General features: G+C 34.0%; 3 protein-coding genes across 4 annotated transcripts; all 3 read right to left on the bottom strand.

Annotated features, from left to right (window-relative positions):
* Positions 1 to 37,588: 37,588 nt before the first annotated feature.
* On the bottom strand, positions 37,589 to 52,022 carry LOC148272017 (monocarboxylate transporter 9-like). Of its 2 annotated transcripts, none has more exons than XM_088240616.1 (9): positions 51,865 to 52,022; positions 50,185 to 50,311; positions 48,529 to 48,671; positions 46,702 to 46,981; positions 46,465 to 46,630; positions 45,167 to 45,314; positions 43,177 to 43,321; positions 38,705 to 38,893; positions 37,589 to 37,861 (listed from the first exon to the last, which is right to left on the bottom strand). In XM_088240616.1, exons 1-9 carry the CDS (start codon positions 51,955 to 51,957, stop codon positions 37,728 to 37,730), a joined length of 1,425 nt encoding a protein of 474 aa, XP_088096742.1. In that variant the 5' UTR covers positions 51,958 to 52,022; the 3' UTR covers positions 37,589 to 37,727. The 2 variants fall into 2 exon arrangements, with proteins under 2 accessions (XP_088096742.1, XP_088096743.1); XM_088240617.1 differs by having other exon boundaries at positions 46,465 to 46,609; positions 51,865 to 52,002.
* A 6,785-nt stretch (positions 52,023 to 58,807) lies between these two features.
* On the bottom strand, positions 58,808 to 66,927 carry LOC148272016 (monocarboxylate transporter 9-like). Its single transcript, XM_088240615.1, has 8 exons — positions 66,817 to 66,927; positions 66,218 to 66,344; positions 65,684 to 66,091; positions 64,454 to 64,739; positions 63,534 to 63,681; positions 63,281 to 63,425; positions 60,261 to 60,449; positions 58,808 to 59,466 (listed from the first exon to the last, which is right to left on the bottom strand). Exons 1-8 carry the CDS (start codon positions 66,916 to 66,918, stop codon positions 59,348 to 59,350), a joined length of 1,524 nt encoding a protein of 507 aa, XP_088096741.1. The 5' UTR covers positions 66,919 to 66,927; the 3' UTR covers positions 58,808 to 59,347.
* Positions 66,928 to 75,308: 8,381 nt separating this feature from the next.
* On the bottom strand, positions 75,309 to 138,759 carry LOC148272015 (monocarboxylate transporter 14-like). Its single transcript, XM_088240618.1, has 3 exons — positions 138,586 to 138,759; positions 78,214 to 78,340; positions 75,309 to 75,667 (listed from the first exon to the last, which is right to left on the bottom strand). Exons 1-3 carry the CDS (start codon positions 138,724 to 138,726, stop codon positions 75,309 to 75,311), a joined length of 627 nt encoding a protein of 208 aa, XP_088096744.1. The 5' UTR covers positions 138,727 to 138,759.
* Positions 138,760 to 144,179: the final 5,420 nt, after the last annotated feature.

Genomic DNA, 144,179 nt, shown 5'->3' with positions numbered 1-144,179 from the left:
CTTTGTGTAAAACGTAAGTACCCTGTTTTACTTGCTCTCATTCTGTGCACCCACATAACTTTGTACATCACAAAATTAGGCCACCAACTAGGTGCCACCATAAAAGTGGTATACCCCGACGTTTGAACACGAAAACACAACATTAAACAATCAATCACGGTGACCCCATTCAAATTCCATAAAAATTGCGCAAAATTTCAGACAGAAATATCTTCGCTTGACAAAATTGTACAACAATTACTTTTTTTCGGTCGGTACATGAAAAATTTAAAATTTCATTTTTAATTTGATTGCACTTTTAATTTATTTGTAATTAATCAAGGTTAATCTATTTCAAGGTTAACTTATTGTAAGGTTAATTAATTTAGTATAATAGAATTATATTATAATAATTATAATATATAATAGAATTAGATTTTTCAAAGACCGAGCGAATCGAGTGAATTTTTCTGTCGGTAACAATCTTCAATGTAAATGTAACTAATGTAAATGTAATTAATGTAACTAGTGAATTGATTAAACTGTGATTAATTTCTTAACAATATTACTCGGCCGGGATTAATTCAAACAGGTGATTCATAATTTAACTAAAATTATTATAAACAAACATAATATAATACGTTCGAGCGACTCGCTCACCAAAAATCGCACGCCGAGTAATACATTCCTACAACACATATAAATTTTATTTTTTTATATTTTTCTTGAGTCGAACACACAAACAATTCACACGAACATTTACATAGGGTGCCAGATTGAGTAGAGGTACTTACAGGGTACCGGAACATAATTATTTTTGACAAATATTATATGGCGAGACAAGCGTGACGTAGGCATCCGAAAGTTTTCTCCTTGTGAACGCACTGCGGGAGTAAGTTTTTTTTTTTACCAGCGAAATCTATCGGAAATATTTTTCAGCTGGCGCAGTCGTTCACAATACTTGCAATTTGTAAAATTTTATTTTTGTAAACAACTTGAAACTATCAAACAAACAGATATTCGGGCGGCTAAGCCGACGAATGTTTAACTTAGTACGTGGACATTAGTATCCATACTTTTTTTCTATATACATTATATCGTGTGACTGTACTATATATGTTTATATTTTTAACCTAGGCTATGCATGTTATTATGTGTTACAGATTTGAAGTTTTACCATAAACATTTTTAAACTTGATATATTGTACAACGGACAATCAAAAGGAATATTAATATTGAGGGGACCACTCAGGCTTGGAGAATACAAATACCTAATAGTTGGAAAATGTGTTCCGCCGTATGGTAAAATAATTATTTAAATTTTCTGTTTTTAATTTTCTTTTCTATAACTTGCACAGTACATACATAACAAATAGTGACTCTGACATTTAAAAAATAAATATTTTTGTTTGAAATTTAAATTTAAATTTAAATTTAAATCTAATAATTTAAACTTAACTTTTTAATACAACTACACTCATTATTGAATACTTTTATTTCAATATTTTAACTTATACTGTAATCATTATTACATACATTTTTCTGAATTTTTTTTTTTTTAAAAACGAATATTTTTAAACTGTAAACAATGGCTAACAAGGACAACACTGACTTGACAAATATCAACACAGCAAACAACATGTTCCACACGGATAGGATTAGCGTTAAACTACCACAGCTATGGGTGAACAACATCGAACTTTGGTTTAAACAGATAGAAGCACAATTCGAGTTGGCAAACATAGTTTCAGAAGACGCACGTTATAGTCACTTAGTGTCAAAACTTGAACAAGCGCACATAGAACAAGTTTCAGATATTTTACTCATGGAACCGAACCGAGCAAAATATACGAGGCTGAAGGAAGCTATAATCCAACGCATGGGCTGTCCACAGGACAGAAGGAGAGAAAAACTGTTTTCTTCCTTACAGCTTGGGGATCGAAACCCATCCAGCCTACTTAGAGAGATGCGGACGCTAGCAATAGGTTTACAAATAGACGAAACGACGTTGCAATACTTGTGGATACAACAACTGCCCAAGACGATCCAAGCGCATTTAGCCATAAGCGAAGATGACTGGGATAGGCAAGCGACGATAGCAGATCGCCTAATACAGGTGTACACACAGGATAATGTAGCGGTAGTAGGTACCAACAATAAAAATAACATTGGTAGTTTAGAACAGTCCGTACAAGCTCTAACCCATAAGGTAGAGAGTTTATTTCACACAATCAACAAACAGCATAGTCACAACAACAATAACAATAGATTCAAACACACAACAAGTAACAGCAGTAACAATTTCAATAACAACAAATACAACAACAATTTCAACAAAACAAGCTATAGGGCCAACGGAAATAACAAGAAAACTATTCTTTGTTACTTCCACACAAAATTTGGCGATCAAGCTAAGAAATGCGTCACACCATGTGAATTTAAACCGCATCTAGCTTCAAAAAACTAGATGGTCGAATCATAGCGGAGGCGGCTGATTCAACCAACACAACACGTCTCTTTGTTAAAGATCGTGATACCGGTGTGTCATACCTCGTTGACTCCGGATCGGAAATATCATTAATTCCTAGATCTTTACACAAACGCCATGGAGAAAAGTCTAAGCTAATTCTCTATGCAGCGAACGGGACTACGATCCAGAATTTCGGAGTTACCACGGTAACACTGAATCTGGGATGTAAACAAATGTTTACATGGAAGTTTATAATAGCGGATACGACACGCCCTATTATAGGAGCAGATTTTCTCCACAACTTCCACCTGTTAGTAGATGTTAGGAACAAACGGTTAGTAGACAATACAAACGGCAAGATAGTCAGAGCATTTGACATCTCCACAAACAACAACATAACATGTTCCATATCATTAACAGACAAAACCAACATTTACCACTCACTCATATTGAAGTATCCACAACTAGTAGATATCAATAAACCATACGCAGGGCTGGATAAACACAACACAATCCACCATATAGATACCCGTGGCAAACCCGTTATGTGTAAGACTCGTCGGCTGTCCCCAGAACTACTGAGGCAGGCGAAGCAAGAGTTCGATCACATGGTGGCTCAAGGTATTTGTAGACCCTCCAAGAGTGAGTGGGCCTCTCCATTGCATATGGTGAAGAAGAGCGATGGTACTTATCGCCCTTGTGGCGATTACCGTAGCTTAAACGCACAGACGGTACCTGATCGTTATTCCTTGCCACATATCCACGATATATGCAATGACTTATTTAACTGTAAAATTTTTTCCAAAATTGACTTACAACGAGCATATCACCAAATTCCAATTAATGAAACTGACATTAAAAAGACAGCTATAACCACACCATTCGGGTTATTTGAATTTGTAAGAATGCCATTCGGACTATCATGCGCTGCACAAACATTCCAACGGCACATCAACGAAGTCACAAGAGGTCTAGAAGGAGTACACGCATATATCGACGATATATTGATCGCTTCACCAGACGAAGAAACACATGTGGAACACTTAAAAGCTTTGTTCCAGCGACTTCAAGATCATGGAATGGTGGTAAACCCATCTAAATGCGAGTTTGCCAAGAAAACACTGTTATTTCTTGGTTATGAAATTTCGGCTGAAGGCATCGGACCCTCGCCAACAAAAGTGGAAGCCATCACGAACCTCAACAAGCCAGAAACCATTAAGCAGTTGAGAAGATTCTTGGCCATGGGAAACTTCTACCGAAGATTCATACCACGAGCAGCACACAAATTGATACGACTACACGATTACCTCAAGGGAGCAAAAAAGAATGACAACAGAAAAGTAGAGTGGAACGAAGTCACTACACACGATTTCGAAGAGGTCAAGAACTCGCTGATCAACGCCACTAAGCTTAGCTACCCAGAGGAAAGCAGCAAGATGTCAGTGTGGACAGACGCCTCAGATTACGCAATCGGAGGCGTGCTACAACAAACCACAGACGGCATCAACTACAAACCGATAAGTTTCTTCTCAAAAAAGTTGAACAAGGCTCAGTGTTCATATAGTACGTACGACAGGGAACTACTAGCCATTTTTGAGACTGTAAGGTACTTTCAACATTATCTGGAGGGCAGAGAATTCTGTATATACACGGACCATAAACCACTACAATTCGTGTTTAGAAGGAAAAGTCACGACAAAGAAAGCCCCAGACAACTCAGATATCTAGACTACATCTCACAGTTCAGCACGGACATCAAATACATAAAAGGAGAAGACAACGTCGTCGCCGATACCTTATCAAGAATCGACATGATCGAACAAGAGGCAAACATATCGTTCGAAAAGATCCATAAAGAACAAAGGCAGGACAACGAACTACTCGCACTCTTGGACGACAAGAACACTGCTCTGAACCTGATCAAAACCAACATGCAGGGACAAGAAATCGTCTTCGATCTCAACAAAGGCAACATGCGACCGTACATCCCAAAAACGCTACAGAGATCTTTCTTCAACCAAGTGCATAACCTCAACCATGCAGGAGCCGACGCCACGACCAAGACCATCAGTCAAAGAGGCGTCTGGAAAAATATGAAAGCAGACTGCGCAGCTTGGACGAAGGCCTGCATACCCTGTCAGAAGAGCAAAGTCAACAAACACACGAGGACACCGATCATCAAGATCGACATGCCGAGACAGAAATTCTGCGTGGTCCATGTCGACCTCATCGGACCTTTTCCACCATCAGAGGGACTGAGGTACTGCCTCACATGTATCGACCGATACACTCGATGGGCGGAAGTAATCCCTATCGCAGATATCCAGACCCACACAATCATCAGAGCCATCTGGGACAACTGGATTGCGAGATACGGCGTACCGGAGAAAATTATAACTGATCAGGGTAGGCAATTCATGTCTACGGACTTTAACTTGTTTTGTTCCAGATCAGGCATAGCACACTCCAACACGACGCCTTACCATCCACAAAGTAATGGCATGATCGAGCGATTTCATAGAACGCTGAAGACGGCCATTAAAGCTCACCACCCTGTTCCGTGGACAAAATCGATCAGCACCATACTACTCGGACTGAGGGCCACACTGCGCACGAATGCAGAGCACTCAGTAGCAGAGATGCTGTATGGGTGCAAACTAAAGTTACCAGCAGACATCCTGGAGCAGACGAACGACTACATTGACCCGGACTCCTACACTAGGCAACTGGTAAATTTCATGCAAAACGTCAAACCAAGGCCAGTCGAGCACCACAATAAAGGTAACGTTTTCATCCACCCGGAACTAAAGAGAGCCACACACTTGTTTCTGAGGGACGACAGAGTGTACAAACCCCTGATGCCGAACTACAAGGGGCCCTACAAGGTCATCACCAGGGCGGAAAAGACGGTAACACTGGACGTGGATGGCGAACATAAAAAGGTTTCGCTGGACAGGTGCAAGCCGGCGTTCCAGACAGCGGAAGAACGAGCCAGTCCAGCAGAAACGGAAACACCAACAGAACAACCGGCATACACAACGCGTAGCGGCAGGAGGGTGATACAGCGTCAGTTTTGAAAAACAGATTTCAAAACTTGGAAGGGGGCTGTGTGGCGGGTCGACAACGACGGCACGAGCCGAACATTGCCGAACGCCGACGTAGAGCGTACGAACAGGCCAAACCGGCTTCGAGAATACTACCGGATTCCGACCTCACCGCACGCGTCTTCGAGGCACAAAATTACCGCCAATTTAGATTTACCAACTTCATTTTATTTTGCCTAATATAGTTATTAGAATCCTTCTTTCAATGTGTTAGCTTCAGTAGTTTAGTTTCGTGAATAAATCTTTGTGTAAAACGTAAGTACCCTGTTTTACTTGCTCTCATTCTGTGCACCCACATAACTTTGTACATCACAAAATTAGGCCACCAACTAGGTGCCACCATAAAGGTATATATATTTAACTATTTTATGTACACAAACATACATTGTGCATATTTAGTAATGTTAAAAATAAATATTCGTTGTCACACACGTCAAACAGTTTATTATAACGCCACAAATCGGCTGAAATACTATTATTTTGTAATATTATCGCAATTTAAGACATCGAAGTCACAGATTTTAGGTCCCTATATGTAATCTTACATTACTCATATTATATTTCTTTTAAATATCATTAATACAATAAATTTATTTGTCAATTTTTTAAATGTGTAAATGGGGGCTAAATTTCTAACTGTCTATGCGCTCTGTAGCTGTAAGACGTCCTGTAATCTAGCTCCTATCTGTTTTAATTTTTGATTGATCTTAATTGAAAACCAGAAACTAGAATCCCAACCGTCCATGCGCTCTGTAGCTGCAAGACGTACTGGGATATTTATTAATTGTACAGCGCCTCTGAGGTGATTTTCACAAAAATGGCGCTATATAAATTATCCATCTATATATATATATATATGGTCCCCCCTGGTCCCATCCCTGATGTATGGGAGCGAAGTATGGACTTGGAAAAACAGGGATGAAAGTAAGCTAAATGCTGTCGAAATGCGATCTCTCAGGCGAATGTGTGGTAAAACTATGTACGATAGATGCACAAATGTTGAGATCCGTACATTATGTAAGTCTGAGACAAGTATTATCGACAAAATCAAGAAAGGAGCTCTGCGCTGGTTTGGACATGTAGAACGAATGGACAGCGAGAGAACGGCTAAGAATATTTACAATGCGAATGTTGATGGATGCAGAAATAGAGGAAGACCGAGAAAGACATGGCATGACCAAATCCAACAAATACTTAAAGATGGACATGTCAAAAGTCGGAATAATCGGCGCGCGTGCATGAGAAGATGTATGAATGTAGAGGAAGCGAGATCTGTATGCAAAGATAGAGTGTTGTGGCGTTCTATCCTCTCTGCCTACCCTTACGGGGAAACGGCGTGATGGTTTGTTTGTTTGTTTGTTTGTTTATATATATATATATATATATATATATATACTAAAATTCGATTTATGATCGATTCCTGGCAGGATGAACGTTAAATGCTGGTTTTAAAGGTACCCAGTTCTACACTGCAATATTTTTACTGGCACGTGAAACGTAAGACTGATAATTTAACCTCCATGTAGCAAAAATGAATAATAATAATAATTGATGACCCATTAAAAAGACAAAATAGAGCAGAACCAATTTTACCATATTATCGGATGGGTGCGCGTGAGTTGATTTGAGGTTAAATGAGAAAGATGGATTAGAATTGAAGTTATTTATTAAGTAGTTACACACGAATTACATCCGTAATTTCGTAAAGAGGAAATTTACAATAGCGAGCACTGGTGGAGAGTTGGTGGCCAGGCAACACGAACTGTCAAGATGAAATGTGTCGAGTACTTTTGTGTTAAAGATAAACAATTTATTTCCGTTATATCATGGATGAAGTAAAGCTTGAGTTATTATTTAATCTACATATAATATCATTATGTAGTAACTCCTTTAAAATGCTTGGATTTGTTCTTAGAAATGCCAAGATTCTTTCAAATATTCAGGTTCTGAAAACATTGTACAATTCCTTAGTGAGAAGTCACTTGGAATTTAGTTCCATCATGTGGTTACCGAATGGAACCACGTATTCCTTAATGATAGAGAGGGTGCAGAAAAAAATGGTGCGTTATCTGTATCTCAGGGAGTATGGATTTTACCAGTGGCTTTTTCCGACTGACTTACTAGGAATGCTAGGCTACCGGTTTTTGTTGGGGAGAAGGGATATTCATTCGGGTGTTTACTTTATTCAACTCATTGCATCGGTGGCCGCATACATAATTTCGATATTCTGAATGAATTCGGTTTATTTGTCCCTGATAATTCTTCTTCGACAATCTTCGACAAATGCAACACAGGTTGTTCTACCTACCGAGATACAGAAACAACCTGCCAATGGTTATGCCGGTAGGTAGAACAATCGTGTTATTCAATCGTATCGCCTTGGATGTCGATATATTTTATGAGAGTGGGATTTCTCTTAGGAGGGAAATTTATTTGTTTATTTTATTTTATTTGGGATTTTTACAGCTATTACACAAACAAAATAATTAGAAAAATCTTAACAATACTAAAGCCAATTAAAAAAATCCACTGTAAATATAATGACACATAATATATAAGAAAAGAAGTTTAGTAATTGTATTTGTAGGACGTTTGTATTCATGTGTATGTGAATGTGTGTATGCGTGAATGAACGAGGAAGAGGGTGCGTGTGTGTGAGTGCGTAAGTATGAAAAAAAATAATGGTTTAAAACTTGTAAATTGTATTAAAAATGGTACAATAAAGAGCTTAGTAAAAAGTAAAAAACCTTTTTGTTAAAATTCAAATGACGAAATAATGTAAATTGTATTTTTTTTTTTTTAAGTATGTTAAATTTTAAAACCGTATTCTGAAAAATAAAACATTTTATTTTAAAATTTAACTGATACACATCGAATGAATAATGTGCGACGAGTCCTATAAAATACAGTAGGTAACCACAAAATGCAGTAAATACGATATAATGACAACAATAAAATAAGGTTTGACAATACGCGAACGTTGATTCAAAACGAACACTCAAATGCATATTATATGCACCTACATAATATATGTAGGTGGCTTTGGCATGGCTTTTTCTCCGGACGCTCGACCGTTACAAACCTTACTTTATTTACAAATGATATTTTAAACACAATGGAAAGTGGTTTCCAAACTGATGCTATATATACTGACTACAGCAAAGCCTTTGACAAAGTTGACCATTCAGTCTTAACACGCAAACTTTTGGCTATAGGTATACATGGTGATCTTCTGCGCTGGCTGATATCATATATTAGTAATCGATGTCAATCGGTAGTAATTGGTGGGTATAAATCTGACTGGGCAGAAATCTCCTCTGGTGTTCCCCAGGGAAGTCTACTCGGTCCCCTATTATTTCTTATATATATAAATGACATTGATGTTTGCTTTCGTTATTCAAAATTTCTTCTTTATGCCGATGATATGAAAATATACGCTAAAGTTAAATCTCAAGAAGATTGCCTAATGATTCAAGACGATCTTAATCGTCTAACTGACTATTGTATTGAAAATAAACTGTTTTTGAATATAAATAAATGTGTCTGTATTACATTCACAAGGAAAAGAAAAATTCTTAATTTTGATTACAAACTAAACAATAATGTACTAATGAGAAAGCACGAAATTAAAGATCTTGGGATTGTTTTAGACTCAAAACTACTTTTTGAATCGCATATCAATAAAATTACCTCCAAAGCATTGAGCATGTTAGGCTTCATAATTCGAATGAGTAAACACTTTGATAATCCAAAGGCCCTTATTTCATTATATTATACATTTGTCAGAAGCCATTTGGAATACGCCTCTCAGATATGGAATCCCCAGTATGCCATATATATAAGTAGAATAGAAAATATTCAAAACAAATTTATAAAGTACCTTAAATACAAAACCGGTATTTCTTATGTATCTACTCTCACTGCCTCCACCTTCCATGGAATCATTTCTCTACAATACCGCAGAGTGTGTGCGGACCAACTACTGCTTTACAAAATTGTGACAGGAATGGTTGACTGTACAGAGCTGCTTGTTTTAATAACAATACATGTGCCAGCCAGGATTTGTAGACGGTACCACCTGTTTCATGTACCAACAAGTAAGACATCGTATGTTAAAAATGCTTTTTTTCGTAGGACTTTTTCAATGTACAATACAAAATTTAAAAATATAGATTATACAAACATCACTCTGTCAGATTTAAAATTTAAACTAAAAATGTATTATGTAACTTAGTAGACATTACAATAATAAATATGTACATCTCCCCCCCCCCCTCCTTATCCTCTCTTCAAGCATTTTTGTCCTTTTTTGTCCTTATCCCGCCCAATTTACAGTAACTTAATGTTCTTAAAATTAATATTTTAAAAATCTTTGATTATTGAGTACTTGAAAATAACATTTTTATATGTATAAATTGTTTGTATTTATTTGATATGTAATATATATATTCTTTACTAACTTTGTATACTATGTGGAAATCTGTTATTGGTTCTGAGTTTATACACTAAATCTGTTTGTTTACTAAAAATATGTATGTAGAACTGTTGATTTCCCTAATAAAATAAAAATAAAAATAAAATAATATATAAATAAGAATAACATATAAGTTTGATAGAAATGATTCGGGTTATAAAAATCAGGTGTCACAAACAGTTGGCCGGCAGTCAGTACGGGGATACATAATTATATTAAAAGATATTCTCACTATAAAACTTATATTTGTTCAGGGATAGAGAGCAACGGAGAGGAGAATGCAGACAAAGACAATTTATTACCCATGGCAGTTTTGATAAATTTAATATTTTTGGTAAATATATCTATTTCGTTAAATTTCCTGTTATACGTATCCATAATGCGGTTAATCGTAGCGTTTTTTGACGAATTTGTTCTGCATTTAGGTATGTGGAAAAGTTGTGTATAACGCGTTTGTCTCTGTGGTACCTTAAGATGAATGCGGGTAACCAATTCGGGGGAATCTATTTTATCAGATATTATGTTGGTGAGTAACACTATATCAGCCGAGGTTCGTCTATCAGCGAGAGTTTGAATATTATGAAAAACGCACGCTTGGCGATAATCTGGAAAATTGAGATGTAGTCTACGGTTTAAGTTTAATATTTACTTTCCTATTTAATAAATCTGATATGTTTATTTTGTAATGTGTTGAGAATTAATTGGATACTCTGTAATTTTCTCAATGTTACGAAAATTAATAAATTAAAATAAGAATGAAAAAAAAAAAACATTAACGGTGTTTAGTAGCCTCGTCCAGACTAACGTTGAAGCGGACTACGCGTTGCGGGCCAAAGCTGATTTTGGACCTGCCAACCTCACGGCTGTTTGTGTTTACCCACCACAATATAAAAAAAAAAAACACTTTTCAGATTTATAAAACAATGTAGAAATATCTCACTTATCTTACGTACCTACGTATAAATAAAATAAAATTGTTCCCAAAAAATACCAATAAAAATTATTAAAAATAAATAAATGGTAAGGAAAGGAAAATAAATAGCAACGCCGATCCCAAAAAAGGTTTATTATTTTTCAGTTTGTATATTCCATTCGCAGATTATTATTTTTACGTAACCTGTTTTAATCAATTTTGTTTTGTATGTTATGATAAAACATAATACAACCAAAAAGATTATGATGAACGAATTATGGAAGTTTAGGCATTTACAAAGCTGATGATCAGTTAGCTTGTTTAATAGGCCACGTTACTCACTGTGTTACATTCATAATTCTGCTGATGTTTGAATATCCACATTTCTTCAAGTCTTCCATCTGTTGACTTAAGTGAAAGTAAAAAAATTGAAATCCATTATTCGTGGGTTTAAACATAGGCAGAATAGTGAATGTTATACAGTGTGTAAAGTGGCCACTTAAACAAGGAAATACCAACATTTTACAACAGAGATGAAGAACATTTAAGAGATCAACAGATGAAAGAATTGAAGGAATATAGATGATCCAATATAGGCAGAATGGTGAATGTTACACAGTGTGTAAAGTGGCCACTTAAACCAGCCATTGACAGGTCATAAGCCCTGTAGATGCCTAGACTTCTAAATAACCTTCTCTTAAATGTTCTTCATCTCTGTTGTAAAATGTTAATATAAACAGCTCCCCAGGGAGTTGAATCCAGTCCTTGTCTACAAAATTTGGACAAACTCAAAATATTGTTAAGGAAATATCAGTTTACAAGCCCTGTGAATGCCAAGACTTCCTTATTTCCTTTTCAAAAAAGTTTTTCCTCGCTGTCGCAACAAATTTCAACTTTAATAACTCCGTAGTGAGTGAAATCAGTCTTGTCTACAAACATTTGGGCATGTTCTGAACACTGTTTAACAAAATACACGTCTAAAGTACAATTAGGTATACTTAATTAATATTAAGTCTAAAGTAGAAATTGACTAGAAACTTTTGAATATCGTACCTACAAGGTTTTTATTATTTTTTTTATTGTTCAGTCACTACTACTACTACCATCACGCCATTGCCTCGTAGAGGTAGGCGGAGACAATAGACCCCTAAACACGTCTATCCTGGCATATACATTTATACATCTAGTCATACTTGCCCTTAGGTTCTGTCTGCTTTTGCCATGACCGGACTTAAGATTTTGGTTTATTTGATCATGCCACGTCTTTCTTGGTCGTTCTCGTCTCACGTTACCATTATTTCGTCGTCCATTCGTTCTACATGACCAAACCATCTCAGAGACTCTTTTATAATCTTATCAATTATACTCGACTTAAATTTACACTCTCGCCTTATTTTATCATTCGTAACCCTAACATGCTTTGATTTCTTACACATTCGTCGTAAGAGATCTCATTTCAATTGCGTTTACTCGGCTTTTATCCCTCCTCTGCCAGTTCAGCTATTTTCTTGTCCTCAGTTTAAAATTGTTGTAAAGTAATTTGTAAATAATATTATCCCCTATTACAGATGGTATTGTTCCTCACGTCAAAAAGTTGATAAAATATTTATTTAATTCCTGTATACGTCCCATAACGTCGTTACCGAATGTCGATTGTACGAAGATCGGTCAAGCAGAAACACGAACAAATTGTTTTAGAACTCGACGTATTGTTCTTCTACGCGAGATTATATGTCCTGTTATTTCGGTTTGGTGACAAAATACTAACTCGATTACGGATCATATTATTTTTGGTACAAGGCAAACAAAATTTAATAAAGAAGATAACATTTTACAGGGGAAAAAACATGTGTTTACACAGTTCTTTTATATATAAACTAGATGCAGCATTAAGCACCCGTCTTTAGTTCCATCCAACCTATGTTCGGGAACCTAACCTTTAGTCAGTAAACGCGAAACAGCGTGAAAAGGTGCGACATACAACTTTAAATTCACAATACACTGGCATAGACAATCAGTCTTTTTTACTCTACTACGACTCATTATACCTCAGTGGGTTGATATATTTTTTTCTCCTTACCCGCCTTGTCTTACCACCTGCATTAGTAAAATATCACATACTACGAATACCGATAAAAACATAAAAAATAGATTTAGATGAATAAATTGTGTTATTGAAATAAATATTGTTATTGTGGAGAAATGTTTTCATGAATAACTTTAAAAAAGAAATTTATTAAAAAAATGTCCCTAGAAAAACGCGAAACGTTTGACATTGATAATTGTAATGCCAAGATTCGTGACGATGTTCTATAAAATACATACTATACAGTTACAAACCAAATTCAAAATTTACATGAACCGTGACGTATTTGGGGCGTGGCCAATGCAATGACCGTTTTCGCGGGAATTCAAAATAATAATTTTTTAAATCTTCTTTATGCTAGTGAGACGATTCGCTCGCTAATTAATTACGTAATCATATTATACTAATGCAACATGCAAAATGGACGTTCTCAACTTGGAATTTTCGGTCTGTTTCGGAATGCATTAGGTATCTGACGCTGTCACTGCCCAAATTTTCACGGGTAACTCCATGTAGTTAGACACTGGCAATGATTTATTGCAAATTGTGGCTTAGTTTGACGTTTGGTGTAAAGTATAGAACTTCAATCTCCCTATAGTTGAATGTTTACAAACTCACAGCGGTAAAGGGGTAACAAAGTAGGGAATTTCTACATTCATCGAAATCGGTAGACAGGAAGGATAGAACGCCCTATCACTCTATCTTTGCATACGGACCTCGCTTCCTCTACATCAATATATCTTCTAATCCACGCGCACCGATTATTCAGACTTTTAACATGTCTATCTTCAAGTATTTGTTAGATTTGGTCATGTCGTGTCTTTCTCGGTCTTCCTTTATTTTTGCGTCCTTCAACATTAGCATTGTAAAAAATATTCTTAGCCGTTTTTTGGCTGTCCATTTGCTCTAGATGTCCAAACCAGCGCAGAGCTCCTTTCTTGATTTTGTCGATACTGCTTATCTCAGCTTTACATAATGTACGGATCTCGACATTTGTGCATCTATCCTACATAATTTTACCACACATTCGCATGAGAGATCGCATTTCGACAGCATTCAGTCTACTTTCATTCATGTTTTTCCTAGTCCATCCTTCGCTCCCATTCATCAGGGTCGGGACTAGGACTCTATTATGAACTGCTAATTTGGCCTCTTGCGACAAACGTTTCGTTTAAGGTTGATTTAAGTGCATTCATCGAAATGATGAAATCAAAGTCCCAGAAATCAATTGAACCCAGGACCTCAAGCACGGTAGGCAAACGCGCAACCTTCGCATTCCGAGGCGGAATTTTCTTCATTGGATTTCCTTTTCCAAGATTTTTACAAAGAGTAGCCATCGAGTTAAAAACATGGGAGTCTGGGATTCTGGTCTATCACACAAAATTGTATTCCTCATCCGCCCGGACTAAGACAAAATAATCATTAAGTCTTAACATGAAGAAACAGATAATATAATGTCAGGCGTCGGAGCCCAGTTGGTTAGACGGCCAACTCTGAAATTAGCGTCGCGGGTTCGATTCTCGCCAGTTAAAAGAAAAAAAAATAAGAAAAATTATTTTTAACAATGTTTTGAGTATGTCCAAATGTTTGCAGAATGGCTGGATTTCCTCCCTAGGGAGTTATTCAGATCTAATTTTTTGTGTTCAGTGAATGTTACACAGTGTGTAAAGCGGCCACTTAACCCAGCCAATGACAGGTCATAATGCCTTGACTTCCATATTTCCTCCTCAAAAATGTTTTCTATCTGTTGCAACAAAAGATATAAAGATTATTTTCTCAATTTGTACGGGTGAAGTGGTGTATTTTTGTAAACTCCGTTCTGAATTCACTCTTTTCTAACTGTTGACAAGCCTCTAAAACAGTTAGTTGGTTATTCTTTTAAAGAAATATGTACATTTCAGTTCAAATTTTTTTAAATTTTTGAGTAAGTTTATTTCAAATATATTTTTTCACGAACTTAAATTGTTTTTTCATTGTTTGTTTTTTTATATGGTGAAATGCTAAGTTGATGTATGTTGTTGAAGTGTTATGCATATATTCGTCCAAATACAGGACTTTGGTTCCACGGAGTTGGGATTTGTGTCTCATTAAATTTTACATAAATATATATGCTGAATAAAATAAATAAATTTCCTACCCTATGGAACAACATTAATCTTTAATTTATTTATAATTCTAAAAACTACTAGCCCGTCAGGGTTATATAAACACAGTATAATGTCAAATCATGTTATCTTTCGTCTGGGGTGCTATTGTAAATCTTTTCTGCCCCCTAGAGAGTAATTAATATAAGGGTTTTCATTTTTCGCATGTCTGGGGTACTATTGTAAATCTTCTCTACCCCCCTAGAGACTGATTAATATGAGGATTTTAATTTTTCGCATGTCTTTACACTTAGCTTCATTTATGGCCTCACTGATGATTAAACGTCATGTAAATATGAAGATGTGAAATCAAACATGATGATTTTCATGTAAAAAAATGTGGTCGCATTACCCAACCACTTCATCATCATAGTCATTCCCTTTCCGCACCTAATAGTGAATAGAGCACTATATTGGTCACCAATCGCAGCGTATCTTGATCATTTTTGTTACATGAACGTAAGATGATCAGTCTTACGCTTCTGGTACCGGTCTAGGAACTTTAAAATTGGTATAAAAACACCCTTTTGAATAATATTTAGTATTAACCATGACGGGAATCGAACCCGAGACCTCTTGCATGGTAGAAAAATGCGCTGACCATTACACCACGAAACCGAAGTATTTTCGCAAGCATAAATAAAAATTCCCAAAATTTATTTCTTCTCTAACTCCAAGACATTAAAAAAATTTTTTTTAAGAAAAATAAACTTTACCCAAATATTTCATTTTGAGGGCCATTTCCAACAAATTATAAATAACTCACTGTTAGAAAATGGGAATCAAGTTGGAGAAGAGTGGGATTCGAACCACGGACTATTGAGCTGTGAGTCCGAGACACTAGCCACGGGACCACAATCCGATTCTCGATATATAATTGCATCCCTGGTTAACATGGATATCATGTGATTTTTAATGTTGATTTTGAATTATGTACTGATAAGGGAATGCTGAATAAGTGTCATCAATTCTCCAGTTCACGATCGTAAAATTTATTCTCAATTTGTTCCTCAAACTTTTACGCGGTTTATCGGAAATTTCCACTTACATTGTATTAAGTTTAACTCATATATATGTATGAACTATGAACGTAGTTATGCAGAAAGCGGCCAGCCATAGAAAAAGGAAATTAAGATAATTCCAATCAACGAATCAAATCTATTGATTTGATTCGTTGAATACAACATTTGCAATTTGTTTACTTTGTGACGAAATACATACAACTTTTTTTTTATTATACATAAAATTATTCATTTATGTTTTTGACCAGTTTTAATGGTTTTTTAAGTCTTGCTGACCACACAAACTAAAATGTGTATTTTGCAGAAAGCAGCCAGCACTAGTAAAACTCTATTAACATATTACAACAGAGATGAAGAACATTAAGAGAAGGTAATACAGAAGTCAATGCATCTACAGGGCTGATTATCTGTCATTGGCTTTTTTAAGTGGCCATTTTACACACTGTGTAACATTCACCATTCTGTCCATATTTGAACATCTATATTCCTTCAATTCTTTCGTTTGTTGATGTTTGTGAAGTTAAGATTCATCTATCTTTAACTCTTTAGCTCTTGATCTCTTTAACTTCAAAAATATCTACAGATGAAATAATTGAAGGAATATAGATGTTTAAATTTGGGTAAAATGATGAATGTTACACAGTGTGTAAAGTGGCTACTTAAACCAGCCAATGACAGGTCATAAGACCTGTAGATGACTAGACTTTTATATTACCTTTTTTTAAATGTTCTTCATCTCTGTTGTAATATGTTCAATATTCCGACTCGTAGGTTGAGAAACAACGAAGTACTGTTCATCGATCAGCATATAACAAACTATGGCCTTAATTCTCCAATGACCCGTCTTTGTCGTATTGTTAACTCAAGACAAGATCTGGACTTTTTTGGTTTAAGTTTACAACGATTTAAACAAGCATTAAATAAATAGTCTAGATCTTGTCTCGATGTCCCTTATGTTTGTCAATGCTTCTTTTCTTCTTTTTAAAATGTTTTAAGCTATTCTTTTATTGTTAAATTTAAACCCTATGAATTGTATGTTTTATTAGGTCTTGCTAACCCCACTTAAAATATGTTTTTTTACAGAAAACAGCTAGATCTAATATTGAGTGATACCTCATTTAAACTTTGAATGTATGAGGATATTCTTGTACAAATTATTGCATTTGTAAAATTAAAGTGCTTATGTATTTTTATTTGTAAAATTAATATACTCACGTATTTATCCACTTTATTTTATTTAAGAGAACTAGATTTCTAAAGGCATTCATCCCGTCAGCAAATACTATGCACTATGCATCTGTCCTGACACGGAAAAGGGGCATAAGTCTGTGTGGTGTAATTTTACAATATGGCACTTTTACTTTTTGGCAACTAATGCCTCGCTGGATTTTTATTAATTACAAAAGATATAACCGAAAATTTTCAACTTTAATGCTTGAATATATTTAAATAGAGTATTTTCGATAGGATGTCATTTTTATTTATTTTTTAAATTGCGTATTTATATTTATTTACGACTTGTGCCCTTTTTCTTTGTTATTTTTTTCTCCATACTACAATCAATTTGGTACTAAGTGGACTTAGGTCTTAATTCATAAATACATTTTAGCTTTGCTATTGCTTAAATTAGAGTAATATTTCAACTGCACTCACTTATTACACTACAAACACTATTTTTTACATTTCCACTTATCTCATATACATTACTACTTTACTTTACATTCCTACTCATCTTATATACTTTACTTCTTTACTCTAAATTTCTACTTTATACTCTCAAGCTCACCTTCACCTATGTAAGAGGCTCGAAGGATATTGGTACTTTCTCCCGAGTCTTCTGCCCTTATCTGTCTTACTGATATTACTACTACTACTACTATCACGCCATTTCCCGTAGAGGTATGCAGAGAGAATAGACCGCCACACACGTCTATTCTGGTATACTTTGATTTTGCCTCTTTTGACATGACCAGACATAAAATTTTGGTTTATCTAATCATGCCACGTCTTTCTCGGTCGTTTTCGTCCTACGTTTCCGTTCATCCTCGCCAAATATACCTTTTCTTACCATTCTTTCGCCATCTTTCGTTCTGCATGACAGAATTATCTCAGAGCCCTTTCAATCTAATCAATTATACCTGACTGAGATTAACACTCTCGCCTGATTTCATCATTCGTAACCCTGTCATACATTGATTTCCCACATATTCGTCTAAGAGATCGCATTTCGACCGCGTTCACTTTGCTACCATCCTTCTTCTGTTTCTACTGATATACCTAAAGATATTATGTATCATGACTTAATCTCACTGAACATTTACATTTTTTTCTCATGACGTTTTATTAGCGCGATAAATTTTTGCTCTATACATCTTTGACACGACGTTATCTTGGATTTTTTCTTCTTATAAAAGGAAATAAGCGGCAACTATCCCACTTTGCAGGTGGACAAGTCAATTCAGGTTTGACGTTGACTTTTGATATTGGGGACGCCGATCGATCAAAGATAAAATTAGTGCCATTCTACGGTATTATAAATTAACAATTTCGCTTCGCACTGCGCGCGCAAGTCGACTTGTGCCCGTATTTCATGTTACAATTTACAAATATCCACTTAAGCCAAAATACAAAATCGCTTAGTTATCACGATGAAGGTGAAATTTCATACTTTTCTTATTTTACTTATGTATCTGTAAATGGAGTATCAAATTATATTAATAACTCAATTAGGCAAATAACCCGACTTATGTCCCTTTTCCGTGTCAGCACACAAAACTTAAGATTTTTCTAGAGCTGTGGGTGTATTCTGCAAAATTTTGCAATAATAACTATTTTATGATCGCGAATATTGAAGTTTTTTGTATGAAAGCGGCCTGGATGTTTTTAGTAAAACATTAAATTGATCTTACCGCAGCCGATTATTAAATTATTAAAATGGTGGTTCAATAGTGATATATTTCATGTTCCTGGACGGGCACCTGAAGCGTACGGCTAATCACCTTACATTCATGCATCAGTACTAATGCAGTGTCCTATGCACTATCGGGTGTGGACCAGGATGATGATTATTTTTGAAACATTAAATTTGTTGTTAAACATTTTATTGTAAGTAAATAATTGTATTAGTTGGACTCGTGGTGTTATGATCAGCGCATTTACCTACCTGGCTGCTTTCTTCATAACTCCGTTCACGTATATAATGAACGTACGTTTACCCATGATTGGGTATAGTTTTCCCATACAAAGCCTTAACTAGTTGCCGTTTACCTTGAACCGTAACTTCGGGTATAATGTACTGCCCCTAGTATTATAATTCCCTCAGACCGAGTAAAGTAACTTTAACACCTTGAAGTTATGATCGATGTTTAGCCCACATAAGAATACGAGTCATGCTTAAAATCAAAACCTAGCTACGAAGAATAACGCTAAAGCGTCTTTAGTTACAAGAATAAAGGATACCACAGGGTTACAATATAAAATACAAAATAGTTGCGAATTGTACGCTCTACTAAACGGGAACAAAACAAAATAGCTCTAGTGATGTACTGGTGATTGATAGTTTAAAAAATGTTTGAAAACAACTTTATTCTCTTTCAGTGCTAAGGTAAAACAGAGATCAAAATTTATCCATTTTAAAATTAAAATTCACAGTAAAAAATCGGGGTTGTTGGTAAATAATCGACAGTTTTTCAGGGTCTCTATCAAATAATCATCATAATCATACTCCTGTCGGCACCTGATGGCGCGTAGAGCGCTACATTGGTTCACTAAATGCAGCGTATATTGATCATCTGTTGCATTAAGGTAAGACCAGTCTTTCGTTTCAGATGCCAGTCCAGAAACACATTATCATTATTATTGCACTGTGGTGTAAACCACTATTTTACGTCAATATTTTTTTTATTTTTTTTTTTAATATAAGCGTTTTTTATAATTCACCCAAATATTTCAACAGTGGCCATAAACATAACGTTGAAAATAACTTACTTTTAGAAAATGGGAATCAAGTTGTGGTAGAGTAAAGTTCGAACCTCTGATCCGTGAGTCCGCGACCCTAGCCACGGGACCGCAAGCGCGACCCGGTTCGACAAATTCATTTTACTATTCATGTTTTATGCTATGTATGCTAAATAATTACATAATTATTTTACCGCCTCGTAGTGTTTGGCGCGTTCGCCTGCCATGTTTGAGGTCCCGGGTTCGATTCCTGGGAAGGTCAAGATGTAAAATTTATTAAAAAGGTGGTTCAATAGTGATATATTTCATGTTCCTGGACGGGCACCTGAAGCGTATGGCTAATCACCTTACCTTCATGCATCAGTACTACTGCAGTGCCCTATGCACTATCGGGTGTGGACCGGGATGATGATTATTTTTGAAACATTAAATTTGTGGTTAAACATTTTGTTGAATGTAAGTAAATAATTATATTAGTCGGACTCGTGGTGTTATAGCAAGCGCATTTACCTACCATGCGAGAGTTCTTTGGTTGGAAATATTATTTAAAATGATGTTTTTACACTAGAATGTTTCATAGTTCCTGGACTAGCACCTGAAGCGTAAGACTGATCATCTTACCTTCATGTAACAAAAATGATCGAGATACGCTCCGATTAGTGCACCAATGCAGTGCCCTATGCACTATTACGTGCGGAAAAGGAATGATGATGATCATAAATAAATGTGACCACTTTCCACTTCCCAATTTTCATATTTCTATTTATTAATTATTTTATTTAACACTTTATAAACATATACAATATATATACATATAAGGGCGGGCATATTGCCTTGAGGCAATTTCTTCCTACTTACCCAAACCATTCAGTTTGAGAAAATTAAAGTACGAGGACATATTGAGTTTTACAATTTTAATTAAAATTAAAAACAAAGATTTATTTGTTTATTTAATTTTTTACATACTTACGTCCCAACTCCATAGAACTTAAAGTCCCGTGTTGAGATGGACCATTGATTAACAAAATAAAATATATTAACACTATACTATGAAGACTGGAGAGAAGGTGAAAAGGAAAGAAGAAGGATAAAACAAACAACTTAAATATTTAGATGGTAAAATTTCAATACTGACTTAAATGTAAATAAAGAAGGGGCGTCTACTACATTAGTGGGTAGATTATTTCACAATGTATGTTAGAATGTCTGCTGGTTTCGAGGCGTACTCGTCTTTATTACACCTTTTACATTTGATTTATTAACAAATAACACCTTTGTAAATAAAATGTAGCAGGTAGACATGAAAAAGTCGGTTTGTTGTTATGTACAATTATTTACTAACTTTTTATTGTACAAAACATTTTTTTGTAGCAGAGTACTTAATTATGTATTAAATCGTTGATTATCAAAACTAAATTTATAGCACGAACAAAATACTCGGGCTCTCAAATAACAGAGTATTCAAAATTCGTGTCGTCAGGGACGTTATTATAATAGTAATCCAAAAGTCGAGTGATTGAAATTCTAATAGGGGATGAAGAGCGACCCCTGGACGCGTTTAAAGGTTGTTTAGATTCGTGCCTCGCTCGTGCATACTATCAGGGGTACCTACTCTACTCGGGTAGGGAGCGAAGGTATAACGGCCCCGTCTCGATATTCCGCCTTACTAATATACAAATAATAATATAGGAGAGAGGAGGATAAGCACCTGCATGGTAACATTAGTATTATAACGGCTTTGAGTTTTTATTTATGATAATTATCATCATCAAACTCTTACCCGCCGCCCATGGTGCGTAGGGCACGGAAATGTAAAAATAGATAAAGCCATGCTCAATCATCAGTTGGACGTAGTTATGCGGAAAGCAGCCGGTCCACAATTTTAAAAAACATGAGATGTTAGTGTCATCGGGTGCAGTAAGGTCAATTCTATATTCAGCCTTCTGAAAATAGTGTTGATCACAAAAAATGGCATTTATTAATTTGCAGAAAATACCGGCAGCTCTAGAAAAATCATACGGTTAAAGATGTTGATGGGAAGATTAATGCCTCCAAAAAACTAGTTCTTTTGAATAAATTAAAGTGGATAAAAAGATAAGTATTTAAATTTTGTAAATACCTGTGCTTAAAAAACATGTTTTGATACATAATGTCACATCTTACATAATGTCACGGCCTCCGTGGTGTAGTGGTCAAGACGCTTGACTCACGCACGGAAGGTTCCGGGTTCGATTCCCGGTGAGAACACAAAAATTAAAATGTGATTTTTCTCAAGCCTGGGTGCTCTGTGATGTAATTCACCACTGTAATTAAGCCTCCTGGCCTGTTGTGGTGCAAAAAAAAAAAATGTAAAAAAATGTAAAAAAAAAAAAAAAAATCCAAGAAAATCCAAGAATCTTACATTAAAGCAGATTTCTGCAAAATGCATATTCTAGGTTGTGTGGTCAGCCAGACTTTGAAAAAACACCAAAATCACGTTGTGAAATTATTATTAAAGTTATAAGATGAATGAATTCATTCTTAAAAATTAAGTACCCTTATATAAATATATGTTTAACATATTCTATATATATCTCTATATGTCAACCGTCCGCCTTCGAAAGACGATGGCGATGTAAACTTAATTTGAAGACTGGAAAAAACAGCTTTTCTGGTGACTGTATAGTCCTATACGGGACCAGCACAGTCGGCCACATTTCTCACACTTTCAGGTTGTGGGAGGGGGGGCTCCAGTAGGAAGCTGCCTTCCTCGCGGTCTTTTAAGCTTCAGATTTTCCAGCCAGAGGTCGTCGTGTGCCGCTTTTCCCGCCTTTACGGCTCCTCTCCACATATCTCTATCCCTGGCGAGATCTTCCTAATGATCAGCGTCAATGCAAAAAGTCTTCATGTCACGTTTACAGACATCTTTATATCGCAATCTCTGACCACCGTGGGATCTTTTAGCATCACAAAGCTCTCCACACATAAAATCTTTCGGCATTCCGCCATCCTCCATTCGACTCGCGTGACTGAGCCATCGCAGGCGTCTTTCTTTTAAGATAGCCATCGCCGATGTGGTTTTTTTTATTTTTATTAGTTAACAAACTATTTAGCTGAGCAAACAAATATTTTAAAAAAAACATGTATCGTGATATCAAAAACATCATAGCGCTGATAACAGCGCTATGATGTTTTTAAGTTTTGTTTTTATAAAATTACTGGGCGTATGACGTCTCGAGTTCTCTTTCGCTTCTTCTTCGGATTGGTCTGTTGAATTAACGTAAACCAGAAATCTTCCACAACTCTCTTATAATTGGTTTATTCATATGAACAACTGACATCGTTCAAAGTATTTCGTTTTTATTAAAATATTTTTTATTATTTTTTGGTACATTTTCAAGAAACTTTGCTGGTCAATTTAATGCTCTAACTTTTACCGCGTGTAAGAAAACATGTTTTGTATCTCGCGGGACTGATGTTCCTTATTGTATCCCGGATAAATTTTAAGTCACATCTCACTGTTTTTTTTTTTTTTTTTGCCGGGTTTACGAGTAATATCATCAGTTCAGTCTAACGCTTCAACTGCCGGAACAATGAAATATCAAAGTTAAAAACCACCTTATAAACTAATGTTTTAAGGCTACCCACCCATGAATTGAACCTGAGACCTCAAACATGGTAGGAAAATACGTAAATCATTTCACTATGAGAGGGACATATCTCCATTTGATCGGGTCGAAAATACTCTTCCAGGATTCTGGTTCTATTTTTGGCACAGACAAATAAATCATCGTAATATCATCATCATTATCATTGTGGTTTCTTTATCCGCATCCAGTGGTGCTTAAGATTTTAAATTAGGGCTCCGATTGCAGCATATCTGAATAATTTTTGTTACAACATGGAAGGTGAGCAGTGTTGTAGATCAGTGAACAACCACCTTTAAAACCAACATTTTACATGCTATGATGATATTAGTAAGTGATGTGAAATCTTAGTAAATGAAAAATGACGCAACCGGGTTGTGGTCTCGTGGCTAGTATCGCAGACTTACGGATCAAATGTCCGAGGTTCGAACCCCGCTCTACCACAACCTTTTCCTTAAAGTAATTTATTTACAACTCGTTGAAATGGAAACAAAAGGGAAATGTTTAAGTTAATCATAAAAACGCAAGTATTAATTTTCATCAATATGTTATAACAGAGATGAAGAACATTTTATTGAAGGGAATATAGAAGTCTAGGTATTGGGCTAAGGACCTGTCATTGGCTGGTTTAAGTGGCCACTTTACACACTGTGTAGCATTCATCATTTTGCCTGTGTTTGAACATCTATATTCCTTCCATTCTTTCATCTGTTTTCAACTTTGCAAATGCAAAAAGTTAAACCTTTATTTATGTGGAAGAGATTCTGACCGAATTATTTCACCTACCCTATGGGGTAAGTAACGCTTGAAAATATTTTTTAATTTTTATACTTCTTCTTGGACCAGCTGAGCAATATTTTTAGTTTGTCGAAATTTGCAAAAAACAGGTCATAAGCCGTTTGAAATTGAAAACAATTTCATCTCTGTTGTAGTATATTTATATTAATATTAATCACCCCCACGGGGATCGAATCCAGTTCTTTACTACATAAATTTGGACAAACTCGAAATACTGTTCATTTCTTTTTCAGTTTAAACATTTAAAATATATATATATATATATATCTCATTTAGAACTCTCTTTCGCGATTTTAAAAGAAACGATTTATTTGCAGAGAGTTTTTGCGAAATACCTAATATGTATGTGTATGTGCGTATGTAATGTCTTCCCTCGTTAGATACTCGTCCTTGTTACCATGGCCATGTATAATATCGGCTCGATAGACTCCGTAAAAAGAAAAATAAACGACATTCTGTTGTTTCTTTTCAAGGATGTACAAATTGGAGAAGAGTTCTCGTAATGGGAGCCGAAATAACACAATGTCGCTTGTCGCGTGTCCCGATGATATAAGACAAATTAACGTTATTCCTAGGCGCCCCGCCCCTTATTGTCCTCATTTATTGCATGTTTTACCTGGAAATAAATATCAGAAGAAAAATACTCAATCATTAGGATAAATAAAATGAAAATGTATTGGGATTGTGGTGCACGGATATTTTTATTTATTTATAATTAAACGCTTATAAGGCTTTTACTCGGTAAAGTACATCACAGATACATAAGAAACATTCACATTCCATCACTTCTTCGCAATATTTCCACTTCTTGAATAATTCCACTTTACCTGTTTATCTAAAAGAGCTTTTCTAACCTCTATCACGACATGGAATATATCTTAGTTCTAGTAAGGGGAGAACCCTTTAAATACATACTACTTTTTGATGAAAGAAACGAGGTCTACGGGAGAAACAGAATCCATTGGATAAAAAAAACGAAGGAGTGTTTCTTCGCGCTACTGATAAAAAAATATATCCCGTAGGATGTCAACCTGGGAAAGCGACGCAGAAGACATTTGGGTGCAATATGTAATTAATAACAAACCTCTCTTCTCCTGAATATCTGTGTTGTATATTGGTATACTGTATTGCTATACTTTCTATGAATACTCTTGAGAACTTGTGGGCTTTATGCCTGTTTTTCCGAAAAAAAATTTAAAAAATACCCATTCACCGTTCTTGATTTTTTTGCCTCTTCTTTCACAATAGTTATTAAATTAACCCCAATAAACTTAATGAGTATATTACACGAACGTAAGAAGTTTACAAGCTATTGTTTGTTATGTATTTTGAGTTAAAATCTGTTTTGATATTGTTTATTATATCTTGGATACTTTTTTAATTTTTTGTATATGAATAATTTTTTTAGCTCTTTTTTACGGGTGTATACGTTAAATAAAATTGTTTAAAAAATTTTTTCCACTCGCTCACAACTGTGTATTTATTTATTTATTATATTTGTTAATTTATGCATTCAAAATTACACTCTTTAAAATACTAAGGCTTTTTAGGCTGTGCCCGTGTCAAGCCATAATAATTAACAACAAAAATTACACTGTAAAATTTCTTATACATTACTTCTAATTTTCTTAAACTTAATGGTTTGGGTAGGCTGAAAGAAATCGGCTTTAGGCAATATGCTATGTATATAAAATATATATTTACTTTATATAAAATGAAAAATAAATAAATAACGATATACTTAAATCACCGTACAAAAAAATAAACAAATACATCGTTGAGTACGAATCAAATCATTCATTTAACTCCAAGTGTAAAACAAATGATCTATCATAAATCATCACTATGTATTGCATGCGGGGAACTGGGGATTCAGACAGTTGTAAAACTCACAGTAGACCAATATTTAACAGTCCGTGCTTTTTACTGTTCTACGTGTTTTGCTTGCCAAAGCCGATGTGATATAACGTAATGACACTCACAGCCCCCGCTAGCTATTTTCTTTCCTTAGGGGACAAATTTTAAGCCACTCCATACTCCACTCCATGTATGGAGTGTCGTTTCCATACACGGTTTTTCAGGGCCAGCCCGCGAAGCTTCAGAGGAACATTTATCAAGGTAAGCCTTAAAAAATCCTTTTTTTTCTCCAAAAAGTAATTAATAAAACACGTGATCTAAAAATTGAGTAAATCTTTAATTTCTTGGACTAGCATCCTTTCCGCATACCCCTACCCCAATCCAACAAAAAAAATGGGATTAAAACGTATTTGACCAACGAAGCTATACGCACCAGATGCAGATAAAGGAAGCGGCTGGATAGGAGAGGGCTAAGGGTGTGCAGAGGGACTCCTTGTTCGAGAAATTAAGGACTTACAACATTTTGAGATTTTTTACATTTTTTTTAATGACTTTTTGGAAAATTTTGTAAGGGTTTTTTTTAGAGCTTACCACGAGAAATGTTCCTCTGAAATTTTGCGGTAAGGCCCTGAAAAACCGTGCATATTATATCTCAATTCCTGAGTAAAGTAATCTGTGTTTTTAATAAAATGGTTTAATAAAATACAAATCTTTTGGAACATTTTTTATTGAACGTTAATATTTAAGTGTTTGGTTTACAAAAAACTCTTCAAATATTATTATTATGATAATGTTCATACCAAATATTATTTTGCAGTCAAACTGGGATGAATCTGAAATTTAAAAGTATAAAATAAGACAATCAATTAAATCTCTAAAAACTTTTAACTGTACTCAATGGTTAAATGGGGATTTTAATTATCGTACCATTAATAATAAACATTAAAAAACCAGGAATAATTTAATTATAACTTTTCGTATAGTGTATTTATTTATAAAAAATATACTCAATTAAAAAACAAGCCATAGTAATGTAATTAACATAGGTAACGTCATCGCCAGATAAGATTGCCTACGCTAAGACATTTTTCACACTGCGGTCACAATGTGAGCGTAGGTATTTTTACTAGGCGACGACATTACGCCGTTTGTGAAATGGGTTTGTAAAAACCAATATTACAAAGAAATAATGACTGTTCAAATGCAAACAATCGCTTTTTGGAGATCAAAGTTAGAAGCCTCATCGTGAACGTACTTGTATATCTATAAATATACGTTCACGTTTCACGTATGTATTATGTATAATATTTTGCTCACAATACAATATACACTTTCCCAAATGGAAGTCACCAAACCGGCAACTGGGGCAATTTAGTTGATTGCAATTTGCAATCAATTAAAATTTTTGTGTTTCATTTGAACGATTTCAGCGAAATAACCTATTTTATATTTTGTTTAAAAATATCAAACGTATTTTTTCATTTATGTTTAAGTTTATTTGTTTTGACAAATTTATTTCATAAAAAATATTAATACTGTGAAATGTAAATTGTTGTAATATTTCATTGAAATACCATAAAATCTCGTTTTTTGGATTAAAAGAAACACGATTTCATCTCCATGTAATAATTTTCGGTTTTTGCTCGACGCGGCCGTTTTTGGCATTTTTCATTTCGAGAACAAATCGGCCAGTTAACATTTCAATCGCAATAAGAATACCTAATAGTAACTGAATTATAAACTTTTATATGAGTTATGTGTTAAATTAATTAATTATATAGCTACACAATATATATCACGTAGTTATGTCGTTTGAGTGGATTTCATAGATGAGAGTTGTTGTATCACACAGATCCATAGAAAAAATAACAAATTATAGTGTATAATATGACTTACAGCATTATAAGCAATATTATATCTATATACAAATTATGTAAAAATTTAATGCATATATTTACATTAACGTTTTCCGTTACAAAGAAAAAACAAATTCTTGTTTAAATAATGGGAAGTAATGTCTTACAAAAATGTGTATATTTTATATTTAAACTCCAAACTTTCATGGAGCTACCAATTTGAACATGTAAAATCAAAAATAACACCGTAACTGGCGTATTGCATAGACTTAGTGGCTTGCTTCCTCATTCCGTTTTGTTTGTCGTCTACTACGCTATGATACATTCCAACCTATCCTATCTATCATGTGTACGGGGTTTCGCCAGCAAAAATCAGATCTCGGAAATACAGAAACATTTTTGGACGGAAATGGGATTCCTATGTCAAGGATATCGACAGGCAAAAATATTTATTTTCAAGGTGATGCCACTGCAGGACATAACCAATACTATGTTGACTATCACAATTTTTTTCTGCTCACGAAAATTTCAAATACACATTTGGTCATAATATTCACAATTACGACACGCGTTATCTGGGGAATCTTCGTGTGTCTAAGTTTCGCTCTACGTCCGGCAGAAGGTCTCTGAAAAATATTGGTCATTCCGAATTTAATAAATTGCCCGATGACCTGAAACACGAAAAGTCGAATTGAAAATCCAAAAAAATCGCAATAAAAAAAAAATTACTTAAATCTTGTTAGTGGTGATAGTTATGAATGTAATTTATCTACATGGTGTAAAGTACTGTGTTTAATGTTTCTTATATAATGTTTTCTTACTATTTCAGATGTATTAACTATGTATGATATAATGTTTTGTCACAAAAATGTTCCTCTTATAAGTACGTTTCTAAATTAGTTTTTTTTAATTACTTCTGGGAATATAATATGAACTGTTTGTATTGTATGTTTTATTAATAACATTTTTTTTTTTTAAATATTTTCAGTTTAAAATACCGTCTCGATATGTATATACGAAAAAAACGTTCATAATCGCGGCCCTGGGCCTCCTCCTAAGGAGATTTAGCCAAAGGTGTAAGAGCACGCGTCCTGCACTCGGCAGCCCTATTCTTAATGTCTAGGCTAAGGGGCGAGAATTAATTTACGGAAACGCGTTACAATACATCTACACAAGTCGCAGTGACGTCAAAGGCTCATTAAGCATTGATCCCCATCCGCAAGAATAAGAAGGTACTTGTACTGTCTAAAAATAATGGATTCACTTCCATAATTTCAGAAATAAACTAATTATTCAATGTTAAGTTTCGGCAACTCAAAATGGTTATTACACGAATACTTACTGTCAAATTCGTAGTTCCGTTAAATGTTTCTAAGGTCGGATTGAAAGTTAAACGTAGCGGATGTTGGGTGGGGTTTCGGGGCAAGTTGACAGTAGTTTCCGAAGTAATTAGGAACCAGAGCTTAATATTGCAACTCATTCAAACTACTTTAGCGAGGTATTTATGTTACACCAGTACTTTCCATGGTCATGACTAAATGCATGACAGGAAGGTACAAATTAAGTTGCACATTTCCACAATAAAACGTTACTTATGGTAAACACTTTCACAGTCGCACATTTTAGTTACCGCTAGCCACTGTCTAGCCGATCACGGAATCAACACGTGAAGGTTTTTATTTAGCGTCGCGGATCACGGACTCATCACGTGATCCAGTTTCGTATTCAACAATGTTCGAGTATGTCGCAAATGATTGCAGATTTTCTTTGTAGGGAGTTATTCATATATAAATTTATTTCAACAGAGAGGAAAAATTTTTTGAGAAGGGAATATGGAAGTCTAGGCATTTACAGGGCTTATGACCTGTCATTGACTATTTTAAGTGGCCACTGTACACACTGTGTAACATTCACCATTCTGCCCATGTTTGATCATCCACATTTCCTCAACTCTTCCATCTGTTGACTTTTGTGAAGTAAAAGTTTTTCACTTTATTTTCTATGTCTACTGCCTTTATTTATTTTGTTTATCTATTGATTACTATGTTTATAATAAAATTTGACTGCCATTCAACGGGGTAAATAACTGCACTCAATGGTGCATAAGACACTGCAGCGGTAAACAAAATGAAGGTAAGGTGATCAATTTTATGTTTATACCAGTCTAGGAACAATAAAATACTAACCCTTTAAATCAATATTTTACGTCTACATTGCCAGGAATCGAACCCAGGACCTCGAGAATAGTAGTCGAACGTTCTTATCACTTCACAACTAGGTGGAATTATCTCCACTCGATTTTCTTATTAAGGTTATTTACCTTAGAGCAAGCTTTGATTCGAAAACACTCGTTCAGGGTTCTGGTTCTATTTAACACACAAAAATGTATTTTCCATCCGCCTGGACAAAGAAAAAACTAAAAATGACGAATAAAAGTGTTGACAATTAATAATGCTACAAAATCAGCATTTTCCGAATGAAAACTGTGTATTTGGAGTTGAAAAATGCATTTTCTGCGCCCCAGAAATAATTTAATACTTAGGAATTCGTTTTATAAAAGCGCATAATACGTATCCTCGTTTGCGTATGTTTAGTTAAGATATTTAAAAAATAAAACTATTGTCTTTACGCAACTCTCCATACATGATTATAAATAGTAATGGCCAATATGAAGAGAAAAGTGTGTCAATGTTCCGGTATAGAGGGAAGCCCTATGATCGCGTGGGTGTTTTCCCAACCCCTAAACCCGCGTCCCCACACCACCTCGCGACTCCGACGTATAAAGTATCGGTATATTGAGAATCGACTGTCAACCTTCACCCGTCGCATTTAACTTTCGCCAATACTATTACATCAGATGTAACTGATACTTTTGGCCCACGATAAAATCATGCTGCTAAATTAAAATTGTTATATTTACACCGAGTAAGGTTTAGAAATTAAAGGTTGTATAAAGATTTTGAGTTTTCTATCTCATCCGATATTTTTTGTATTTTCGTGATAACATTTTAAATACTCAAATATTCTAATATTTCTCACCGTGTCCGTTTTTTCAAATTAAAAAGTACCAAAAGTAAAAAGAATGGTAAAGGTTTATACATCATTCCAAAGAAAATTTTCTGTTCTATAATATATTGTATTGTTTTACGTTTTACACATTATATTATTTGATTACAAGCCTTAGAAATAGAATGTCAAGTAGACAAATGTGAGCATTTTCAACAAAACAAATAATACGAATATTTTTTTGACTAATTTGTTGAAAAATAATGAAGGGAAGTAAGTTATTGACTAATTTCTTGTTATTTATCTATTCGTCCTCTTCATTTTAAATAAAACGGACACAACTCCCGTTAACTACCATTCTAAAGATAAAAGTTTTATAATAAAACTTTCATGGCGGTTTTTGATAAAGGCGTTCTTATGTAATACCGACACCCCCATTCATTATTTTACGACAAATTAGTTAATAATGTATTGTCCTTATTTTCCTTTTTATTCCTTTCTTTATTCCCTCAATTTTATTAAATTATTAAATCCATTGGTCATTCTCCAAAAAACAATTTGAAAATAATGCTAAAACTACCATCCACTTACCCCTCTCATATTCTATTTGAAACAACAAATTTACTGACAACTGTCAGACAATTTTATGTTGGGGAAGTCCTTACAAATTTCTGGTCTTCGATAAAAAATAGAACACTACAAAATATTAAAACAAGATATGCAATGAGCATAAACTGTGGGGTACCTCCAAGTAGAACTGCCTTTTTTCGGAGGCATTTTGCAGTATTGGGCCCCAGGTTTTTTAACATGTTGGACCCTGACATAAAGGCGTCTGTCAGTTACAATGTTTATAAGAAGAAGGTGAGCAAGTGGATAAGGAGTAGACCTTTTTATTTCCAGTAATTATTTTCATGACTAAAAATTGTGATGCTTTTAATTGACAAATATCTCCTTATTGTTTTTATGTATATTTTATTTTTACTTTTTATGTTTATAAATTTGCATATATTTTATTTCTCTTATTAATACTAGTATTTACACGAATCTTTATTTTTTTAATTATAAATGGTATATTCTGTAATTTATTTTTGTTCTTCAATTTTTAATTACTAACGATATATTTTCAAATTTATATTTATGCTTCAATTTTTATTATTATCGGTATGTTTTCCAATTTATGTTTTTGTTTAATTTCTTTATTACTTATGTTATATTTTATAATGTGTATTTATTTATTTTTATCGGTATGTTTTTTATTTTATAATAATTATGTCTCATTTTTTAAATATTAATGGCATATTTTGTAATTTATTTTTATGATTCAATTTTTATAATTATTACTTGCATGTTTTCTAATTTATATTTATATTGATTTTTTCTAATGTTATTATTATTCTTTGAATTTATTAAGCATAATTTAATGAAATAATAGATTTAAAAAAACACATGTAAAAAATAACGTCCTTACTAAACACAGGAATTTCCTAGCTAGTCGGGACCTGAAACAAAGAAACTCTGTACATTTTAAAACTGTGAAATACATAAATAAATAAATTGAAAGCGAACCAAAGGAAGTGTTGAAAATGCTCACTTTCATTAACTTAACATTCCATTTTGAAGGCTTGTAATTAAATTAAATTATATATTATTAATATTTACAGCATTAACGTTGTTAAAACATTTAACTAAATGTTTTCAAATATCTGTAGATAACCACTTACCGACTTTTCTATATCTACCTGTTTCGAGACGTACCCGTATCGTCCTCAGAACACTAATCAAACCAGTAAGGAAAACCCACTATACACCTTCCACCATAGTTGTTACACAAAAATATTAAACCAACACGACATGCATTTTACTAAGCACATGTACTGATTAGTACAGTGAAGGCGTATGGTGGGTTTCGCATGTTAGTTTAGTTAGTGTCCTGACGAAGAGACGGGTAAGTCTCGAAATCGGTAGACATAGAAAAGTTGGTGAGTGGTTATATACAAATATTAAATAACATTTAGTAAATAACATATAATGATATGTAACGGAAAAGCAAACACGATGTCTTATAGAACTTTTTTTATTTCAAATGACGTTTAACATTTAAAAAAAAAATAGGATACAACTTGTGTTAACACCCAATACATCATTTTTTACCTGCAGCCAAAGGTATCAATAACAATTTTCCAATATTTCACGTAGACCGAGAATCGAACCCGGGACCGCAAGCTGGGTAGATAAACATTCCAACCACTACACTGTGAGGCGGGTCTCAATTTTTCCTTGCAGAATTTTCAACTGAGAGTAGTCATCGAGTCAAAAGCACTCGTTTTTGCGTATGTATTCTTTACCATTACTCAGACACATTACGTCAAATAATATTTCCCCTTTTCAGATAAATATTTACTCAAAATCGCACCGCTATCGGTTAGTGGAATCTAGCATATATTTTTTATTGATTATTGAGAAAAACAAAAAAAAAATATAGATTGTGTATTGATAAGATAATACGTTTTTTTTAAATGAAATAAATTTGAGTTATTTAGAAAATCATTGTCGTTTTAAAAATAGTTTTGTTAGTTGAAGAAGCAAAAACTTAGAATTCAGACCTTCGAGTCATCAATACTCTAAAACATTTTAAGAAAGTTAAATCTTTAGTCGATCTTAATATTAAAATGATAAGGTTGAAAAACTTATTTTAATCAGCAGTATAGAGAGATTTATTTATTCTTAAACAATTCAATAATTTTAAGATTGCGAGAGGTTCTATAAGGTAGTGTAACTAAAGAACTTAACTCGAGAAATAACTTCCTGAAACCAGTTTTATTTGAGAGTTTAAAATATCTTTTTGCCAAAGAAAATAAAATAAAAGTTGAGACAGAGAAAAATTAAAATTAAGCTAACCGTGTAGTGAACTTGGAATATTTTTTATATTTTGCCAGAATTTATACCAAATGACGTTATTATTTTAATTGTTGTATCAATAAGGTGGTAAACTGACAATATTTCTTATTAAACTTTTCTTTTCATGTTCTTTCATTTTTCATTCTTATTTGTCACCAACGTTTTAATTCATAAAAAATGCTCAAAGTGTTTTGGCAAGAACGTCTTCTTATATTTGATGAAGTGACTTTGATGGATCTAAAGCATCCTGAATCGGAACTGCCTACGTGCCGATCGACAAATAAAATTGATTTATTTAGCTTTCATGTCAATAAGATTAGTTTCATGTGTTATGGCTCACTCGGCGAAAGAAAAGTGGAAAATAAACCAGCAACGAAGTATCACTAAGTCTACAAAAATAGAAATGGTCAAAACCCTACCCTTTATCATATACTTGTACGCCGCGCCGCAGAAACCTGGACCTCGAGTGCTCGGCCACAGTGACGAGCGTTTTGCGGCGCGGCGCGGGTGCGGGGCGTGACGCGGGGGAAGTTTCAAAAATCGAAAACCTCAATTTAAAGTACCCATTATGATATTTAATGCAATATTTATATCGGCCCTCATGGTTTAACGGGTAAGATGCTTGCTTTTACAAAAAATATATTATTTTGGCCAATTATATTCTAAAACAAAAGAAAAAAATATATAATTATGTCAAGGTGCATTTTAAGGAAAATTTAAAAAAAATTCACTTGATTATAATTTTGAACCTACCTAATTAAGTTAACGATTCTTTTAATGTACACAAGTTTTCCTCATATATGCAAATGTCAATAATCAAACTAACAAACTTTTTCTGATTCGATTGAAAACAAATGTTATCTTTCTTTTCAGGTAAGCGTTACTTCTAAAGTGCTGAAGGATGATCTTAACACACAATTGATATATTGTTTATTGGAAGGTAAGTAATAAGTTTAGTTAAATATTTGATTACCGGGTAGGGAAATCAACAAAAGTCTTTGATGTACTGATAAAATAGTTATTTTAAGTAAAAAATAAATTGACTAACTAACTTTTTGGTTATTCATTATATATTGTAATTAAAAGAAAAATAGAAACTCGACGTTTTTAACCACATGTTTTTTATTTAATTAACAATGTTTTGAGTTTGTCGAAATTTTTGTAGACAAGAACTGGATTCAACTCCCTGGGAAGCTGTTAATATTATAACAGAGATGAAAAACATTTTACAGAAAGGAATATGGAAGTCTATGCATACACAAGACTTATGACCTGTGGTTGGCTGGTTTAAATGGTCACTACACACTGTGTATCACTGCGTAACATTGTGTAAAGAGTGGTCACTTCAACCAGCCAATGACGGTCATAAGCCCATCTCTGTTGCAACAATATAGATCTTAATAATAAATGCTTAAAAACAAATGGTATTCATTTAAGTTAATTTTTTTTAAGATTTAGAAGAGATAAAATTTACTTAATTCTAATTACTTAGAGAAAATTATCATTACCCAATTTTTTAACGATGAACAAAAAAAATATTATCATTTCTTTCTGTCGAAAATCTCATCTAAACCTAAAGATAATACTTTTCCAAATATGTAAATAAACAAAACCTTCATTCATTTATTAGAGTTTTTAATATTGAGAGAGTCCTTGTATTCAAAATCTAAAAAAAATATTTTAATAAATAGATGTCAGTGTCTGTCTAGTAGTTTATAACATTAATTCATTCATACCTAATAAAAATCTAAAACTCGATATCCCTCTATCAACAAAAGTATCTTCTCACTTAAAACAATATTTATTGTTAATATTTTGTCAATGCGTCAAAATTTTTTTTATTGCGAAAAACAAATAATTTTATAAAACTTCCTGGAACGCATAATGTCACAAATTTCTAACTTTCAAAATAATACGTTTTCTAAATTTATTAACTAAGTATTTGAAATTTCCCAAAAAGCATAACTCTGTAAAATCTGGTATTTATTAGAAAACTTCCATAAGTACGAATAAATGTTTTTGACATGTATTTATTACAGAAGTTAGGTAAATCCTAAACAAACAGTTATACATCATACGATATTAAGTAAAACTTTTAATTTGTATTAAGAAAGTTCTTATTGACCGAAAAGTTCCAATAAAGACAATATTGTTCACCACAACATAAAATATAAATATCTATCAATCTTTTATACAGTTTTTATTAAAATCTTCCTGAAATATCATCATATAAAATTCTCATTCTATTGAATAAGAATTTTTTACTCCAGAGTCAAAATGCAATAAAATCAGAAAGTTTTTGTGAATTTTCCAATAAATTAAAATGCCGCTATTTAAGAGCTAAAAATAATTTTGTTTCTCCAATAAATACGTATTGATATTAAACACCAATGAATCATATTGGTTTCTTATATCAAATAAATACCACATCTTCTTCGCGTACAATTTTCATTCACGTACTTTGAAATTAAACTTCGCATCCAGGAAGAGAGTTTTACTTTCATTACTTTCATTACTCACATTTTACTTTCAAAATAATTACAAATTTTTGTATTCTAAATAGCTTCGTGATGAATTTTTAGATAAAAAATTAGTGTGTCGTCACACGTTTTGTAATGATGTGACGTATTTGTTAAAGAGTAAAAACATAAATCGAGTAATGGTAAAATACTGGTTATTAAATCCAGACTGATCCTTAAGCATCTTTCTTCAACTTATTTGACACATTTTTTGTTTCGATTTACAAATTGCACTTGAAAATCTGAGTGATAAATTTATATACCGGAGTATGTTATTACGATATCCTTGTGACATAAAACTTACTTTTAGTACAACATTATTGAAAATACCTTTAATGTACCTTTTATGAAATTTATTAATAAAAAAATAAATTTGAAAAATATATAGAACTTAATTAAAAAAAAATCCTTTTCATATTTCTTTGGAATTTTTACACCTATAATATTTTGATTTGACTTGACAATTGATGTGAAAGTATGTATGTACTATTATGTATAAAATAAATAATACTTCGACACTCCGGAACGTGCCTGTGGGCCAGTGGAGTGGCTTTATTCATAAGTAAAAAGGAAATGATATTGAATGTACCTATTGTATAAACATTTTTTGGTAAACTATGTTTTTGCATTAAATATTAGATTTAATAAATAAATGAAAAATTAACAAATAAATTCTGGTGTTCTAGATGTCTTTTAAGATCTAAATTTGTTGCAACAGAGGGAAAACATTTTGGAGATGGGAATATGGAAGTCTAGGCATTTACAGGGCTTATGAACTGTCGTTGGCTGTTTTGAGTGGCCACTTTATACACTGTGTACACTTTAAAGAGTTTTAAATAAAAACAGAAATAATATGGATATCCCAGATAAAAAAGAATATATATTTTGTTGAAAATTTTTCCGTTTTCATCAATACTTTACGTAAAATGAATTTGATACTCAAATCCCTCGACTCTGCTCTCAAAAATGGATTTTTTGACCATTTGCTTATTGAGCTGATAATATTAAAAGAACATAATTATTTCTTGATATTATGTTTATTTCTTTTAAAATACCAATACTCGTATGTCCAAGGAATTATACACAGGAGCGAAATGAGGTTAACGATGTAGAAGGCTATCGTGTAACTCCCCGTTACATCTCGGATGTAACCTGAAATAATACAAAATATTTTACAAGACATATTTTAAATAATGTATGCAAAAAAATAACATTTCGGAATAATAATTGCCATTACACCTACGTGGTATTAATTTAAATGAAATCAGTATAATAAATACATAACTATGCATTTTCTAAGGTTCTTTTAATTTCATCTAAATCAATTAATACAACTCGTGTATAACCCCTGACTGTTAAAAGCGACTTTTCAAATATAAATACCATCATCATCATCATCCCCTTTCCTCACCAAATGGTGTATAGGGCACTGCATCGGTACACTAATCGCAGCTTATCTTGATCATTTTTCGTTCCATGAAGATAAGATGACCAGTTTTACGCTTCGGGTACCAGTTCAGGGACTATAAAATATTCTGGTGTGAAAACTTAAATATTTAATAAAATAAATATTTAATGTCGAATATGTCGGAAATCGAACCCGAGACCTCTCGCTTGGTAGGCAAACGCGCTGACCATTACACCACGATGCCAAATGAATAAAATTACATAAAACACTGAGAATATATCAATAAACCCACAAAAACAAAATAGGAAAGGAAATGATAGATTAATCAAAATAAAATAATCGTTGATTACCAAATTTTTTTTTTTAAAATAGACATTTACCTTGCGCTGCCTGTTTTGCTCTACGTTTTGCGTCCTTATTATTTACGCAAATATAAAAAATATATTTTCAGTTTCTATTTGTCGCAGATTTTTTTTTTATAAATGGGAAAAAAATTGTGGTAAATAGGGGTCAAATTTTAATCCGTACGCTACTACGGGACTACAACCCTATCGAACTTGCTCTAGAACTAGTGTTTCCACACCTACCTACAACCGGGAATGCCAGGGTGTTCGTCAACCCGAAGAAGACGATGAAGAGTCCGTAGGCTGCAGCGAACTTGTCCGGCAGGTACTCCGCGTACACGAGGGGATACGTTATCTGAAGAGGACCGCGGAAGACGCCTATTACAAATGTTACTATCATGAAACTCCAGTACGTGTGACAGTGCAGAAGAACTAAAAACGGAAAACAATCAAACTGAGTTACACCTATAAAAAATAAAATTTAGAAAACACCTCAATTGCAAATGATTTTTTTTAATAAAAAGGGGAACATTCTTTAGTGAAAGCAAATTTGCAAGATTTGTAGCATGTCATTAGCTGTTTAAGTAATTTATTTACATTTTTGCTTATATTTGAACTATCGTTTATTCACCATGTTTTATTTATTTATTTATTCATATTTTTACTTACAAACTATAATTAATAATAAAAATAATGTGACCTTACTGGGGTTTCCCGTGCCGAGGACACTTAACAATTTAGTTTTTTGAAATTACATTTGAGAATAAACAAAGAAGACTAACTTAAACAACAAACATAATTAACAAATATTGAGACAGTTTTAAAAACAAGGTATTTATGTACATCTTTCTTTCTTTCTGTGCCATATCAGGTCTCCCCGACGTTGGCGATCACTCTAGAGTAGGCATTCCGGTCCTGCGCCAACTGGAACAGCGCCTCGACCCCGCGCACTCCCGTCCAGTCGCGGATGTTTCTCAGCCAGGACATCTGTCGCCTTCCAACCCCACGCTTTCCCTCGATCTTTCCCATCATAATAAGCTGTAGAAGCGTATATTTGCTTCCGCGCATGATATGGCCCAGATATGCGAGTTTTCTCTGTTTTATTGAGGACAGTAGTTCTTTTTCGGCACTGGCTCGTCTCAACACCTCCACGTTGGTCACTAAATCTGTCCACGGGATTTTCAGCATTCTCCGGTGAAGCAACATTTCAAAAGCCTCTAATCGATTCATGGAGTTCACCTTGAGAGTCCATGTTTTAACCCCGTAGAGCAGTATTGACCACACATAGCACTTGACCATCCTCTGTCTCAGTTTTAAATTAAGACTATCACTGCAGAAGAATGATTTCATGCCATTGAATGCTGATCGTGCTATTTTTATTCTGCATCTAATTTCCTTATCCGGATCCAGATCAGAAGTGATTTGACTGCCGAGGTATTTAAAGTTAGTCACTCTCTCTATTGTTTGACCATTTATTCGCAATACAGCATTATTGTGAGGGTTTCGGCTAAACACTATCATCTTTGTTTTGGCCACATTGATGTTCAAGCCCATTACTCTACCAGCTTCGTCAATTTTATTAAGAAGTTCCTGAAGGACACATGCGTTGTCAGCCAGGATAACGGTATCGTCAGCATATCGGATGTTATTGACAATTTCGCCGTTAATTCTTATTCCCTTTCTGACATCAGAGAGAGCATTCTTAAATATCTTGTTCGAGTATAAGTTAAAAAGTAAGGGCGATAATATGCAGCCTTGTCTCACTCCACGCTTAATTGCAATATCTCTCGTTACACTGTGACCTAATCTTATCACAGCTGTCTGCTGCCAGTAAAGGTTCTTTATGAAATTAACATCCTTGTCATCCAGCTGGCACTCCTGTAACAGTTTCAGTAATTCTGAATGCTTTACTCTGTCGAATGCCTTCTCGTAGTCAATAAAGCAAGCAAAAACGTCTTTTCGCTGATCTCGACATTTTTGTAGAAGGACATTCATTCCAAATAGTGCTTCACGTGTACCAAAAGCTTTCCTAAATCCAAACTGGGCATTGTCCAAATCCTGTTCACATTTGCCTCTTATTCGAGCATGAATAATTTTAAGGAGTATTTTGAGCATATGGCTCATAAGACTAATGAGTCGATAATCACTACATTTTTTGGGATGCTGTTTTTTAGGTAGTGTGATAAATATTGACTGGAGCCATTCTGATGGAATTCTTCCTGTGTCATAAATTTTATTATAAAGTTTAATGATTTGATCAATGTTTTCTTCATGGATAAGTTTTATCATTTCAATAGGGATTTCATCAGGTCCACTCGCTTTATTATTTTTTGATGTGGCTATGGCGTGGAGAAGTTCAGATTTTAGAATAGAAGGACCCTGATTTGGGATTGTCAAATCAAAATTTTCTCTATCGTCTGCAAATAAGTCTTTTATATATGATTCCCATGTATCTGTCAGTTCATCCTCATCTAGTATCAATTTATTATCGTCATTTACTAAGCTCATTGGTCTATGCTTTCCTTTTGTCACTCTGGATATCTCCTTCACTTTCTTATGCAAATTAAATGCATCATGCTTTGAACAAAGGATATCCAATTCATGACACTGTCTCCTCATCCATTCTTCTTTAGCCTTTTTTATTTCGGACTTGATTCTTCTGTGTATAATTTTATATTGGTCAGTATCATTTTTATTTTGTCTACGATGTTCCATGAGTTCAAGAATATGATCAGTCATCCAAGACTGTTTCTTTCCCTGTTTTCCTCTCTTAAGGTGTTCATTACCGACATCTTTTATTATAATTTTGAAGTTGTTCCAGCTCGTATCAACATCAATTTCACTATTACTTTCACTTGCATTGTCTGTCAATTGTGCCAATTTTTGGTTTAAATCGGATTCCACTTTTTGTTTGACAATATGATTCTGCAGTTTAGTTAAATCTATCTGATTGTTCGGATGCTTTGTTTTCACTTCTTTCAACTTCAGTTGGATATCCGCTACAAGTAGGCTATGGTCAGAACCAATGTCAGCTCCTGGATAAGTTGTAGCACGTTTAACACAGTTTTTAAATCTATTATTAATAAGTATATAGTCGATTTGGTTTCTTACTGGTGGAAGGTTATCTCTGATGTCCATTGGTGCTTTCCATGTATAGAGTCTGCGCTTGGGCAGTTTAAACCATGTATTTGTAATGATCATTTCAGTTTCCTGACAGAATTCATATAATCTATCTCCTCTTTGGTTGCCTGCGCCAAGTCCATAGTCACCTACTATATGCGATCTTCGACCTTCACCTACTTTGGCATTAAAATCACCAATAACAATTGTGATTTCGTCTCCTTTTACCGAGTTAAGGACACTTTGAATGGCCTCGTAAAACACTTCCACGTCATCATCGTACCTCCTTTCAGATGTTGGGGCATACACCTGTATGATATTCATGTTGAATGGTTGGCAGCTGATCTGCAGCAGCATAATTCTGTCGTTCACAGGAATGAAGTTCTTAACAAACTTGGTGTACTCTTTTGTAACAAATATTCCGACACCATTCCTATGGTGTTTGTCCTGCGGATCACTTCCAGAATAGTAAATTGTGCCTTTTTCATGATGTTGAATACCTGCGCCAGACCATCTCATCTCACTAATTCCCATAATGTGTATGCTACACCTAACAGTTTCCTGTATCAAGTTCTCTAATTTACCTGCAGCATACAGGCTCCTCGCATTCCATGTTCCTAGTCGCATTTTAGAGTTCACCATTTTGAGCCGGGAGATTCTTCGCACCCCTGGTCCATTTAAGGACCGCCCGGGACTCGGGGCCATGGCTTTTGGTTTTCTCTCCATAGTGATTTCCTGGGAATAAGTACCGGAGTGGTTTCCCGTTGCCTTCTCCGGGGAATTTTCTGTCAGGGTTACCTACCCTTAGCTGGATGCTCTCAGTTTTATGGCGCTAAGAACTCGCCATTACCCTCTCATTATCTGCTATGACCCATACCTATGTAAGCATAGAGGGATCACATTGCCCGGGGTTCGCGGCGGGGACGCTAATGAGTCGGGCGGTTGGTAGTGCTGCTGGTGTTATGCAGCGAGGTGTTACACGACATTTTATAGACATAAACTTCCCAGCAAAGCATATGACATCGTGATTCTACCAACCTTCGAACCCCTATGTACATCTATATTACTTATATTACAAAACATACAATGAAAATAACAAAAACCTAACATAAGCTATCCAGTTGTGGAGCAGTTGAATAAGTATTGGTACGGGCGAATGAGACAATCCATTTTACTTCTACCTAGCTCCACTATCCATTTTTTTATAGCCTTTTTAAACATTTTCTCATTACTAATTTTAAAAATAACTTTATTGCTACGCCTTTATAATATTTCAAATTATTTTGTTTACTAAAAAAATGCCAGTGAAATGTAATTTTATAGAATCCACCGAGTGTAGAATTCAATATTTGTCTATTTAAAAAAATAAAGTAATCATGTCATCTCATAAAGTCGATGCAAAAACAATTAATAATTGTAGGTACAATTTAGTATAATGGTTTTAAGGGTGTTATTTGAAGTGCGTGGCGTATCACAATGTTTGTGTTCTGTCACTGTCATTATAAAAGATTGACATCACAGATGCATAGGTAAACGTAAACTTCAGCCAATCCATAATGTATTATCGGTGAATTATTCCGAATCAACCAATTTACCCAGTTTGGCGGCCACAGAACTAACCACAGCCGCGAAGTAAATGTCTCTACTGGGAAACTGGTGGAACTTGCTGATGATGGCGAGGAGTGCTCTGGACAGGAGGTCTGCAGCGGCGATCAGAGTCAAGCAGCTGGCCACTTGGGACTGAAACATAGCAGAAACGAATATGAGAAAAACTAATTGAGATGTGCGGTGGTGATAAATGATTTTTGCTATTTTGCGCAATGGGTCTCGGATCCAATTCTCAACAGTCTATTTATATGATATGATTTCCACAAATATCAATATTTCAAAGTCATTTTTAATAAGTCCTCAGTGTTTAGGAAATAAGGATCAATTTGAATAAAAAAAATTGTGCCAAGATTACCAAGTTTTTGAGAATACCGCATAATCACATCAACGTAAGAACAAATTACTCAATATAGATGCATAGTTGAGTTTTTCTATGGACATTTCTTTCTGCAACTGTATTATAACCAAAATAATTCAAATACTCATTTAGTTAATTACCACTTTTATTTATAATTTTCACCAGTAACGTTTCTTAGCAACCGACATCGTTAGCCTGGTGGGACACTAAAAAAAATCTTATGTGTAAAACAAATGCAAGCAGGGGTTGGCAATAATGATATTAATCTATGGAAATAACTGACTTTAATTTGAACAAATTTAAGTTTAATGTAATAATAATAATTTAAGTATAAAGAATATTTTATAATTGGAAATATAATTATTATTACATTATAATTTAATTCGATTATATAAAACTTGCATATTCCCATAATTTTATAAAATCATGATTGACAACCCCTGTTTACTCTTGTATATTATACCTATGGATGTAAAATTACGTAATTTTACCAAAAGTCGCGGTAAAATACCGTAATTTACGGTAATTTTTGGTAAGAAACGAATTTGACGTACTTATTTTTATTTTTCAAAGATATTACAAATACGAGTAGCTTTGTTTTAGGACACTTTACATGACTGCAAAAACCAGGTTTAGATCCATCCGGTGGTTGTCGAGATTTATTAGAAGTATGGGACGTTCAAAGTCATTCAGTATTTACCTTTTTCACTTTTTTTATAAAAAATGTTATTCTGTTATGAAACTTAACAGGATCGGTGGACATAGGGTCCTTGGTAAAACCTTAAGTTTGTGACCTTGAACGACCACCGCTCATGCCACGATTTTGAAAAAATGGTGCTTAAAATCAGTTTTTTGCGTATAATTACGTCCTTGAAGGTTTTATAGAAAAAAAAAATACTAAAGTCTGAGAAAATAAAATTTACTTAAAAATCGTGATATTTTTTTTTCCCATGATCAATACTTTCCAAGATACATGTTTGAACATCAAATAAATTTTATCAAAATAGCGGAAAAGCGCTATTAGCACTAACTTTTAACTAATTATTTGATAGTTGACCTACCAAAAGTCATCATCATCATCATCATTCCATGTCCGCTACCTAGTTAGAGCATATGGTATTCACAAAGATCCTCCAGGCATCTCAGTCGGATGCCAGCTCCTGTGCATCCTCACAAGTCAGGTTCGCACCTCGTAGTTGTGACATGAACTACCAACTAAATTAGCAGTGGAGGTCTAAGACGCCGAGAACTTGATGCCTTGTTAAGCAGGCTAACCTGAAGTGGCATTATGTAATATTAAATTATTTTTATATTATATTGTACACTGTTTAAAGTATTTGTAATACCTACCGCCTATATATTTATAAATTTCAATTATTTTATTAGAATACGCGACTGCGAGAAAAAAACTCTTTTTAAAAACCTCCGGTGGTACTTTTTTTTTAGACGCACTCGAAGTATTAAAAAGGTTACGATGACATAGATTATACACATGAAAAGGGCATACCAGTTTGACAATGTCGGTCCCGACGAAACTCGATTATAAATAAAAGAGAAATTATTTTTATGTTTACATTATAATTAAAAGATATGTTATTACTGCATGCCTCATTACTCACCGTGGGAGTATTGATTGAATAAAGGTATAGTGGGTACAGGGTCAGGAAAGCAATATCGCTGAAAAAAGTCAGAGCTATTCCCACGGTGATGTTCAGGTACACTACGTCTCCCAAAAGGGTGATATCCATATACTCCAACAATACCTTCCTGAAAAAAAAAATTGATTCGCCCTTGGCCATAAATATATATGGCCTTACTTATGAACCTGGCATTAAGATACGCCTAGGTATAGGTGGTAAAATAAGGATGGAAATACCATCCGTATTCTATTAAGGATGGTATTCTTATTCGTATTCTACCACTTAACCTAGGTGTAACTTTATGCCAAGTTTATGAGTTACGCCCATTATAGTTATGCAACAAAACCCATGTTAAAATATTCCCACTCTTCTTTCTGTAACAATAGCCACATCATTCAGATGAATGATTGTTTTTGTTATATAATTTGTATAATTAATTCATACTATGCTAGATTATTTATAGACAAATATAATTTAAAACAAATTTTTCTTATAAAGAAGTGTGAAAAAAATGTTTTATTATTGTTGATTTTTAAACATTGAAATTTTCCCGTTTTCTTGACAGTTTTTGAATGAAAGATAGATAAAATAAGTATTTCAGATAATTTTACATAAAAAAGTTCTAAATGAACTGTTTTTATAATTTAGCTCTCAATCTGTCTTTACTGGAGAAACGTAGAACGGAAATGGATCTTTTTCAAAATACTTAATGCTATAAACGATGTTCCATCTATGTTTCAATTTATTTATTTTCATGTTCCTAACAAGAAGCCAAAATCTACTATTTATCTAATCTTTTGCAACTTTTGTTTTTATGCCCCAATGTCCAGAATGTACAGATAAGTCAATTGTCGCACAACTTGAAATTCTTCGGAATAGATCTTCCGGCTTTTCGTAGAACTCTTTGCAATTAACTCAGTATGAGATGAAGATGAATTAGCATGGGTTATCTCGAAGTCTTATTTTGATCGTGTTTTCAAATGTATTGCTTATAGTTGTATGTTATTATTGTTTAAATTATTGAATGTATTATGTTTCTTCATACAACTGTTAGAATTGGCTAAGGCCTTTTACATAATATAACAAATGAAACGTTAAAAAATAGCTTTAAGCAGGTCACATTTATTTATTTATTTATTTATTCACACTTATTATCAAAATACAATTCCATATTCACATAATGTTCAGACTTTCGAAAGTAACGACGATTGTGAATCATCAGTTGTATTATTGTGATTTCCTATAATTGATTAGTTACAGTATTTGATTTAACTTACCATCTGCCTCCTTTTTGAGCTTCTTCTACAGCATTTTTATTGCTGGACCGCCGTGAATTGCTCGGCGTGGCAACCTTAGAAGATCTTGACAATATTTGGTCTTTTACGGAATCTTCACTTTCAACTGGAATACTTTTCTGTAAATCTGATAACTCGACAGGTTCACCTGTAAATTTAAGGCTACCTGTGACGTGGGTAATAATTACAAAGTAAAGCATCAAACGGCTTTTTACTCACCTTGACAAACTTTGTAGTAATGAGGGTTCCGCTTGGCGTGCCACTCAACCGGGTGAAAACACAGGGCGGCAAATATGGTATTCGAAACTACAGCAGAGATAATGAGGATTGATCCTCTGTAGCCATAGTTCATCATGAGCTGTTCCAATAGTAACGGGAAGAGCATTGAATATATTCCAACTATCATTTGGGAGATGCTCAGCACCATGACACGTTTCTTCACAAAATATGAATTTAAACTGGTGAATGATACCGTTGTTAAAAATATAGTTCCCGTACCCTAGAATGAGGAGTTTAAAAAAATGTTGTTTTACTGTCGACTTTTATTGAATGTTGTACTTTCAAAAGATAAAAACAATTTTTATAAAAACGCTCAGAGTACATTATACAGATAAACGTCATTTTGCGCCGGTTCAATTTACGCCGATTTATAATTACGCCGGTTGGTGCCAGCGTGGGATTCCCCGGTTCGGCCGACACTTTTACGCGTTGTTTTATTATTTTACCGTGTACGCAAGCAGCCAACTGTGTGTGTGAATTTTTTTTGAGTAGGTTTTTGTTTTGTTTTTAAGAAAAATAAAAAGGTATGAATATATTTTTTATTTTATAATTATTAAAATCAAAAGAATATTCAAGTATCTGTAGTTAATGATATGATTATGCAAGAAAGGAAGCAACAATCAAAGCTGATGAAATAAGATGCTGAGTTGGTGAGTTAATATTATAATTTATTTTGTAAACGAATTTAAACTGTATTGCTTTTTAACTTTGTTTTGAATATATATATGAAGGATATGTATTCAATAAACAAGTTAGATTGTTTTAAGAATTTAACACGGAACCTAACCTTATATTATTTTCCATCAGTGTTAATTTTACGCCGATTTTTTTTACGCCCGTGTCATTTGGAAAGGAACCGGCGTAAAACGACTTTTACCTGTATATATGTAATTATTTGATAAAATGGGGGCTATTGAAATGTGGTGGAATTGCAAAATGCTTAATATATCTCGGATAGACCTGATAACGAACTAAGAAGCCTAAATTCGAGCTAGAACGAACAGATGATCTTAATACCATTATAGACCATAAAAGTTTCTAAAATTTCGTATCTGGGGCATATAATGCATGGAAAAAAGTACCAGTTGTTACATTTGAGATTGAGAGTACCCCAGGGGCACTTGAATAATGCAGGTGTTGGCAGGCAAACTAACTCATGGTTCAATAGATAATTTCAAAGGCCAATAAAACGTCAGCAGCTCAAATTTAATAAGCCCATATCAGTGCTGTATGATTTAGAACCAAATCTTATAATTTTATTATGAACAGAACATTATTATTCAGATAGCGACATTTCAATATATATTTAAATGTAAATAAAGAAGGGGGCGTCTCTGACATTAGTGGGTAAATTATAAGACAATCTAGCAGCTATTTAGTCTTTATTTATTAGTTGATTTGATTTATTTTGAATTAAGGAGTCAATAACTTGAAGAACTAAAGACATATGGATGATCAAACATACACACAACAGGGAATGTTATAAAGTGTATAAAACGATTATTTAAACTGTAAAAAAATAAAAATAAAAATAAAATGCTATTGGAACAATATTTTGAGATTGTCCAAATGTATAATGACCTGTCATAGGAGAAATTTAAATTAATGAAATGTGGAAGTTCAATCATAGGCAAAATAGTGTATGTTACAGTGTGTAAATTAGCCACTCAAACCAGCCAATGAGAGGTCTAGATTTCCATGTTTCCTTCACTAAAATGTAATCTCTCTCCCGTCTGTTGTAATGTGTAAATTGGATTATGTACTTACCGCGAGAAATCCAGAAGTAAATATCATCTGGTGGATGGACGAGATAAAGTAATTCAGTAACCAGCTGCAGGAGATCAATATCGCCCCAAACAAACCAACTTGGCGATGGCTGAATCTCTTCAGGGCCACGTTGGTAACAATACCTGTCAAACAACACATCAGTGGCTGTTTATTCGTGCTTGTCTGTATCCAGGAGGTTAAAGGATTTTTAAAAATATACGCCTACTCTAGCATTTTTTATAAAGTGTATACATAAATTAAATAAATAGTTACAAAAAGGAAAACGAGTCTAAAAAAGAATAAAAATGAAATTGAACAAAAAGCAATAACATTTCAATTAGTTATAAGAAAAAAATGTTAAGAAACTTAATAAAAATAAAAAAAATAAAACCGAACAAAACATAGTTAATAAGCTGAACATGTGATAGTGTTTTGTAAAAAATGTGCTCAAAAATGAAATAATGGAGTAATAATAATAAAACGATTAATTAATAAGTTGAGCAATACGATAAAAGAATTTAATTTAAATGTAAAAAAATAAATAAAAATAAAACATACATGTTTATACATGAATTACATTTGTATTTACAAATATTTTTTAGGTATCTACGCACGTAGGTCTATAAAAATTAAATATTTTAGTTTCAAGTATGAACATACAAAATCAAATCGTTGAATTTAATTTTGTTTGAAATAATGTAATACAGAATTATGTGTGAAATAGAACCTCAACCCTAGAAGAAAAGTTTTTGACTCGATGCCTACACACAGAAAACAAATCTGAATAGGGAAAATTAAGAGGAGATAAGTCCGCCTCGCGGTTGGCGTGTTCACCAACGATGCTCGAAGTAAAACTGCAACTGCCTTTGTGCGACAGCATTTGGTATTGCGATGTAGAACCCTATACAACATTGACTGCGGTAGAGATGGCGATGACGTTTATTTGATGTGGATCGTGAATACATTTCATGGATGATTTTTTATTATCTAAGTTTTGTGAATTTTTCTCAAAAAAGGATATGTATTTGAACATGAAAAAATTGAAAAAACTTCTTATTGTCTGTTCCTTATTCGTACCGGTAGCACTTGGACTAAAATAGGACTCCGATCGCAGCGCATTTCAATAGTATGATACTCGATGACAGGATAATAAGTCGATGACTCTACTTTCCAATCGATTTTTTTAGTATCCTTGATAGGAGAAATAACCAGTTATTGAATCAAAAATATTCGTCTTTATATCTGGTTCTATTTCACAGAGAAAATTGTGGCCTTAAGCTGTATCTAATTCGTTTTGTAAATAATTAATTTATATCGTATGAGAGGGAATGAGAGTAAAATATGGTTTTTATTGCGTTAGAATGACATGGATATATGAAGAACGAACGAACTTCCTAAACGAAATTGTGACAGAATAAACCTGCTTTATTCTATCGAGGTAGATAAACTTATGTATAATGGTAAACTGAGTCAAATATATATATTTATAAAAAATAAAGATGACAATATATGAGTACAGGGTTTAGGAAAAAAACGATAATACAAAACAGCGATCAAAACCATTAAAATCGCGTAGGAAACATAAATTTACCTTTAAATTAAAAAAATATTTATAATTTTCTACATCCACATACGGATTTGTTCAAATGAACTTACCTGATATTGACATTGATATAAACATGCACGCTTGTACCATGGTAATATCTGTTGTTCCAGCTCCAACTTCCACGTAGAAATCATTATACAACATCCCGTACGATGCCATTGGAGAAAAACTGCACGCCTGCAAAGGATACTCATTTACAAATATACACATAAACACGTGGGTTATCTATACTGTTGTATTCAGCATCACTGCCTTTAATTTTATAGGTTTACTCGATAAAATCATTAGAAATTAATTTTATTTTGCTATTTGCGTATCTGCATGACTGGTAATAACGAGTGGCGAAGTTGGTCGATTGCGAAAATAATCCGAAAAAGGTTTGGAACTCGAAAAAATCACACAGAAATAGATAGAAGGAAACTATTTTGAGTTTTCGACTGTTTTTGGAGGTTCTGGAGGAGGTGACGTTAAACGTGCCTAGCCGCCGAAGCCGTCATATTCCTTTATTCTTTATTCAATATCGTACAAATTATCTGCAGAACAGCATGACCCATCATACAATTTTAATCCTATTGACTTATTCAGAAACCCAAAAAATACTTTGAAAGAGGAAATCACAAATCCATACATACTTAATAATGAACGATTAAAACAACATAGCAAAATGCAAACTACGTAGTTTTAACTTCATATATTGAACGATTAACGTACTATTTAGTCAATACGAGTACACACTTCATCATACGAAATATAACAGGGGAAGGAATAACAGATTCAACATATTATACATTATAATAGATTTTTCAAATACAATTTTAGTGTTTACGAAAGCCCTAACAATCAATGATTTCACAACATTATTTTTGGTACATGTATTTGTACACAAATCTGGATTTCTCCCAAGGGGGAGTAGGTATATATTTTTATTTATATCCCTACAGAGAGGTTTCTCGTTTAGTAAGATATATACAAAAATCAAAAATGTTACCTGTGTGGATATTCGCTAATAAGCGGAATGGGGAATGTTGTATCTACTTAAAGTGGCCACTTAACCCAGCCAATGACAGGTCATAAGCCCTGTAAACGCTCGAATATCCATAATCCTGAATTTGAAAAAAATCTACCTCATCTCTGTAGGGATATAAATAAAAATAAATCAATGATTTCATTAATAACTTTCATTTGCAAAATACGCCATCTCATAAATGGCAGTTTATAAGTTGGCAATAAATTTAGTCACACGACTCCACGAGAAATGCATTTATTTTACTAAACAAGGCAAACATATTATGATTAATTGGCGGGCTTATTACAACTGGCAATTTCTTATAGTCTAACAAAATAAAATTTGTATGTTTACCTTGGCTATATGACCAGGGCCAAGATCATATAGCCAGAATCACAGACTCTAGATGGACCAAAAAAGTCCTGGAATGGCGACCCAGAACGGGTAGAAGAAGTGTCGGCAGGCCTCAGACAAGGTGGTCTGATGACATAAGACGAGTTGCAGGAAGTGGTTGGATGCGGTTGGCTCAGGATAGGGAAATATGGAGACTAAAGGGGGAGGCTTATGTTCAACATTGGACAAGAGACGGCTGATGATGGTAATGCTGATGATGTTTACCTTGTACATTAAAATGAATTAATTGAAAAATAAACCAAGGTAGCTTAATATATATGTTGTTTGCGTTTTAACGAGATCGTTAGGAGATTTTAATGTACCTACTTACAAAATTGGTAACTAGTGCCAGACACACGAGGTATCCCCACCCCCCTTCCGGGGGGTCCACCTGACGCTCCGGGTCGACCGGGGCGAGCGTCATGTCCTGTGTCCCGGCTGCGGCTCTTGGAGCTGACTAACTTTCATGTTACGGAGACGATAACTGACACTATCGTAAAAGAATTAGCGTTGTAATTGAAATTCATTATGAATTTACCACATCAATAGCAACTGCTAAATGAACTTGCTAATTATTATTTTTTTAAAAAGGGTTGCTAATATTTTGATAATTTATTTTTTGGAACTGAAGACTTTAGTTTAGCAACCATTGAAATTTTGAATACACAGATTTTAAAAATTTTCTATCAAGATTTTTTTTTTTAATGTAAATATTTTGCGTTGATATGATTTTATCATCATCATTTCATTTCCGCACCCAATGGTGCATATCTTGATCATTTTTGTTACATGAAGGTAAGACGATCAGTTTTACGCTTAAGACAGGGACTAAGGGACTATTTTAGTGTGAAAACTCCCTTCTAAATATTTTTTTCAAATCGACCATATCGGGGATCGAACCCGAGACCTCTTGGATGGTAGGCAAACGCGCTGACCATAACACCAGGAGGCCAACGACATAATAATTTTGAGAGCCATTTTTAACGAGTTGTAAATAACTCACTATTAGAATCAAGTTGGGGTAGAGTGGGATTCGAACCACAAACCTTTGAGCCGTGAGTCCGAGACACTAGCCAAGGCACTGCATTGGTACTCCAATTGTAACGTATCAGAGGCTATTTATTGTATTATACATGAAAATCAAATAAAAAATTAGTCGCCGTTCAGGGACCATGAAATATTTCAGTAAAAAACTGTTTTCAATAGATCTTCGTCGTCACTGTACACTCACGTTACGGTAGCACTTCAATGGCTGCGTTATTCTCTACATCATTTTTTTTACTTGGATGGCAGGATGATCAGTCTTAGGTTTCAGCTGCCATTTTGTTACGGAACTATGAAATATTTTAATGTAGAACCACCTTAAAAACCAATATTTCCTATTTACTTTAGCAGAAATTTAACCCGGGGCTGTAAAAATGGTAGGAAAACGCGTCAAACACACTAAACTAAGCCGTCACTAAACCGTCTAGTAGAAAAGTCTTTACCAGGATTCTGGTTCTATTTCATGCACAGAACTGTATTCTTTGTCCGCCTGAATACCGACAAAACAAAATTATCAACAATATTTTGGGTTTGTCCAAATTTTTGTAGACAAGGACTTGATCCAACTTCCCGGGGAACTGTTAATATTAACATATTAGAGCAGAGATGAAAAACATTTTAGGTTCCAGCTCTTTAACTTCACAAACATTGACAGATGAAAGAATTGAATGAATATAGATGTTCAAATCTGAGTAGAATAGTGAATGTTGCGAATGCACAGTGTGTAAAGTGGCCACTTAAACCAGCCAATGTTAGGTCAAAAGCCCTGTAGATGCCTAGACTTCTAAAACGTTATTCATCTCTGTATTAATATGTTAAAACAAAATTACTTAATAAAGCATTTTCAGAATCAGCATCTAACTTGAAAAATCTAATTTCACTAATAAATTTTGTTTTTCCATACAAAATAAAACGAACGGTAAAATCTGAAAAGAAGTAATAGATCCCATGGTAAAATAAATCGTGATAGCATTTGATATGCGAAACTAATTAATTAAGCATACAGTCAAAATGACGGAAAACAGTTAAAATTTCATTAGTAACAAGACGTAAACATCGAATAGCGATACCTTTGTTTACAAGGGAGATAGCTTCTGTGGCTACACGAGACACTTATCACCAAATTCCGCTGTGTGTGTACAGGCACAGTGTAATCATTTCTTTAGATTTTTTGTTAACAGTTAATTGCTACGATTTCTAGCAAAGTAAGTATTACATTACTCCGACTTCGTATGACGTATTCGGATGCATATAATATTATATACTCATATGTTTGGCATGCGATAATATAAAGCAAAATTAAAACAATTCATCCCTGTCCTTGAATCTTATCTCTCATTCTCACATTATATCAGTAAATAAGAAATTAACTTTATGCTTGTGTGAAGATAATTTTAAACTGACAAGAAAATAGGAAGTTTGTGGACGCCACGTGCTTCATGAAGGAAAAAGGGATTGACGATAATTGATATACTGTCAGTGAATTTTTGGGTGGCGGTTTTGTCTGTTCTATGGTTTTGTGAAATAAAATACACGGACACCATCGTTAAGGTGAACTGTAAAAATACCTTTTTAAAATATATAAGAATATTTTACAAAACAATGATATTTGTTCATAAAATTATAAACTCTAATAAAAAAACAGAATTTTGGAAAAAAATTGATCGGAACCAGCATGAACACGATCACAATACTAGAGAAAAGAACAAATTTAGACTTCCATTTAGGAAAAAGGCAAAGTCACAAAATTCAATTTTATTTAAAGCAATTAAAAAGTATTACGAAATGGAAAAAAATATTTATGAAGAAAAAAACATATCAAAATTTAAAATAATGGTCAAGACATATGTGATAAACAATTTATAATTTAAATATATTTGCAATGTTATTATTAGAACACACATAACAATATGTATGATATGTGTGCCCTACTTTAAGATTTAAATTTAAAAAAAATGGGTTTATGTGTTTATCGAATTAAAATAAAAAAAGAGGAAAAAATAGAAAACAAATGTATTTCTATTTACCGTTTTTAAATAAATATATTTTTTTAGATTAATATGATTCCTATTCTCTTAGAAGGGTTTTCTTTGCAAAATATATTTTTTAAGTATACATACACCGTAATTACAAGTAATTTTATAATCACAACACTTTAACAAACCATAGTGTAATGCTGATAATACGATACATAAAAATATTTAAAAATATATTTAGTCTGATGGTTGATTAACAAGTAAAAAAAAAACTGCTGAACTTCCTCATTGACATAAAATAGGAGTTGGGATAGAGAAGGGTAGGAGTTTGTAATTTTTAAATAAAAAGTATATGGGAGTTACTTTATTTTATACCTTGCTGATAATAAAAAAGGTAAATATGATTTTTCTGCTATTCTATTACTTTTATTTTTGCTAAACAGTTGTTGTTGGGGTCAAGAAGAATATTCTAATGTGGGCTAATCGGGAACTTCTCAGCATTTGCTCATGTGGACAGGAAACCACTTAAAACTATTCAAGAGAAGCCGACCTGTTCACTATTGTCAACAGACCTTCTGTTTCACTAGAAGAGTGTTCAGCATTTTGTTCCCAACTTTGGTTTATTTTACCGATTGCCTGCACTATATTGACCATGTATGATACCAACTCTCGTGTGAGTTCTTTCCTACTTATCACCGATGGGATGTCGCGAACATCTTCACCCGGGCTTCTGCATCGCGCTTCCAGCTGTTGTCTTTGAAAGCTGAAAAAGGGACAATACACAACGGGTGAGGGACAGCCTGAAGAGTTTCATCGTCCCATGGCCAGTTGTCAATTTCGGAGAACTTGAAGCGATGCAGGTAGATCATGAACCCACCATGACCCTTGAGAATCTGGGTGAGCTCGTAGCCAGCTTTCTACACTCTCCTGAAATCATAGGCATGAAAAATTATAGGGGAAAACATTTTAGTAATACTTTGGTAGGTTCACTGTCCATTACAATAGGGTTGACCGAATTTCGGTCAGTTATTGCATGGACGCCAGATTTGAAATCTGTGAGGATTGTTATTTACTCCCATCCGTTTGGTGGCTTTTTTAATAAATAAACCTTGGCTTCTCTGATCGCAAATAGTTCCACGTAAAAAATCACCGAGTTTCAACTTTCTCGGTAGCAATTCTTTTAAGCCACCGTAGGGTACAAAAGCTGCTACTTTGCCGTCTAAAAAACTGCCATCTGTGAATATCCTAAACTCTTCCCGCGACGTCCCAGGCAGAACCTGATCACCGTAGCCATGATCTATCGGATAGCGCTCCGCCGGATGAGGAACTGAGAAATAGTCTCCCACTCCCTGATAAAATCTGCCCTGCTGCAAGTCTTGCGAGGTGAGGCTCTTTTTCACCTCATATGCTCCTGCAAACTCCCTGATCCTTAGATCGAGTGGCATGAATCTTCTTAAAACCTGTGCTAATACCAAGGCGATTGTTATGTATCCCTTGCATGACCTGATGGCTCTTTGTCGTTGGATGGAGTTTAGTTTCTTCCGGTTGACTTTTTTGTTGACCGCGTCCACCCACACGCTTGAGGCGTACCTGATCAGAGGCACTACAGCGCTTACGTATATTTGATGCATAACCTCCGGCGACGCACCCCATGTAAGCTTGGCGGCTCTCACGCCTTGTGGAAAGGATGCTAGGCCAAGATGTTAAGGATTTGCTTCATTTTAGAATTATGATTTTTAAAAAATGATTTGCTGAAAAGTTTACCATGGAAAATGTTTCCCTGTCGCGGTCTGGCCCTAAAAAACAATGTTTATAAATGATGTAATAACTTATATTTACATAAAAGTTATTAATTTAAAAAATACTTGGTACACTTCCACTTATTTATTTTAACCAATAAGCGCGGGTTTTATATTAATAACTTATATGTAAATATAAGTTTTTTACATCATTACAATAGAATTCCATCAAGAATTGTCAATAAATAATTTAAATGAAATAATGTTTATAAATGTTTATTTAAATCTTAAATGATATAAATTATTATATTAATCTAAAATTACTTTTCACAAGTTTGATACACACAAGTTGGATATTTAAAACCGTTTACCACATTGGACGATTCTGAAAAGCTAGTTACTGAAAGTGGTTCGGATACTCGCTAAAAACACCCCTTTAAACTTTCCAACTTTAATACTCTCTACATTTCCCGGTAAATAGACAAAAGAAAAGCATTACCATAAAAAGTGTTTCTAATTTTCAGCAATGTTTATTACAGCACATACGGTAAACAGTGTTTTAATATTAAACGATTAACCAGAATTAATTTCAATGTACTAAAAAAAACGGAAATATGTCGAAAACCCATAAGTCCCATAAGCGCGTTAACGCACTCTCTGTTTCATACAAAAAAATGCGTTAAAACACGTGGCTTTGCACGCGCTTTACGTGTCGAGGTCAAGTATTCCAAACGATTTTAGTACACTCAGAGACATCCGTTAGAAGCTTGTTGAACCACAATGTCACGAGGAATTATTAAAATTATTCATACTGCAGCAGTTTAAATGAGATTCTTACAAAATATCCTAAAATAGTGTGATCTTCTAGAAATTGCCATAGGTCTGGTCTACAAACGTGCCATAAATCTAGGCACAGAAAGGGTTAAACATACAAATTTCCTCTATTCGAATGCTAGTCTTCTGATAAAATAAAAAAGCTTTCTTTAAAAATACATCAAAATTAATATTTCTGTAACTTAAATGTAGTGAAGATATTTTTATAGCTGCAATCACAAGTTGTCTAAAAAAAATTCTAGTTTTCGTCATTATAATAAAAAAAAAACAATAATCCACAAAATGTACCCAACATTATTATTACCAAGGATGGTAACTCCGAGAAAAGAATGGGCGGCCACCGCCGCCATTAGTAGCATCGTCCCGCAGAAGCTGTTCTCCTGCAGCGATATCTTCAGCAGCACCGGAGTCGCCATGTTCCCCAGAGCAGTTAGCAACTTACTCACTTACATCAACTTGATTCTCTCTACCACGAAGTAGTCGTTGAGGCTGATCATGGCCACGTAGATGAGTAAGCCGGATGAGAATCCCTACAGTACACCCACGGAGAGCGTCGGGTGCAGGACGGAGGCGGCGCGGGTGTTGAGGATCCAACTCGACATTAGACCGATAAAAGCCGCCTATCCAACCTGTCGAAGGCTGAACCGTTTCATCGTCACGTTCGCGAACACTCCTGAAAAGCGTCGATCAACAAACTAATAACTATTATTAATATTGGGAATAGACCATGCACTCGTAGAAACAATGTATGCAGTTTACCGGCGAGGGAAATAGAGATGGTCATGGCGTCCGTAACCGCAGTAAGTTCGCTAACTCCAGCTCCCACATTCTCCATAAAGTCCTTGTACATTATGGTTGTAGAGTGCATGTGAGAGAAACATTCCCCCCGAAGACATTAGAGATGAAATTAAAACTCAAATCTAGTAAAGTGTTTCTAAAGGTTTATTCTATTCACAAAGTAACATTGGTGTATTACCAAAATACTCACCTTATTTGATAACGTAAACGTTGATGTTATTTATTGAACAGAAACATACAGTCAACAATGATTAAATTATATAATAAAGATAAGTTGAAAGACAGACCAACGAAGTTTTCAAATAAAAGTCATGCATATTAAACTATAATACACATTCTTGATAGAATAATACTTCATTATTGTACTTAAAGATCGGCTTCATATTTTTTTTAAATAATTATGTCGGCCTCGTGGTGTAATGGTCAGCGCATTTGCCTGCCATGCAAGAGGTCTCGAGTTCGATTCCCGATATGGTTGATATGAAATATTTATTTAAAGGGGTGTTTTCATACTAGAATATTTCATTGTCCTGGTACTGGTACCTGAAGCGTAAGACTGATCATCTTACCTTCATGTAATAAAAAATTTAATGTGTTGGTACAATTATAATGTACATCCAAAAATACTTCTGGTATCACCATTATTACAAAAAAAGTTAAACGGTTTTTGAAAAGGCCACCACCCATTCGCTCCATCCAATACAAATATTACAAAATTTCCTATTCTTGTGAAGTCAGAAATAAAAAAAAACTTATTTCAATAAAAACAATTGTATTTACAATCTGCATACTGTAATTTACATTAAGAATATGGATAAAAATACAGCTTAAATAATGCTGAATATTAAGACTTTAAAAGGTGTTTTTGAAATTAAAGGGAAGATCATTTATCACTGTCGATTTTATTTATTTACAAATAGCTTATAAAACATTTTTGAGACATAAGTCCCAACTCCATGAGACCAAGTCGTGTGTTGAGTTAGAAAGAGTAATTAATTTACGCAGACATGTCACCACAATTATTATATAAAGTCAGAGAGATGATAATAAAAAAAATATATAGCACATTAAAATTAAATCACAATAAAGTACTCTTTTGTTCTAAAATTCAAATAAAAAAATTAATGTTAGAGACTCCGGAATTATTTTAGTGTTTTTTTGTTTGTAAAAAGAATGGTCGAAAGTAAAAACAGTTAATATTCTGTTCAATGCTCAAAAAAATAGTTAGAATAAATTTCTATTGTCTCTTTTACAATACTTTCATTGGTATATAAATTGTAAATAAATAATTTCATGTTGGATTTAGAATTTGTTTTTTACATGTTTGCAGAACTAACTTTGTTGAAAATTATTATACAAATACTTAGTTTTTTATTATTATTGTGGTCTAATCATAAGGCTTAATTGTGATTTTATTAGATATTTAAGATTTCCTCTTCTTCTTTAAAAATTCAATGCTCCACGGAACAATGCAAAGCAACGAGAGTCCATTCAGTACATTAAATGTAATGACATAGCTTCCAGTGTAGTCCTTCAAAATACCTGTAAAAAATCATTTTATATCATTATTGATTTGTTTTGCTTTGCCGGAATTAAATAATAAAAATATTTTTTGTGATAGATTGTCAGTGTTGCGATCATTAAGAGAGGTAATTTAAAATGATTTATTCATACATATATTATCATTTTACTGCAGATAGGCAAAAAGGGGTTTTAAAAACAATTAAATATATTATTACAATATTTGAGTTTGTCCAAATGTTTGCAAAAAAAGACTGGATTTCACCCCCTCGGGAGTCATTAGATAGACAAATTACAACAGGGATGGAGAATACCTTAAAGGAGGGAATATGGAAGTCTAGGCATTTACAAAGCAATTGACTTTTCAATGGCTGGTTAAAGTAGCAAAAAATGCCTTGTATGTGAAATAATTTAGTCAGATGAATCTCTTCACAGCAATAAAGGTTTCAGATCTTTAACTTCGCCAAAATCAACAAATGGAAGAATTGAAGAAATATGGATGTTCAAACATAGGCAAAATGGCGAATGTTACACAGTGAGTAAAGTGGCTACTTAAACCAGTCATTGACAGGTAAATTGCCCTGTAAATGCCTAGACTTCCATATTCCCTTCTTTAAGGTATTCTCCATGCCTGTTGTAATTTGTTAAATATATTATTCGCCAACAGTAAATCGTTCATTTTTGCATATATTAATGTTAAGAAACTAATAATATTTTTAAGGAATCCTAAAATATAAAAATTAGCAAAATATACGAGTACAATATAATTAAAGTATATTTCAAAATGCAAATATGGATATTGTATAAATATTTACCGAATAGAGGCAAAAGGATAGTGCTCAAGATACCCGTCACTAAAGTGGAAAGGCCAAAGGCAGCTGTGAATTTTTCGGGAATATATTCAGCGTAGATCAACATCATCGGCACTATCAAGATTCCTCGCAGGAAGCCCAAGCCTCCGACTACCACATAAACTGACCAGAAACCGTCTACATGACAATAAACTGAAACAAACATATTTTTTAAGACACTTGGAACGGAAATAGAAATTATTTATAAGTAAAACATGACAGTTTTGCGCTGGTTCTAACTATAGTCAAAAATAACGGTGAAAATAAAAAGTGAAAATTACAGCAGTCTATCTTGAGCCAATAATTTACCCCTTTTAAGAATAGATGTCGGTAGTTTTCTTCGTAAATACATTGTTTATAATAAACCAACACGCGTGGGAATGAAATATTTTGACCAAACATATTTAAGGAATCGGAAATGTCGTAGATTAATATAGGCATAATGATAATTAGTGTGTAAAGTAAATACTTAAACCTAGCCGATAACTGATCACAAGTTTTTATTTTAATATCGCATATTCATAACAGTTTCATGTCTGTGAAAAAAATCTAATACAGGTAAACGTCGTTGTGCGTCGGTTCAATTTACGCCGATTTACAATTACGCCGGTTGGTGCTGGCGTGGGATTCCCCGGTTCGGCCGACACTAGACGACAATAGGCGCCGCGATTCTAATAACAGACACACTTTTACACATTGTTTTATTCTATTACCGTGTACGCGAGCAGCCTATTGTGTGTGTGAAATTGTTTTTGAGCTAGTTTTCGTTTTGTTTTTAAGAAAAATAAAAAGGTATGATTATATTTTTTATTTTATTATTATTATTATTAAAAGAATATTGAAATATTTGTAGTTAATGCTATGATTCTGCAAGAAAGGAAGCAACAATCAAAGCAAATGAAATTGGACGCTTTTTAAAAAAAATGTGTGATAGTTTAATTTAGTACCGACGAACTATTAAGTTAGTATTTATTATAAAAAAATCATTAAAAAGAGAATATTATTTATTTTGAAAACGAATTTAAACTGTATTTATCAAATATATTTATAATTTATTTGGAATATTTATAGGATATGTATTCAAAATACATGTTAGATTGTTCTTAGAATTTTCACACAGGACCAAGCATTATATCTTCCATTATATTTGTGTTCATTTTACGCCGATTTTTTTACGCTGGTGTCTCTTGGAACGGAACCCCGGCGTAAAACGTTTACCTGTATACGAATTTAAACTAAGCGTAAAAAGCACTGAGGTGTGTATATATATACATCAGTGATAAATAGGCACATATTAGGTGTTAACACAAGTTGTGTCGGTTTTTTTACAAATTTAAAATGAGCCCTAAAAGTAAAATAAAACGGTAAAAGTTATACGTCATTTGAAAGAAAATTTCTCTCTAGCTCTATAATAAATTGTATATGCTTTTACTTGTTAAATTTCAAAACCTTATTCTGAAAAAAAAAAGCATTTAATTTTAAAATTTAATTGATACACACTGAATGAATAATGTGCAACGAGTCCCTTACAATACGGTAGGTAAACGCAACATTCAGTTAATACGATATGTCAACAATAAAACAAGGTAGGTATGACAATACGCGTACGTTGGTTCAAAACGAACATACAACTACATTTTATATGCACCTACATTATATATAAATAAGGATAGCGTGTAAGTTTGATAGAAATGATTCGAATGATAAAAACCGGTGTCACAAACAGTTGGCCCGCAGTACGGGGATTTTTTTTTTTTTTTTAATATATTTAAGTACGGGGATACATAATAATGTTAAAAGATCTTCTCACGATAAACGTTATATAATATATTCAGGGATAGAGAGGAACGGATAAGAGGATGCGGACAAAGACAATTTTTTACCTATGGCAGTTTGATGAATTTAATATTTTTTGTAAATATATCTATGTCAAACACACACTTACCCAGTCGCTAAACCTACCCTCACACCCATATACAATCACACACATATTCACATACCTACCAAAACCACACTCCACTTTATTACACACGCATCCTCACACAAAAAAAAAACTCGCACTCTTGCACTTCTATGAATTATATCTAACTGAACTGGATTTTTAGAATTGTATTTATGTGGAAAACTGATTTGGCTTTATTTTATGTTTTTTTTATAATGTTGTGTATATTTTTTGTATTGCTGTTGTTTTTCTGAATAAACAAATAAAAAAAAAAAATTCCTGTTATAAGTATCCATAATCGGTTAATCATAGCGTTTTTTTTTGTGTACCACTATAGTGTATAGTATAATGCTCCATTGCAATGGGTGAAGATAAGAAACACATCGACATATTAATACACATAGACATGCCCTGAGTCCTTAAAAATTATGACACTTATATCACGCCCAAACGTTCAGTCATGCACAACGCGTATTGAGTTGTTCTTTGACTGTCAGCCAGGCCCAGACGTGACGTTTAAAATCAAAACCAAAACGCCTGCTCGCGTCATGAAAGCGTGTAAAAACCTTTTGGATAAACACTGTATTGAGTTATTAACAATGCTTAGAACAATTAATATTCAAATATACATATAAACAATTCGTAAGCGTCAAATTACCCCTAGCGGCACAATCGCGAAGCTCTATTAAGTTAAAGGGGAGTAATAACGTAAGTTAATTTTATTTCAAAATCCAATGAAAAGAAATGAATGGGTCGAAATTATAAGGAATTTAAGGAAAAAATCTGATTTAGATCCACCAAAAACGAATGTTTACCGTTGGAGTTAAAATGCAAAGTGTTTTATGTATTAAAAACTAGTATAATCCAATTGTTGTTAGCATGTGCATGATCTTTGAATGCAGCCCAGGTATAAATAAACAAATTTGTTACTATTAGTAAGTTTTTGTGTCACTACTTTTTGAAATATTTTACTCTATAGGGCCTGTCTATGTATTATTATGTCAATGGGGTATAATAAAAAATAATATTTAAAAAGTCTAACTTAGTCTTAGTAAAAAAGAAGCGCATGTTCCCGCAAAAAATAGTTTTCTGCTGGAGATGTGAAGGAAGTGATCGACAACTCCAATGACTCCCCTAGATACCAAGTCTGTACCGGATACTAGAGCCACACACCAAGCCACCTCTACCTGGAAATGAGAGAATGGCCATTGCACGGCTCCTTAGTCAATAATTCAAACAAATGATAATGAGACTATATAATTGGATTATTTAAATTGTATTTCAAAACAACTCACCGATTTGAAGCCTAAAGTGGCGAGACTGAGAGGCAAAAGCATGAAGAAAACCATATCAGTTATGAGTGAGATAGCCAATCCGAAAGAAATGTTGCAAAATATGGGGTCTTTGAATAGATTGAAATCAAAGAATTCGACAAATGAAGACCTAAAAACGATGGATTTTTTTAGTAATATTTTTAAAAAGTCATTTAGAAATTCCTTAAGGATATAATATATTCGATTTAAATTATTTATTGACAATTCTTGATGGAATTCCATTGTAATTATGAAATAACTTATATTGACATATAAGTTACTAATGAAAAATACTTGGTAAACTTCCACTTATTTGATGTTAAGTGGAAGTGTACTAAGTATTTTTAATTAGTAACTTATATGTAAATATAAGTTATTTCAGCAATATGATATCATATTTAATGAAATACGGATAATACGTATATCCCTCAAATAATAAATGATACGAAGTTTGTAGAAAACTTTTCATTTACAAATAAAAAACATTTTCCCTGGCGGGAAATCAAAAATGTGTTATTAAAAAAATCGAAATCGAAATAATTACTTACATTTTAAAAGATTTTATTTTATAATGGGACGCTGAATTTGAATCTTTGAAAACAACTGAAAATATTGCTGAGATTAAAAAAAATAAATTAAAAGGTTTTAGCGTTCTTATGATTAATATTTCAATGCGGTTTTATTGACACTTAAAATAACTGTGTTGGAAAGTGGGAATCAAGATGTGGCGAAGTATTAGTAGATAGTAGTAGCGTACTCCTTAACTGAAGTCCACGCCACTACCACGAATGCACTAACAATATTTTTTTTAAATTATTTTTTTTAAAATCTGTTAAAGCTCATTTGAAATATTTATAAACTTACCGAATAACCAAATAACCACGTTAATTTGATCAACTTACCATTTGGATTTTTTATCTTGTATTGGAAAAATTATAATTCCTTGTCCGGTATTTACGATGGAGAGAGCTCTAGCAGTTCTCTGGTTCGCCATCGCGAGACTTGACTCGCGTACATCGTAGCAAATACCCTTTGTGGGGGAGTCTTTATCAGCCACTGTAGTATTATTCGGCCGCTCAGTGAGAGTATTTAACATGACTGCACATTCTTCTGGCAACTTCTTATCGTCATTAAATACTTTTGAATCGGTTTCTTTATAATATTCGTCATCAATTTGGCCTTTTACAACTGTAAAAATGAATAATTTACGGTATTTACTTTATTTATCTTATACTTATCCTTCTCTTCTTACATTGTTCCTTTTTTTACCATACGTTGGCCACGATAACAAACGATAGCTTCATCGGTACATATCGAGACGGCATAAAATAAAATCTTAAATATGTACAATAACTCGTATACGAGTTTTTGTTTTCGTATTTTTATGAAAATTTTAAGTATTTTCGTTAGTAGCCTGAAATTGAACATGTTTAGAAAAATAATTGAATACATAGTTTTTTTTATACACAAAACTTAATTTTACTCTGTAGATAAATTTGAGGTTCATTGTAAAATATGGGCCGTAAACGGGATTATTTAAGTATTAGTATACAAATGAAAGTCTATGATGAAGCTACAATGATCAGTTTTTCTATTCATTATGCAATACATGTATATCTAAAATACAAAATAATATTTTTTTAACAACCCTACTCAATTATATAGAAGTATAAATAAATATTTCTTTAAAGACATGCACCAACATTTGACGATTCTAAAAAGCTACTTCCTGCAAATGGTTCGGATACTCGCTAAAACCATTCCCTTTAGCATTCCAACTTGAATGCTTTCCACGTTTCTCGATAGATGGACAGATGGAAAGCATTGCCAAAAAAGTATTTCTCGTTTCCAACATTATTATTTACAGTACATACGATAAAAATAATGTTAACATTTTATGTGATTAACCAGAAATAACATTACATATTAAATATGTATTTTTAAAGCGTACATAACTTTTCGAGTTTCTGAGTGTTTCTGACACTATATTTATATACACTGGTTTTCACGATTTTTACATAAGGTGAAATTTTTATATCTTTTCATCAGACGATTATTCCGACTTTTGACTTGTTCATCTTAAAATGTCTGTTGAATAATAATATTTAAAAAAAAACAAATATGATTGTTACCACTCGCTCGAGTCTTTTTCTGATGCCACTGAACCGGGTGAAGGATAGTCACTCCCAGCAAAGAATGGGCGGCTACCCCCGCCATCAGCAGCATAGTCCCGCAGAAGCCGTACTCCTGCAGCGACATCTCCAGCAGCACCGGAGCCGCCATGTTCCCCAGCGCAGTCAGCACCTTGCTCACAGACATAAACTTGATTCTCTTCACCACGAAGTACTGGTTGAAGCTGGTCATAGCCACGGATATGAGAAAGCCGGATGAGAACCCCTGAAGTACACCCACGAAGAGGGTCAGGTGCAGGACGGAGGTGGCGCGGGTGTTGAGAATCCAACTCGACATTAGGCCGACGGAAGCCGCCCATCCGACCTGACGAAGGCTGAACCGTTTCATTGTCACGTTCGCGAATACCCCTGAAAAGCATCAATTAAAACACGAATAAATTTTTAAAATTCCTAATCCGTTTTAAAATAAATGTATTTTTTTAGGGGAATATAATAACTACTATGTAGAATGCAAAATTCATGTGTGCAGTTTACCGGCGAGGGAAATGGAGATGCTCATGACGCCCGTCACCGCAGTAAGTCCGCTGACTCCAGCTCCCACGTTCTCCATGAAGTCCTTGTACATTATGGCTGTGGAGTGCATGTGAGAGAAACATCCAACCTGAAGATATTAAAGATTAAATTAAAACTTAAATCCAGTCATGTGTTTCTGGAGGTTTATTTTTTAAAGTTGTGTAAATAGCGGAAAATAAACATTTTAATTTGATTTATTATGAAAATAAAACTTCGTTATTACTGTTACACAATTTTATTAATTTCTAAGAACACTAATACAGTTTCGGGAGAGCACTACTCCCCTCGACGGGTAATATAAAAATATGTTTTATATAACCCGTCGCGTCGATGGGAGGGATGCTCCCTAAAAACTGTAGTAGTGATCTGGTAAAATAATAAAATTATGTAACACTAATAACAAAGTTTTATTTTCATCATAATTTATAATGAAGTGTTACGAAGTGAATGCCGATTCAATTGATAATTTCAATTTAATTTAATTGGAAATATTTTCAATGAAATCACAATTCTCTTGTAAAGCTTGATTTTTGTATCCGAGACGTAATACAAGTACATACGAATATGAATACAGTGGCCAGGCAAACCAGGTACCCCCATCCCCCCTCGGGTGCGTCACTTTTTGCCCTCACAGAGCTGCCGAGAACTTCCTTCACGGCCATTTTGCTACTGCTTTCATTTAAACATTTCCGACTGATCTTTTGTCCGCTTATTTCAATATCCTCCAATTTAAAAAATGTAACCTAAGTCAATATCTTTGTTATCTGCAACATGTTATATTTCATCTTTCTTATCATTTACAACTTCCCAACGTTTTAAAAATTAAAATAAAGTATAATTTTTACAATTTGTTTAGACCATTGCTATCTTTAATCGTGTTTTTTTTTTGTAATCACCAAGAAATACTTGACATAAATTTCGTTTGGGTTCGATTTGAAAATAACTATATTAAATTTAGTGGTCACAGTAAGATATTAAATATACGAGAAACATTATGAAATTTCCAAATAATTTTATGTAATATTTTTAACAGCTGGAAAATATTTATTCTAAATCCAAAGTTTTTTATTTACATAATTTTCTCGATGCACTTTCTCAAGAACATCACATCTTGAGCCCCATCCGATGGGGGCGGATGGGGGCGCTGGATCGGTATACCAAATGCAACATATCTCGATCATCCGCCGCTTGAAGGTAAGGAGATCAGTCTTACGCTAATTGATACGGGTCGTAGTCCCGCGGAAGTGTCCTAACCCGAGAATATCAAAAAAACTAAACTAATTGGTTATTACTAAACTTGGCTCCACCACAACTTTATCGCATATTTTAAGTGTTTATTTAAGATTTAAATAAAATGGCGCCTTAATTAAAATATTTTGGGAAATCATAAGAACGCAAATAGTTGTTAAAGAAATTGGTAATTTATTTAGGTTTTTAAACCTTTTTTAAAAGTAAGTATAATATGAACCAAGTATTTCTTTAAGTTTTTACATAAAATGTATTTTTTTGTATTTTTTATAGTATTCATATAATGTCAACCTCGTGGTGCAGTGGTTAGCGCGTGTGTCTACCATGCAAGAGGTCTTGGGTCCGATTCCCGGGACGATTGAAATGAAATATTTATATTAAAATTTGTTTTTTCTACCTGGACTGGCACCTAAGCGTAAGACTGATCATCTTACCTTCTTGTCACAAAAAACGATCAAGATAAGCGGCGTACTCCAATATCAACGCAGTGCCCTATGCATCATTAGGTGCGGAAAGGGGAATGAGTAATACAAACTAAAATTCTCAAAATAATATTTGGATTGGAGATTTTCTGCTTTAGTTCAATATTTACGTAAAGATTACACCCATCTACCGCATTTAAATAAAAAAATACCACTATGATTTTAAAGTGTGTCATTGTGATTTGCATTAAATTATACAGCCGTTATTTTTTATTCATATTTTAATGAACCATGTAATATTTTGTACATCAGTTCAATGTTTTACCATTTCAAAACAATTTACATAATGTAACAAACAAACAATAAACAAACCATCACGCCGTTTCCCCGTAGGAGTAGGCAGAGAAGATAGAACGCCATATCACTCTATCTTTGCATGCAGACCTCGCTTCCTCTACATTCATACCTATTCTCATGCACTCACGCTGATTATTCCTACTCTTGACATGCCATCTTCAAGTATTTGATGGACTTGATAGTGCCATGTCTTTCTCGGTCTTCCTCGTTTTCTACATCCATTAACATTCGCATCGCAGATCCTTTTAGCCGTTCTTTCGCTGTCCATTCGCTCTACATGTCCAAACTAACGCAGCACCCCTTTCTTGATTTTGTCGATAATGCATGTCTCAGCCATACATAGTACAGGGATCTCGATATTTGTGCACCTATCACACATCGTTTTACAACACAATCGCCTGAAGGATCGCATTTCGACAGCATTCAACCTACTTTCATCATCATTTTTCTAATGCTTTGCTCCCATACACTAGAGTTGGCACTAGAACAACATTGTGAACTGCTTGTTTAGCCTCCTGCGATAAACATTTGTTTGCCAAAGTAGATTTCAGTACACTGTTTACCCTGTTCCCGGAACTCACCCTCCTTTCAATATCTTTTTCGGTCTTCCCAGCCATAGTAAACATACTTCCCTTTCCCAAACATACATACATAAATTCTTCTACCCGATTCAAAATATCTCCGTTCACACTGATCTCACATTTAGTTAAATTTTCATCCCTTTCAAAAACCATCACTTTCGATTTATTGACGTTCATAAGCAAATCGCTTTTATTGCATAAATAGGTATAATTTGTATCATTTTATTTGCTTTATTATGCGAAACATTTCAATAGTATAAAAGCTGTCTTAAGATCAGATAGTTACTTGGTAGAAATGTCTTCTATACAATGCGTTTTTGCATCGTAAAACATAATATTTTCTTCCACGAATGCGAATCGTAGTACCAATTTCAAAAACAGCAAACTATTAAGTTTTATGAACTGGTGCCACAGAAGAATACTGGGTTTGCGCTGGTTTGACTTTGTAAGGAATTAATAAATGAGACAACTAACGCAGCAACCTCCGATGTCAACCATCATCGAGCATTACAGATGCCTTCCGAGAGCATTAACCATGCTTGCCCACTTTACAAAGCCTCAGATTCTCGCCGTCCTAGTCGTCCATGGCTGACAGTTCGTTGGCTGTTCCAACTGAGCTACAGGACGCAAACCTGACATAAGAGGCCTGGAGAGATTTCGGGTGTACCATCGACTCCACTGGAGAGGACATGAATTGAATAATATATATAACACTCGTGACGTTTAGTAGAATACTGCAAGTAATGAAGTAATAAGAGAACGGACGTAGCAAACTCCGGTGATAACTGTCATCAAGCGGAAGGGATACGGTTGACTGAAGCATATGCTGCAAATGCCCACTTTACAAGGCATTAGGTTCTCGGTGTCCTGAACATCCGCTGCTGTTCATGTCAGAATTATGGGACGCGAACCTAACTTGGAAGGAAGCGCGGGAGCTGGCAGCTGACAGATATGCCGGGAGGTTCTGTGTGGACACCATATGCTCCAACTAGGGATCGGACGTAGAATAATTACGGTGATGATTGCTTCGTATTAAAATTAATTGCTTATTATATCGTTATTAACATTATTGGCATTTAAAATATATTATTAAATAATAAATAAATAGCTAGGGGAGATGACTCCAAAATTTGGGTTCTTATACTTACATAATACATGTACATGTTTCAACTCTAGAATTTATTTGTTAACTAAAAAAATGCCCTAAAACCATAAAGTTGTTCCTCTGTGTATTGGTGTGCGAACTTATTTTCGTTGCTAACAATGTTTGGTTTGCGTCCTCGCTATTTACATAGAACGTGGGGAAACCCTTTTTGTGATGGTTTGAGAAAATTCCACCAGGTGGATGAATTTATTCATATACTATACAATATGAAAACTTATTATACGTACTTCCTTTTTTTTTTAAAAAAAGAAATAAAAATACGTTTTGATATATTTATAATTAAAATATTTTCATTTAACATCCCTTTACATCTGAAATTTGGGTTTTAAATTTAGGAATTCGATTGTCCAGGGGACGATGCAGAATAAAGAGAATCCATTGATAACTTGAAACGTTATAAAGAAATTTCCAGTGAAGTCCTTAACGAATCCTGCAAAAATAATCATCGTTCTGAAAAATTATTATTAATATTTTAGTATTATTTCCTATTATTATAAATGAAGTTAGATAGTTATTTGATAATTTAAGGATGGGAAGGAAAGAAAAGGGAGAAAGGAACAATTCGAAAGGTGACATTTCAATCCAGATTTAAATGTAAATAAAGAAGGGGAGTCTCTAACATTAGTGGGTAGATTAAAGCGTTCGTGTGTTTAATAACCCTGTGTCCTGTGTCAATGTTTTTTTTATTTTTTTATTTATACAAAAATTAACAATATCTATATCGCACCAAACTAATAACAAATAAAAGTTTATCGACGCGTTGTGTTCATGCCTATCGGTGAACCAAGTAAACATACATATTTTACTTGCATTAGTAGACACACTCGAATATTTTATTTAAAAAAGTTTATTGGCGCCTTCAAACCACAACCAGCTAAGGGAAGGTAACCCCGGCAGGAAAATCCACCAGAGATAGCAACGAAATACCACTTTAGTCAAATTTTCACAGGAATCACTACAAAGAGTACATCAGTTAGCAGTCGTTCTAGCTGCGGAATATAAAAATAGCGCGTTGCTTCTGTATTAGCATTTCTATGCTTTCGCTGCAGTGATCGCCAACGTCAGAGAGACCCGACAAGATACCGAAGAATAAGAAGAAGAAGAAGAAAATTTGAATAGACTGTTATGATAAACTAGTTTGAAAACAACAAGTAGAAAAATAAAAGAAAGACGTCAAAAGTAAACTCGGATTTTTTTTTTTTAAATTAAGTCTTTAGGAAAACGTATTGTTTAAATTTAACTAGAACATATTAATTTGTTTTTTTTATTAATTCTAAAAATGCTAGCATAAAATTACCAAAAATTGGAAGTAGAAGTGAACAGAAAATTCCAGCTACTAAGCAGAAGATACCAAATGCAGCAGTAAATTTTTCCAGATTGTACTCCGAAAATATCACCATCATTGGAACAATTAAAAATCCTCTCGCGAATCCTAATAGACCTATTATTAGGTAGAGAGGAACGTACCCATCCACGAAACAGAACGCTGGGGAAAGGAAAAATAATCCAAATTAGTTATTACAATAATAAACTTAGATATATTAATGGAAACGAAGGAATTTACATCTAAAACAAATACATTTTTCACCAAAACAGGCCAAGGAGGCCCAATTACAGTAGTGAATCACAGCGCAAAACACCCAAGCTTGAGAAAAATTATATTTTATTTTTGTGTTCTCCCCAGGAATCGAACCCGTAGTCTTCCGTGCGTGAGTCGAGTCTCTTAGCCATAACACCACGGAGGTCGCCAATTATAAGTAGATAAGCATGTCTGACTCAGTAAAAATAATTATTGAGAAAAATGTAAGTTTGGCAGGTTCAAGTGACCATTTTATAAACATATTAAAACAGAGATGAAGAACATTTTAGGGAAAAAATATGTCAAAAATAAAAATATATGAAAAAAAAGTCTAGGCATCCACAGGGCTTGTGACATGTCATTTCCTGGTTTTAGTGGCTTTACACACTGTGTAACATTCAGCATTTTGCCTATATTTGAACATCTTTGTTCCTTTAATTCTTTTATCGTTGACGTTTGTGAAGTTAAAGAGCTAAAACCTTTATAGCTGCGGGAGAGATTTATCTGATTGAATTATTTCACCTGCATACTAGGCAACGCCTGAAAATATTCAACTTGTGTACTTCTTTATGGACCAGGTGGATTTATCAACAATGTTCCCTTCTATAAAACGTTATTCATCTCTGTTGTAATATGTTCATATTAACAGCTCTCTAGAGGGTTGAATCCAGTTCTTGTTACCAAAAATTTTGACAAACACAAAACATTGTTGATCATTTTATCGTCTTCTTCTTTTCTACACCCACTCTTGAGTGGAGCATGTGGACATCGCCAGTTGCCTTCAGGAGACTTTATCGCCAGCCAGCCCTTTCACCTCCTCCCACGTCAATCCAGCGCCCTTTAGTTCCGCCGAACAAAGTCGAAAGATCGTCATCGACGGCCTTCCAGGACGGCGAGAGCCCGCAAGTTTAAAGAAGAGGCAACTTGGGTTTAAGTTCTCTTGAAGCATGCGCAGCACGTGTCCAAGCCAGGTCCACCGCCGCATCCTTAAGACGCTCGTTACAGGAGGCTGCTGCGTCCGTTCTCGGACTTCAATGTTAGTTATAAAACCGAACCACCTTGTACCTAATATTCTTCTCAAGCACTTACTCTCAAAACTGAGAAGTTTGGTGTTCGGCGCTTTGGTAAGGTGCCAAATGATAATTTTATTCAATGTGTAAATTTTTCCAATCTGTAATTGAGCTGATCCAAAAGCCCACCATTCAGTCACGACTATTCAAGAAGTCCCGTCTGGGATATTGGGATATCTGTCTATATAGATAGAACCCTGAATGGTTAAATTCAGTGCTTGTTCATAAATATTTAGGAATTTCATAGTATTTTTGTATAAAATTTGATAAAATGAATATACATTATCTTAGTTACCTCTGTAATTCTCAAATGGTGAGCTGTTTGTTAATTGCAATCACGTTGGGGAAAATTCCAAAGTCGAACATTTGGAGAAGTTGACATTTAATTAGAAAAGACGTTTTATACATCGATATTTCATTTTCACACCGTAGATTTAATAATTTTTCCAAGATTTAGTATGGCCACGCACAGGCCATGCCAATTTGTTTTTATTTTATTTTAATACTACAGTACACATTTTGCGTGACAAAATAAGCTGCAGTAATCGGCCAGTTTCTTTCTCTCACTGGAAACGGGCTAGGCTGGGCGATGGGTGCGCTGATAGATGTTTATATTTATTTTTCATGGAAGATATAAACGGTGACGTTCATTTATAAAAGAAATACATAAATTATTTTATTTATTTTCTTACAGTTTAAACTACAATAAAACATTATTTCTGATAGTTAAATATGACGGTAAGCTGCGCATAATCGACTTTACGGTCACGTCGCCTCTAATATTGAGGTATAATAATATATATCCATTTATTTATATATTATACCTCAGTGGTTTAATATTGATTTTTCCAAAAAAACCCGCAAATCATGTTATGGTAAAAATTATTTTAAAAGTTTAATAAAATTGAAATGAACACTTACCGAATCGAAGTACAAAGGAAACGCATCTGCCAAAAAATACCATGTGTCTACTAGAGAACTGGTGGAAGATGCCAATTACGCCAATCGTCCCTCTAGAAATCAAATCCGTCATAGCCACCAATGACACACACCGAGCGACTTCCGTCTAAACGTGTTGGTAAAATATAAGTGAACTATCTAAAATACGCACAATATTGCCATAATTACAAACACTGTTTAATTGTTTTTACTTACCGAAGTAAAATTATGATTAGCCATAAGTTCGAGAGGAAGTAACGTGAAAAATCCAGTATCCGTTACATTCACAAAACTCAATCCGATACAAATATTACAAAATACTCTATCCTTGAGAAGATTGAAATCGAAAAAATCTACAATCGTCGCACTAAAAACAAAAAAAAAACATATTTACAATTAGCATCCAGTTTACATTAAAAACAATGATCAAGTTGCAGAATTCTGCTTACAATTTGGAATGTTTCTTATCGTTTGTTGGAGTATGGTCTTCAATTTTTGTTATCAAAGTTGTTTCATGATCTCCTGGTTTATTAGTATCATCACCAGAGTATCGGAGCTCATTTTGAGTAATTTTAATATTCAAACATTGTTTAGAATTACCCTCGAATAAACCTAACAATGTATCGGAACCATCGATCACATGTTTCTCCTCTGCACCACGAACTGTTGAAAATATTTTTTTTTAATAGATAGTAAATTAAAATCACTTGTTACAAATTAAAACTTTATAAAAAACATTGATCGTTTTTTATAAAATTATAATTACTGTTAAATTCAATTATTTGTTTTATGAAATGTAGGTACGTATAGACATATGGGTAATTTAAAAATTATTTATCACTAGTAAAAAATAACTAATAATGAAAATAAAATAAATTAAAATGAAATTAAATAATCAGAGTAACAAATTACAACAGCGCAGCGATGGAAAACATTTTTGAGAAAAAAAATGTAAGTCTGGGTATTGACATGGCTTATGACCTATTATTGGCTGGTTTAAGTGGCCATTTTACGCACTGTGTAACATTAACTATTTTGCCTATGTAACATCCATATTTCTTCAATTTTTGATGACGGCTGTTGATTTTACTAAAATTTAAGAGCTAAAACCTTGATTGTAGCGACGAAATTCATCTAATCGAATTATTTCCCATACTGGGCAACGCCTTAAAACAATTTTCCAATTTTTAAACTTCTTCTTATACCAGTTGATTATATAACACGCTTACGTAAAGTGGCCACTTAAACCAGCCAATGACAGGTCATAAGCCCTGTAAATGCCTAGACTTACGTATACCCTTATTTAAGGTATTCTTCATCCCTGTTGTAATTTGTTAATCTTAATGACTCCCGAGGGGGTGAAATCCAGTATTATGTCTATAAACATTTGAACAAACTCAAAAAATTATAATTAAAATATCACTTAACCAACTTTTTTATGTCTACCGGTTTCGAGACGTGCTCGTCTCTTAGTCAGGATACCAATTACACTAACACGCGAATTCCACTATCAGTGTCATTAGCGTCCTGAATAAAGAGAGTGGTGGCATAAAATTATCAACTAACATTTATCGATTTATTAAATAAGATAACTAATTTAACACAGTTTCGACTAGAAATACCTTTCATCCTCATGCTGGTGACATGGATCTCCTTTTTCTTTTGGTGCCACTCCACCGGGTGCATGGCTGTCACCCCGCGAGGGCGTGCAGAGAGACAGCCGCCATCACCAGCATGGTGCCTCGGAATCCGTATTTCTGGAGTGACAGCTCTATGAGGAGAGGAGCCACGATGTGGCCGAGTCCCGTGGCCAGTTTGCTGATGGACATCAGCGCCAGTCTCTTCCTCACGAAGTACTGGTTGAAGCTGGCCAGGCACACGGGGGTTAGGACGCCGGAGCCGAGCCCTTGCATCACGCCGGCGGTCATGGCCAGCTGGAACAGTGACGTAACGCGTGTCGTCAGCATCCAACTCGCACTCAAGGTCACACACCCCGCCCACCCTACTTGTCGGAGACTGAATCTTTTCAAAGCGACATTTGCTATGATTCCTAAAATCAAAATAATCCTTCACGAAGAAAATATTTTACATACGAGTATTGAATAAATATAAGAAGTATTTGATGCTGAAGCGATAATAGTAGATCTTAAAAACAATGATGTTTCATAGAAAAAATAAAATTGAATAAATACGATTGTTCAATTATTAATTGCTTTTTCAAGCAAAAAAAGAAGGAATGGTCATTGTCTTGATTTAAGCTTCATATTTGATATTACATCATATGTTTACGACAGATAAGATGTTTATTTATTTATTGAAAAAATCCTATAGTCATTTGCTAATAAAATAAAAACAAGGTGTATGCAACAGGGGAAATGAAAAACAAAAATAATAATCTTATTGTAGTCCGTGATTAGCGTCGCGGAGTCGCAAATTAGTGGTCCAATGTTTAAATCTCACTTTACTATAACTTTTGATATTATACTAATTTTAAGCTGATATCCTGAAATCTATTTTATCGAAAGTTAGTTGCTGGCGCACTTTAACTTTTCCGAAACAAATCTAGTCCATTTTTGAACCCATTGAGACTTCAAATTAATATCAGCTCTTGTGGCAGCTTATTCCAACCATCAACAACCCTTGCTCAGGAAACACTTTCGTGGATTTAGATTGAATCTCGTTTTCTCCAGCCTGAGACTGTGGCCTCTAAGACGAGCATCCTGTTTAAGCTTGAACATAGGATTCAAATTTGGGCAGCCAAAGTGACTGTTGAGTATCTTGTATATCTCTATCAGGTCACCCTTTCTCGCCGTTTCTGCAGCGTTGTGAGACCGAGAGTTTCGAGTCTCTCCACATATGGAAGCCGTTTCAGGCTGGGTGACAACTTTGAAGCTCGACTTTGGACTCTTTTCAACCAGTTGATATTTATAACAAAGAGGGGATTCCATATCTGAAACCTGTATTCGAGTGTAGGTTTGATCTAGGATATATATATTTTGAGTAGGATATTCGGTGTTTTACATGAGAAGGTTTTTTTATCAAGTAGATAATTGAATTCGATTTTTTGTTATGTTTAATATGTGACATTCCCCATTTTAAAGCATCCGTTTTTGTTATTCCGAGGTAGTTTTGTTGTTTCTCAGTTTTCGAATCTACATCATTTTGACTATATATAAGTTTGGGGTTTTCAGAGCCGATGTGGAGAACTGTAGATGTGTAACATTGAGTAGGAGAAGCCATTTCTTTGCCCATACGTGAATACTGTCCAGTTCTTGCTGCAACTGAGTTCAGATCGTAAAACTTTTTTTTATTTTTTTTATTCACATAATAAATATAACCATACAATATTACTACCTTATAAAACAATTATATTAATAAAATACATTCATTTACATTAGCATTTCCAAACAATTTTTGAGTACTTGATGGAGAGTGACGTCTTACAATATTTAGTTTTTTTTTTTTTTAAATTATTAATACTTTTAATATAACATGTAAATTACAAAAAATATATATAACAACAGTGTTTTTAATCAGTGCTATACAAAAAAGAATTGTAAATTTAATTTTCACTTATTTCTTAAATATATTGTATTCTTGACTGCACTTTTTATTTTCTTTGTTCATTTCGTTAAAGAAAATATTCTTCTGGAAGTATACTGATGTTGTGCTGTAGTTGTTTTTAATTTAAGAATTAAGATATTACCACCTGTTCTAGGTCGCGCACAATATTTTTTTTTGAACAAGATAAAGAACCATATTATTATATTGCTTTCAAGAAAAAGTCAAATGGTCAATATGTTCTGTGTAATTATTATTTGAATGAATGTGACTGGTAGGACACTGGAAAATTCCATCTTCATTTGAAGAAAAAATTATGCCAAACTATTCGATATTGATTTAGTAGCTGTTCAAAAAAATGCATTTTATTGACATCTAGTGACTTTTATTAGTAGTTTTTCGCTGCTGGTTAACTACGTGAAAACACGGGACTGGGACACAAGGCGTGGTTATTATAATCACGTGTTTACACGGCTCCGGGATACAAAGCATAAAAAAGAAGTGAGATACTGTAGGTACTCGTATATGTGCGAACATTGCAATGTGGCTCTCCATAAAGGCCAATTTTGGCAAAACTATCATACTAAAATGACTTATTGAATTATCTAAAATAAATATGAGAAGTCAAAATTGATTGAACTTAGTATCTTCATAATTATGACACGTTTAAGAAACCCTTCACAAAGCATGAAATTTCACAAAAATAAGCCGGGCACAGGGTAAATTCTATGTGTATTTGGCCGGTGCTCAAAGTGTTAATACAACGTCAGCACATTTGCCTACCATGCAAGAGGTCTCAGATTTGATTCTCGACTTGGTGGACGTAAAAAATGATTGTTAAAGGGTTTTGAACTGAAATATTTATTTGTTCCTGGACCAACACCTGAAACATAAAACTGATCACCTTACCTACATGTAACGTAATCGAATTATGTTGCATTCGGTTTTACAATGTAGTGCTTCTTGCATCACCGGGTGTAGAAAATGTATGATGATGATGATTTATTAAGCTCCAAGTGTCAATATATATCTTACCAGAAATCGCAAATGTGGTAGAGGTAATTCCAGAGACGAGAGTCAAACCACTCGCACCAGAGCCGATACTTTCCAGGAAGTCGTTGTACATAAGGGGTGTTGAATGTGAGTGGGCGTAACACACCACCTGGATATTAAATATTAAACTTAGATATATTCTATATCGATTTATTTGTTTGGAAATTTATAGTTTTTAATATAAGATTGATCATGGTAAAAATAGACGCACAAAAACTAAAATGGAAGCCAATACGACAATATACCCCCACCCTCCTTCCGGGGGTGAAGTATCCCCTCTGAAAACTGTTGACGCTCCCATGATAAGTTTGGTCTCCTTCTGGTTTTCAAAATAACTGATAAAACTTTCATCTAGCGTATGATTTAATACATTGTGTGGTTATTATTCAGATAAAATATATTATTCCATCCGTCTTACTATTCCAGTGTTTCCACAATGTAGGTAGTCATTTAACTGTTTTTATTAAATTAAATAAACTAAATTAAGTCAAACGTTTAAAGATTTAAAGGTTTATTTAGATTGTCGCAACAGAGAGGGAAAACGTTTTGAGAAAGGAATATGGAAATCTAGATATTTACAGGTTTTTTGAACTGTCACTGGCTGGTTTACGTGGCCACTTTACCTACTGTGTAACATTCACCATTTATATTGCCTCAACTCTTCTATCTGTTGACTTATGTGAAGTAAAAGAGCTAAAACCGAACAAAATCATCCGGTTCAACCAATTCACCTTCTAGGCAACGCCTGAAAACTATTTCACAATTTTTATACTTCTTGGACCTACCAGTTAGTTTAATCTGAGAATTTTTTCTAAATTTGTTGCAACAGATGGGGTAAACAATGCAACAAATTTAGGCCTGAGCAGGTCCCTAGGGAGGAAATCCATTATGTCTACAAATATTTGGACATGCTCAAAACATTGTTGATCAAATATGTTCAAATTAAAACGAAAGGTTTTATTAGGAAAACGAGAACACGTTATCAATTTATCTTCCATTTTGAAAAACAATCTGCAAACATAAAATAGTAGTTGCGCATTCATGTTTAAATCAGTGCTCGCGTGGCCTTTTATAGTAGGCCAAAATAGTACAAGATTTATTATTGTTTTAGGTATTTTTTTATTAAAAAAGATACTCATCACAAAATATACCTTTATTTTAAGATAAAAACCTAACATAGACAAAATCAACAAAACTTCAGATTCTAGGAACATGGGTAAAAAACCATGTGTTTGGATTGATGAGTTATCAACCAATCTTATTACCAAAATGACCAGAAAGAAATCGGAGTCATTTGTTTCATAACGTTGAGTACATATTACAGCCTGATGATCTGAACATATCCATTTCCCACATTTCAAGGCTCGCGTGGACTACTATGGTAGACCCTATTGTGGTAGTCCCTACGATTTTAAGCCAAATTTCATAGTCGTGCACTCAGACTCAGCTTCTGCGTGGCACTGATTTTTTAGGTACACTAAATTTGTCTTTGAAGAATATACGGACGCTTAACTCGCAATTGCCTATAGGTAGAAAAATATCGATAAAAGTGTCACCCTAGATTACTATAGTAGTCCGCGCGAGTACTCTAGTGTTAATCAATTTAGTGAAGCTACTCAGTTACTTGTTCTCTTTAGTATTTAAAATAATAAATTATATCTGTTCTCTAAAGTTAAAGTTTAAACCACGGGAGTCACACAGAACAAAATGTTCAGGAAACAATATTATGTGATTGTGCGATTTTCCAAACATAATAATTTTTGAACCAAATGAGATAATTTCAATCTATCAAAAACTCTCAATGTAAAATAATGATTACTAGCAGGCAACAGTCAGCTATCGCCGACTGTTACATGCTGGGAGATTTGGCCCTTCGGGCCTCGCTTTATTCGCCCTGCGGGCCTCAGTTGATTGAGTAGGATCTCGGGCACTATGAAATTTCACCTTTTTGAGCCTAATTTTTTTTTTGCAGTTAGGAGCAATTTAAATATAATAATGAACTGGGGTGTGATCCCGTGGCTAGTGTCGCGGACCCAAGGATCAGAGGTCCAAACTTCGCTCCCCGCTCTACCACAACTTGGTTTTTATTTTCTAATAAATAAATAGTTCATAAGAACACAATTTTTTTTTTTTTATAAAAAACTGTCACTCAAAGTAATGCTTCCAAAACCACACAGTTATAATATATCAAATATCCTGGCAGCCTCCGTAGTGTTGTGGTGAAGACGCTTCGATTTCTGGTGAGAACACGAAAATTAAATGTGATTGTTCTCAAAAAACCGAATAATCGGTAAGGTGCTAACCCGATCCTCCCAAAATCTACCGCATTTGGAAATTGTAATTTGGAAATTGGTGAAATCTACCAATTATAAATGAATAAATCAAATCGTCGTTGGGGTGGCAATATCTGTTAAGTGATTTTTTTTAAAAAGTATTTTTAACTTCTCATTAAGATTTCACAATTTTGTTACCACAAAATAAAGTTATATATTTTGTCTAAATAAAATTACGAATTTTTCCTTTTTGTCACGTGTATTTAAAAATAAAAGCCATCATCAAAAAATACATTGATTAAATTATTCCCTTAAAAAATTTCAAAATGTCACTTAACACAACGACGCAACGACGAAATACTCACTTCTTTCTGTTTTTTCAGCAAGCTATTGTCTGTATTTCTGCCTGTCTGTTTTTTTTTAAATTACACCACCCACCACCGTCAATTTTGGCTTGCGGGAGTTTTACCTCAAAATTTGACATTCTTCCAAATACTTCGGAAATTTCACGCAATTTGTCCCTTTCAGCCATTACTAATATTAACTATGAGTGTGATTTGTGCCGGGTTGTTATAAAATCACATATTGCATCAGTTAACTTATATTACAACAAATAATCATACTTTCATCTGAGTTACCAAATCTACCGACACACGCTGAACAAAACATTGAACAATCGCTGTTTTGTGTTCATACTTGCTTCGACCCATATACGAGTACGTACGAACACGTGAAGGTACACTGTACACACTGCCCGGTTGCACATTATACTGACGACATTGTAAAATTGTTTAGCTCTTAAATCTACCGCAAATATTTATTGTATGCACAAAATACGTTTATAGGAATTACGAAATACCCGGACCTTAACATTAATCAAACAATTCAAGTACATTCTGATAGAGGGGCGAACTTTATAAATTAAAAATGTTACCCATTATTTCACATTATAAGAAATATTATTAAACATCAAATTGTTTCCGTGCTATTAAAACAATCAGTTTAGCATTCTGAACGTCATAGGTATTAATATTTTTTTACTTAATTTAATCAAACATATTTTAATATGAGCTCGATCGTAAACCCACATTTACTCAAATTCAAATGGAGTTCATAAAAATTATAAATACCTACTATTATTGTAAGCTAAAATTGCTAAGTCATGCTCACTTCTGAAGGTTTCATTTATTGTATAATGTGAATGATTTATTATATAAATTAAACATAATATCTGGTCCACGTGTGAAATGATATTATAATATATGATGTACCATAAATATTTTCCATTCTATGCAGTCACCTACAGCTGAACGTAATATATCAAAACAATATATCACTCTTATAACATTGCTTATTCCATTTTTGTAGCCATTCAATACCGTAATGGATAGTAACCTAACATGAGTTTTGTATCGGAATGGTACTGATGTTCCCGTAAACGCTTTCCATCCATACAATTTATTTTTCCTTTTATCTCTTCCCCGATGTCTCGGTAAATTTTTGTGTGTAACAAAATACGTACTTTATATCATCTGAAAACTATTTAAAATTATTAGATCCAAATTTCGCAATGCTAATAGCTTCTCTCTCTTCAATCCGTGCCTCATGTCTGAGGATGGTGATTACGCCTGACTCCAGGCATGGCTCGTCTGTGGACAGTCTCCCTCTATCTGGAACGGTCTTGCGCTCTTCTATAGGCATTCGTCGGTGATGATTCTGATAATTCAGTGACTGTGCCGCTCCATCTTGTCGGTTGACGTCCACGCGACCTTGTCCCTTCGACACTTTCCAGGAGAATAGTTTTCTTCAAACTATCAGAGTTCTTCCTGAACGGAAATGTGTTCAAAGAACTGCAGGATTCATTTCTCACACATTAATGTTAGTATTTCTCCTATGTCCAGTTCCTGGAGTATAGATGCATTCGTACGTCTGACCCTCCACGGAAAGGAATTTTTTTCTTTTCAAATTCCCTCAGTGTCCAACACTCCACACCGTACATGAGCACTGAGAAAACCAAGGCCTTCACTGTCTCTTTTTGGTTTTTAATGGTTATACTGCGATTCTTCCTAATCTTCACTAGCCGACTCATAGCACTTTTGGCAATACCTATACGTCGCCATATTTCACCTTCACACCCACCACTATCGCTGATGACACAGAACCTAGATAAATAAAATTGTTGACTTTTTCTAAGTTGCGCAATAAGGATAATGGTGCTACTTTATTAGCTCGATCAACGATCATGAGCTTAGTTTTGCTCATATTCATTGAGAGTCCCAAGCCTGAACTAGCAGCATCTATTCGGTCAATTAGTTCTTTCATTTCAATCTCTGGCGATGCAATGAGTGTGGTGTCATCAGCATATCCCACGTAGAACAATAATTTGATTTGAGGCGTACATACCCGATACAGCATGTACCGTTTAATTTGTTAGGCGATTTCATACGATCGTAAGAATCCCCGCGGTGCTGCACGATAAAATAACAAATATACTCTATTCATTTTACTGTGTTGAAACGTTTGAACAATAAAACGTTTGTGGGATTTTTGTTTACTATTTTTACTGTTAATTTGTATTTCATTGCCATGTAATTTTAATTTTTTTTATTTAATACTCTGTTTTATCTCTCACGTATATTGTAAAAAAAAAAACCTATGAAATCGACCTTATGCTTTGATTCTATAAATAAGTTATTACTTTCATTAGATTTAATTTATTTCGGTTTCGTTTTATGAGTAAACAACTACAGTACAGCTATTTAAGATCCTTAAAGTTTCACTTTTAAATGCAAATTTAATGTAAATCTAGAAAATATTGCAATCTACCTGCCATTATCCATAGAGTAAAAATACTAACAGTGTATTTATATTTTTTTTTTAGTGAACCCATACTGTGTAGTGTGAAGGTACTATTTAAGCATACGGCTAGTTGGGTATTGCACTACCTCCCGATCGAGCTGGAATGAATTCGATCCCTCGGGTGAATATGTGGTAAAACAATGTATGATAGGTGCACAGATGTCGAGATCCGTAAACTATGTAAGGCTGAGACTTGCATTATCGACAGAATCAAGAAAAGAGTGCTGCGTTGGTTTGGACATGTAGAGCGAATGGACAGCGAAAGAACGGCTAAAAGGACCTACGATGCGAATGTTGATGAATGCAAAAAACGAGGAAGACCGAGAAAGACACGGCATGATCAAGTCCATCGAATACTTGAAGATGGAGATGTCAAGAGTAGGAATAATCGGCGTGCGTGCATAAGAAGATGAATGTATGCAGAGAAAGCGAGGTCTCTATGCAAAGACAGAGTGATATGGCGATCTATCCTCTCAGCCTACCCCTACAGGGAAACACCGTGAATAAAAGAGTTAAATTGGAACAAAACTCAAATGCTTGATTTCTCAAAGCAGTAATTTGAGGGTTAAAGCTTTTTGCCAGTGTACCCGCGACATATACTAGTGTAAAAACATATTAAAAAATAAAATATTTCATGTCAACCCTGTCGGGAATCGAACCTGAGACCTCTTGCATGGTAGGCAACCACGCTGACCACTACACCACGAGGCCGACATAATCCAAACATAGAACATAAATACACATCACGCATCAAATAAATGTGTTATATTGGTAAATCTTAAATGCTTTGAAATAAGCCAAATATATTATATTGTTAAAACTTCGTGCCGATTTAATCTGCCTTTAAATTGAATTATTGCGAAGTCTGAATTTTGCTTAGCTTTTCGTTTTATGAATATATTTTTGGTGATTGATGTTGAACATGTAAACGAAGTACATGCCGACGTAAGCAGATATTACAGCCGGATAATATGCCTAATAATAATACGACTGAAAATTCCAAGCAAAACCATTAATATCCATCTTCCTATAATCCTTTTAGGTGATGACTGTATTAAGGACTAAGCCTAGTAACTAGCGGAGATAAGCAATTTTGTCACTGTGTCCAAATACGCAAACTCATTATACTTATGACCAGCAAGCATCTAAAAATTGTTACATCCTTTTTACTTCATGCAGCTGTTAGTTATTTTTCCTCCCCTATTTTATCCGTACGAATTTAACCCACTTAGCTTCCGTCTATCGATTCTGTCTTAATACTCCCTGTGTTAAGAATTTTTCACGAAATTCTTCCCGAACTCTGAATAAGTGGTTCATTGTGGTCGGATAATATTGCCTTTATGAAAATTATAATGACAAACTGTTGAATTTTTTCTGGCATTTATTCTGTCAAACCACATAAAAGGAATTAGGTATCCAGTTACAAGGATTACTGACGAATGAGTAATGTAAATATTGTTGACAATTGTTATCAAATAATGTAATCGAACTGAATACAAAATATTTATTTCACAAACAAAATACTAAAAAATTCAATGCGGAATGATCATCATGATAATTCCACATAAGGCACTGCATAAACTAGTATCTACCTCTCAATCATTTGTCACACGAAGGCAAGATGACTATTCTTCTACTTCAAACGCTGTTGAAATTAATATTTGTACGTTTTTTAGTTTTTTTATCGTTTTCAAAAAACTTTGAGATAAAAGTGTTTTAGTTGAAATGATCAAAATGTCGCCTTAACTTTGGGTGGAATAAAATAAAATAATAACTTTAATAAAGACGTTTATTTTACTTGGATTTTTGTCAAGTAGGATGTATGAAATATTTTTTTTCCACATTTTACATTTTTATTTTCATTGTTTACCACACAATCTAAAAGTATAAGACGTACTTACTGGTGAATAAAAAATGTTAAATTGGAAGTATTTTATTTTTTGGGTTAAGTTTTTTTTTTTATTCTATTATTGAAAAATATATTTAAATACTATAATACATGACATAAATATTAGCTACTATGCAAAATTTGAAAACATTCCTGACGAGAATTTGACCTGCAAATGTAGGTATTATATTTTCAACGCATTTTTCCCAGAAAATTTATAGAGAATATTCGATTTCCACTTATCCTTTAAATACCTGTATGGGTATATGTACAACAAACCTTACCCTTGTATAGAAAAAGGGAAATTCCCGTTAAAAGCTAAGGATTTCTGGTTTGATAAAAGTATTCGGAAACAGGTGAGGCGCTGTGAGGGTAAAGGACGTCGTGTGACGTAGTGGGTGCGGCGGTGGGGGGCGAGGGGGCGTGGCAGGCCAGGGGCGCTCGATACGGCCTTGCCACCCCCCAGCCCCCAGCCCCCAGCCCCCTGCCCGTCCCGGCCCGGCAACCCCATCCGCGGAAGAAGAGACTTACTGTTGTTTGTGTCCAAACAATTTAATAATATGTTCTCATCATGAATAATAAATACATCTAAACGTTTTTTTTGGGATCGCATACATCTCCGTGGAGCCGTCTCTAAAATTGTTTATCAAATTACGATTATTTTTTCATTTATTATTTTTTATTTTTTTGTTTATTTATTTAAACGTCTTGAAGGCTTTTACATATATTTATAAATAAAGAACAGACATATACTTTACATAAAAGTAGCGAAAAATTTAAAATCAAGTAATAAGAAAAAGAAAATAAAAATATAAAAAAACAAATATTACATACAGTACATACATACATATATTCCAGTAGAGAGAACAGAAGTTCATTTTTCCCATCGGTTATATTTAAAAAATCTTAAAATTAGAAGAATGTGGAAAAATAATAATTAAAAATACAGATATAAGTTAATAAAAGGTATACAATATAAAACAACATAGTATTATTTAAGTATTTAAATTTGGAGATAATAAATCGATACACTGCCTTTAAAATTCAAAAGTGTTGTATTAAATATATATATATCATTTGCGTATTCGTTTGCAAATAGATGAATTCTCTTTACAGGCGAGTGTGCACTGTAGTTTGTTGTAGATACATTTATATAGAAGAGTTTATTAAATGGAGTAATCCGGCCGGGCACTCGCAAGTTAATTAGTTTTAACAGTTCGCAACAGTCAAATATTGAATTTAATATTTTAAATAAAAATAAGAAATCATTTCATTTTCTTCTAGATTCTAATGTGTGTAAATTTTAATATTTATTTAAGTATTTATAATTAATATGTACAACTGGAATACCTAATTTTAAATTAACGAAACGTAAAAAAATATGTTGAATTCTTTCGATATTTTTTATATTCACTTTATAATATGGTGACCATATAACCGAGTTGTATTCAAGTTGGCTACGTACTAAAGCAACATATAAAATTTTCATGACAAAGACTGAGTCAAAGTCTCTAATCGTTCGCAACAGAAATCCGAGAGTTTTCATGCTTTTATTAGTTATGCTCTGCATATGTTTAATGAAGTTTAGTTTTTCATAAAATATAATACCAAGATCAGTCATTTTGGTCACTTGCTCTAAATTTATAGAATTTAAAGAGAAATTGAAAGCAATTGGGTTCTTATTTCGGCTTAGTTTGAGTTTCGGATTATAGTTAAATTCAACCATCATTTGTGGAAATATGCATTTATAACATTTTTATTTATTTATTCATACAAATACACATTTTACAAAAATATAATAACGCATCCCTGACTCTATAAGGCCAAGAACTCTGTGTTGAATTGGGATACAACCTAGCGAAAAGTGGGAGCATGCATATTATTGAAGAATAGTACAAATAAAAATTATTACATAAACATACATTTTAATAAACATCTGGACAACAAGCTTAAAAAGCTTGTAAAGTACAAACATGAAATTTGATTACTTTTAACAACCGTATACGAACTCAATAATTACTTAAGTACTTCTCAATTTTTTTATGGCTGTAAACCCTAATTCAACTATTTTTTTTTTAAACGAAATAATTTATTTAAATTTATTTCAACAGAGAGGGAAAACATTTTAGAAAAGGGAATATGGAAGTCTAGGCATTTACAGGGCTTATGACCTGTCATTGGCTGGTTTAAGTGGCCACTTTACACACTGTGTAACATTCACCATTCTACCCATGTTTGAACATCCATATTTCATCAACTCTTCCATCTGTTGACTTTTGTGAAGTAAGAGAGCTTCAGCTCTTAAATAAAATTAAATACCTGGTAAAAGAAGAAGTATAAAAATTGGAAAATTGTTTTCGGGCGTTGCCTAGTAGGTTAATGGTTCAGCCGGATGAATCTCACCCACGCCCACGTGATAAAGGTTTCAGCTCTTTTCCTTCACAAAAGTCAACAGATGGAAGAGTTGAGGATATGTGGATGTTCAAACATGGGCAGAATGGTGAATGTTACACAGTGTGTAAAGTAACCACTTAAACCAGCCAATGACAGGTCATAAGCCCTTTAAATGCCTAGACTTCCATATTCCCCCCTCTAAAATGTTTTCCCTCTCTGTTGAAATAAATTTAAATATGAATAAATCCCTAGGGAGAAAATCCAGCCAGTCTGCAAGCATTTGGACATACTCAAACATTGTTGAAATACTTTATTTTAAATAAAAAGTCTTGACTGCACGTATTTATTGTAAAGAATGATTTTTAAAACAGTTTTATTAATAATAGCACAAAAATTATGTTGAATGTCCGACAATTGAATACGGAGGTCTGAAGTGGCATTAAGTCTAGTTTTGACGCAGCGACGACTGCCTGTTTTCCATGAAAATGTACCTTAACTGTCGAAACTACCTTTTAGAAACACTGGGAAAAATTCTAACCTCAAAGTTGTATTACACGGATTAGAAAATGGAGAGCTTGAGAGGATCCCAATAAATATTGTGTCATGTGTAATGTTGGATGAAATCTGTCTTTAGAAAATTTAGAAAATTTAGAAAAATTAGAACACTTAGAATTGTTCAACAAATGTTTGAACCGAGATCTGGGCGCGCATTAAAAATGTGCAAGCACAACGCTGTCAATTTCAACTGTCAACGCTTATTTGTCCTCGCTTGTCACTCTATCCACGGTCTTATTTGTTTCACTAAAAATTTTCACTTTTTCACGCTTGCCTATCTTTTCTGGTCCGCGATATATGTTTTTTAGAAATCTGATGTTTGATTAGTGATCACAGAATAATATATCGGTAGTTATCAGCAGTCGCATCATCACAAGGTAGGTCGTTTTGTCAACTGTCATGGGGCAGAAAACAGCTGAGTACTGCGCATGCTTCTGCGCAATATTCTATCCCAGAAATATGGTGTTACAACGCGGACTTTGTTCCACTCGATTTGATTTTTTTAGGATTTTTACCTGAGAGTAGCCATGGAGTCTACCTGTTTCCATCTCGCTTACAGAACTGTATTTTTCATCTGCCCGGACACGGACTGCACTGCGAGTATTATTACTACGAGAAAAAAATCAAAGTTTGCAGGTTAGTTAGCAAATAAAATAACTTAACAAATAAAGGCAGAATTTATTCGATCGATCCTCGGCGCTAATATTATGAAAATGTTTTTCTTATTACAAATCGAGAGTGCTAAGTAAAATCTCTTTTCAATTAAAATATTGAATGCGACTCGGCACCGGAAATTCTCCCCGAGCAGAAATGTAAAAATAGATGTCAATATGTACCTATTTGTTTTTAAGCTTTAACGTGACAGAATTTTTTAGACTTAATTTCGTAAATTTGAAGGGTGTATTATCCCGCCAGCCCTCGGGCATTCTCTCATAGGGCGAGGGTAGGGCGGGCGGAGCGGGGTAGGTAAAAGAAGGTCCAATTTATTTATATTTACATTTTATTTAGGGGATGAAAAGGGTATACTTAGTAGCAGATACTTCGACATCAAACGGCAAACAGGTATTTTCGTAATTAACCTTAATTGTGAAAATAGCAACAAAATATTCTAATGAGGAAGTTCAGTGTCTTTTTTTATTTTTTTATTTGTTAATAGAATATTAAACTAAGCTTAATTTTTCGTTTTTATTATTTTTATATATCGTTTTATCAGCGCTATGATTTTTTAAGGTTTTGTATTTCAGAAATAACTCCGCGTGTGACGTCAGAGATTGTTCTATGACAGTTCTTCCGATTGGTTCGTTTACGGTGACCAAACCGGATATCCTTCAAAGCTCTCATATCATTGGATGGTTCATATGAACCAGTGACGTCATTCAAAGTAGTGCGTTTTTATTAAAATATATATTCATTTTTTTTCGTACATTTTTAAGAAATTTTACTGTAAAATTGAACGCTCTAATTTTTACCGCGCGCAAGAAAAAAATTCCCGTAGGGCTGGAGTTCCTTATTATAGTAAAACATTTTTTTTGCAGGAATAAAACAGCATTTTTTTAAAACATTTTCCAAATAAAAGTTTTGAATGTATAATGAAATTGCAATTGTGTTATGTAATACAATATGTAAAATTTAATAGTTAATTTTTAATGTCTGCATCTGGGCGGAAAATTAATACCGTTCTGAGTGTGAAATAGAACCGGAATCCTGGACGACTGTTTTCGACTCGATAGCTACTCTAAGGTGAAAATAGAATCGAGTGGAGGAAAGTTTGCCTCGTAGTATAGTGGTTGGCGTGTTCGCCTACCATGCTCGAAATCTTGGCTGCCATTTCTGGGAGGGTTAACATGAAATATTTCGTCTTGATCATAGAACGACGTAAATATTTTATCTCGAAACTCAATAAGTACAAAAATATTTTTTTTTTAAATTTTTTTTTTTTATTCATAAATTTCATAAAAAGTACATGTTTTTGTAAAATGTTAAACATATCCATTTTTACACATCTAGTAAATGTTATCACTGTAACTCTCCAGAAAAGAGACTAACTCTTGCGCTTTATCCTTTAATACTTGTGTAGGATTTAGATAATTAAAGGTTGGAGCTCCTACCCCAGTTGAAGATTGACAGCAAAGACGGTGTCGGTGTTCCAAGGTGTATTTATTGCAAGTCGGATAAGATACAGCACTCGGTTGTTTAGCACGAGGGTAGAGTCTGCATCGAGCTTACTGGGCTGACTTGCAAGGGCTAAAATACGTTACCACGCCCCGTGGTCTTTTTATATGGACCGCGTTCTTGTTAAAAAAAATTTTAAATAGTTTTTTGAAAGAATCAACATTTACTCTCATTACAGCTAAAAAAAATGTTTTTACTATGTGCGGATCTGAAAATAGGCCACAAGACCCTTACAACGGATCCGGGCATGTGGGTGGGTCAATTAATGGGAAAGGTCGCGTTCCTTAGTTCTTCATGTCTCCATGGTAAGAACTAAATGTAATTAACGACGTTGCTTTCATGTAGACAGTGACGTTTTCCGTGCACTCTTAGTCTTAGAGAATATAATGTATTCAATATAAAATGATGACTTGCTTCATCGGTCGTTGTTCTATATTTCAGGTGAAATCATTGAACGTATGTGTGTCATTGATCAATAAACTATGATTCCTACACTTAGGTTAGTTACAACCTAGACTATAAAGCCTTCATGAAACCTTTTCAAGATCAGATCAGATCAAAAATTAAGTCAATGTCGCATTGTTCGCACATCCGTCGTTGTTTTACGACCACGACAATTTGTTCATAAGATGGTTTAACAGTGCAATATTTCACATACTTCAAATTGGTGTTATTAAATGTATAAAAATATTGAAGTAGAAACAGATTTTTGTAACTGAGTTGAATGCAAGTAAACACAGGTTTTTCTACCATTCGTGTAATTGCAATATAGTCAGGAAGAAGAATCACAATATCCGATACAAGTCCCCCATGTAATTTGCCAATCTCAAGGTGAAAAGAGAAAAAGAGCAGTTTAATTCAAAGCTGAAATTGAAGTTTTTCAACAGTAACTCGTTTATTGACGAAATATTTTTTTTCAGTATGAGGGAGGTCGATAGAGAGAACGGTCTTTAGAATGGTTTACATGAATTTGGAGGGTGTGCTTGCATTGCAATATTCAACTGTCCCTGGACTGGCACCTGAAGCGAACGACTGATCACCTTGCCTTTCTGTTACACATAACAGAGATGCACTTTATCTACCTTACCAATGCAGTGCCCTTGAGCGCCATCGGGTGCGGATAAGTGATCGTAGATTTCGAGTTCACCTTAACACGTAAGAAATTATGTCACATATTTAGGTTTATTAGGTAGCTTTAAATGGAACATTTTGTCCATTAGGATCTCTGAAAACAAGAAAATATCAAATAACCTGAGAATAATATACAAAACGTTCATTTGAGAGAAAGAAAAGTATTCTAATTGGCTTACTAAGGAAGACACACATAATGTTAATAAGATGAAAAGAGACGGATAAGATGAAAATAGAGAAAATTATCAGGCGATCATTTCCTAATCTCATGTTACTCAAGGTTAACCAAAGGTAACCTCAGGTTACCACACAGTGACTCGTAAGAGTTTGTGTTTGTAGGTATTAACCTTTTTTTGTTAACTTCGAATCTTAAATAAAAGTAAAAAATCATCGTAGGAAGAATATTATGACAACAATGTTTTTGTCAAATGATATTTTTTTAGAACAAAGATACATAGAGATGTTGGTAGTTTTGTAATAATAAAATAATAGCGTTTGGATCATTTTCCGGGGAAAATAAATATAACATAATGCCTTCCTTCATACATTGAAGATGGCTGCCTGTGATGACATAATCCAACGTCCCACCACCCGCACCCGCACCCCCACCACCACCGCCGTTACTTGACAGAGCCTCACATCGCTAGCCACACAATCACATTCGGAATATACAAGATACCTCGTTAACTTTAATGGCAGCAACGATTGAACTTTAATAAGAATAATTTATTTGGAAAAGTCTGCGAATGGCACGAGAATTATTATTTATTCTTTAGAACATGTCTGACTTCCGAATACAGCACGCGGGAGAAATTATATTCGACGATAAAAAATAAAGAATTCGGTATTTGTAGTAGAACAAATCGAATTTGCTTCGACAAGAGATGTTTTGAGTGGTAATCGAGAACTTGGAAGGTTTGTATGAGTCCCCTTTATTTTGTGAAATTATATTTAATAAATAATATCCAGGGGCGAATAAGAACAGGGACGAGTATATCGTTAAATTTCATTAAATATCAACGATCAAATATTGATTGATTTAGATGATCCGTTAATAAAACATAAAATACATTTTGTAGATATTATACTCCCAGGAGTTATAAGAAAAAACTCGTTTGGGACCGTACATAAAAAGAAAATATTTTTGTGACAATACAAAATTTAATACACTCCAAATTAGTACGAAAACACAATATAAGAAACACAAAACGCAGTACTTTACACTTTCTACATAAATTACATTATTAGTTATCAGTATCAAAAAGATTTAAGTATTTTTTTTTTTAATTGCGACACTTTTGGTTTTGCTATTTTCGTTTTTGAGCTCATCGGGCAGTTTATTAAATTCGGAGTGGAAAATATTTTCCAGAGACTTTATTTCGAACTTCGTTAAGCGAAATTTAGTAAAATGAAGATTTTTTGAGTTACGCGTGTTATAGTTATGAATATCATTATTAAATGTGTATTTCAAATTAGTGTGAGCAGAAATGTTTATGGTATTTAAAATAGTCTTGGTGATGTCATGGAGTGGCATCTCCTTGAAAGGAAGTATTTTTGTCTGTCGGTAGATATCCTTGACATCGGAATTCGATTTCAGTCCAATATCGTTTCGAAATGAATCTCTCTATCAAATAATCATCATTATCATACTCCTGTCGGCACCTGACGGCGCGTAGAGCGCTACATTGGTTCACTAAATGCAGCGTACATTGATCATCTGTTACATTAAGGTAAGATCAGCCTTTCGTTTCAGGTGCAAGTCCAGGAACACATTATCGTTATTATTGCACTGTAATGTAAACCACTATTTTACATCAATATTTTTTTATTTAAAAAAAATATATATAAGCGTTTTTATAATTTACCCAAATATTTCAACACTGGCCATATACAAATGGTTGTAAATTACTCAGTATACGAAAATGGAAATCAAGTGAGGGTAGACTGGGGTTCGAACCCCGGACCTCTGATCCGTGAGTCCGCAACACTAGCCACGGGACCACAACCCGATTCATCTATTTTTATTTTATTTTATTATTATTTATTTTGGTTCACAAATTGTTATTTTACATATTGTTCATCAATTATATGTGAACACAGCGTGCACAAATAAAGAAGAAGAAAAAGTTGAAAATGGATTTATTTTTTAAATTGGCTAGCTCAATTTAGTTATTACAATAAATTATTACTAACAGGTTATTACAAATTATTTTACCTATCTGACATAAGTGACTATTTGATTTCATAAATTGCGTTACAGTTTTCCTTTAATGATTTAATGTACCGTTGAGGATATCAATATCAGCATAACTTTTTACATTTTTATACAATCTAAACAAACGTGATAATGCATTAAAGTGCGCCATATTTTTATTGAAGGTTGGAAGATACAATTTTGTGTACCATCTCAATCGCCGACTGGGGACATTCAGGGGTACGTTCTCTAAACAAAATGTAGAATTAACATTACATTATTTTACAAAGATATATCAGGTCTCCTGAATTCCAATTTATCTAGACTAAAATGTTCTAGGCGCTGATCATAAGACTGAAGGGTACTGCCCAAGTTACATTTAAATGTTAGGAAACGAAGTTTTTTTTTTTCGCAGATTCAATTAAATTAATGTGAGTTGTGTAATGTGGTGACCAGAACACAGATCCAAATTTCAAATTACTACGAACTAATGAATTGTATAAAAAAATTATCGATGATACAGATTTAAAAGGTATTCTGAATTTAAATCCTAACATCTTTCAGGGCATCTTTTATATTATTAAAATGAGTGGAAAATGTAAAGCGTGAGTCAAGAGTTATTCGCAGATCTAAAATCGTGTTAACTGAATGAATGCTGATATTGTTAATACTGTAAATGATATATTTTGTTGTTCTTTTCCTTGGAACATTTTTGTACATTTAGGTGAATATCATTTAGATTACATCAAGTACTTAAAATATCGAGATCTTTTTGGAGCATTTGTTGGTAAGCTGATGTTTCAATTCTACGGAATAATCTAAAGAGATTGTTAGCATACAGCAGAAAATCACACTTTAAGAGAGAGCCAAGATTGTGATTTTTTTTTAATTTTTCACGCCCACAAGGCTTTTACATACATGAAAGTTATATAAAATATGAGTATATAAACAACATAAAATTTAAAAATACAATATAAAGCAACAAAAGATAGAACAGTGTTTAGAAGTAAAGTTGGTATAAAAAAAAGAAGATGAGTATATAAACAACATAAATTTAAAAAAAATACAATATAAAGAAATAAAAGATAGGAACAGTGTAAAAAAGTATAGTTGGTATAAAAATAAAAAGATGAGTGTATAACATAAATAAAAAAAAAACAAATAAAGTAATAAAATATAGAACTGTGCAGAAGTTGAGTTGGTTTAAAAAAAAAATATTAATAAAAATATATTTAAAAAAAAAAATAAGCTTAAGAAATGCAGTTAAAGGTTTAAAGCAGCTAGGTACATAATGTTATAAAATACAATATGAAATTTATAAAAACTAAAAAATAAAAACGGCCCAAGATTTGATCCTTTGGGCACACCAAATGTCACAGGTACGGTGATGATTCGAATCCATTTATCATATATCACAACTGTTGTTGTTATTGTTTTATCACGCTTCAGGTGCCAGTCTATAGACAATGAGATGCTTCAGTTTAAAATCCCTTTAAAAACATATAATTCATTTTGACCTTCCTAGGAATCGAACCTGGGACATCAAACACGGGAGCCCGATGCGCCAACCATATATGAGGTGAATTTTGCTCCAGCGAGTATTTTTTCATAGGATTTATACCCGAGAGCAGCCATCGAGTCGAAAACATCCGTTCAGGGTTTTTGTTTAACTATACTTCACACTCATATTGTTCTGAATAAAAAAGTAATATTTTTTTGTTTCTTACTCATATCAATATTTTTTTTTCCCCTTTAAAGTACCACCATTAGTGGCAATACATATGTGCCAACGCTTTTTCCAATCTTCATAGCACTTTTCGAAGACCGATTTCAGTATGACTTTCAGCTCCGTCTGGGATCACCTCAATCGGGTCAAAATGCTTTCCGCAAAGTCGCAATTTTAGTTTAGGGAACAGTCACTCCGAGCCAAATCAGCTGTGCATGTGGATCGAATTTAACGTTGTTTTTTACTAAACAATCGCGTATAGGAGATATGTGTGAGACGGCGCGTTATCGTGATGCAAAAGCTAAAAGTTTATTTTTTCCATAAATCTGTCCCTTTTCGAAGAATGTTCTCCGTCAGACGCTTCAATACGCCTAAATAGTATTCCTTATTAATCGTTTGGCCTATCGAAAAGAATTCCGAGTGCACAACACCGCGATAATCGAAGAACAAACAAAATACATGACAGATCACACTAAAATTGACACGTATATCTAAGACAATCCTACCAACCTTAAAAATCACCAATACTAAAAAAAAACAATTTCTTTTTTTTCATTATTAGGGCCTACTACCAAAACTTGATAACATCGGCCAAAAACAAGTTACATTTATAAACATAAGAAAAACTTAAACTAACAGGAATAAAAATATACATACAAACAAAAGACAAGAAAAATATAAGTACAAGAATAACATCAAAATATCAATTGTAATAATAAACACATATCCAAACCAATAAAAATTTCAACATAAATTGAAATAGTCACTAACAGAAAAACCCACCAAAACCTGATAGTGCCTATTTAACAGAAAATAGAGACTTACAGTAAAATGAGAAGGAAGATAGAACTTAACAACTAGAAAAATTACAACAAAATAATCAAAATATTAACAAACTTAATCTTATATTAATGATAAATTATAACTATTAAAATTAAAATTAAAAATTAAACGTCGGAAGTAATAATGACAAAATATTTTACATTAACCTAAAAGTGTAAGATAAATTTATTGTAAAAAAAATAAAGAATTAATTTAAACATAATTATTTAAATGACACAATTATTACAAATCATAATAGGGAACAGTTTGAACTAAAAAAAATATTAACAGAATTGATCAATAAACAATTTGTACAAGAAAAAAATTGAGATGAATTGGAAAGGTTATAAAAAACATAAGTGAAATATCAAATAAAATATCTGGTCATATTTGAACAAAACAGTTTATAAGTATTGGCGGTGTCTTAATTTGTAGCTTGAATGTAAAAATGGCTAGTTTTACGATTCAATACCAGCCCAGTAACTTTTACATTTAACAAATGTATTTGTTATCAGGAAACAAAACTGAGACCTCATCAGAAGTAGTCAAATGGGGAATGGAGTTCAAAGTTATTTAGGTGCTCCGCAGAGTATGGACTCGTGTCCTGGTGGGATATAATATGTAATACTACGATCATGTTGTAGGTCGATAATACTCGTATAAAAGTTCCGAGAAGTATACGTATAGGTATAGCTGTACTTGTGTTTCCTGCTTTAAAGAACGTAACTGGGGGCGCTTATTGAAGTGTTATTTGCGCCAGAATGCTTTTCTAATCCACTTTGGTACACAATAAATAAGAACTTCGTTCTGACTAGCAACAAGCTATTGTGCTTACCTTGAGCTAAAATAATCGAATTAAAGCAAGTATATTACTTTACTGGTATGAGGGACTATTCGTATTAGGTGTTACGAAATTGAGCGGAGTAACGGATTCCGATATTACTCGTCCGCCACCTGCCATTACTTGATTCCTCCTGGGACTGTAGTCCTGACGACGGTTCAATTACTTTTGTCGGCTGTAAACATGACGATAGGGACAAATTCCACTTCGTTGGTTATGCCTTAAAATGCAATATAAAAGATTTGTTTCAATGTAGGTTTTATAAAATATTTCATGTCTTTTTATACAACTTTCATTGCGTCATAAGATTTTTAAAACTATCGATTTTTAAAAAGTCCTCCGAAGGTTTCTACACACAATCAAATTAAATTACAAAACTAAAAAAATATGTATATATATTTTCATGCAAATGTTTGTGTAACGAGCACTGGGTTTAATTCCAACATTATTTTCACTATTTTTATTGATAGAGTTTTTTCATTAAAATATTTCCAATAATCCTTCAAAAAAGTAAAAAAATAATAAAGCAATAAAGTTGACTGATTTTTTTCTTTATTTCTATTGAAGAAACAGCTGTTACCTCGATGAAGATTGTAACTTTCTATAACTCAAGAAAACACGTTAAAACATCAAAAGAGGTAAATTAATTATGCATAATTTATTGAATGAATGTTGACACCAATTCAGAAATCATCCTAGGAAGGATGTTGGCACTGAGTATAGTAATGTTCTTCTTTACCCATTTTTTAACGTACACCTAAAAAGGTTTACCTTAAACATCCAATATCTACGAGCGAAGTATATTTCACCTCTTGTTAACGGAACAAAGGAAAAACGCAAGTTTTTCGGAAGATACAAACTTTATAACGTTCCTAATGACTAGGCCATTTTTTCCTCTTCATTCTCACGGGATTCCTCGTTCAATCTTCAAAACGAAAACCGGAGATGTGGTGAGCGCGGAATATCCCGAATCGTTTGATGGAGCCCTTAATGGCAGCTTACTTAATTGTAATCTCGATAATTCTTAACACTCCATTCAGTCCTTAAATTCACAGTATCGAAGTCAAATCTAGAGAGGTTTTTATATTTTCTAAGAAAACGCGTCAACGAGAGAGTATTCCTGGTTGTATTCGCCCGATATTTATTTCCGTTCACACCCGGAGCTTACGTCACTACTACGAGAATTTTTTGATCGATCAGTAAAGAAAGGAGTTACGCCTCTGTATCGCGTGGTAGCGAAACATTTGTCACTGCTATAATGTTTAAGGGGGGATAAATCTCATATCGAACCTTCATTTTTGAGGCATATCAGTAGAATATACGAAGACCAAAAAGGGACCCATACTCAAACCGACTTCCCATTTTGATCAGCAGAGTTCCAAATGTAGGAAACTATGAAATTTAACCACTGCAGAATGTTTTTATGAAATTTAATAAGAGCATATTTTTCGAGTGTACACTATTTTTAAATTATTTTTTTTATAAATTTCTGATTTTGTCCGTCTCATGGTCTAATGGTCAGCTCGTTTGTCTGTTATGCCACAGATTTCATGTTCAAATCCCGACATAGTTTTGAAAAAATCATAGTCCCCGGTCTCGCACCCACCCGAAGCGTTTAAAGTATCATCAAACTTTTATGTAACGAAAAATATAAAGACACACTGAGATCGGTGTACCTGAGCTGTACTCTATTTATTTATTTTATTATGTAGATTTATTGCATAAATAAGTATATATATTTAATAGCACGTAATCTTTAAAAAAACTTTAGAATTAGACAGAGAATATGGAGCGCTCTCTTGTTAGGATATTGTTCACCTTACATGGCTGTCTGTTCTAAGATGCATTTTTCAATGTTTTGAAGTATAAAAAGTTCATTACTTATTTAACAATAACATAAAAAGCACCTAAAGCTACTTAATTATAAATGCATATCTAATTAAATATAAAGTGTATATACATGTGCTAAGAATACATAATGTTACTTAAACATAAATAATAAAGCAAAATATGCAATAAAAAACAAATATTAAGTAATGTAATACATAAAAATATAAATAATTTACAATTGAGTATGGAAAGCGAATTATGATAATGACCTTCCGATGGACTGACGTTCGTGTTAATCTTTTTGGGTGATTTTTATCTTATACGTAGCTAATTTTACTTTTATAATTAGCTTCGTCGTTCAAATACAGATTTGTTTCATGTACTCGTGTACAACTTTGCAATATCCACATAATCAAAATGTTAAAAAAATCATGGTAATAATATTTATATTAAAAACGAACGCTGATTTGAGTCTACTAAAACTTCATCACTCAATCAAACACTGATTTGAGTTTCAGTAGACTCTTTAGTGTTGATTTAAATATTCAAATTATCATCGTTGTTTTTTATTTGATTTTTGGTGGTCAAATGTTCCAGTCGTTTCTACAGCTCAACTTTGACTAACGCGATTTTATTATCGCGGTTATTTCGCGAGCGTGGAATTGCAAATGTAAACTCCGCTATAAAATGTAAGAGAAAGCTTTGATAAAGTACAATTCGGAAATAAAGTTTTATGATAAAAAGAGCGCAATAAGAATGGACAAATGCTTGTACTGATTTATGCAATAAGTAGATGGAAAACGTTTATGGCTTTCATAATAAAGGAATGTTTCTTATTCAGATGTAGTGTCGCCCGTCTGTCTATTCCCATTCAGTAGTCATGTCTACGTATTTATATGCAGGATCTGTGTACATTTTTATACAACAATACAAACTTGTTTGTTCAGCTAAAACTATTTAATTGAAACCCTCAACACTATGATGAATTGAAAAAGTATAGCAAAATTAGCTTCAAGTGACAATATTCAAATATTTAAAATTGTACTTTCAAATAATAAAAAAGGACTTAAATTGAACAACATGGAGGTGTTTCAAATTAAAAAAACCTTTTAAATATAATATTCCCCTGATAAATCAGTTTCGACCTCGTGGTGTAATGGTCAGCGCGTTCGCCTACCATGCAAGAGGTCTGGGGTTCGATTCCCGACGCGGTTGATATGAAATATTTATCTAAAAGGGTGTTTTCAAACTAAAATATTTTTTTTTATTAGTCCCTGGACTTCCACCTAAAGCGTAAGACTGATCACCTTATCTTCGTGTAGTAAAATTGATCGAAATATGCAGCGACTGGTTTAACAATACAGTGCCCTATGCACCATTAGGTGCGGAAAGGGAATGATGATGATGAATAAATAATCAAATATCTTTTCAATATTGCCCATGTTTTTGATTTAAAAATTAACCAATCGTGCAACGTTTAACCTCGTAGCCCTTTCCTTTCCTAACCCTGCCTCCAAAACTATTCTGCCGTATATCGCTAAATATTATTAACCTAATTTTAGTGGCATGTTCGGACATGGTGGTGTTTGCATCCCCTTTATCTCCGAATGTAATTTAAATATTTTTTCATAAATACTATGTACACTACGGTGACGGTAAAGGTGAAAGTATTTGCAAGTTGGTGTAATGAGTGTTCCGACGAAGAGACCGGCACGTCACGAAACCGGTAGACATAAAAAGTCAGTAAGTGGTTGAATACTGATATTTACTAACATTCATAAAAATATTCGGCCACCGAATCAATGCTTTGAACATAAATAATATTTAATATATGGACTGTATGACTTGGTCATAATACGTTCTCATATGTCGAGCTGAAGCCCTCTGCAGAGAATAGAGACCAATGGAGGACGAGATGCGGGACTTTGCTGCAAACAAATCCCCAGGATTGAGAATGCGCAGAAGAAGTTCATCTACAAATAAATAAATATTCCATTCGGAATGATCCAACTAATAGTTGCGCTAATTCAATACACGTAAAATAAAAAGTCACGGTCGTTTTTAGGTTATATATTGTAATTTTGTCAACATTTTTAGGGCTATGACGACGATCGAACCCACGAAATATGTAAACTTTGCCAAAAATAAAAAATAATAACCTAATTTCAAATCATTTAACGTCTTGAATAAAGGTTAGTCTTTATTTGTTTTGATTTATGTTATTTACAGACAATTCTCGGTGGAATCTCATTGTTACTACGCAATGACCAATTACCAGTTTGAAGATGCTGGTTAGATTGTGAGAGCGCTAATTAGTCAAATAAATAAGTGGAAGTGTGCTAAGTTTTTTAATTTATGTAAAAAAATAACTCCCATTTAAAAGCTACGTTATAATTACTCATAACATAAGTTTAACTGTAAGCGGTTTTTATAAACGTTCATGTTTTAAAAGCCAACTAAGGCTCTTTGCGAATTTACCTGATTCTTTCTTTTCCTCTGAAAAACATGATTTTTTTTCTTGTAACAAAGAAAATAAGAGAAAGAATATTTTAATGAAAAATTTACGAGGAAAACTCGAGCATTACGTGTTTTAATTGCGCTTTATATGAAAAGAAAAGGATCCCTTTGAGACCTCGACCATTTGAAATAAAAAAAGTTTTCTGTTCCACCCTTCTTAGCGGTGGACGAAAAGGGGTATCTGCCACCTCCTGTGGGTGTACATTTGCTATTGTATTTGTGTTTGTGTATTTAAGTATCGCGGAAAACCAGCGCTAAATGTTTCCCAACGTATTTTTTCTCTCGGTGTATTTGGTGCACAATGTTTACAATATTAGAATAATAATCATTGTTTGTTTTATTTTTACATAATAAATATATTTAGTCTAATCACAAATAATATATTCCGTTATTAATAACTTTACTTACATAATCAATTCTTAATTAAATAAGTTCTAAATTTGTTGCAACAGGGGGAAGACATTTTTGAGAAGGGAGTATAAAAGTCTAGGCATGGGCGTAAGGGGCTTAAAAACTACCATTGGCTGGTTTAGTGGGAAATTTATACCCTTCCAAATTGCCTTCTTTTTTTTCCTCTGTTGCGACGAATTGAGATCAAAATAACTCCCTGGGGAAAAAATCCAGCTAGTCTGCAAACATTTTGACATATTTTATTTCACAAAAGTCAACAGATGGAAGCGTTAAGGAAATGTGAACGTTTAAACATTAGCAAAGTGATAAATGTTAAACAGTTTTTAAAGTGGTAACTTGAACCAGTCAATGGCAATGTATAAATTTGTAAGATTCAAAATGTCCATTTGTAATTTTCTCAAACTGAACGGTTTGGGTAGGTAGGAAGAAATTGCTTTAAGGCAATATGCCCGCCCTTCTATGTATATATATTGTATATGTATATAAAGTGTTAAATAATTAATAATAATGGCAGGTCATAAGCCCTGTAAATGCCTAGACTTCCATATTCACTTTTCAAACATGTTTTCCCTCTGTTGCAATAAAAATATAGATCTAAATAACTCCCTAGGGAGGGAGCCTGTCTACAAACGTTTGGACATACTCGAAGCATTTTTGATAAGAATAAGTTGCAGCTCGACTAAAAAATAATTATTTAATTAAAAAGCTGTTTTTAGAAGTTGCCGCGAAGAATAATATCTCGTGTGATGAGAAATTGATTAAGTCAAACTATTACTCTAAAACGAAGTGCAGATATAAAGTATAATTCAAAATACCAGCTTATTTAATAAATAAACATTAAAAAAAAAAACTCGAAAATAATGATAACCGACTAAAGCCATTTATGGCATTATATCCATTAAGGTGTGCCATGCACTCACGTACATTCAAAGTTAAACAGCTAAAAGGACTATGAAATTAAAAATTAATGCTATGGACAAACTTAACTGTTTGCCAAGAAATACTTTATCCTGGTCAGTTAAAAAGATTTTGGTAAACTATCTGCAATTGTTTTTGTGGTGTCGTATTAAAGGATGAAAATTCATAAATAGCATTAGGAATACTTTTTTCAATAGGTAATATGAGGGTACTACTTGCAAACCCGGCAAAATCCAAAATTTAAAAAAAGTGAGATATTAATAGAAACTTATTTAGAATACATTTTTTTACAATAATTATAACATTGTCAGTTATATTATAATACGGCTTTACTTGTAAGAACTTGACTTTTAAATTATCGGGTTTGTTGCAAACATGAAAACCTCTACTTGAGTATTGTTAAGTCGGAATGTATAAAATTAAAATTATTATTTCACTACTGTTTCTTGACGTAATCATGCTTATGTCATCACTGCTTATGTAAAAAATATTTACTGATTATAATAAAAAAATGAAGTTTTAAAAAAAGTTGAAGTTAAGTATTGTATCAGTTTTTTGTGATTTGCTCAAAATAAAGAAAGATGGATTTTGTCGGGTTCGCAAATAGTACCCTCGAATGGGTATCGTTAAATCTTTTTATTAATGAAATTATTATTGCGTCCTGAATTCCTATTAAAGGAAAAACAACATATAATGGAATGGCATTGATAAACTATATTTTCAGTAGTCCTAATGTTTGCTAGGTATAATGAGGAACTTCAGCCCTACGGGAAACTGGATACAAAAAATGTTTTCTTGCGCACGGTAAAAACTAGAGTTTTAAATTTTACGGCAAAGTTTCTTGAAAATGTACGAAAAAAATAATAAAAAATAATTTAGTAAAAACGCACTACTTCGAACGACGTCAGTAATTCATATAAACCAACCGATGATATAAGAGCTGTGAAATATATCCTGATTGCTAACCGTAAACGAACCAATCGAAAGAACTGACAGAGAAGAACCTCTGACGTCACACGCGAAATTATTTCAGAAATACAGAAAATAAAAAATCATACCACTGATAAAATAATGAAATAAAAAAATTCGACTTACTTTAACAGTCTATCAACAAATTTAAAAAGTAAAGTAATGTTTGCTGCTCTTTTTCTTGAAAAAATCAACAGATACCGTATCAAAGATACATACATGTTTTAAACATACGCAGAATGTTAAATGTCACACTTAAACCTGTCAATGACAGATTATAAACCCAGTAAATGCCGAGACTGCCATATTGAGCCTATTTGTTATCCCACGATATTTGATTGCTCCTCCGTATTTCATGTTAGCCTTGTAAGTATCAGTCGCAACAGCAATGCCATGTCGGGGGAACTCCGGGTGAAGTCCCCGTCTGCTTGTTAAAGGTAACGCTACAGATATCGATGGCTTACTAAGTTGTCCTGACACCTGCCAAATACAGTTCCGCTAACTTGACTTTCCCCTTTTAGTCGAATGGAAATGTTGGATTTGATATTACTAACATTATATTATTTTACTCGATGTTGTATGCGTTCATTCTTAGTGCAACAATAGTTTAGAGCTAAATCAAACTAGATCTCTTTTTTCAGCGTTGAATTACCTTTTTATAATAAAATTTATATTTGAGGCAATAACTTTGCGAGTATCCATGTAAACTTTTAACATACTGTGTGAAAAAGATCCCCCGCGTCCCTGTGTGGTAACCTAGGGTTGGGAAATGATCAACTTATAATCACTGTTTCTTTTCCTGTTATTAAAATTATATGTGTGTCTTATTCAGTTACCTATCTAATTCGATTACTTCTCTTTCTCTCAAATGAATTTTTTATGTATTTCGCACACTGAGTAGAAGACTGTTGTAACTCAAAACTTATCGATTTTGAGTTATGGACACCCTCAAAACTTGACTCATGTCTAACGTGAATTTGGTCATTCTTTAACCGCCAGCCGGGTTTTGACGCGAGCTTGTTTAATTCGAAATCAAAATAAATGAAAAGAAAAATGCGTGATTGTCTCGTGAAAGTGTCCAAAAACTGTTAGGATTAAAGGAAAAAGACGTTACATCGATCAGTAGGTACCTAGGTACTTGTTTATGGTGGAATTCCAAAATATGAAATAATTAATTTTTAAACATTAAACAATAAATTTTTTAAGCAAATGTCAAACTCTGTTCTTCTCACCAACAGGGGTGCACTTTATTCATGAATGCAATTTTGAAAAATGTATTGAATGTTGATTAATATGAATTCAATATAAACAAATATCCAGTAAAAAGAAAAAAATTGGGTAAATTTTTTGAGAAATTTCAAGAAAGTATTTGATTTGGACCCATAAAAAGCGAATGTAGTTTGTAAACATTCAAAAACAAACTTTTTTTCAACACAAAAAACAACATCCTTCCACTTTTTTGTATTAGTATTCTCGTCGAATGTAACCCTGGTAGGTCGATAAAAAAAGATTTATGGTTCAACTTTTTTTACAGATTACATTGGAAATTTTAATATCTACGAACACGCGCAGCGTAAAGATCTACATTTCTCTGAAAACCGCACGTAAATCGGTTTAGCCGTTTAGGAGGAGTTCAGTGACATCACAAAGAATTATATATATATATAAATATATAAAGAAGAAGATAAGGTTAACTCGACGATTAAAAAAAAAGTGGTGATATTCGTATTAGTTGCCGAGATATATTAATATCTCGGCAATTAATTAAAATTACGTGCAATTTTCAATGCCGATTATAATCACAATAAAGGACACGGTTACAAAATACAACTAGGTATTAAGGCTGATCACCTTACCTTCGTGTGCCAAATTAAAGATAAACACTGTAGTTGGTGTACCGATGCAGTACCTTATGCACCACTGACAGTAGATGGGGAGATGATGGTGGTGATTTTGTTAATGATAAATTACTAAAAAATTGTCGACCGGTTACGGAACAAGAAAATTTAGTTGTGAACGCTAAAAAAATTCATTTTAACAATCGTGCTCTGAAACCAGCCCGCACATTTAACCTATTTTATGCAAATTATATACGATGTAATGTAGCATTTTAACTAACCGGTAAATACACAATTAAAAAATAATTATTACTTTGGCACTACGTATCACTAATTTAATATAATAATAGTAACACAATTTCGGATATTCACAATTATTACCCATCATCAGTAAAGTTGTTAATATATTATTACCATTCTCTTTTCACATGTAATGGTGCATAGGGCACTGCATTTGTACACCAATCAAAGGGTTTCTTGATCATTTCTGTAACATTATTGTAATATGATCATTCGGACGCTTTAGGTACCAGTCCAGGGACTTTGAAATATTCTAGTGTAAAAACAGCTTTTTAAATAAATATTTCATGTCACCATGTCGGGAATCGAACCCGAGACTTCTGTTTATATATATCCTAACCCAAAATAATTATACACATTTATATTTGGGTACTAATAGGGTTGGGCGGAGGGGGTGAGACACGGTTTTTTTTAGTGGGTTTGAATTTTGGATGACTATATAATTAACTGAAGTTTTGTCATAATCCATTTTTTTAATTTTTTTTTAATGTTTAAATTCGGCATAATAATTAATAATTTAGGATTAATCAGGAATCATTCATATTAATCTCTTTACAACAATAATGGCGTCAGTTCTTTTACTTCGCCAAAATCAACAGATGGAAGAATCGAATAAACATTAAACATTAACAGAATGGTGAATGATACACAGGGTGTAAAGTGGCCACTTAAACTGGCCAAATGCCTAGACTTCCATATTACCTTCTCTAAAATGTTCTCCATCTCTGTTGTTATTTGTTAATCTCCCTAAGGTAAGAAATCCAGTCTTTTCATTAGTAAACCGGATGAAACAAACAGATCGGGATAACCAAAACCGTCACCACCCCTCCACCGGCCAAATAGTTCAAATCTATTAGCCCAAAAGAAAATCATTGTTCATAAATTCGCTCTGTTCCTAGAACCACTCATAGTAAATATGAAAACCCAATTCTATAAGTCTCCAAATGATGTGATCAGCTGTCTGCATGCCCAACCCACACACGCAGTCCGGATTTTCAGCAAGGGAGAGTTCGTAGAGTCTGCCCCAGAATTCACCATGACCCGTTACCAGCTGGATTACGTAGTGACTCATGTTAAGGGACTTAAATTCCATTCTGCCATGAATACGAATACGGCGCTGAGTCAAGTCTAATTTGCCATTCATCGAGCGTCTCCATCCTAGCAGCAATCAGGGAGCCAGTCGGTCATTTTCACGCAGCTAGAAGGTTGAGCCAAAATAATCAACTTCTTAACTTTTTTTTAGTTTTTTCACCGCAACAGACTTCGTGACTTCTAAATCCGGATACTTGGCAATCCGGATGACCGGAGTTTGGATAAACGGAGCTTTACTGTAATAATATATAAATGCGTACAATATTATGAATATAACTCATAGTCGCCACTTATTATTATCGATGCATTTGCTTTCAAAAGCATAATCATTTTATTAGTTCGACCGCTAATTGATCCTTCTTCTGTACTAATGACATTAGGCAATTGATTACTGCGAGGATCAAGTCTTAGTTTGTATGCACATTAGTTTTCCATTAGAAATATTAACCTCGATTCTGACGCCATTCATCACTTTATAAATATTTATGTTTGTTCTGGTGTGTGCGCCGTACCTCCCCTGCGGTAGGGTGGGTAAAGGGCGAGGATGGGGGCGCGGGCGGCAGATGAAGGGTAATGGGCATTATAAAATAATATAGCCCCGATGGAGAACTCTGTTTGCAGTTTTATTATCGGTGTGTACTTCACCTTGTCGTCTGTATTCTGTCCATTGATAAATTCTTATTAAATAAGGTAAATACTTAAATACGAAATTATTATTTATCGGAAATTGTAATTCGTATTTCATAAATTGAATTCTATTATGCTACTCGTATACAATTTTCTTTCCATAATATTTTAAGAAGGTGCGTGTATTTTAAGACCAGAACTAAAAAATGTTAGAATAGGAGTAAATTTAAGTTGCCCTTACTATAATATTGTCCGCCTCGTGGTCTAATGGCCAGCGCGTTTGCTTGCCATGCGAGGGGTCTCGAGTTAACATGAGATGTTTATTTAAAAAATATTTATCTGTGTTATTTCATAGTCCTCAGACTGGCAGCTGAAGTGAAAGACTGATCATCTTACCACCAGGCAACAAACATGTATTAAAAAACTAAATAAACTCTCCCTGTAATACGATGGGAATTAACATGTATCTTCAATTTTATCAACGAAGTAAAATAAAGTTTTCTACATAAAAAATATAATATGGCCACATTTTTTTTCTAAAGTTTCTAAAGAAAGTACTTCGTCGAAACGATCAATCGGATAGGTTGATATTGTCGCTGGAGTACCCCAAGGTGGAGTTTTATCACCATTACTATTTTCCCTGTTTATCAATCTGAAGAAGAATATCTCAATAGTTCATATCATCTCCATGCGGAAGATTTACAACTATGAACCTAAAAGCATCAGCGAAGCAATAGAATCGATGTTTAATACACTAAATTGCGTGTCAACATGGACAAAAGATTATGAATTACTTATGAACCCATCTAAAACACAAATTATGTTTACGGGTAGTCAAACATTGCTTAGTAAGTTAAACGCATCTTCACGTAATCCTTTTAATGTCAATAGTACCAAGATTCAATACAGGATATCCGTTAAAAATCTAGGAGTACTAATGGATGAACATCTATTATGGCAAGCTCATACTTATGTATTAAGCCACAAAATATTTTTCAGTCTACACTCAGAAGGATGCGAAAATTCTTACCCATTAATACTAAATGCACTCTGGTACAAGCATTACTACTACTCATTCTAGATTACGCCGATGTTTCCATGACTGACTTAAGCTGTAAGCAATTCGATACAAACTTTAACGACTTCAGAATACATGCATAAGGTACATTTTTGGTCTTAGGAAATATGACCATATTTGTGGTTATCGAAGGCAACTGAAATGGCTCAAAATTAGACAGCGGAGAGACTATTCTCACTTCTGTTCAATGTACTTCATAATCCTAACGCTCCCAGTGAAAAATTTCAACGCTTATCAGTTCATGGTTTACCTTTTCGTTTTAATTCTCAAAGCACTCTCTTAATACTCATCCACAATTCCTCTTTCTTCTCTAACTCATATAGTGTTCATGCCGCTCGACTGTGAAATCATCTCCCACCCACCATCAAAGATGTTACTACAGTATCTCTGTTTAAATCACGTCTGAAGAAACATCTCCTCTCTTTTCCTTAATCTCTCTTCTTTTCCTCTTCCTTTTTTTTTCCTTTTTCCCGTTGAATAATAGTATTAATTTAAGGTTATTAATAAACAAATACATTTATTAATATTTTTAAAAGATCTTTAGCTTTTTAATCTTCATTTTCTATTGAATATGTTTTGTAACTTGAATTATAAAAATAAAACTATTATTTTATTGGTTGATTGAAAGAAATTGCGATGCCATTTGGCAATAAGCCCGCTCATGCACAAATAACATTATAAACAAAAAGTTTAATAAATTAATAAAAATACTTTAAATTTTCAAATGACTATTTTATTATTATGTACATATTATCGTACACAAATATCGATTTTACTTTATACCGTCTCCATATGTACCGATAGAAATAGCGTATGTAATCGCGGCCCTGGAATCAATAGCACAAACCTCTTTCCTTTAGTCGCTTACACGTGGAAAATACAATAGATAGGAAAATATTGTCTTGCCTGAAGACAGGACTCTGGGACAATACGAAAATTTAGCAGCGCTTCACACGTTAGCGCTGCGAAAATGAATACGCGACGGCGTTAATTACGAGCGAGTTTAAGAAAAATATTATTTATATTATACCGAAACGTATTGGAATTGTTAAAGGACGAAATAAATAGCCAAAGGGCGTTTCTGTCTATGCTCGTTCGCACGAGGACAATGCGGCCGCGCGCGGTGGTAGAGGTAGCCATTGTTCGGCGGAGATAGTCTGCTCGTCCATCTCTGTGACAGTGTTTCGGACCAAAGTTCAGTCCTATGAATTGCTGTTTACACGTGGACAATGTTAGGATCCCGCGACAGAACAATATTGTACTGTCCACATGTAAACAATACGTTAAACATAAAATTATTGTGTTAAATGGCATAGTTTTGGATATTATTGTATATATTTTATATTTCACACACATGTAATTCTTCAAAAACCAAAATTCATTAACAATATTTGGAGTTTATTCAAATGTTTGCAGACTTAGACTGGATTTCACCCCAAGGGAGTTTTTAAGATTAAAAGTTACAGCAGAGATGGAAATAATTTTAGAGAAGGAAATATGGAAGTCTAGTCATTTATAGGGGTTATGACTTGTCATTTTTTGGTTTAATTGGTCACTTTACACCATTTCGCCCATATTTGAACATCCATAGTTCTTCAATTCTTCTATATGTTCCGGCCACGTATATCAGTCAACGACAGGTCACAAGCCCTACACACGTCCAGACTTCTGTATTTCCTTCTCTTAAATGTTTTCCATTTCTTTTGTAATATGTCATCAATTACAGACCTCGGATCCTCGGAATGGAACTTTGAAAGAGTTTCCGATTTGACAGCAGTTTCATCCTAATGATCACAATGAACAATTATGAACATGCTCAAGTTATCGCAGTCATGAGTCAACGCTCGTGTCGGTTTGTATTTTGTTTTCCTCGTAAATAAATACAGTTTACTAAAAGAAAAAATCTATTACAAAAAGGTGAAAATAAATAAATAAATGAAAATAGCAGTTTTGGAATATTTTCTATATTTACACCGGTAAAATTCAAATACGTGATTACGCAGCAAGATTATACGTCGCGAAACGTAAATATTTTGACATTTAATATTTGGTGTTCACGGATTTTTCATTGTGGTCGCGATTAGGATGAACAACCGTGGTGAGAAATTGTTATCACGTCGCTTATTAGCACGTCGATAGTTATTTGTGATTGAGCCTCTGACGACCCTAAACTCCCGCAGTTAGTGATACCGCGATAATGCGATCCCGTGATACGTGGCCGGAAGGTACTCACGGTGCTTCACTACGCGTGCCTATTATAATACGTATTTGTAGTACCCTCGGGCGTGGGGCGGGAGGGGACTGTCGAGGCGAACATAATCGATTCGTTGTAACATATGTTTACTGCTCGCTGTGCCTTGTGTTTTGTGTTTTGTGTTCATCTGTGCAAGCATCATAAAATGCAGTCCCTGTATTACCACGACTTCGCGCACTCGACTCGGTGCGGGTATGCTCCCGTCACAGGAATAGACTCGTTAAAACATAATTGAATAGCTTTTCATGACTCGTACTTGGACTGAATACAATCGGATACTTTTTTTTCAAAAATATTGCATCAGTTGTAAAATCGTATAAAAAATAAATAAATTAGGAACAACTGTGTATGTGGTTATTCAGTGATGAAAAAAATTTGACCATACTTAACAGTAATTCATTTACAAAAATACATAGTTCATTAAGTCCTACTGAATTGCATTATTGCAATCCGTCAGAAAGCGCTAGTAAATAAGATGTCATTACAATATGTACATACATTGGCACTTGCAGCCAATCTGCCAAACAAAATAAATTTTGTACCCTTGAAAATAGACGCACCATATCTGAATTATGCTATTTATATTAATTATCAAATAATAAAGTAGACTCTTTTAACCTACTCTCCAAAATTATTCTTAATAGCCCTTTTCGCGTGACAAGAAATAAGCATTTATTCCATCAGCCAGTTTGTAGCACTAACTATTCACAACACTCTTTCCTCTATCGTTTTTGCTCAAACTATAATGCTTTTTTTATCTATTTATATATAACATGTCTTTCAATTTATTTGAAAATAAATTAAGTCTCGTTCTTTCCGTCTGCAATACGCTCCCACTTGCTATTTAATGATGTTCGCGCTTACACACACCTGAGCACTTACTGCCACACAAATACAATGTGACGAATATATTTATGTACTTTGTCACATTTTTTGTTTCTTGCGTGGGCGATACTTTTTGAGGTAGGTTTTTAGCGCCGTGCACGTCACTTCTAGAAAGAAGGCAAAATGGCGGAAACGTGATAAGATGTACATCGGTCGAAACGAGGAAGGGATTCGAATAATCCGGTAAGCGCCGTAATAATCTGTAATCTCCATCATTGAAAACTAATCTTGCGTCAATAAAATAATTTTCTCAATTCGACAGGACTCCTTTCTATCCATATACGATATATACTTATATATATATTTATTGATTAATTTGAACTAATATCTTAAATGACCGCGTGCGAAATTAATTCCTAAGCATGTCGAACCGCCACAGTATGGAATATCTGAACGCATTTTCACAACATATCATGCGTATTCCTTCAAGCCAAGGACACGATGTTCATCGGGTTGTTAGACTTTTGATTTACTTACTCGGAAACTACCACCAGAATATGATGACACAGTACTCTGTATTACCGTGCAGTTCATCTCCATTTTGTTTTCTGACGAAAGTTTCTGTCATGCATAGTGACATGGAAAAATATCAAAAAGAACACAGGTATTATGCGCAATTAATGAAATCATTCTTTAGACCATGATTTCCAGGAGGAATCCACTTTCGTCCCTGTAAATCAAGATTCAGGTTTTCTTACCGATGCAAAATTCGATGCTTTGGAAATGAATCTAAGAACTCGTATTACAGTAATTTTCCACTGGTATTTTTAAAAATATACTATTATTACTAATGATTTTTTGTATATTGAATTGAGGAAGTGCTGTATAAGATTTTTACTTTTATTGTAAATATCTATAAATGTCACGAATAATCTACTACTACTAACATCACGCCATTTCCCCGTAGGGGTAGGCAGAGATAATAGACCGCCACACACGTCTATCCTGGCATACAATCCTAGCCTCTTCCACATTCATACATCTTGTCATACATGCCCTTCGGTTCTGTCTGCTTTTGACATGACCAGACTCAAGATTTTGGTTTATCTGATCATGCCACGTCTTCCTTGGTCGTCCTCGTCTAACGTTGCCGTTCATTTTTGCCATATATACTTGTTTTACCATTCTCTACCAGAATCTACCAGAAATAAAAACACGATTGAGAAAAGCACATTCCTTAAATCCTTAGTTCCAAAAGTTATTATTATTATTATAGGATTAAAACATTTCCGCTAAGAAAAAATTTCTAGAAAAGATGCACAAATTTATCCGCAGTTCTGAGCATTTCATTAATATTGAAGTTTACAAAACACGATGTACACCCCATCCTACTTTTTAAACTTGTAAGGTTCCTTAGGGGGATTTTTTAATATAAAAAACTTACATATTTTGCATATACCGATAATATGCAAATGCCTGTAATATTTCGTTCAATCTGGTTATCAATATAGCGCTATAGAAAACAATTTCTTACTGCAGATGTTCTTATGTATGTTCCTATACTTTAAATTAAAATCGCTTTAATGAAATTTTATCGACTTCTCTTGGTTTAAAATCTTCTCCTTATATTGCTTTTTCAAATTTTAAATGATTACTTGCCATACTTGTTATTCCTTCTTTATTTTTTCTTTTTTCTCTGCTGCCATTGGCATGTTTTTATACTTGTTATACTTTTAAACTACTTTTAATTACTTATATTATATATGTTAATAAAATCAATATATTGCTGCTCTTACTATAATGTGTCATTAATTTTGAAGATGTTTTTTAAATTGACCTAAATTTAAATTTACTGTCTTATATTTCACTTAAAGATTCTTCTCATCGTTTCTTTGAATCCCTTAAAATAAATATGTGTTTATGTTTTTCCTTTTTTAAAAAAAAATGTTATTACTATTTTATTTTATTTTTACATCTGAGCATGTTTTTCATTCTTTATTTCCATTCTTAATTCTTAATTACTCTTACAAGTTTTCTTCATTTTTAATATTATTTCCATTTGTAAATACTCACTACAAACTACAAACCTTAAAATATATTTTTTTCACTTAAATTTAAATTTTTAAACAACTTTCATTTATGTTTTCTTTTTCCTTCTCTTTTTTATACTTTCATAATTATCATTAGATTTAATTGCTTTTTAATATGGAAACTTCACTGGTTCATTAGAATTAAGTCCAATTGTGTAAAATATTAAACTTTGTAACTGTACTGTATGTTTCCTGAATAAAAGAAAATAAAATAAAAATAAAAAAAAGAAAATAAAAAAAACATATACGGAACGCTTACGTACCGAATAGATAAACATTAAGTACTGTGATAAATGCGACTCGACTTTGCACAGTTTCTTAAGATAAAAGCTCGGAATATACGCAACTGCAAGCTTCGCTCACTTTATGTAATTAAGTAAGGAGTATCGCTATCTTTAGGTTCCGTGTAGGTACTCACGAAGAAGTATTACGTACCTACACTTTCCACTCATCTTTTAATACCAAATACGTATGTAGATACATACCGGGCTCATTGCGAATCACGTCGGGGTAAAGTGGGGTTCGAATTTCGGACCTCCGATCCGTGAGTCCGCGACATTAGCCACATTGATCTATTCTCGAACGGGCCTTCTGTTTTGGCGGTCTTCTTGCAGGCGATATCCCGCGGGTATGATTTTGTGGTCCACATTGGGATTTCTCGTACTATCCATCCTATCTTCCTCTTCCTGCCCCATCTCACGATGCCTTCTATTTGACGAGTCTCTCTTATTCCAGAATTTCCCACCCCGTCCCCGAGACTCCCGCGAGTCCCCGCTATGGTGCGCAGTGCTCTCGTCTCAGATGACTGAAGAAGGATTTCAGTCGTAACTGTGCTAGCCCTGGTTTCTATAGTATATTATGTCATAATAGGCCTGACACTGATTTTGTAAATTTGGATCTTACCATCTGTGGGCGTGCGCTCGTTCCTTCCTATTTTGTTTTTTAAGCGGCCGAATATCACTGCTGCTTTATTAGTTTGCTCTATGACATCGTCACATCACTTGGGCTGGTATTCTGAAAGGAATTGCGCGCAAAGAGATAGCTCTGTTAGCCTAAATTTAGTTATCAATATTTTTAAATATCAATTAGATTATCTGGAAGTTTGGGCATTTACGAGGCTTATGGTCTTTCATCGGCTAGTTTCAATACTTAACAAACGTCGTAGGTAACATGATCTATTTTTCTTGTGCTTGACCATCCATATTTGTTTAGTTCTTCTTATTTTGATACTTGCGAAGTATTGAAATATCCTCTAGTATTGAAACATCCCTCGATTTTGCTAAATTCTATAGAAAATTAAACCTGATATTTTTCTAAGATTTGAACATTTGTAGAAACTCAATTGAGTACTTATCGATTATTATGAATCGAATTTATAAAAAAAAATTTTTGAAAAATAAAAGAAAAATATCAATTTTAAATCTTTGTTATTTTTCAATTTCGCTACCAGTTTCAGAAAAAAACTTTTTATTTAAAGTCACAAAAAGTTTTGAAAATAATGTTCACGTTACTATACAGTCACAACGCTCAAACTACAGAATTTTCCGTAATTTTCAAATAACATGTAAGGTACGTTTTAGTTATATTTTGACGTGTAATAAATTTTGCTTCGCGAATCCAGTCAGCATTAAGATTAGGAGAGTTTTGAAACTGATTTATTACCTGCGGACTGAGAGCCGTGAGCCGTTTACTGTTTACCTGTGGCTGGTCGATAAGAGAAGGGAAGATTTATACATGAATCCGGCATGCGAGAAGTTTCCAGAAAAGGACTTAGGTACCGTCGCGTCGTATGTTTAGTAACACTATTTACAGACCAATCTCTGTCTCTTTCATATTTCATAAAATATTATTCGCATGACTTGAAAATCCAAATTAAGAAATTGGCTTATTTAAGATATTTCCTTTATGGTGCTCGCCATATTTGCTTTTATAAAAGAGCTGCATTTTTATACACGACATTCCATTAGCATATCTCTAAATCTGGATTGAAAAGAATGTCAGGAATGGAGTGTTATCTATTACTTAACAGCGAGCGCTTCTTTCTGGATATAACCGGGCTCTACACAATACGTAGGTACACCAGCCACCCCCCTCTTCTCGGGGAAACGAGGGTGCACTATCACCCCCGAACCCTCCCAGTTCGGGGGAATTATGCTAAGAGAATGTAGTATCTGAAGACTTCCGATGCACTCCAGTTCGAATTGCATTTAGACTGCTTGTCTACTGTTGAAATTGCATTCGATACTCAATTACTTATTTCATTACACTCCTCGCTCGTCTCGTCTCTCCTCCGTTCGGCTGAATATTCTCGGATAGATTCGCAGACGCGGAAAATACGCTAATATTGCGTCTCGTGAATCCGAGCAAATTCCTGTTGTTGAATAAACAAGCGAGGCCTGTAATTTCGAGCGGACGAGTATGTCTCAGCCCCTAATTCCGTTTCGGCGTAACAATAAATTATATATTTCAGCATAAACCACGGTCCCAACCTCATCATAATATATACACGCGCATCATCATTTTCTTCTGTGTCGACTGATTGTTAAATATTTAAAATACCCCGAACATACGAGCACTGCTGACGTGCACATTTTTTTTCGTAAAATAAACTCGCTATGTTAGCGTATCGTATAAGGCGCGGTGTTTGATCGGGTACTAAATCACCGTTACTCCGAAGTCTCTATAGGACGCTCGCCTCCTTCGAAAGTTTCTGATGAACTCGGCCTTTTCGAATCCGTTCCAAGAAAGGATCTTTCGAAGTGTATTAGTAACAAGGGCCTCTCTATTTATAGCGACACCCCTTTCAGCAGTCCGGAGTCGGTCTGGCGGGCACAGAGGGCCGACGACAGGACCGCTATCGAGGATAACTTCGCGACTTCACATCGAGGTGCTGACGTCACGCGAAGCTCGATGTAGGTACGGCGTGCGAAGCCGCGCGGCAGCGGGCGGGCGGAAGCGGGGCGCCGGGAACTTCAGTCGTGGGGGGTGTGGGGCTGTGGGGCTGTGGGGCTGTGGGGGTGTAATCCTCTGCGGAGAGAAGTTCCATTCCCAATCGGAATATCGGAACTCGCAGTCGCCGTGGTAGATCGCACAGGATTATAACACTATCAACCTCGGGGGAAATGCTACTGCATGCGCATATTTTATATATGCGAATAGTTTTCACGGATATTCATTTCTTAAGGAACGATGCGATGTTTTCGTACCGATACGATTAGTAGATTTTGCACAAACTTGAGCGGAATATTACACAATACGCACTATTTACTATGGATTGTCTATTAAAAAAAAACGTAATCTGTATCGAGACTTATGTATTTAGCGGTGGACATTTTGATTAACCTTTGCGAATATTAAGTGGAATTTGAATGTCAAGAAACGAGTCCGGGAGATAGGTACCTAGTAACTCTTCAGAGGATGGAGGGAAAGAGCGGGACGATGGAGACCTCGGCCGCGGGAGTTCGAGTGGAATATTAATACCGAGGGAAGTATGACGAATGGTGGGGAGTCTCGAGAAACTGTAACTTGTATTCATTCGCGACTTAACAGGAGAAACGGAATGGAGAGGGGACTTTCAGGAGTCAATCTTTAGTGTGAGTACATATTACACACTGACTTAAGGGGATTGCTAGTTCTGTAATAAGTCCTGTCGGCAAAGACGAGTAAGTTGTAAATGGCAGAAATTTTGGGAGTCAATGTTTAGTGTGAGTACATATAAATAATAATATAAATAATATAGATGTACATAAATACCTTGATTTTAAACTGTCTGAATATTTGTTAATTATGTTTGTTTTTTAAGTGAGTTTTCTTTGTTTATTCTCAAATGTAATTAAAAAAAACTAAATTGTTAAGTGTCCTCGGCACGGGAAACCCCAGTGAGGTCACATTATTTTTATTATTAATTATAGTTTGTAAGCGAAAAATATGAATAAATAAATAAAAAGATATTACACACTTACTAAAGAGGATTGCCAGTTCTGTAATTAGTCCTGTCGGCAAAGTCGAGTAAGTTGTAAATTGCAGAAATTTTAGCGATACTCGTTGGAAGTAATGAGACAGTTTAGGAGCGGCAGCCTGTGTTCCGTGTGTGACCTAGTTCCGGCGGATGGAGTGCATACGTCACAGGGTGGATGCGGAGGGGGAAGGAGTCAAGAAGGGGGGGCTGGAAAAAGTGCTAACAGCAGAAAATTTAATTATCAGTGACCTGTGAGATATACCGCGAAATTTTAGTAAGGTTTAGATAAATAAACTTCGTGATTTTCAAATTTACATGTTAATTGTGCGATCATAGCAGATAATATAATGTCATAATGGCGACACTGTGTCGCCATTCTCAACGAGGTTTTAATGGAAATTTTCAGTTTCGATTTTCATGAATTTCAAATTAGAAACTCAATTACAAAAAAATACAAGAAAAAGTAAACAATGCCGTAAAAACAAACATTTTTTTTGTCGAAATTCATTAAAACATAAATGTAAACTTGTTTTTGTGTAAATTTGTTTTAGACAAGTTGCCTTTCTTGTATTTTTTTATGTTTACAATTCGCACTTCATGTTCTAACCATTCTATCGCATAAATATTTTTTCTAGATAATTCTAGATAATTAAAGTCCTAGATAATTTATCAATGTATTTGTATTATTGTTTAAACTCTTGCTTTTACTGTTAATACTATAAAACGGATTTGATAATAAGCTAAAAAATCACTCGTCATTACATTCATTACAAACCTTTTTTTAATCTTTTTTATATTTTAGATCGGGCATTTATCCTCCCTGCGACATGTTTCTATTTTTTAGATAATAAACCGATAAGTATTCAATATCCGCCAGGCTAAGGCTTTATTACGGATACCCTGATGCTGGGTAAGCCCGAGGGAGGCGTCTCGCCGCGTAGAGGCGCGTCGCGACGCGTAGCGAAGTGTCTACTTTCGACATAATGGTTTCTACTGTTGTACACGCTCGAGAATCCCAGACGTCCTATTTTTTGGTACAGTTCGGGATTTCATACACTTACCCCTTGTCCCATAAAAAGCGTTTGGGATCACCCAGGCCGGGTGTAAATTAAAGTGCAGTTAGAAGAAAATAAGTCTCCGCGAAGAAAACAAATTCTGCTATGAAGATTGAATATATTTATTTTCAAGTTATTGTAGAAATAATAAAGACTAAGGTTATCGTATGCATTGTTTTTATTTACCGTCAAATCTGTACTATTTTTTTTATGATGTGTAATCACAGACTAGGTATGCATTAACAAATATCGTTATAATGATGTTATTACTTATATTTACTTAAAATTAATTCAATTAAAAAAAACTCGGATCACTTCCACTTATTTGTTTGACCAATTGGCGCTTTCACCCTCTAATAGGCATCTTCAGACTGGTGATTAGTGTAAGGATAATTCATATAAAACATTATCTTAAGTGTAGATACATTTAAAAAATAAGCTGAAAGAGATACAATACGCAATATTTCAATAAAACAGAGTGGGACAAATTATTGAAACATGTGTTGGCGGTGTACTGTAAGAGAGGATTATATTATATGAAAAACATTTATTGTTTTATTACAATGTACAGGGCCCAACTAAGGGGGCTAATAAGGGTGAGTTTTTAAAATTATATTTGCTGATTTATTGAAATTCTATCGCTATCATTTTTTATCCCATTTACTTTCAAAATTTCTAATCTATCTAACTTTTGACCTTTGTGTTTTACATGTAAAGTTTTTATGTTTTTTGATTCGTCAAAGTTATATAATTATGTCATAAATTATTTAAATTAAAACATACTGTTATTATTCTCGGTCAGTATTCAATCTCACGTTTCAGGGATTACAAAAATTGAACCCGAGAGAATGGTAAGCAAATGGGCTATCCACTAGACCACTTTATTATATTTTTAAATAAATAAAAGAAAACTCATGCCCTCGTGTTTTTTAGCCAACGAACTGCTTTAACGGTGAAGAGCTGGATGTATTTAAAAATAGCATTAGTTTTTTACATATATTTGTTTATGTTATTTTTAAATTTAAATTAATTTATATTTTCCTAGCCATGACAGACTTTTTGTTTGGAAAAAAATGATTTACAATGTCCGAGGTCCAAGTGCCACATAAATATTGAATACCCATTCCGAGAAAGTTTCAAGCGCTCATTTAAGAAAGTGTAGAGAATGTGAAGGAAACAATATCTCAAGCGAGATCTAAAACATGTTCTTGATGGCGATATTCTACTTCTCCCTGTCCTAGATTTATATATAAAACATGTGATCCTTGAACAAAGTGCTGTTCCTTTACACTACAAACTGTAGGCGAGCCGAATGTTTCCAGTCCGACTACATAATAAATACATCTGTCACCATTCATTGTACGCTCTCTCCAGACTCTAGACCGGTGGTTCCCAAAGTGATTCCTACGAACCCTAGGAGGTCCGTAGAACCACTTTATGGGTTTGGAAAATAAAAACGAATTTCGAGCCGCGTAGACGACGCGCGACGTAAGGGGTCCGCGGAAAGTTAAAAAAAAAAAAATAGTGAGCTATTTACAAGGTTATGATAATTAATAAAAATCAAAACCGGTAAATAAGCAGGTAGAAAACAGCAGGTAAAAAATACGTACATATGTCTAATTAACAATTTAATTATATTTCGTGCATGTAACAACTTTTCCTAGTTTTTAAAGGAAAAGTTTTTTTAAATTTTTTTCATTTATAAATTTATTGCAAAAAAAATAATATACATACAACATGGCACAACCCGTTCTAAGATGGAAATTTTTTATCTTTAGAGCTTAAGTAGTCCTATACTAATAAAACAATAACATAAAAAAGAAAAACTAAAACTACCTACTTAATTAAAAATGCCTAGCTAATCAAATGTAAGAAATTAAAAATAATTATTATACAAATATAAAGTATATATATGTGCCAAGAATACATGTTAATTAAACATAAATAATATTGTGTAATATATAATAAAACAAATATAAAGCAATGAAATACATAAAAGTAAAAATAATATGTGTACCAATTATAAAAAGTACTACGTTTTTTGATTTACATGTATTTTTCAAAAAATCTCTCGCTACACTATTTATAAGTGCAGTTATTTTTATTTCAAATTTTGTTTTACGTTTTGAGTCTTTTATATTTGGCGATAAATCATTAAATATTTTTGGAGTATCATTGTGTATGTATTGTTACGAAGATAGACTATGTTACATTTTAGTTGTTAGTCTTTGAACACATTTAATATCTTCTCGTAATTTAAATAAGAATTGGGTTGTGGTCCCGTGGCTAGCCTCACGGATCAGAGGTCCAAGGTTCGAGCCCTACTCTGCCCCAACTTGATTTCTATTTTCTAATACTGAGTAACAACTCGTTGAAAATGGCCACCAAAATTTAAATATTTGGGTAAATTATAAGAGCGCTAATATTTATTTTTTACGTAAAAAAATTATGGGAAAAATTTTATTTTTTGATGGTGAAAAAAAAATATTTGCGTTTTTACGATTTAACCAAATATTTTATTTTGAGGGTCATTTTCAACAAGTTGTACATAACTCAATATTAGAACCATTGATCCGTGAGTCTGAGAATCTAGCCACAGAACCACAATCCGACCTTATATATATTTGGTTAAACTTAGTACATTTAAAAGCTTTATTATACACTATTTGTCAATAGGTGGCCTCCGTGGTGTAGTGGTCAAGACGCTTGACTCACGCACGGAAGGTTCTGGGTTCGATTCCCGGTGAGAACAAAAAAAATTCAATTAGATTTTTCTCGAGCCGGGGTATTCTGTGATGTAATTCACCACTGTAATTGGGCCTCCTGGCCTGTTGTGGTGCAAAAATGAATAAAATAAAATATCATGTTTATAATATTATATTTCAATATTTATTTATAAATTTTAAAAACATTTTGTTTTATATACATACGTAGTAAGACACTTTAGTTGGAACGAGAAGAAGATTTGTTTGCTTATTGTCAACACTCAAAAGCTATTCATTCTCACCTCAACAAAATATTTGAAAACATTTTTCATCTAGGCATCCTCGATTGAGTGTTGAACACTTTCACAAAAAGAACCGTAAACTCTGATAATTTTAATAATAATACATTAGGAAGTTTTTGAATTATCTACTAATCAGGAGCTGAAGCCGACATTTAAACAAGGATATGTAGGGTCTATAGTCCATGGTCGATGACACACACGTGTTAAATTATTTCACCTTAAAGAGACTAATGCCCGACGATGTAATGTCATAATTTACAATCGAATCCTATACATTCGTAAAATGCAACTCTGAGTATTTCACATGAAATCAGAGGGCATCGCCCTGCAGTACATTCACATCATCCCTACTATGAAGAAATGAACTACAAAGGAATATGGTCTTTAAAGAGACCACAGGACGCAGCCAACATCAGTCAGCTCGTTCAGCCTGCCCAACAAAGTCAGTCAGTCAGTCAGTCAGTTCAGTTCAAGTCATACCAGCTCGACGACATCACACAGTTCCAGCATGTAGTTCGAGTGCAGTTTCTTCAACTCCTTATCGACGTAACACTCGTCCGACATAATTCATCAATCTCTAACTGGGGTAGAAACTCCAACCAACTAACACCCAACAATTTTATCCTACAGATATCACAATTTCCGCTTACATAAACAATACCAATTTTATATCCCGCATTATTAGTCGCTGTACAGAAGATGTTAATTGCTTTCCCGTCTTCCTATTTAGTAGAATGTGGGATTCAGTGCAGTTATGGATCTCATCACGAAAAAAAGTAACCAACTGCAAATGAGTGCCGCCGAGCCAAACATAAATAATCTCATACAATTATATCAGATTCACCCATCTCATTGAAAAATAATGGGCTTTTGTATTTCAAAACTAAACTTTTAAAAAAATATTCAAGTAACAAATATAAGTGTACACTATTACTTTTTATAACAATTTGTTAATTAATGAATTACATATATTAACATTAATGTTTCCCATTACGTAAAAGAAAAAAAATCATGTGTACATAATGGGAAGTGACGTCTTACATTAGTTTGTTTATTTTATTTTAATTATTAATATTTTTAGGATAATGTTGTTTTCCCTACTACATTTTTTATTTCTTTTGTTCATTTCATTAAACAAAAATATTACTTTGTAAGTATAATGATGTTGCGCAGTAGTTGTATTTAATTAAGGAATTAAGATATTACCACTTGTTCTTTGTGTTGTTGACTTGACTTGTTCATACGTTTTGTGAAAAAATACTATTTATTTTATCTTAATGTATTTGAAGCAAACAATTATTTTTTTATAATAATTTTATATCTTTAACCTTATTTTTTTAAAGTAATTAAACAGTGGGAAAAGTAGACGTTTTTTTTAAAATTACTTTTATAATTCATTTTGTATTTTTTCGACCAGTAAAATATTTATTTTAAAAGCACCACCCCATCCGATTATTCTGTACTATGATATGGATCGGGCTAATGCAAAGTAAATGCATGTTTATTATTTGAATTATTACTATAGATGCCAAAATATTTCAAACATATTTTATTTTTACAACAAAGCAAAATATGAATCGCTACAATGCAGTTGTACATTGTTACCTCATTTGGGGTTACTGGTTATGTGTTTTTTTAAACAAATATTTGCTTTCTTGTAATTTACTTAAAAAAATCAATTTTAGTGCCACTTTCAACAAGTTGTACATAACTCACTTTTAGAAAATGGAAATCGAGTAGTGGTAGAGCGGGACTCGAACGTTGAATCTTCGGTCCGTGATTTCGCGGGACCGCAACCCGCTTACCCGCAGAAGGGGTCCGCGGGCACAATAAGTTTGGGAACCACTGGTCTAGACCATACAGCTCCAGCTCCGGCTACAGTCTACAGACACTCTCTACTTCTGCCCCTGTGAAGCGAAGTAAGGAACATTGTGTTCTTCTTTATTACAGGAAGAAAACAATCTGTACTTTCTCCACCTCCTGCCTCTCCCTTAATCCTGCTACGTGTATGTCACGATACTTAGACATCTCGAATGATCACATTTATTGTGAAATGTACAAACTTCCGTACGACATATTCACTTACTGAGAATATTGGATAATTATTGTAGTAGTCATCACATGGAGGATGAGTCCACATCGTAGTGTAGTGTTTGGAGCTTTTGCCAACCATGATTGAGGCTTCAGGTTTTATTCCTAGTAGAGCCGAGGGAAAATGTTAGGTGGTTTTACACTGCAGTACCTATTTCATTGTCACTGCACTGGCAGCGACCTGGACCGTAAGACTGATCACCTTACATTCATAAAAAAGATGCTCCAAATACGCTATATTTCGGTATTTCAATGCGGTCTCCTAGGCCAGATGCGGATGAGTATAATATATTTTTTTAATGAAAGATTTTATCAACTCTTGCTTGAAATATGAATATGCATATTGAAGTATTCAAAAAAAATAATTTAAAAATATATCTAACCATTATGGTACGGTGAACTATAGCGCAAATATTGATTATTTAGCCTAAATTTTATTTTAATATAAAAATGGATTCTTAAGGAATTTCCTTTTTTTTTTACTATCTGCATTTACTCGAAGTGGTGCGTAGGTCACCGATTTTATTATCCAACCTTAGTGTGCATCAGATATTATTTAGTATTCGAATCGGAATCTTTGACATAAAAATCTTTTTATTATTGAAAAAATATTGAAAAACCTATATTGAATGACTATCAAGGTAGTACCCTTAGAGTACACATATCTATACTCTAAGGTAGTACCGAAATTCGGTGTAGAGAATATAAACAATCAATTAATAATACTTATAGGAATCATTGTTTCATTTTCAAACTAGTCTAAAACTTTAATTACGAAGAACCTCTACACCGTGAGTTTATTTTGCACAAAACACAAACTTCTTTAGTTAGATTAAGACGACCCGATTCGAAATAATAAAAATAAATAAGTTTTGCGATGAGTTGGTAATTTGTTCATTTGATGTGCGGCTGAACGCATCTCCGTCCGCTGCCGCTGTGCTGTGATCACTTCCTAAATCGTTAATCCGTGAACTTTAATTAAACTTCCTCAAACGCTCATATCGTTATATAAAGATGGATCTAGTTTAGTGATAGGTAACCTTTTTAGCTCGGTGCGTAAATATTTTTAAAAAACTGGCTTGACCAGGGTTCCGTGTCACATCTAGGAATATTAACCATTTTTGCAGCCTGAGTAAATGAAAGAGTTTTTTTTAACCATTTATTTTTTATATTATTATTAAAAGGCAAAAACAAATAATGATTTACATATTTGTTGGTGAATTTTTATTAGCTAAATCTTTGATTGAATGTTGGTATTTCGTACATTTTAAATAACTCACAAAGCGTAAAAACTTCATCATCGGTTTTTTTATTTGTTTCAATATTATTCAACCCCCGAAAAAAGTTTTTGCGAAAGAAATTGCGAGTAAAGCTATTAGAATTTTCAATGTTCTAAAAGTGTTCGGTTATCGGTTCCAAGCATTCAAATCATTTCGGTCGTGGTGGCACTCTTCATTCTCCGGAGGATTTCTTTTAAGATTTATTAGGACCTCAAGTCGATGAACACAACTGCCCAAGAAAATTCTAATCGGTCAACGTGCAACTCGGCTGCAACAAATGTTTTACGTTGGTATTTCAAGCACAAATAATAACAAAAAAAAAATCCGAAATTATTTTAACAATTTTTCTTCTGAGATCCATAAACTTTTCCTCTCTCTAAATAATTATGAAGAAAATTTGAGAATCGCAATTGCAAATAAAAAATGATAATTTAATCTAACTGTACCTATTTTTACAAAATACTATTTTTATTTTCTCTTGTTCGCAAGAAAAAAAAGGGAAGGCTGATCTGGGGTTACTCCGTATGGAGCCGCTGGTAAAAATATTTTTTAAGACCGAGTATTTTTCTTCTTCTTCTTCTTTTGCCGCTCCTACCGGAGGTTGGCGACCATCATTCTGAATTCATCACAATCCCGGTCCAGTCTAACTAGCGCTGATGCATCCGGCACACCGAACCACTGTTTGAGATATTTGAGCCATAATGCTCTCTTCCGTCCCATATCCCACCTGCACTCTATTTTTCCTTCCATAATAAATTAAAGAAGGGCATACTTCTCACTGCGGAATATGTGACAAAAGAATGAGGTTTTTCTTCTTTTGACAGTGATCAGTGGTCAGTGACTCCCTCTTTTTGTGCATTGAGCTTAAAACCGCTTCATTGGAGACACGATCAGTCCATGAGATGCGAAGCATTCTTCTGCACAGCCAAATTTAAAGGCTTCAATTTTGTTAATCGTTGAAACTTTAAAAGTCCAACCCTCCACTCCATACAGCAACACTGGCAATACATTAGCTTTTATTGCTTTCAATCTTGTGTTTGGTCTCAGATATCGGTTGCACAAGAGTTTTTGATTTTATAGAAGGTTGATTTTACAATTTTAATTCTGGTCTTTATTTCAGAATCCAGATTCCACTCATCATTTAGCCAGCATCTTAAATATTTAAAACGGGTAAACGGTTCTTTCTCATTACATCTATAGTAAGATGGATGTTAATTTCTTTTCCGTTTGCTTGCCACTATAGTTTTAGTTTTTAGAGCGTTCATTTTGAGTCCGAATTCCTTACCTGCATTGTCGACAAGTTGCTGTAGATGTAGATACTCAGCAGTATCAGCTCTAATGGCATTATCATATTATCTTATCGATTACTTTACCATTTATTTTGATTCATGTGTCAACACCCGTGCACATAGAAACCTTGGTTTTGTACTTCGTACATGTCAGGTATTTAAAGATACCGCGTGTATTAAAATGGTCTACTTTGCTTATGTTCGCAGTTTGCTCAAGTATGCCTCTTTTCTTTGGTCTCCACAATATGTCGCACAAAAAGAAAAGTTCGAGAAAATTCAATGGACATTTCTTAGACATCTTAACTGGAGATGCAGAAATACCGATCTCAATTATATGTCTTTCTGCAAAAAGCACCACTTGCTTACTTTAGAAGATCGCCGTCTACTATTAGACATGGGAGTGCTTCATGACATACTTAGTAGACGCCTTGATAGTCCGGCTCTTTTGTCGGAGTTATCATTAAATGTCCCCGGCTACCGCACTTGTCACACGTCGAGCTCTCTATTTCATGTGCCAGCAGTTCGTACGAACTATGCCCTGAACTCTCCATTTATACGTTTTGCTCGTGAATATAATTTGAACTTTCCCCTTATTGATCCATTTGATTGTAAAAAATAACATTGAAAATGCGCGTCTGAAAACATACTTTTTTGTCATATACTTAGTTTTACTAATAAAGTCTTATTTTATCTTATTTTATTTTACTTTATTTCATCTCTAATTTTTAATATTTTATATTTATTTATATTTTCACCACTTGACACTTGTGCAATATTTACACACATGCCCACCTCATTCCAATATGACACCCACTCACCCACCCTCTCACTCACTCACACTCACACAAACACACTAGTATGTATTGTACGTGTATTTAATGTATTTCTGTGGATATCTGTCATTGGTTTTATTCTCTGTATATTTTATTTGTTATATTCTTGTTACATGTATAACTGTTGCATGATAAAAAAAAAATAATAATAATTTAAAAAATATATATAAAAAACATCTTGCAGGCCTTGTGAGGTCTTGAGAGGCCTTCTCTAAATACAAATTCGGAGTAAAAGTTAAAATGCATTAGCGAAAGTATGCAACCCTGCCTTACACCTTTCAGGATATGTATGTGATAAGTCTTGATGTCATTTATACGGACGTGTCCAGTTTGATACCAATGGAGTTTATGGGTAATCTTTATATCTTTCCCATCCAACCCAATTTTGGTAAGAAAGCCTAGCAACTTATTGTGTCTTACATTATCGAATGCCTTCTTATAGTCGATAAAACACATAAATACATCTCTCAGTTAGTCGAGACATTTTTGGGTCAGCGTTTGAATAGAAAAAAAGGGCCTGCCTTGTGGCAAAAAACCATCGCGTAAACCAAATTTCGTCTCGCTTATATTCATATCAATCTTTCTTCATAGCCCGTTGTGCAAGATTCGTAAAAATATCTTAAGAGCGTGACTAATTAAAATAATCAACATGTAATTGTTATATGACAAAGCATTTGGTTCTTTAGGCAGTGCGATGAATTCCGTCAACCGTTGTGTTGGTATCTTGTATTAAAAATTTTTAGCAGAAGATCAACGCCGCTAGAATCCAAGTGGTTTAAAAAAGATCCTTCTATAAGACCGAGTAAACAGTTTTTTTTTTATTTTCATACGTTCTATTTCATTGTTTTTTAAATTCATTTTTTTACAAGTGGAATGATTTGGCGTGGTTTTTCACGGGTATTTTTTTCTTACTTTATTGCATTGTATTTAGTTATAAATAGAAAACTGTAATTGACTAATTGAAGTTTATTTGTAAATATTGTTTTTTTTTTGTTATAATGGTTGTTATTTTTTTTAATAGCTCATAGTTTACTGTTGTTTTAGTGCTGTCTTTAAATTTTACAACTTGCAACTTGCAACTATAAATCATCACATTGCACTCATTCGAAATCATTTCATTTTAAAGCACTGTAGACTGTGTTCTTAGACACAGATTCTTCCATCAGCAGGTGTTACTATAAACTAAACATAAATATAAAGAAATGAAAAATCTAGGTACTGGAGTCGGAATCGATCATTTTTTTTATTCATTCCATAACAAGTAAAGGCCAAATAAGAAATTACTTAGAAAAAAACGTTAAATTCTGCAATAAAATAAATTAATAACTTGATATTTAAGAAGATGTTTCACATTGGAATATTTCATAGTCCCTGGACTGGTACCAGAAGCGTAAGACTGGTCATCTTTATGTAACAAAAATGATCAAGATAATCTGCAATTGGTGTACCAATGCAGTGCCCTATGCACCATTAGGTGTGGAAAGGGAGTGATGATGATATTTAAAAATCCCTTACCATTACTCACAATATTTCCATTATATATACCTCCCCCTCCTCCTTAATTAGCTCCTTCCATTCTGTATATTAATGTTTCTTTTTTTACTATTTTTTTGCACCACAATACGCCAGAAGGCTCAATTACAGTGGTGAATTACAACACAAAACACCCAGGCTTGAGAACAATCCATTTTGAAAAATATATCGATTTCTCATCGGAAATCGAACCCGGAACCAACCGTTCTTAAGTCAAGTATCTTAACCACTACACCACGGAGGCAGATTAAGTTTATAATAACACCTGTAGATAGAAGGATCTGTGCCTTCCGAAACTAGTAGCGGCTTGTAATTAACTCAATTAGTTTATGAATAAAGTGTTTTATTTATTATATGTTTGATCATGTTATTCCGCAAACTCAATGCCGATTCAATCAATAATAAATTATAGACTATTACATCCGGATATTTAATTATTTGTTTTTGTGATCCGCAAAAAAATATTTATCATTCTTCACTCACTTAGAAGGTTGCAAAAACTCTTACCTATTAATACTAAATACTCACTCGCATAAGCATAACTACTTCCCATTCTAGATTACGCTGATGTTTCCATGACTGATTTAAGCTGTGAGCAACTCTATAAACTTGAACGACTTCAGAATACACGCATAAGGTCTTAGGAAATATGACCACATTTCTGATTATCGTAGGCAAATGAAATGGCTCGAAATTTCACAGCGGATAAACTATCACACCTTCTCACATCTGTTTACTATATTTCATAGTCCCCTCGCTCCCATATACCTCCGTGAAATATTTCAACGTTTATTAATTCATCCTTTACCTCTTCGTTCTAATTCTCAAAGCACCCTGTTAATACCCACCCACAATTCCTTTTTTTTCCTCTAACTCATATTGTATCCATGCGGCTTTACAGTGGAATCATCTCCAATCCACTATCAAATATGTTACTACGGTATCTCTGTTTGAATTTTTAAATTATTACCAAAAGAACTTTAATTTAACTCACATTGAAACAAGAGCAAAATAAAAGAGTGGCTACTCGATCAAAGTTTATATATGAATAGTAGCTTAGGTGTAAATATTTTAATTTTTCATATATTTTCTTGTATTTAAAAAATGAATTTATATATTATTAAGTCAGTATAAATATAATCTTCACCAACAAGCTACAAAAGGTGGCTTGGTGGGATTTTAGTTTTAGTAAAAATATAACAAGTTAATATTTTTTTTAAATTGTTAAAATGTATAATTATGCTATTAAATAAATAAATAATCACGCCTGAAGAAAAATCTTTCTCTTCCGTAATCTCCTTAAATTCCTCTTTTCTCTTTATTCCTTTTTCCCACTGTATAAAAGTATTAATTTAAGGTCATTTATATGCAAATACAGTTATTTTTTTTTTGTATATCTTTGGTTTTTTATTTTCTATTGAATATATTTTGCAACTTGAATTATAAAAAAAAGGTTTTTTAATTTATTGGTTGCTTGGAAGGAATTGCTATTTGGCAACAAGCCTGCCAATGTATGATCAACATTATTACAATATTTGAGTTTGTCCAAATGTTTGCAGACAAAAGATTGGATTTCACCCCCTCGGGAGTCATTAAGATTAACAAATTACAACAGGGATGAAGAATACCTTAAAGAAGGGAATATGGAAGTCTAGGCATTTACAGGGCTTATGATCTGTCATTGGCTGGTTTAAGTGATCTCTTTACACACTGTGTTTGAACATCAATATTTCTTCAATTCTTCCATTTGTTGATTTTAGTGAAGTTAAAGAGCTGAAACCTTTATTGTTGTGAAGAAACTCATCTGACTGAATTATTTCACATACTAAGCAACGCTTGTAGCTCAATCACAAATTACTAATGACGTGCTTAAAAACACGCTAAGCATTTGAGCGATCACAATGAATAAGCTTAAGTTATCGCAGTCATAAGTCAACGCTCGTGTCGATTTGTTTTTCTTTTTCCTCGTAAATAAATCCAGTTCATTGGCTAAAAATCGGCGTTTTCTATAAAAAAAATATACAAAATATTGCATTTGCAAAATAATAAGGAGTATCTGATACAAAAAAAAGAAAATTAAAGTACAATAATTATGGCGACTGCTTTTCTTGACATTTGGCTGGCCTACCTCCGGCTAAATGCAATAAATAGCATGATGAATAGTAAATAAATAAATGGAAATAGCAATTTTGGAATATTTTCCATTTATACAATGGTGAAATTCAAATGTGTGATTGTGCAGCAGGATTATACGTCGCGAAATGTAAATATTTTGACATTTAATATTAGGTGTTCACGGATGTTCCATTGTGATCGCAAATACGATAAACAACCTTGGTGAGAAATTGTTATCACGTCGCTTATTAGCACGTCGATAGTTATTTGTGATTGAGCTACTGAAGACAATTTTTAACATTATGTACAAAAAGTTAAGCAAATATTTTTTTTTTAAATAAATTAATCTTCCACCGAACCGGTCACGTTACGAGTTTTCAATATCCCGGTACTTGATATTAATGGACTCCATTTCCTGTCACCCAAAATGTGTCGGGGTGTCTCCCCTGACACGCGTGTCATAGGTTACCCATCACTGATCTAGGTGCTCGTGTTTACGTAGCTTGAGCAGATTATACGGGAATTTAGTAAGTTTAGAGTTAGTGGTAGCTACCGTACTACTGTTGAGTAGAGACGTAAGGTGGTAATTTTACCAGATTTCGGTAAAATACGGTATTTTACGGTAATTTTCGGTAAAAAACGATTACGACGTACTATTTTTTATTTTTCGAAAATATAACACATAAAAATAGCCTTTTCTTTTATTTTTTTATTTATTATAATTTCTTTTTTGCATTTACAATAGGTATGCATTAGTTACAAATACACAAAAAACCTAAATATCCCACAAAAGCATGGCCTGAGTATATACATCGTGATATACATTTTATTTTTAATTGAAATAAAGGCTACTAGAAGAATACAGTAGATTTCAATTAGTTAAAAATGAAAGGTGATGTTAGAACACAATTTATTTGTCACTAAAAATGAGAAAATTATATTCTATTCATTAGAAAAAGAAGGTACTTAAATCCATTTTTTTTGTCAATAATTTCAACAAAAATTTAAATCGAAATATATTTAAATAATTTATATCCATCATACTGTCCGTATGAAATGAATTAAATAGTTTTGGAGCCATGAAAAATTAGTGTCTTTACCGGAGTTTGAATTTACAATAAGGGATTTTAAGTATTCAATCTTTGACTCGATCTATTAAAATATTTGTTAAAGGGCACGTTACATGACAGTGAAAACCATGTTTAGATCCATCTAGTGGTTGTCAATATTTATTATAAGTATTTATTTATTTATTTATATATACGCCCAATGGTCATTTTTAAGAACATATTTATACATAGAAAATTATTTTAAAGGAAAGTAGAAAGACACAAGATATACATGTAGTAAACTTGGTGGGAGTAGAAGCGGGAGAGAGGGGTTTATAATTGAATTTGATTAAATGATCGTATAAAAGATGACAACTTGTTATCAAAGAAATCAAGACTGGTATGTTTGTCGGCAGACCTAAGAACTCGGGACATAGGGGAATGAAAACCATAGTAAGTTCTATGGTTATCGGTACTAGTATGAAAGAGTTAGTTTTGTCTAAGGTTTCCAGTTGGGATATTTAATAAGTGCGAGATGTTCAAGGTCATTCGTTATGTACTTTACATTCTGATGATTTGAAACTTGACAGGATTGGTAGGGCCCTTAGTAAAACATTAAGTTTGTAGCCTTGAACGACCACCACTCATGCCGCGATTTTGAAAAAAATATTTAGTTTTTTCGTATAATTACGTCCCTGTAGATTTTAAAGAAAAAAATATATGAAAGTCTGAGAAAATACAATTTACTTAAAAATCATTTATAAAAAAATTTCGGACTAATAATTTCGAAGATACACGAATATTAAATATAGCTTATCAAAATAGCAGAAAAATGGCATTTGCACTATCTTAATAATAATTATCCGATAGTTGACCAACCTAAAGTCATCATCTTCGTCATCATTCTATGTCCATGTCAGATCTATGTCCGAGTCGGAGCATATGGTGTTTACAAACATCCTCAAAGCACTTCTGTGGGCTGCCAGCTCATGTGCATCCTCGCAAGATTGGTTCGCAACTCGTAGTTCTGACATGAACTGCCGACTAAGTTAGCAGCGGACGTCCAGGACGTCGAGAACCTGATGCCTTGTAAAGCAGGCAAACCCGAAGTAGCAATAAATAATATAAAATGATTTATATATTATAATGTACACTGTTTGAAGTATTTGTAATGGCTACCATCTTTATATTTGTAAATTTTAATACTGTTATCAGAACACGCGACTGCTAGCAAAAAAAAATATTTTAAAAACCACCGGCGGAACTTTTTTAGATGCAATTGAAAGTATGAAATAAGCCCCAACGGCGTAGATCATAGATTAAAAATTAGCGCTTGCGAATAGCTATATTAAACCCCTTTTATTGAATAAGGATGCAATGTGAAAAGGAATAAATACACACTATTAAAGAATAATCAATAAAACCAGCACCCATATGGACATGGTAATTCTTCTTCTTCTTTCTTCTTATCAGCCCGTTTCTCTCCACTGCTGAATATAGGCCTCTTATTTGTTTTTCCATGTTCTTCTGTCCGGGGCACTCTGTTTCTATCCATGGCCCACGAGGTCAACGACGTTGTCAGTCCATCTCCTTTGTGGTCTCCCTACTTTCTTTTTACTTCCGTAGGGTCTCCAGTTTAGTATTCTGGGGGTCCTTTTATTGACTTCTTGTCTCGCCACATGACCCGCCCGCTGCCATTTTTGTCTTCCAACTTTTTCTGCGATATCGGTCACCTTTGTACGGCGTCTTATCTCCTCATTCCTTATTCGGTCTTTTAAGGAGACGCCCAACATTTGTCTTTCCATAGACCGCTGAGTGCACTTAATTTTGTGAACACTTCTAGCAGTGAGTGACATGGTTTCAAGACCGTACGTTGCCACCGGCAGAACACAAGAGTTATAGGCTTTGACCTTCAGATTATTTGGGATTTCCTTTTTTCTGAAAACGTGTTTCATCTTTCCAAACGCAGTTAAACTTAACCCGATTCGTCTATTTTTCCGATTTGATTTTGTGCCCAAGGTAAATGTACTTGTCAACAGCACTGATAATTTTACTTCCAGTACATATGTTACTATGGATTGGACTCAAAATCTTGGTTTTGTCTATGTTCATTTCCAGACCGATCTTTCGAGAGGCTTTGTATAATTATTTTACCATAGATTCCAGTTCATTTACCTCTTCACTTATTATTACTATATCGTCTGCAAAACGGAGGTGATTTAAATACTTGCCATCTATTTCTATGCCTTTGTTATTCCAATTTAGTATTATGAAAACGTCTTCTAAGGCTAATGTAAAAAGTTTTGGAGATATCGTGTCATCCTGTCTTATACCCTTTTTGATCTTGATTTTCTCCGTCTTTAGATTTTCGTTTACTTTTACATCCATGGTAGCATTTTCATATACATATTCAACCTCGTGTATCTAGAACTAATCCTAGCATTTTTAAGTGCATTCTGATTGCCCAGGTTTCCACAGAATTGAATGCTTTACGATAATCTATAAGGGCCGTGTGTATGCTAATGTTATATTCTGTGGTTTTTTTCTAAAGGCAGACGTATAGATTGGATATGGTCTAAGGTTCCAAAACCCTTTCGGATCCCGTATTCAATATAGTATTCTTCTCAGTTTCGGGCCTTCTAAGGTTGAAAAAGTATAGTTCTTCGTAGAATTCTTTTAATGTTTTGGCTATAGAGTCTTTATCTTTTATGATTTCACCGTTTTTATTTTTTATCATTATTATATTTTGTTTGTTATGGCACAAATTTGATTTAAGGACTTTCATATTTTTGGTTCTTTCGATAGTTTCTGTGGTGTAGTTCGTATTGAATCTTCTGATGTCCTTTCTAATTCGTCTTCGAATAATTTTATTTAGATTTTTATACTCGTCAGTATCTCTGTTTAGAGTCTTTCGATCTTCTTATAGATTCAATGTATCAAGAGGTAACTTCTCATTGTTCTTTCTTTGTCGGAAGGAGATTTTCTTGATTGCCGTATGGACGGTGGACGTTATTTTTTCAGAGAGTTGGTTTATTTCCATGTCATAAAGTGCATTTATTGGTTCGAGTTTATTTTTAATGGTGTTTTGGAACTCTGATTGATGTTTTTTTTTAGTACTTCCGTACAAAGCGTTTGACCATTCTTCTTATTTATCATGGACATGGTAATAAAGGTAACGAACATAAAAGAGTTAAAGTGATGATAGTTCAAGATCATTAACTTACGATCTTACTTGTAGGTCTCCCGATTACTTATTTTTAGCGTAATACTTTAGATCCCATTAAGTTTCCATAACAGACAATCGAGAGATACTGCAGTTTATATAATAATGTAGTGTAGTGTAGGTGCGGATAAGGGTTTGACCATGACGATGAAGGGCCGCTACGTCAACCAACACTGCCAAACTTTAAAACCTCAACTTTTTCACATCAAAACAGCTTTTTTATGTATTAGCCATGTTTGTGGCCGCCACTACACCGCTGTCATAATATTGTATTTTTTTCGAGGGAATCGATTGTATGAATCAAAATATTATCAGCATCTTTCTAGATATTGTAAAAAAGTAAATAACTTTTAATGAAGTAGCCAAAAACAAATAAAAAGATTTTTAGTTTGCAATTTATAAAAATGACGTCACCTTAGTGTCAGTAAAACAGTTTTTACACTTTAACTAACATATTGATCCTAATAAAGCTAAAACTTCGAGTCCATGTAAGATAAACTAAGTAAAAAGTGTCCACGTTCCACGGTAAAATTACCATATTATACATATAATAATTACCGTAAAATAACGGTGTTTTACTGCGTCTGTTGTAGAGCCAAACTAGAAGTATATACAACTCGTAGACTAGTAGCTAGTACATAATATTATGTATTGTTGGTATGTATTCGTATATGCCGTATCCGTACATTTCGCTACGTAAATTGAATCGTTTGTCAGTTTATAGTACAAAGGAAAATTGCATTTTGGGAACCGAAAACCGAAATAAACGCCAAAACTTTTTTTCACGTTCATCCCGAATTTTGCTTTTGTTTCTGGTTTCAAATTAATTTGAAATGGGTAACGACTACGGGTTTTATAACTATAAATCTGAGTTTTTCATATCGACTCACTTTTTATACTTCAACATAAACTCGTCCATCATTAATTAGGTCAATTGGTTTTATTTGAAGTAACAAAAAGATATCAGAATATTCTGAAAAACAGTATGGTTACAAATATAAAAATATAAAATCAGAGGAGATAACTATGAAATATTGCGGTGTTTCAATCCATTTTTTCTTATCGTGTTAATCTGATAAAATCCAATTAAATACGGAACAGTGTAAAGTTTTGAGTGTTAGATTCTACAGCGCGACACAACATCTTGACGCTTGACGGTCCTTTTACACACACACATCAAAGGACCGTGTACATAAATATAGTTGGGTCTGTCGAAATGCTAACAGCTATCATTAAACTTCGCATGTTTTATTCAAAAGACTATCTAGAAGAAAACTTAAACCAATTTCCCGAATTGTTTGTTATCAAATAACTTTAATTCGAAATGTCAGTTTAAGCCGAATACAATTGGAAACGTGCCAAGTTAAGTACCTACTACCTACTATTGTCAAAAGGGCGTTATCTAATAAAATTATTAAGCATTTTTTTTTGTTTTCGTGTGTCGTGAAACAAATATGTCGGGTGTCCATATTAAGGAGTACCCCCTCGGAAATTTGGTAAGTTATAACCAATGTCGGTTATAATCACGTCCCCTCTCTCCTCCCCCGCGACGGGAGATCTAATTAATCATTGTTCCGTCCGCCTCCCTTCCCCACCTGCAGCCCGACACGTGTTTTAATAAAGCTCGGTAATGTGGTCGGCTCTAGTAACCTTCTTCATTTGCGAGTAGGAATTTCACCGGACTCCGAATTTGGGAATTAATTCAAAATTATTCAAAGCACCGAGGGGACCGTAACAGTTTACAATGTTACTCGAATACTAAATCTCGATACTTTTGAAACTATCTATCTGACTAATTTTATAAGTTTTTCGTTTAGTACACATTTTAAATATAACAAATACGACGTACGTGGAGAAATGTCGATACATGGAATGTGACGGTTTTTGGAATTACGAGTATAACTAAATGTGAAATCACTGCGCAATGTGCATGGGGTTATACGAGTACTAAAACAGGTAGAAGAATTTGTGTTTTTGGGAAGTTTGTTTACTAGGAATGGAATGACTGAGAAATATATCGAAAGGAGAGTGAGTGCCGGGAACAGAGTGAACGTTGTTCTTAAATCGACCTTGGCAAATAGATGTTTGCCGCGAGAGGCAAAATTAGCAGTTCGTGGAGTCCCGGTTTCGACTCTGATGTATGAGAGCGAAGTATGGACCTGAAAATACAGGAATGAAAGTAGGCTGAATGCTGTCGACATGCGATCTCTCGGGCGAATGTGTGGTAAAACAATGTACGATAAATGCGCAAATGTTGAGATCCGTACATTGTGTTAGGCTGAGATAAGCACTGTTGGCGAAATGCGTTGGTTTGGACATGTTGAGCGAATGGGCTGCGGAAGAACGAATAAAAATATTCGCAATGCGAATGTTGATGGATGCATAAAATAGAAGAAGACCGAGAAAGACATGGCATGACCAAATCTTACAAGTACTTAATGATGGACATGTCAAAAGTCGGAATAATCGAAGCGCGTGTATGAGAAGATGTATGAATGTAGAGAAAGCGAGATCTGTATGCAAAGGTGGAACGATGTAGCGTTCTATCCTCTCTGCCTACCCTTACGGGGAAGCGGTGTGGTGGTTTGTTTATCTGTGTTTGTTTGTAATTTCGTTAATACTCGGCAATAATTTGAGCACTCTTTACCTGAGTTTACCTGGTGTTTATCTTTCGGACTTATTGTTCCGTCTCTTTAGGGGGGAACAAATTGTTTCGCGTTGAGAGCAGTTCGATGATAAATGAAATACCTTTATCGTTCAGAGAGCTAAAGTTCAACTAATTTACATAAATAGAATTGACAATAACGTCCAGAACGGATGGCGTGTTTGATTAGACGACTAAATGAAAACTCATTTGAATATTTCTGGCCGTACCTTTGATAATAAATAGAAACAGAATTTCCTCTCAGCCTTTCCTCGCGCGCGACTTGCTCGCCATCTCTCCTTCTACCGCAGGCCTTCCTTCGCCCCCCGCCGTCGCTAAACTATTTCCCCTCCATTCCGCGTGTAAATAAACAAACCCTCTAGAATTATAATCGCCGACAGTAAAATTGGCCGCGAACGTTCGGTTAAACATCGTACTCACACGTGGCGGAAATTATAATTCAAACACATGATCAGTTATATGCGGTCTCGCTTTTAAGAGGACGCGCTGTGTGACATTTCTATATACAAACGTATTCCCGTATTTTCTTCCTGGATTAAGGCACTAGAGCGATAAATATAAATTGTCTTTTATAGGAGCTAGGACCATCCGAAAACCCTTAAAAGCGCCTAGTTTTTTTGCCGTCTATTTTCGAAAAAGAAACAATACTTACCTTCTTCCTCCCGGCTGCGTGTCCCATTTGCTCGGAGTCAGCCCTCCTAGTCTTAAGTCTACTCGTCGAACTAGTAGATTTGTTGTTTGGTTTCTGCTTTACGGCCGGTTGCCACCTGACGCCGAGACAGTAACTCCTCATGCTGACTGGGGCTTAGGATGCCACAGTTGATCGTTGTTCCTCCACTGCCCTGCCATCTTCGACACGACGCTCTGCCCGACGCCGCTGTCTTCCGACAGCCCATAGCCCGAATTGTGTCCGGTCGGCCCGAGGGAAGATTCGTCTCCCTTCCGCTGTACTACTGCATTTCATCTCCGCCAGCGCAGTCGTCGAGGTCTTCACCCGTAGTCCCAGGCGAGGGGTCGCGTTATCCCCGCAATACTTGGTCCTCACCCGAACTTAACCAACTAAACACTTCGGTCTACTGAAGTGAAAGGTGCCACCCCCGCGACGTGGACGTGCTGAATGAGAACTGCTATGGCGAGATCTGCGAAGGAGACTCAGTCCTCCCGGAGCCGGGTTAATAGTCTCGTTTTATTGTAATAATGGCACATTGATCACAAAAAAAATAATCATCGCAAAAAAAACTTTATTAAAAATCATCTTAAGAGTCCCAATCAGAACTAGTTTCCTCGGTATATTTGTAAATCTTAATGTAAAAGCTCTATTACTGTACGCGCACAAACATTATTCTCTACCTTCCATAACTCATTTCACAAATACGAGAGTTACTAGATACTCCTCCCTGATGCTGCAAAAAATATTTAAGATTAATATAACTTTCGGCCAAAGAGGATTGGCCTACTACTCGGTCAAAGTATACAATCTACTTACATTATATAATACAATATAAAATTGCCATTTAGAAATAGATAGTGGAGGTGGGTTGCGCACGGATCGATGGGTGGATTAAGCCAAATAGGTAAAAATTTGTGTCCTGATTATGAAATTTTGTCAATAATTCTATTTGAATTTAATATGTTTTTAAAAATTATTTTAGTTTATGTTGTTTATTATGTTAACGATGATAATTAGGTTAATTAGATTTAAGTTTTTTTACTATATTAAATAACTAATTTAAGGCATGTTTACCTAGGCACAAAATAATACAAAAAATTGTAAAAGTATAAATAAATATAACAATCACTCGCTCACACATCATCGCCAAAAAAAAAAAACTTTCCGACAAATATTTTTTTTTTAAGATGCTCTTTCTTTAGTAAAATCAGAATCAATTGAGTTTTGGGCTGGGGAAAACGTGAATGCTAGACAATTTTAGCTTTGAATAATCAGCTCGACGTGCAGTCGTCATTTTCGCGCAGTATTCGGGGATCTGTGAGAGAGTGAGCGAGAAACTATATTCAAATACCTATTTTTCAAACCGCTCTCCTACCGACTTCCTTTTAAGCATCTTGCTCGTGCATTGCCGGGAATTACACTTCGAATAATCGATCCGCTCGCTGCGGTTTCATTCTTAAAGAGGCGATTAAATATTTAAAAGACGTTGGCGCCGGTTAAATATTATTCACTGAGATTAGAGATGGTAAAAAACGGGCGAAAGTTAGTACTCTGTCTAAACACGTCGACGCTGGGGCACGGGGGTTAAGATAAATAGACCTTTTGTGAGCGCGATTGTTGACGGGCTATAATTTGAAGCTGTCGTGTTTCCACAGCGGAGTTTTTCACCTTTAGAATTGAGCTATCCGCGCTTAGCCCGAGGCTCGCCCGGAATGGCGAAGTGCTCTCCCCGTCTCCTCCCCGGGCGCCGCGCCGCGCCGCGCCGCGCAGTCCCGCGTCCCGGGAGGGCAGCAGGCTGCAGGCTGCAGGCTGCAGGCTGCGGGTCGCCCGGCAGGCGGTTCCGTTTTCCGCCGATAACGGCACTCCCGCCCGCCCCCCCGCTGCTCTCGCGCCCTCCGCGAGGACGGAGACGGAGTCGGGCCTTAGGAGGGAATACGGCTCTGATCTGTAACATTTAGAAGAACGTGTACGAGTATGTGCGCATATAGCGGTAACTGTAAGTTCAATTTTACTTTTGAATTCAAGTTTTGAATTTCGAAATATACAATTATTCAATTTAATAAACGAGCAAAACATCATGCCGTTTGCCTGTGGGGGTAGGCAAAGAATCGCAGCGCCAATCGCAGCGTATCATAATCATTTTTTGTTTCATAAGGGTAAGATGATCAGTCTTACGCTGCAGGTAACAGTCTAAGGACTATTAAATATTCTGGTGTGAAATACTATTTTAAATAAATATTTCATATCAACCATTTTTATGTTATATTTATTTATCATAAAAATAAGTAAATTTATACATTTTCACATGCACGTACGCCGTTTATTCTGGAATTTTCATGTATTTGTTTAATACGAATTTTTCAGTCTTCCTCGTTTTCTGCATCCATCAACATTAGCATCGTTAATCCTTTTAACCAGTACCAACAGATACCAATTTACCACCGTTAAGTTCCGTAAGATTTAATATTTTGGCCGAGTGTTGAGAGGTCATAAGTCTGCATAGGAAAGGAAAACTTTCTCCCGAGTGGTCGTCGATGTCGGGGAGAACCGACATGACTCGTGGAAAAGACTCTTTTTAGCGTTTTACATCTAATAATTAGAAGGTAAAATAATTTTAATGATTTCGCAACACAGTGAAGATGATTTTGTAACTGAGGTAATAGGAGCTTTAGTAAATAACAAATGATAGTAAATATGGACCTAAATGCGTTTGTTAAAATTAAGTTTATGAAAACGGAATTATGGTCTAGTTAGTTAACAAATACAAACGAATCGCGTTTCTATTTAACGCATTTTGCGTGATACGTTTTTTCATGCCAAATAAATGGTTTATTAATCGGCTCACAGATGAAAGATTACGTCTATTTTTCTTAGTTATTATTTATTTTTTAAAAAACTACCATAGTCGACAGAAGCGTGCGAGAACTAATTCGAGCGCAATTGATTTGCTCTTGGCCGTAATTATTATTGTAAGTCACGAACGTGTATTTGATAAGTTTTACGGGACGTTTTAGTTATGAAATTGATATATTGCCATAAGTGAAAGAACATTGTACGTGCCAAACTAGTAAAAAGTAAGGATTAACAAAATAATACGTTTCCGGTACGATTCTCCGAAAGGATTACCTCCCGCGCTAGCGAGTGCGCAGTGTTACCAACGAGCTATTTGTTTTTTATATGGACACAGCGGAACAGAAAAACATTTTCATAAAGTGTTACGAATATCCGGGATAAATGCGTGCGTAATGTCTTCACCGGAGCGAGGGTTGTCACATTTGGTGTCTGTTGTATGTTCCTAGTTCCTGGTTCCTGATCTATCCCACATTACTTCTCCTCTTCTCCCTCTTCGCCCCATCCACTTCCACACCCGCAACCGTCCCACCGCCACTGGGGGACGACTCCTGATTCGAAGGCTAAAAAATGAAAGCTTCGGTAGAATTCCGAATCGGTTCCTCGAGGATTCGACTTAATGTCGGCTTGAAATTCTCCTTTGACACAGAATACTTTATTTTGTTACAAACGAATCATTTCTTAGCGACATAACTTCCGAAAAGATATCTTGTGACGAGGCTTACGGATGTTTTAACCTAGTTTTTTGTTCTTGTTTTCCCTCGAGGTTTTCTTACTAATCGCGAGATAACTTTGGACTTTCAATTTCGCAGATAAACTCAAAATAAAAAAATACAATTTATCAATGCTCTCAGCAGTAAAATAGTTTCCTAAAGCCTTACCAGATAATATTAAAAACAAAAATATGTGAAAAAATGTCATAAAAATCTATTGATTATTAACTATTTCACATCTTGCCGTGAATGCGGGAGGTAGTACATATTGCTATTTAAAGAGAAGTAATAAAATATAACACATTCTCAAAAAAAAAAATGTTTTCATTTATTTAAACGTCACAATTTTTTATTTTTTTTGTTGAATATGAACATTAATGCTACCATATAAAATAATTAGAGATTAAATATTATTTCATAATGAAAACTAAAACACAAACTTACATTAAAGTTCTATATCCAAGATAATATAATATATTACGGAAACAGTAGTATAATAATAGGAGGTACGATAGGAAGGGATGGGTGGTATTTTGGGATCTATTTATTTAGGGAATCTTTAGAGGACCGTGGAAAACGGATTCCGCTTAACGAAATCAATTTTAACTATTTGCGCAAGGATGTGACCTTAAAGGGGAGGGAAATATTTGCCCATTTTATTAACTGGAGCGAATCTTCCGAAAAAGACATAATATGATAAAGCGTATTTATATTAAACTTTAAAAAGTTTAAGTGCTCGACGAATATAATATAATGGAGTTCTTCGGACAACGGGTCGTTTGATACTTTGGTCAATTGTTATGTGCCCGAGCGAGCGATGAAGAATACTTTTCTGAATATGAAAATATGATTTTGGTTCATGGAAAAATCAAAAATTTCAAGAAAAATTCTCAAAACAAATAAATCAGTCTAGTCGTGCAGTGGTCGGCTCGTTCGCCTACTGCTCAATTCCTGGCCGAGCGGATATGCATTTTTTTAATATTGATTATAAAGGTTCTACACTGGAATATTTTATTTTTCTTGGACTGGCACCTCAAGCGTAAGACTAATGATTTTACTTTCTACGTAACAAAAAATATTAACATGAGCTCCAATCGGAGCATCAATTTTGTGGCTTATGCGCCATTGGTTTTGTTTTAAAATCTTTGTTTTTACGCTTTAGGTGCCAAGTCAAAAAACTATGAAATAATGGAACTAAGACTTTACATTTTTTTATTGAAAAAAACAGATTTTTTTACATGGCTCAATTTAGGTTTTCATCGATGATATAAGCATGTAATTTATTCATTTCCAAAAGAGTTTTTCAGCGATTTTCACTCTTTTTCTCTCTCTATCAGTAGCACTAACCTGATATATCACTTCGCCTTACGGACCATGTCCGGCTTCCGCTAACTCTACATCGATTCAGACGCCATATCCGGCAGACCGGACCTGGAGAACTTCCTCCCCCGGCTAAATCCACTTTACTCTATCTACCGGACCTTGTTACGGACTGATAACTTATTCCATGTTTATGTATATCCAATCTCAGCCAGAGATTAGATTGAGTTTTAGATGATACTTTATATACCGAATACCGACATACATATTATATACATTATTAGTTAGATTAGAAGGCGCCAAAAATGTTAAAAAGGGAATTTGGATTCCTTAATTTATTTATTGATTTCATCATCACATTGAATTGACAAATCATAAGCCCTATAAATGTCTAGACTTCCAAATTCCCTACCAAAATGTGATTCCTTTCTTTGTTTCAATAAATTAATTAATTATTACTCCATGGGACATGAAATCCAGTATGTCTATAAACATTTAGACATATTACACTTAAAACATTGTTGATTAAACAAACTGGTATAAAAAGAAGTATAATTTTAAGGAATCAGCCGAATTTTACCCATGTCAATACAGGTTTTATCTCTTCAAACAAAAATCAACAGACGGAAGAGTTGAGGAAATGTAGATGTTTAAAATGGGCACAATAGTGAATGTTGAACAGTGTGTTAAGTG

This window comes from Micrasema longulum, unplaced genomic scaffold (assembly GCF_059751315.1).
Source record: "Micrasema longulum isolate JH-2025_06_02 unplaced genomic scaffold, ASM5975131v1 h1tg002528l, whole genome shotgun sequence".
In the NCBI taxonomy this organism is placed as follows: Eukaryota; Metazoa; Arthropoda; class Insecta; order Trichoptera; family Brachycentridae; genus Micrasema; species Micrasema longulum.
Note: the sequence above shows the minus strand (reverse complement) of the source record. Positions and strands in the feature narration are given on the sequence as shown.

What these genes read in the sequence shown, in the direction of transcription:
- LOC148272017 (XM_088240616.1), bottom strand. Translation starts at nt 51,957, where the DNA reads ATGACGCTCGCCCCGGTCGACCCGGAGCGTCAGGTGGACCCCCCGGAA. An exon ending in GCTCAAAAAGGAGGCAGATG is followed by an intron (nt 45,315 to 46,464) that starts GTAAGTTAAATC and finishes TTTTTTTTTCAG; the next exon opens with GAAGGTATTGTTGGAGTATA. An exon ending in TTCTGTGGCCGCCAAACTGG is followed by an intron (nt 38,894 to 43,176) that starts GTAAATTGGTTG and finishes TTCCGTTTTTAG; the next exon opens with TTCTTCTGCACTGTCACACG.
- LOC148272016 (XM_088240615.1), bottom strand. Translation starts at nt 66,918, where the DNA reads ATGGCCGTGAAGGAAGTTCTCGGCAGCTCTGTGAGGGCAAAAAGTGAC. An exon ending in CATCTCCATTTCCCTCGCCG is followed by an intron (nt 66,092 to 66,217) that starts GTAAACTGCACA and finishes GATGCTTTTCAG; the next exon opens with GGGTATTCGCGAACGTGACA. An exon ending in TATCCTTTTGCCTCTATTCG is followed by an intron (nt 59,467 to 60,260) that starts GTAAATATTTAT and finishes GATTTTTTACAG; the next exon opens with GTATTTTGAAGGACTACACT.
- LOC148272015 (XM_088240618.1), bottom strand. Translation starts at nt 138,726, where the DNA reads ATGAGGAGTTACTGTCTCGGCGTCAGGTGGCAACCGGCCGTAAAGCAG. An exon ending in ACGCAGCCGGGAGGAAGAAG is followed by an intron (nt 78,341 to 138,585) that starts GTAAGTATTGTT and finishes TTTAATATCCAG; the next exon opens with GTGGTGTGTTACGCCCACTC. An exon ending in TACCACATTTGCGATTTCTG is followed by an intron (nt 75,668 to 78,213) that starts GTAAGATATATA and finishes TTTTGATTTTAG; the next exon opens with GAATCATAGCAAATGTCGCT.